We start from the raw sequence: 144179 nt of genomic DNA, 5'->3' as shown, positions 1-144179 counted from the left end.
CATATACTCCAGAATGTTATGAAGAGTGGTCAGATGAATTGCAATTAATTGCAAAGGCCCTCTGCAAATGAACTGAATCCCCCAAAAACATTTCCACTGCATTTCAGCCCTGCCACAAAAGAACCAGGTGACATCATGTCAGTGATTCTCTCGTTAACACAGGTGAGTGAGTGTTGATGAGGACAAGGCTGGAGATCACTCTGTCATGCTGATTGAGTAACAGACTGGTAGCTTCAGTCTGAATAACAGACTGGAAGCTTAAAAAGGAGGGTGGTGCTTGAAATCATTGTTCTTCCTCTGTCAACCATGGTTACCTGCAAGGAAATACGTGCTGTCATCATTGCTTTGCAGAAAAAGGGCTTCACAGGCAAGGATATTGCTGCCAGTAAGATTGCACCTCAATCATCCATTTATCGTATCATCAAGAACTTCAAGGAGAGCGGTTCAATTGTTGTGAAGAAGACTTCAGGGCGCCCAAGAAAGTCCAGCAAGCGCCAGGACCGTCTTCTAAAGATCATTCAGCTGCAGGATCAAGGCACCACCAGTACAGAGCTTGCTCAGGAATGGCAGCAGGCAGGTGTGAGTGCATCTGCATGCAAAGACTTTTGGTGTCAAGAAGGGCAGCAAAGAAGCCACTTTTCTCCAGGAAAACATCAGGGACAGACTGATATTCTGCAAAAGGTACAGGGATTGGACTGTTGAGGACTGGGGTAAAGTCATTTTCTCTGATGAATTCCCGAATTCCGGAGAAGACAAGGTGTCAGTCCTGTGTCATGCCAACAGTAAAGCATCCTGAGAACATTCATGTGTGGGGATGCTTCTCAGGCAGCTCTAACCAACATCTCCAATCTCGTTTCATTGATTGGACTCCGGGTTAGCTGACTACAATTAGCTTTTGGAGAAGTCATTAGCCTAAGGTTTCACATACTTTTTCTTGCCACTATAGCTAGATATATGTATTGTTGATGTGTTGCTGTATTCCTGGATGGATCAGATGAATAGATAGAATGTGCACAAGATACATGATCAATAAGCCTATTCCTACAATTATCTGGAGAAATCTAACCTGCAATTTGTAAACAAGCTCCTGTACTTATTTGTAAAACCTCATTTATATGTTTTGCGATGTACTAAACCAGGATGTTTTTATTTGGGACTAACTGACTCTGGCTTTAAGGGACTGGTACTTGTATTTTAAGGACCTCTTGTTATTATTCTAGGAGGGAGTTCTTCTTCTCACTATCGCCCCTGCTCCAAATTGGCATCTTTTCTATGCATGTGTGTCTCATCACTCTAGAAATGTGACAAAATCAATCAAATTTTATTTGTCACATACACATGGTTAGCAGATGTTAGTGCGAGTGTAGCGAAATGCTTGTGCTTCTAGTTCCGACAATGCAGTAATAACCAACAAGTAATCTAGCTAACAATTCCAAAACTACTACCTTATAGACACAAGTGTAAGGGGATAAAGAATATGTACATAAAGATATATGAATGGGTGATGGTACAGAGCGGCATAGGCAAGATACAGTAGATGGTATTGAGTGCAGTATATACATATGAGATGAGTATGTAAACAAAGTGGCATAGTTAAAGTGGCTAGTGATACATGTATTACATAAGGATGCAGTAGATGATATAGAGTACAGTATATACGTATACATATGAGATTAATAATGTAGGGTACATTTTTTTACATTTAAGTCATTTAGCAGACGCTCTTATCCAGAGCGACTTACAAATTGGTGCGTTCACCTTAAGACATCCAGTGGAACAGCCACTTTACAATAGTGCATCTAAATCTTTTAAGGGGGGTGAGAAGGATTACTTTATCCTATCCTAGGTATTCCTGAAAGAGGTGGGGTTTCAGGTGTCTCCGGAAGGTGGTGATTGACTCCGCTGTCCTGGCGTCGTGAGGGAGTTTGTTCCACCATTGGGGGCCAGAGCAGCGAACAGTTTTGACTGGGCTGCGCGGGAACTGTACTTCCTCAGTGGTAGGGAGGCGAGCAGGCCAGAGGTGGATGAACGCAGTGCCCTTGTTTGGGTGTAGGGCCTGATCAGAGCCTGGAGGTACTGAGGTGCCGTTCCCCTCACAGCTCCGTAGGCAAGCACCATGGTCTTGTAGCGGATGCGAGCTTCAACTGGAAGCCAGTGGAGAGAGCGGAGGAGCGGGGTGACGTGAGAGAACTTGGGAAGGTTGAACACCAGACGGGCTGCGGCGTTCTGGATGAGTTGTAGGGGTTTAATGGCACAGGCAGGCAGCCCAGCCAACAGCGAGTTGCAGTAATCCAGACGGGAGATGACAAGTGCCTGGATTAGGACCTGCGCTGCTTCCTGTGTGAGGCAGGGTCGTACTCTGCGGATGTTGTAGAGCATGAACCTACAAGAACGGGCCACCGCCTTGATGTTAGTTGAGAACGACAGGGTGTTGTCCAGGATCACGCCAAGGTTCTTAGCGCTCTGGGAGGAGGACACAATGGAGTTGTCAACCGTGATGGGGAGATCATGGAACGGGCAGTCCTTCCCGGGAGGAAGAGCAGCTCCGTCTTGCCGAGGTTCAGCTTGAGGTGGTGATCCGTCATCCACACTGATATGTCTGCCAGACATGCAGAGATGCGATTCGCCACCTGGTCATCAGAAGGGGGAAAGGAGAAGATTAATTGTGTGTCGTCTGCATAGCAATGATAGGAGAGACCATGTGAGGTTATGACAGAGCCAAGTGACTTGGTGTATAGCGAGAATAGGAGAGGGCCTAGAACAGAGCCCTGGGGGACGCCAGTGGTGAGAGCGCGTGGTGAGGAGACAGATTCTCGCCACGCCACCTGGTAGGAGCGACCTGTCAGGTAGGACGCAATCCAAGCGTGGGCCGCGCCGGAGATGCCCAACTCGGAGAGGGTGGAGAGGAGGATCTGATGGTTCACAGTATCGAAGGCAGCCGATAGGTCTAGAAGGATGAGAGCAGAGGAGAGAGAGTTAGCTTTAGCAGTGCGGAGGGCCTCCGTGATACAGAGAAGAGCAGTCTCAGTTGAATGACTAGTCTTGAAACCTGACTGATTTGGATCAAGAAGGTATGTAAACATTATATTAGGTAGCATTGTTTAAAGTGGCTAGTGATATATTTTACATCATTTCCCATCAATTCCCATTATTAAAGTGGCTGGAGTTGAGTCAGTGTGTTGGCAGCAGCCACTCAATGTTAGTGGTGGCTGTTTAACAGTCTGATGGCCTTGAGATTGAAGCTGTTTTTCAGTCTCTCGGGTCCCAGCTTTGATGCACCTGTACTGACCTCGCCTTCTGGATGATAAGCGGGGTGAACAGGCAGTGGCTCGGGTGGTTTGCTGTCCTTGATGATCTTTATGGCCTTCCTGTGACATCGGGTGGTGTAGGTGTCCTGGAGGGCAGGTAGTTTGCCCCCGGTGATGCGTTGTGCAGACCTCACTACCCTCTGGAGAGCCTTACGGTTGTGGGCGGAGCAGTTGCCGTACCAGGCTGTGATACAGCCCGACAGGATGCTCTCGATTGTGCATCTGTAGAAGTTTGTGAGTGCTTTTGGTGACAAGCCGAATTTCTTCAGCCTCCTGAGGTTGAAGAGGCGCTGCTGCGCCTTCTTCACGATGCTGTCTGTGTGGGTGGACCAATTCAGTTTGTCTGTGATGTGTACGCCGAGGAACTTAAAACTTACTACCCTCTCCACTACTGTTCCATCGATGTGGATAGGGGGGTGTTCCCTCTCCTGTTTCCTGAAGTCCACAATCATCTCCTTAGTTTTGTTGACGTTGAGTGTGAGGTTATTTTCCTGACACCACACTCCGAGGGCCCTCACCTCCTCCCTGTAGGCCGTCTCGTCGTTGTTGGTAATCAAGCCTACCACTGTTGTGTCGTTCGCAAACTTGATGATTGAGTTGGAGGTGTGCATGGCCACGCAGTCGTGGGTGAACAGGCAGTACAGGAGAGGGCTCAGAACGCACCCTTGTGGGGCCCCAGTGTTGAGGATCAGCGGGGTGGAGATGTTGTTGCCTACCCTCACCACCTGGGGGCGGCCCGTCAGGAAGTCCAGTACCCAGTTGCACAGGGCGGGGTCGAGACCCAGGGTCTCGAGCTTGATGACGAGCCTTTTAGGGCACTATGGTGTTAAATGCCGAGCTGTAGTCGATGAACAGCATTCTCACATAGGTATTCCTCTTGTCCAGATGGGTTAGGGCAGTGTGCAGTGTGGTTGAGATTGCATCGTCTGTGGACCTATTTGGGCGGTAAGCAAATTGGAGTGGGTCTAGGGTGTCAGGTAGGGTGGAGGTGATATGGTCCTTGACTAGTCTCTCAAAGCACTTCGTGATGACGGAAGTGAGTGCTAGCTCAGTTACCTTAGCTTTCTTGGGAAAAGGAACAATGGTGCCCCTCTTGAAGCATGTGGGAACAACAGACTGGGATAGGGATTGATTGAATATGTCCGTAAACACACCAGCCAGCTGGTCTGCGCATGCTCTGAGGGCGCGGCTGGGGATGCCGTCTGGGCCTGCAGCCTTGCGAGGGTTGACACGTTTAAATGTTTTCCTCACGTCGGCTGCAGTGAAGGAGAGTCCGCATGTTTTAGTTGCGGGCAGTGTCAGTGGCACTGTATTGTCCTCAAAGCGGGCAAAAAAGTTATTTAGTCTGCCTGGGAGCAAGACATCCTGGTCCGTGACAGTGCTGGTTTTCTTTTTGTAATCCGTGATTGACTGTAGACCCTGCCACATACCTCTTGTGTCTGAGCCGTTGAATTGAGATTCTACTTTGTCTCTATACTGACGCTTAGCTTGTTTGATTGCCTTGCGGAGGGAATAGTTACACTGTTTGTATTCGGTCATGTTTCCAGTCACCTTGCCCTGATTAAAATCAGTGGTTCGCGCTTTCAGTTTCACGCGAATGCTGCCATCAATCCACGGTTTCTGGTTTGGGAATGTTTTAATCGTTGCTATGGGAACGACATCTTCAACGCACGTTCTAATGAACTCGCACACCGAATCAGCGTATTCGTCAATGTTGTCGTCTGACGCAATACGGAACATATCCCAGTCCACGTGTTGGAAGCAGTCTTGGAGTGTGGAATCAGATTGGTCGGACCAGCGTTGAACAGACCTCAGCGCGGGAGCTTCTTGTTTTAGTTTCTGTCTGTATGCAGGGATCAACAAAATGGAGTCGTGGTCAGCTTTTCCGAAAGGAGGGCGGGGCAGGGCCTTATATGCGTAGCGGAAGTTGGAATAGCAATGATCCAAGGTTTTTCCCGCCCTGGTTGCGCAATCGATATGCTGATAAAATTTGGGGAGTCTTGTTTTCAGATTAGCCTTGTTAAAATCCCCAGCTACAATGAATGCAGCCTCCGGATATATGGATTCCAGTTTGCAAAGAGTCAAATAAAGTTTGTTCAGAGCCATCGATGTGTCTGCTTGGGGGGGAATATATACGGCTGTGATTATAATCGAAGAGAATTCCCTTGGTAGATAATGCGGTCTACATTTGATTGTGAGGAATTCTAAATCAGGTGAACAGAAGGACTTGAGTTCCTGTATGTTGTTTTGGCCACACCACGTCCCGTTAACCATAAAGCATACGCCCCCGCCCCTCTTCTTACCAGAAAGATGTTTGTTTCTGTCGGCGCGATGCGTGGAGAAACCAGCTGGCTGCACCGTCTCTGATAGCGTCTCTCCAGTGAGCCATGTTTCCGTGAAGCAAAGAACGTTACAGTCTCTGATGTCCCTCTGGAATGCTACCCTTGCTCGGATTTCATCAACCTTGTTGTCAAGAGACTGGACATTGGCGAGGAGAATGCTAGGGAGTGGTGCACGATGTGCCCGTCTCCGGAGTCTGACCAGAAGACCGCTTCGTTTTCCCCTTTTTCGAAGTCGTTTTTTGGGGTCGCCGGCTGGGATCCATTCCGTTGTCCTGGGTGAAAGGCAGAACACAGGGTCCGCTTCGCGAAAGTCATATTCTTGGTCGTACTGATGGTGAGTTGACGCTGCTCTTATGTTCAGTAGTTCTTCTCGACTGTATGTAATGAAACCTAAGATGACCTGGGGTACCAATGTAAGAAATAACACGTAAAAAAACAAAAAACTGCATAGTTTCCTAGGAACGCGAAGCGAGGCGGCCATCTCTGTCGGCGCCGGAAGTAAAGGACTTGGGGTGTGTTAAACAGGTAAAACATAGGTCCTCATTAGTGGTGTTTACACAGGCAGCCCAATTCTTTGTTTTGTTCACTAATTGGTATTTTGACCAATCAGACCAGCTCTGAAAAAGATCTGATGTGAAAATACAAATTAGTGGAAAAACATCAGAATTGGGCTGCCTGTGTAAATGCAGCCATCATGAGTTCTCAAACAGCTTCCAGGTCACATGGTTTTTCAAGCTGCTGAGTTTGTATGGAAGATTTCTCAAGAGGCGTTCTCTGATTCGTTCTTGTCGTAGCCTATTTTGTTCTGTGCTTCTACACCCCCTAGTCTATTATCGTGCATTCCTTATCATAACCCCATGAGTCTTATTACTGACCTTCATATACGTAATACAGTACTGTATGTAAGTATGAGTGCTGCACCTGTGTATTTTTAAGTAAGGATAGTCCACTCAGTCTGCTGGACACACTCTTTGAGTGGTCACTAAAGCCTTGTTCACACTGGCAGTTTGAAGTGACTCAAATTTTTAAAATGTGCCTGTCCGATTCAAATCTGTTCTTTTTCCTGCAGTCTGAACATCCAAACAGCACATGGAATCAGATATTGGATTCCTGGCTATGTGACATGCCTGAACGGTTAAATCTATTTTTTTTTTTGCCCTCGAATGGTTTTTAGGCTATTATTTTGCATGTCTTTTTGCTTGCTAGCTACACAGTTGACCGTTTTCCAAGAACTGTTCTTAATAGCTAGCTTGGTAATTGTTTACAAACAAATTAGTAAATGTGCTAGAAAGCTAAACAGCCACCTAGCTAGCTAGTTGACTGCTGTGGCTATCCAAAAAATAATTGTTTTGAAAGTTGGACCATCATATCCTTTTGAGGCTTTAAAAGTGTTCTTAACTTCTCTAGGATAGGGGGCAGCATTTGGAATTTTGGATGAAAAGCATGCCCAATTTCAACTGCCTGCTACTCATCCCCAGAAGATAAGTAATGCATATTATTACTATTTGGATTTGGATAGAAAACTCTGAAGTTTCTAAAACTGTTTGAATCATGTCTGTGAGTATAACAGAACTTATGTAGCAGGCGAAACCCCGAGGACAAATAATTCAGATTTTTGTTTTTGAGGTCACCCTCTTTTCAATTAAATTTCATTGGGAATCCAGATTTCTAAGGGACTTGCTTGCCCGCTTCCACTGGATGTCACCAGTCTTTAGAAATTGGTTGAGGTTATTCCTTTGTGTAATGAAGAAGTACGGCCATCTTGAACGAGGGTCACTTCATGTGTACTGTTTGATAGGGGCGCATGACCAGAAAGCATGCTTGAGTTTGTTTTTTCCTGTAATGAACACAGATCATCCCGTCTTAAATTTTATCGATTATTTACTTTAAAAAATACCTAAAGTTGTATTACAAAAGTAGTTTGAAATGTTTTGGCAAAGTTTACAGGTAACTTTTGAGATATTTTATTGTCACGTTGCGCAAGTTGCAACCAGTGTTTTTCTGGATCAAATGCGCCAAATAAATGGACATTTTGGATATATATCGACGGAATTAATCGAACAAAAGGGCCATTTGTGATGTTTATGGGACATATTGGAGTACCAACAGAAGAAGCTCGTCAAAGGTAAGGCATGATTTATATTTTTATTCTGCGTTTTGTGTCGCGCCTGCAGGGTTGAAATGTTTTCTCTCTTTCTCTCTTATGCTATCCTCAGATAGCATTGTTTGCTTTTGCCGAAAAGCCTTTTTGAAATCTGACATGTTGGCTGGATTCACAACACCGTGTAGCTTTAATTTGGTATCTTACATGTGTGATTTCATGAAAGTTAGATTTTTTGGAATTTATTTGAATTTGGCGCTTTGCATTTTCTCTGACTTTTGGCCATCCCACATATCCCAGAGAGGTTTTAAACTATGATTATGAACATTCAAATCAGCTGGGAAACATCCCTGGCCGGCATTGTCACCTTAGCTATCTACATAACATCTGAGTGATAGGAAGCAGGAGCACCACCACTAATCAGCCTACACCACTGCGCACACACCTATTGTTACTATGGCAATGAACGTAGCCATGTCAGCAAATGACTGTTGTCTGAACACACACATCTGATTTGGTCACTTGTTACTTTCTGTTTGGACAGTCAGTATTCTAAAACACCGCGGGACTTAGAGGTACCCAGCGTCACGGCTTCATTGCTCCAGACCACCGCAGCGAGGAGTTAGAGCACCCATTATGCATTTGGGTTCCAAGGTTATTATATGACCAATCATATCGAGTGGTTCCAATGACGAATATGACATGAGCCACCCGTCCCTGGTGACTTTCTTCAGCAAAGATGGCTGACAAAACATTACGATTGCAAATGTAAGTAATTATTATATCATAACAAGTCTAGATAAAAATGTACAATGGAGAGGAATATGTTAATTAATGTAGAGACAAACGATTGTGTATATTTTTTTGTCATAAAGTTAATTAATGAAAATCGCGATTTAGCAAGTTGACTGACTAGCTAACATTAGCCAGCTAGCTATTTATTTCTTTTATTTAATTAGGCATGTCAGTTAAGAACAAATTCTTATTGACAATGACGGGCTAGGAACAGTGTGTTAACTGCCTTGTTAAGGGGCAGAATGACAGATTTTTACCTTGTCAGCTCGGGGATTCGATCTAGCAACCTTTCTGTTACTGGCCCAACACTCTTAACCACTAGGCTACCTGCCGCCCCCTAGCTTGCTGGCATTATGACATGAGTATGACATTGTAATTCATGTTTAATGTTTTAGGGATTCCTGAGAAAACCAGCAAACCAGGCTGTCGTCTTGTGAAACAGTGGATGTAAAGAATCTTGCTAGCTAAAGCATTTACTGCAAATTGAATGTACAATTGTGTAAGCTTGCCATGCAATGCAGCTGAAGTAACACAGCACACACTAACTATTTACTTGTGTAGTGGAGGATAAAAATAACTGTATGCCTATGGATGTGTAGCTAGCTACAGTATGTAGCCTATCTGTGTATGGACCCTCAAAAGTTAGATTCTGAACTAATATTCATACCAATCTATGAACCTCAGCTATTACAGTTGTTGTATCAACTTCAAATCTAAATGGCATTAATGAAGCCTATGGATTGAGTAGAATATAATAACTTTATTACGTCAAGGATGCAAGTCCTATATACATGTACTGTAGTTATTACCACGCATGAGTTCCCCACAGTGTAGCCGGTACATTGAATATATTCATTGATCATGTACTCTTCCTAGCAAATAAAGGTGCGGTTCAGGTATGAATCTCTGAGAGACATAATTTTTCTGTCATACCAGGTGTATCAAACCCCATTCTTTGAATTAGGCTGTCTGCATGTATGTATTACAATTATACACGTCAACAGTGTTTACCGCTCCTGGGACTTCAATGATTACACATTTTAACAATGCAATAGACTAGAAGCATGATTTAAGTAAAGGCTGATATTTAATTAATATATGCATATCGAACTCCATCTGCATTAATCTGAGGACACAGGATAGTATTTCAATGAGATACTTAATTTCAACCAGTGGAGAATCTGAAACTCTTTATTGAAAGAAGTTCATTATCCAGGTGTAATAAATACATAATACATGCATTATAATTATGATAATTGTTATATTATATTATAAATACAAGTTCAATCTGTACTTCAATGCACATATGGTGTGCATTATAAAACGAGGAAGAAAGACGAGGTGGGAGAGAGGTGTAGAAGACAGAAAGGGAAATAGATAAGAACAAAGGCAGACAGCCTATGATTAATGAATTACAGTGCTACCCTAATATTCTCTCAGTTCATCACAATATACATTATACATATACAGTGTCTCTAGCCAGCCTTGGGCCCCCAGTTGGCCCAAAGGTTATCTTAAGAGCGGGTGAGGTGGCGATGACGGGACTGGCTTCCTCTCTCACATCAAAACATACCTGTAGATGAGAGGCAGATGGATAGAGAGAGCATGATTATGCCTTGTTTTTTTGGTCAGTCATCATAATCATCAGGAGGTGAAATGCAAAGCTGACCTTGGATCATTAGCTCTGGGACTACTAAATCTCTATCTGTATTTCAATGTAAAGCATCTCTTTAATAATACTTCCTGTTGATCCAACCAAGTGACCTCACACCTATGATCATGCTGTGCCCTCTGTGTCAGCCAGTTCAGATGCGGGAGGGGTTCACCAACACAGCTGATATAACCTAGAGGATTTAGGGAGAAGGGGGAGAGTGATGAAGTGAAGGAGAGCGACTGTTATTGTGTGTGTGGTCTCACCTGGTGTCCACATTATGTTGCTACAGAGTAGTTTATGCTGAAAAACAGACACATACTTGAAGCTTGTAAAACAAAAGGTAACCGTTACACTGTCATGAAATATGCTTATATACTGTATCGACTTTGAAACAAATAGCACATGGCCTGCTTATGAGTTGCCATGAAAGAAAGTTTGATTAATTCAAGTGAAAAAGTTGAATTATGTAAAAGTTGGATGGAAGAATGCCCAGTGCTACTTACCTGAGATGCCATCATCACATAGTCCTTCGTAGGTGTCCGCTATGCCTTCCTTTGTGTCTGAAAAAAAATTGCTTTCAGAACAATTATTTTTGATTGAAAATATAAAGTTTTGCTCTCTACAAAAAGACACAAATGTTCTCCATAGCATATAACAATTTACCTGTGAATAACCACACCTTCATACAAACTTGATACTGTATGCATAATTCTTGACGCACAACCGAAGGTGCTGCCATAACTGCCAGCACGCCCACTAGCGAGCAACTCAGGCGCAGAATGATGACGTGTGGAAGAGGGCGAGGAACGAGGGGCTAATAGCTGAACAATAGACTATTCAACCTTTACTAAAGAATAGTCTAATAGCCGAGCTAGGTGTGAAAAAAAACTCACTGGAACGGCTTTCTACTGGTGAAGGAGAGTCGGACCAAACTGCAGCGTGTAGATTTCGATCCATGTTTAATAAAACAACTTAACACGAATCAACACACAAACTCAACAAAACAATAAACGAAACGAAAACCAAAAACAGCCTATACATGTGTCTACAAACCTCTAACAAGGACATCAAGACACACAGGACAATCACCCACAATACAACCAAAGAATATGGCTGCCTAAATATGGTTCCCAATCAGAGACAACGGTAAACACCTGCCTCTGATTGAGAACCACTTCAGACAGCCATAGACTCTCACAGAACACCCCACTAAGCTACAATCCCACTCAGCTACACACCACATACAAAAACCCATGTCACACCCTGGCCTGACCAAAACATAAAGAAAAACACAAAATACTTCGACCAGGGCGTGACAATCACGACCAATGTAATAAAGTAATGACTTTTCAAATAAGTTACCTTACATGTTATGTTGGCTGACAATTTGTTAGCTATGCTGTTCTTACGAACCACATAGCATATCATTAGAGCAGTATGTTATCTAGCTAACTACAGTTGAAGTTGGAAGTTTACATGCATCTTAGCCAAATATATTTAAATTCAGTTTTTCACAATTCCTGCCATTTAATCCTTGTAAATAATCTCTGTTTAGGTCAGTTAGGATCACCACTTAATTTTAAGAATGTGAAATGTCAGAATAATAGTAGAGAAATGTATTTATTTCAGCTTTTATTTCTTTCATCACATTCCCAGTGGGTCAGAGGTTTAGTTTACACTCCAATTAGTATTTGGTAGCATTGCATTTAAATGGTTTAACTTGTTGTCCTTAAGGCATTTTTACACAACTTTGGAAGTATGCTTGGGGTCATTGTCCATTTGGAAGAACCATTTGCGACCAAGCTTTAACTTCCGGACTGATGTCTTGAGATGTGCACTTCACAAAATATATTGAAGCAACAAGTCCCTCCTGCAGCAAAGCACCCCCACGACATGATGCTTCCACCCCCACAACATGATGCTGCCACCCCCATGCTTCATGGTCGGGATGGTGTTCTTCGGCTTGCAAGCCTCCCCCTTTTTCCTCCAAACATAACGATGGTCATTATGGCCAAACAGTTATATTTTTGTTTCATCAGACCAGAGGACATTTCTCCAAAAAGTACGATCTTTGTCCCCATGTGCAAACCGTAGTCTGGCTTTTTTATGGCGATTTTGGAGCAGTTGCTTTTTCCTTGCTGAGCGGCCTTTCAGGTTATGTCGATATAGGACTCGTTTTACTGTGGATATACGTTTGTACCTGTTTCCTCCAGCATCTTCACAAGGTCCTTTGCTGTTGTTCTGGGACTGATTTGTACTTTTTGCACCAAAGTACGTTCATCTCTAGGAGACAGAACGCGTCTCCTTCCTGAGCGGTATGACGGCTGCGTGGTTCCATGCTGTTAATACTTTTGTACTATTGTTTGTACAGATGAATGTGGTACTTGGCTGATTTCTTTTGATTTTCCCATGAAGTTAAGCGAAGACGCACTGAGTTTGAAGGTAGGCCTTGAAATACATCCACAGGTATACCTCCAATTGACTCAAATTATGTAATTTAGTCTATCAGAAGCTTCTACAGCTATGACATAATTTTCTGGAATTTTCCAAGCTGTTTAAAGGCCCAGTCAACTTAGTGTATGTAATCTTCTGACCCACTGGAATTGTGATACAGTGACTTATAAGTGAAATAATCTTTATGTAAACAATTGTTGGAAAACTTACTTGTGTCATGCACACAGATGTCCTAACCGACTTGCCAAAACTATAGTTTGTTAACAAGAAATGTGTGGGGTGGTTGAAAAACGAGTTTTAATGACTCCAACCGAAGTGAATATAAACTTCCGAATTCAACTGTAACGTTAGAAGTTATACATCAAACTTGCCCGTATATTAACTAGAGGCTATCTAACTACCCAACGTTTATTGACATTTATTATTCCCGTCATATTTTCTGTTCCTTCCTAACGGAAACCCAGAGGGTTTTTCATTTTTCGTTTTCTCATAGAAACACCATAATATTAATCAAATTTATTAAGCAAGTGCCTGTCAAAAGTTTGGACACACCTACTCATTCCAGGATTTTTCTACTTAAAAAAAACAACAATTTTCTACATTGTAGAATAATCGTGAAGACATCAACTATGAAGTAACACATATGGAATCAGTTAAGAATTCTTATTTACAGGGACAGCCTACTCCTTCCTCCCCGTTGGGGGATTGAACCCCCGTCTCCCGCATGCCTGCAATATGGAAGACTGTCAAATGCTTCTCAAAACTAGCACTGCATTAACAGAAAAATTGGCTGACAAATCAATAACGTGCCACAGAATGCTGCAGCAGCCGGCAAGGTGTGCCGCAGTATGACGCAACTTTTAAAGGAGTAGTTCTGGAATAGTTCATATACATGGATTGACTGTGGGTCCCTGAGGATGTGCCTAGTGAAATAAAGGTTCAATAAAATAAATACAAAATAAAGGAGTGCAAAGCTGCTCTAAGGTGTCCTCTCAAACAGGTCAGTCCAGGGTCAATTTTCTTCAAATTCTACCCTCGAGCACCTAGTTCTTTTAGTTACATACTTAAGATTTTTAGAACCAGAATAGCTGGTAACGCAAACTTTGAACCAAATTATGTTAATGTCAGCAGCCCAAAAGTTTGAAACGACTATACTTAAACATTGCGATCTTGTGTGTCCTTACAGCTTACAGCTTACCTTTACAACCAGTTTTGGACTGGTTTAGTTGGTTTGTCTCTGCAACACTGCGCACCTGCCTCACGATCAGCCATTGGGCTCCGTATTAGATTGGCTCATTGTGACTCTCACTGCCATTTTTTCAGGCCATACTCTATGCAACATCCCTGTTATTAGAGTGATATTAGGAGAGTAACTAGTCACCCAGTCCCACACTCCTCTCCCTTCCCGCCCCCCTGGGCTCTGCCACAGCTACTAGTGAAGCCCCCTCTATATATTTTCCTGCCCTCTGTGGTTGAAAACACGCCTGCTTGGAGAAACACCTGCAGGCTGCGTCCGCAAGGGCCATATGTTCTCTAAGAATGCGCTCCTCACTGCTTGCTCTCATCTATAGCCCCCTACAAACCAAAAGGCAGCACACATTGGGGAAACAAGCTACAATGCATCAGTCTGCTAGTCAGGTCCTTGATCCTTCCCTGTTCCCCGACACACAGTATCTTGCATCAAGCTTGGGCAATAGCTTTTAATAGCTTTTAACCTCTCTTGGGTAGGGGGCAGTATTTTCACGTCCGGATTAAAAGCCTGCCCAAAGTAAACTGCCTGTTACTCAGGCCCAGACGCTAGGATATGCATATAATTGGTATATTTGGATATAAAACACTCAAAAATTTCTGAAACGGTTACAATTATGTCTGTGAGTATAACAGAACTGATATGGCAGGCGAAACCCTGAGGATAAACCATCCCAAAAATAGAACATTTCAGCCTTCCGCTGTTTTCAATAGCTGTCACTTTTATTATAAGGCGAAATCCTCCGAGATTGCAGTTCCTAGGGCTTCCACTAGATGTCAACAGTCTTTAGAAAGAGTTTTAGGCTGTTTTTTGTAAAAATGACCCAGAAATTGTTGTTTTTCTATGGTGCTCCCATTTTGGCAGTAGTGTTTCCAAGTGCGTGGAAGAGAATGCGTTCTTTGGTATTTTTCTCCAGGTAAAGACAATAAAAATTCTCTGTCTTAAATTGTATCATTTATTTACGTATTAGGGTACCTAAAGGTTTGATTATTAACGTTTTTTGACTTGTTTGGAAAAGTTTATTAGTACATTTTGGGATTCATTTTGTATGCATTTTCATGGAGTGAAACTGGGTGGATTATTGACTGAAGAGCGCCAGCTAAACTGAGTTATGGATATAAAGAAACCCATTATCGAACAAAAGGACCATTTGTGATGTAACTGGGACCTTTAGAGTGCCAACAGAAGAAGATCATCAAAGATAAGGCATTTTTTATATCGCTATTTCTGACTTTCGTGTCGCAGCTGCCTGGTTGAAATATGTTTTTCATGTGTTTGTATGCGGGGCGCTGTCCTCAGATAATCATATGGTTTGCTTTAGCCATAAATCGTTTTCGAAATCTGTCATAGTCCACCAATACCGGATCCGGGTTCGTGACTAGGGCTCAAGCTCATTAGCATAACGCACAATGCGAAAAAATATTCCTAAAAATATTTAACCTCCACACATTAACAAATAAAATAGCTCAAATGAAAGATAAACAAGTTGTTTATCTACCCAGCATGTCAGATTTCTAAAATGTTTTACGGCGAAAACATAGCACATATTTATGTCAAACCACCACCACAGACATAGCTCATTTGCATAGCCAAGTAGGAAAAAATATGCAATCAACAAACGCAGGATTAAAAGAAAAATCATTTCACTAACCTTTTGAAATCTTCATCAGATGACAGTAATATAACATGTTACACAGTACATTCATTTTTTTTCAATAATCTGCAATATATATCCATAAATCTCTGTTTACAATGATGCATCGTTCAAAAAATGCTACTAAAATGTCAGGAGAAATGCCGATAGCTCCGGCAGATAACGTCAGCTAACAAGGAATACACATCATAAACTTTGACTAAATATGCATGTTTTACATATGTATAGGAAGATACACTTCTTCTAAATGCAATCGCTGTGTTACATTTATTTTTAACGTTACAGGTTGCGTTCACTAGGCTATACTAGGAGTCGGCGCTCCAAAGGTATCATTATGGCTCCTCTATCTTGGGAGTCGACAGAAACCCAAAATTACCACATAAATATTCCCTTACCTTTGCTGTTCTTCCATCAGAAGACCTGGAAGGGATTATACTTACCAAACCAGCGTTTAGTTTTCAAGTCTGTGTCTTTCGGTTCTCAAAATAGCCACATTTCGGTCGAAATGTAGGCAAAATTCAAGTGGATGCGCACCAAAACGTCGAAATTATATATTATATGTCGAGTAAACTTGTCAAACTATGTTCATAATTAAGCTTTAACATGTTATAAAGGTGCACAGAAATCGTGAGGACGAACAGAAACACACACGTCGTTTAATCGATCCTGAATGAAAGACATCACCCGGCCAGAGCGCGCGTAACAGTCACCTTTTTTTTCGCTTGGCCGAGAGGTTTTGGCTCGCTCAAACTCCCGTGAGCGCGCGATTCTCACAATGAGAAGCCCCATTGAAAGCAGGCTTCGCGATGAACACGTACAGACTGTTCCCAGAGCGGTAGCTGTTTGGGAAGTGCGTGTGAGATGACGTCAAAGTTGGGCCAACTTTTTCCATGACAAGATAGCATTTGGGAGAATGCATGCCCTGAGAGTTCTGCTTTACATAGAGACAAAATTTAAACGGTTTTAGAAGCTTTAGAGTGTTTTCTATTCGATAATATTTTTTATATGCATATATTAGCAATTTTGGGGGAAAATATTTTCAGTTTACTATGGGCACGCACTTTCTCCAACAGGGGCAGTATAGAGCAAGAGTTCTAAGAGGTTAACAAGAAGTTAAGCTTTATTTTGATGTATTACACTTTTTTTTTTGAATGAAAGTTAAATATTTAGAATTCTGTAGTTTGAATTCTGTAGTTTCAATCTCACCGGATGTTGGCCAGGTGGGACACTACTGCCCACAAGAAGTTAAAGGTGGCGAATTTACTGTCAAACTCAATCAAGTGTTTTACCGTTTTCTCGACCCAAGCCAGTGCTGCAACAGTGGAACTGTGACGTTAGTACAAAAACGAATGAAAGTGGCTTTGGGGAACGTGTGACTGGGCCACTCCACTGGCACCCCCTGTTGTGTGTTACTGGTGTGTATGTAGTCCAAGGCCTGCCCCACTCTCCTGCCTGCTTCCATTAAAGGTGTCCTCCATCACTGCACGCTGAGACATGGCCCTGCCACAGGTTCCAGCCAGCTGCAAGCGCACATTACAAGCATCGGCAAGAATTTATGAGACAAGGGGGGACTTTTCAAGAGAAAAACAAACAAGCGGGATACTGTTTCTCTGAGCTCGCAGGGATTGCAAGAGCATAGTCGAGCTCTTGGAAGAAGGCGGGGTCAAGGGGGCCAGAACTGTTTCATCACAGGTGCAGCACATAAAACCTGGCCGTGCCTGATGACACACTACGGGAGAGGAAATTGCAAGCCCCTGCGATGAAGTCACGTACAGTGGTCACGCGCTGCTCTGGCACCGCCACGCCATTATTACTCACACTAATTACTTTCATCATGCTCCTTCCATGAGCTCAGGCCACTGGTTTAATTAAGACACCGGGTCGAGGTGTACTCGCCTTGCCATACTAAGAAATAAATCCATCTCTATGCAGCCTCCCAAACTGTAGCGTGACCATGATCACTGCACTGTCCCCAGTGTAAGCTATAATAACTGCACTCTGGTGGCTAACTCTGGAATAGAGCTCTTGTTGGGCTTTTGAACAGCTTTTGAACAACACAAAATACCACGTTTAGTAGGTTGCTTTTGTCAATGTTCTACTTATCATTGGCTATTCAGGACATAGTGGTAGCCTAGTGGTCCGAGCATTGGGCCAGTAACCTAAAGGTTGCTGGATCGAATCCCTGAGCTGACAAGGTAAAAATATGTTGTTCTGACCCTGAGCAAGGCAGTTAACACACTGTTCCCCAGGTGCTGAAGACTTGCATGTTGATTATGGCAGCCCCCCGCACCTCTCTGATTCAGAGGGGTTGGGTTGAATGTGGAAGACACATTTCAGTTGAAGGCATTCAGTTGTACAACTGACTAGGTATGCCCCTTCACATAAGAAAAATATTTGCAGTTTGCTTCCTCTTTAATAGATGTCCTTGAACCAGTCTTAATGGTACTTTATGTGTCTGCTTGTTCCACACAGATGCAGTTCATCGATACTCTGGACGGGGAGGACCTGTTACTGACGGGGGAGGTAAAGTGGCGTCCCCTCCTGGAGGAGAATGCACAGAGCATCCTGAAGGTCCCCAGCTCCACCTACAACGACGCTGGGCTCTGAGATGCCCATCCCTACCACCCTGCTACGCCTTGTTATCTACCTATATTCCTCTGTGTCTGAACACACTGTACTATAGGCAGGATAGCCAATCAGGGACTCTCACACTTGATCTACACACACACACCCTCTTTCTCTCTTCAGTCCCAACAATATATGTAAAATGTAAATAACATGAGTAAGTCTACCTCTGATAAGCTTCCCAGTAAAGGATTAAAAACAATCAAGCAACCCAGAAAAGTGCTAAACAAATAGCCTATATTAACATATGTAGCCTAATAAACAAGGTCCATGAAGTCAATAACTTGCTTGTAACAGATGACATTCATATTCTGACTATCTCTGAAACTCACTTAGATAATACCTTTGATACAGTGTTAGCAATACATGGTTATAGCATCTACCGAAAAGACAGAAATGCCAACGGAGGCAGTGTTACGGTCTACAGTCGTGGCCAAAAGTTTTGAGAATGACACAAATAGTTTGGTGCTTCAGTGTCTTTAGTGTCACGCCCTGACCTTAGATATCTCTGTTTTCTATATATGTTGGTTAGGTCAGGGTGTGACTAGGGTGGGTACTCTAGTGTTGTATGTCTAGGGTTTTGTATGTCTAGGATTTTGTATGTCCACAGTCCGGAACCTCCCCCGACGGGCCACAGTCCGGAACCTCCACTGACGGTCCACAGTCCGGAACCTCCACCGACGGACCACAGTCCGGAACCTCCGGCAAAGGTCCCCAGTCTGGGGTCTCCGGTGACGATCCGCAGTCCGGGGCCTCCGGCGACGATCCGCAGTCCAGAGCCTCCGGCGATGATCCACGGTCCGGTTCCACAAAAGTGGAGGGATCAGCATAAGGAGGGGGGGCTGCGTCCAGAATCGAGGGTAGATGCCCACCCGGACCCTCCCCTATAGGTTCAGGTTTACGGCCGGGAGTCCGCACCTTGGGGCGGGGGTACTGTCACGCCCTGACCTTAGATATCTCTGTTTTCTATATATGTTGGTTAGGTCAAAGTGTGACTAGGGTGGGTACTCTAGTGTTGTATGTCTAGGGTTTTGTATGTCTCGGGTTGTTGTAGGTCTAGGGGTTTTGTATTTCTATGTTGGCCTGATATGGTTCCCAATCAGAGACAGTTGTTGATTGTTGTCTCTTCATTCGGGGATCATATTTAGGCAGCCCTGTTTCCCACTTTCTGTTGTGGGATCTTGCCTATGTGTAGTTGCCTGTCAGCACTTGTTTGTATAGCTTCACATTTCGTTTTTTAATTTTGTTTGCTTGTTCAGTGTTCATTCAGTTAAATAAAAGAAAGCACGCATACCACACTGCACACCACACTGCACCTTGGTTCGATTCGTATAACGAACGTGACGTTTAGATATTTTTGTGAGATGTTACTATGGAATACTGAGGTATAATTACAAGCATTTCATAAGTGTAAAAAGCTTTTTATTAACAATTACATGAAGTTGCTGCAAAGAGTCAATATTTGCAGTGTTGACCCTTCTTTTTCAAGACCTCTGCAATCCGCCCTGGCATGCGTCAATTAACTTCTGTGCCACATCCTGACTGCCCATTCTTGCATAATTAAGGTCTGGGGAGTTTCCTGGCCATGGACCCAAAATATCAATGTTTTGTTCCCTGAGCCACTTAGTTATCACTTTTGCCTTATGGCAAGGTGCTCCATCATGCTGGAAAAGGCAATGTTTGTCACCAAACTGTTCCTGGATGGTTGGGAGAAGTTTCTCTCTGGAGGATGTGTTGGTACCATTCTTTATTCATGGCTGTGTTCTTAGGCAAAATTGTGAGTGAGCCCACTCCCTTAGCTGAGAAGCAACCCCACACATGAATGGTCTCAGGATACTTTACTAATGGCATGACACAGGACTGATAGTAGCGCTCACCTTGTCTTCTCCGGACAAGCTTTTTTCCGGCTGTCCCGAACAATCAGAAAGGGGATTCATCAGAGAAAATGACTTTACCCCAGTCCTCAGCAGTCCGATCCCTGTACCTTTTGCAGAATATCAGTCTGTCTCTGATGTTTTTCTTGGAGAGAAGTGGCTTCTTTGCTGCCCTTCTTGACACCGGGCCATCCTCCAAAAGTCTTTGCCTCACTGTGTGTGCAGATGCACTCACACCTGCCTGTTGCCATTCCTGAGCAAGGTCTATAGTGGTGGTGCCCCGATCCTGCAGCTGAATCAACTAACAGTCAGTATCTGAAAAATATTTTTGATTTGATTTGATTTAACCTTAATTTAACTAGGCAAGTCAGTTAAGAACAAATTCTTATTTACAATGACGGCCTACCAAATGGCAAAAGGCCTCCTGTGGGGACGGGGGCCTGGGATTAAAAAAATAAATGCAATATAAATACTGTTGAAGTCGGAGGTTTGCATACACCTTAGCCAAATGCATTTAAACTCAGTTTTTCACAATTCCTGACATTTAATCTTAGTAAAAATGTCCTGTCTTAGGTCAGTTAGGATCACCACTTTATTTTAAGAATGTGAAATGTCAGAATAATAGTGTAGAGTGATTTATTTCAGCTTTTATATGTCTTCCATCACATTCTCAGTGGGTCAGAAGTTTCCGTACACTCAATTAGTATTTGGTAGCATTGCCTTTAAATTGTTTAACTTGGGTCAAACGTTTCGGGTAGCCTTCCACAAGCTTCCCACAATAAGTTGGGTGAATTTTGGCCCATTCCTCCTGACAGAGCTGGTGTAACTGAGTCAGGTTTGTAAGGCCTCCTTGCTCGCACATGCTTTTTCAGTTCTGCCCACACATTTTCTATAGGATTGAGGTCAGGGCTTTGTGATGGCCACTCCAATACCTTGACTTTGTTGTCCTTAAGCCATTTTGACACAACTTTGGAAGTATGCTTTGGTTCATTGTCCATTTGGAAGACCCATTTGCGACCAAGCTTTAACTTCCTGACTGATGTCTTGAGATGTTGCTTCAATATATCCACATAATTTTCCATCCTCATGTTGCCATCTATTTTGTGAAGTGCACCAGTCCCTCCTGCAGAAAAGCACCCCACAACATGACGCTGCCACACCCGTGCTTCACGGTTGGGATGGTTTCTTCGGGTTGCAAGCCTCCCCCTTTTTCAATCATAACGATGGTCATTATGGCCAAACAGTTATATTTTTGTTTCATCAGACCAGAGGACATTTCTCCAAAAAGTACGATCTTTGTCCCCATGTGCAGTTGCAAACCGTAGTCTGGCTTTTTTATGGCGATTTTGGAGCAGTGGATTTTTCCTTGCTGAGCGGCCTTTCAGGTTATGTCGATATAGGACTCGTTTTACTGTGGATATACGTTTGTACCTGTTTCCTCCAGCATCTTCACAAGGTCCTTTGCTGTTGTTCTGGGACTGATTTGTACTTTTTGCACCAAAGTACGTTCATCTCTAGGAGACAGAACGCGTCTCCTTCCTGAGATGTATGACAGCTGCGTGGTTCCATGCTGTTTATACTTATGTACTATTGTTTGTACAGATGAACGTGGTACCTTCAGGCGTTTGGAAATTGCTCCCAAGGATGAACCAGACTTGTGGAGGTCTACAATTTTTTATCTGAGGTCTTGGCTGACTTCTTTTGATTTTCCCATGATGTCAAGCAAAGAGGCACTGAGTTTGAAGGTAGGCCTTGAAATACATCCACAGGTACACCTCCAATTTACTCAAATTATGTAAATTAGAAGCTTCCAAAGCCATGACATAATATTCTGGAATTTTCCAAGCTGTTTAAAGGCGTTGTCAACTTAGTGTATGTAATCTTCTGACCCACTGGAATTGTGATACAGTGAATTATAACCAGTTGTTGGAAGATTTACTTGTGTCTTGCACAAAGTAGATGTCCTAACCGACTTGCCAAAACTATAGTTTGTAAACAATACATTTGTGGAGTGGTTGAAAAACGAGTTTTAATGACTCCATCCTAAGTGTATGTAAACTTGCGACTTCAACTGTATCTTGGTCAACAGGTGGGGCAATGGCATTCTTAATTAAGTGTCTTCTGAATACAGATTATCTAGTTGGAAGGCCTTATGTTATGTGGGCATCCTTGATTTATATCACTTTAGCTGAGCGTTTGCTGGGACTAGCTCAAATCGGGTCACATGCTCTTCATAATACCTGAGAGGTTCCAAAACCTGAGAAGGTTCCAAAGGTGTCAGATTTCTCTGGGTAGATCAACAACACTATGGCAGTGCTCCAACTTCCATAGATTTTTTTACTAGAATAATGGGTGGGGGCATATTAGTCTTGGTGAGATATTTATGTATACCTTAATAAATAAGGCTGGCAAGAAGAACATGGAGACCATTTATTATTATGTTTTCCATATGACCGATTTAGTAAGGTCAGAAGTCGCTCTGGATAAGAGCGTCTGCTAAATGACTTAAATGTAAATGTAAATGTAGTTCTGAGAATATATTATGCCCACTCAAACTCAGCAAGGTTATCCCTGCTGTGTATAATTGATTGTGATTTTTAAGTGATCACCCGGAGAAAAAGTTGAGGTCAAATCAAATGTTATTGGTTGCTTAAACATATTTTACAGATGTTATCGCAGGTGCAGCGAAATGCTTATGTTTTTAGCTCCAAAAATGCAGTAATACCTAACAATACAAAAACATTACACACAAATCCAAAACAGAAAACTAAAATAATTAAGAAATATCAGAACGAGCAATGTCAGAGTCCGGAATATAAATATATACACTGAGTGTACAAAACTTTATCAACACCTGCTCTTTCCAAGACATAGACTGACCAGGTGAATCCAGGTGAAAGCTATGATCCCTTATTGATGTCACCTGTTCAATCCACTTCAATGAATTCAGGTGAAGAGTAGGAGTAAGGTTAAAGAAGGATTTTTAACCCTTGAGACAATTGAAACATGGATTGTGTATATGTGTCATTCAGAGGGTGAATGGGCAAGGCAAAATATTTAAGTGCCTTTGAATGGGGTATAGTAGTAGGTGCCAGGAGTGTCAACTGCAACACTGCTGGGGTTTTCACACTCCACAGTTTCCAGTGTGTACTGTATCATGAATGGTCCACCACCCAAAGGACATCCAGCCAACTGTGGGAAGCATTGGAGTCAACATGGGCCAGAATCCCTGTGGAATACTTTCTACACCTTGTAAAATCCCTGCCCCGATAAATTGAGACTGTTCTGAGGGCAAAGGGGGGTGCAACTCAATTTTAGGAAGGTGTCCTAGTGTTTTATATAGTCAGTGTATGTACAGTATACTGTTTGATGGTGGGTATAGACATTATTGACAGTATATGAATAGAAAATATGTGTACAGCAGAAGTTATATAGGATGAGCCTTGGCTAGAATACAGTATATACAGTGGGGCAAAAAAGTATTTGGTCAGCCACCAATTGTGCAAGTTCTCCCACTTAAAAAAATGAGAGAGGCCTGTAATTTTCATCATAGGTACACTTCAACTATGACAGACAAAATGAGGGAAAATCCAGAAAATCACATTGTAGGATTTTTTATGAATTTATTTGCAAATTATGGTGGAAAATAAGCATTTGGCCACCTACAAACAAGCAAGATTTCTGGCTCTCACAGACCTGTAACTTCTTCTTTAAGAGGCTCCTCTGTCCTCCACTCGTTACCTGTATTAATGGCACCTGTTTGAACTTGTTATCAGTATAAAATACACCTGTCCACAACCTCAAACAGTCACACTTCAAACTCCACTACGGCCAACACCAAAGAGCTGTCAAAGGACACCAGAAACAAAATTGTAGACCTGCACCAGGCTGGGAAGACTGAATCTGCAATAGGTAAGCAGCTTGGTTTGAAGAAATCAACTGTGGGAGTAATTATTAGGAAATGGAAGACATACAAGACCACTGATAATCTCCCTCGATCTGGGGCTACACGCAAGATCTCAACCCGTGGGGTCAAAATTATCACAAGAACGGTGAGCAAAAATCCCAGAACCACACAGGGGGACCTAGTGAATGACCTGCAGAGAGCTGGGACCAAAGTAACAAAGCCTACCATCAGTAACACACTACGCCGCCAGGGACTCAAATCCTGCAGTGCCAGATGTGTCCCCCTGCTTAAGCCAGTACATGTCCAGGCCCGTCTGAAGTTTGCTAGAGAGCATTTTGATGATCCAGAAGAAGATTGGGAGAATGTCATATGGTCAGATGAAACCAAAATATAACTTTTTGGTAAAAACTCAACTCATCATGTTTGGAGGACAAAGAATTCTGAGTTGCATCCAAAGAACACCATACCTACTGTGAAGCATGGGGGTGGAAACATCATGCTCTGGGGCTGTTTTTCTGCAAAGGGACCAGGACCACTGATCCGTAAAGGAAAGAATGAATGGGGCCATGTATCGTGAGATTTTGAGTGAAAACCTCCTTCCATCAGCAAGGGCATTGAAGATGAAACCTGGCTGGGTCTTTCAGCATGACAATGATCCCAAACACACCGCCCGAGCAACAAAGGAATGGCTTCGTAAGAAGCATTTCAATGTCCTGGAGTGGCCTAGCCAGTCTCCAGATCTCAACCTCATAAAAAATATTTGGAGGGAGTTGAAAGTCCGTGTTGCCCAGCAACAGCCCCAAAACATCACTGCTCTAGATGAGATCTGCATGGAGGAATGGGCCAAAATACCAGCAACAGTGTGTGAAAACCTTGTGAAAACTTGCAGAAAACATTTGACCTCGGTCATTGCCATTGCCAAAGTACTGAGATAAACTTTTGTTATTGACCAAATACTTATTTTCCACCATTGCAAATAAATTAATTCAAAATCCTACAATTTGATTTTCTGGAGAAAAAAAATCTCATTTTGTCTGTCATAGTTGAAGTGTACATATGATGAAAATTACAGGCCTCTCATCTTTTTAAGTGGGAGAACTTGCACAATTGGTGGCTGACTAAATACTTTTTTGCCCCACTGTACGTACAGTATGACGTGGGTAAAGCAGTATGTAAACATTATTAAAGTGACCAGTGTTCAATGACTAAGGTGCAGGGTAGAGTACCGGGTGGTAGCCGGCTAGTAACAGTAACTAAGTTCAGGGTAGGATACTGGGCGGAGGCCAGCCAGTGGTGACTAACAGGCTGATGGCCTAGAAATAAAGCTGTTTTTCAGTCCCCCGGTCCCAGGTTTGATGCACCTGAACTGCCTCCACCTTCTAGATCAGACCTGGGCAATTATTTTCCATGGAGGGGCCACTTTAGAATATATTTTTGAGCATTATATTACAGGATTATATATGTGTATTACTGTGCTGACAGATATCTACTGTAAATCACGTCCAGATATGCTTTTCGGTGTACTTCCGGCGCCGACTGAGATGGCCGCCTCGCTTCGCGTTCCTAGGAAACTATGCAGTTTTTTGTTTTTTTACGTGTTATTTCTTACATTAGTACCCCAGGTCATCTTAGGTTTCATTACATACAGTCGAGAAGAACTACTGAATATAAGATCAGCGCCAACTCACCATCAGTACGACCAAGAATATGTTTTCCGCGACGCGGATCCGGTGTTCTGCCTTACAAACAGGACAACGGAATGGATCGCATGCAGCGACCCAAGGAAACGACTCCGAAAAAGAGGGAAACGAGGCGGTGTTCTGGTCAGACTCCGAAAAAGGGCACATCGCGCAGCACTCCCCAGCATTCTTCTTGCCAATGTCCAGTCTCTTGACAACAAGGTTGACGAAATCCGAGCAAGAGTAGCATTCCAGAGGGACATCAGAGACTGCAACGTTCTCTGCTTCACAGAAACATGGCTAACTGGGAAGACGCAATCCGAGGCGGTGCAGCCAACGGGTTTCTCCACGCATCGCGCCGACAGAAACAAACATCTTTCTGGTAAGAAGAGTGGCGGGGGCGTATGCCTCATGACTAACGAGACATGGTGTGATGAAGGAAACATACAGGAACTCAAATCCTTCTGTTCACCTGATTTAGAATTCCTCACAATCAAATGTAGACCTCATTATCTTCCAAGAGAATTCTCCTCGATTATAATCACAGCCGTATATATCCCCCCCCAAGCAGACACATCGATGGCTCTGAACGAACTTTATTTAACTCTTTGCAAACTGGAAACCATTTATCCGGAGGCTGCATTCATTGTAGCTGGGGATTTTAACAAAGCTAATCTGAAAACAAGCATATCGATTGCGCAACCAGGGGTGGTAAAACCTTGGATCATTGTTACTCTAACTTCCGCGACGCATATAAGGCCCTGCCCCGCCCCCCTTTCGGAAAAGCTGACCACGACTCCATTTTGCTGATCCCTGCCTACAGGCAGAAACTTAAACAAGAGGCTCCCACGCTGAGGTCTGTCCAACGCTGGTCAGACCAAGCTGACTCCACACTCCAAGACTGCTTCCATCACGTGGACTGGGACATGTTTCGTATTGCGTCAGATGGAAATATTGACGAATACGCTGATTCGGTGTGCGAGTTCATTAGAACGTGCGTCGAAGATGTCGTTCCCATAGCAACGATAAAAACATTCCCAAACCAGAAACCGTGGATTGATGGCAGCATTCGCGTGAAACTGAAAGCGCGAACCACTGCTTTTAATCAGGGCAAGGTGTCTGGTAATATGTCCGAATATAAACAATGCAGCTATTCCCTCCGCAAGGCTATTAAACAAGCTAAGCGTCAGTACAGAGACAAAGTGGAATCTCAATTCAATGGCTCAGACACAAGAGGCATGTGGCAGGGTCTACAGTCAATCACGGACTACAAGAAGAAACCCAGCCCAGTCACGGACCAGGATGTCTTGCTCCCAGGCAGACTAAATCACTTTTTGCCCGCTTTGAGGACAATACAGTGCCACTGACACGGCCTGCAACGAAAACATGCAGTCTCTCCTTCACTGCAGCCGAGGTGAGTAAGACATTTAAACGTGTTAACCCTCGCAAGGCTGCAGGCCCAGACGGCATCCCCAGCCGTGCCCTCAGAGCATGCGCAGACCAGCTGGCCGGTGTGTTTACGGACATATTCAATCAATCCCTATACCAGTCTGCTGTTCCCACATGCTTCAAGAGGGCCACCATTGTTCCTGTTCCCAAGAAAGCTAAGGTAACTGAGCTAAACGACTACCGCCCGTAGCACTCACTTCCGTCATCATGAAGTGCTTTGAGAGACTAGTCAAGGACCATATCACCTCCACCCTACCTGACACCCTAGACCCACTCCAATTTGCTTACCGCCCAAATAGGTCCACAGACGATGCAATCTCAACCACACTGCACACTGCCCTAACCCACCTGGACAAGAGGAATACCTATGTGAGAATGCTGTTCATCGACTACAGCTCGGCATTCAATACCATAGTACCCTCCAAGCTCGTCATCAAGCTCGAGACCCTGGGTCTCGACCCCGCCCTGTGCAACTGGGTACTGGACTTCCTGACGGGCCGCCCACAGGTGGTGAGGGTAGGCAACAACATCTCCTCCCGCTGATCCTCAACACGGGGGGCCCCACAAGGGTGCGTTCTGAGCCCTCTCCTGTACTCCCTGTTCACCCACGACTGCGTGGCCATGCACGCTCCAACTCAATCATCAAGTTTGCGGACGACACAACAGTGGTAGGCTTGATTACCAACAACGACGAGACGGCCTACAGGGAGGAGGTGAGGGCCCTCGGAGTGTGGTGTCAGGAAAATAACCTCACACTCAACGTCAACAAAACTAAGGAGATGATTGTGGACTTCAGGAAACAGCAGAGGGAACACCCCCTATCCACATCGATGGATCAGTAGTGGAGAGGGTAGCAAGTTTTAAGTTCCTCGGCATACACATCACAGACAAACTGAATTGGTCCACTCACACTGACAGCGTCGTGAAGAAGGCGCAGCAGCGCCTCTTCAACCTCAGGAGGCTGAAGAAATTCGGCTTGTCACCAAAAGCACTCACAAACTTCTACAGATGCACAATCGAGAGCATCCTGGCGGGCTGTATCACCGCCTGGTACGGCAACTGCTCCGCCTCAACCGTAAGGCTCTCCAGAGGGTAGTGAGGTCTGCACAACGCATCACCGGGGCAAACTACCTGCCCTCCAGGACACCTACACCACCCGATGTTACAGGAAGGCCATAAAGATCATCAAGGACATCAACCACCCAAACCACTGCCTGTTCACCCCGCTATCATCCAGAAGGCGAGGTCAGTACAGGTGCATCAAAGCTGGGACCGAGAGACTGAAAAACAGCTTCTATCTCAAGGCCATCAGACTGTTAAACAGCAATCACTAACATTGAGTGGCTGCTGCCAACACACTGTCATTGACACTGACCCAACTCCAGCCACTTTAAAAATGGGAATTGATGGGAAATGATGTAAATATATCACTAGCCACTTTAAACAATGCTACCTTATATAATGTTACTTACCCTACACTATTCATCTCATATGCATATGTATATACTGTACTCTAGATCATCGACTGCATTCTTATGTCACTAGCCACTTTAACTATGCCACTTTGTTTACTTTGTCTACATACTCATCTCATATGTATATACTGTACTCGATACCATCTACTGTATGCTGCTCTGTACCATCACTCATTCATATATCCTTATGTACATATTCCTTATCCCCTTACACTGTGTATAAGACAGTAGTTTTGGAATTGTTAGTTAGATTACTTGTTGGTTATCACTGCATTGTCGGAACTAGAAGCACAAGCATTTCGCTACACTCGCATTAACATCTGCTAACCATGTGTATGTGACAAATAAAATTTGATTTGATTTGATTTGATTTGATTTCTCATTTTACTTTTGAACATACACAGAAATAAACCACATCCATTTTCTCCTTTTATTAAACATGCAATGAACTACACGCAGGGAAAAGTACACTGTGCATTCAGCACCACGGACAGAACTCAAGGTAACGGGTATGCACAAAAACACACGAAAGAGAGAGCTCAGCATTACATTTAAACTACTCAATCAGTGTCAGGAGTGAAGTCTCTGATGGGCATTGACTAGAGCAGTGAAGTCGGGTGTAGTTTCTGAAGTCGCTATGCGCTTGATTGTTGAGAGTCACTAAGAGATAATCTGTGCCTTGACTTGTTATATTTTATCACTGCAAATGTCTGTTCACATACGTAGGTTGAACCAAACAGTACAAACAACAGACTCCTAATCTTTGGAAAGTTTTGTTCATTGAGAGATGCATGGAACCTCATCAGTGACATTGTTTTGAATAGTTCTCCAATCACTGCATCAGACTGAAGATCGATAAGCTCAAGATGCAGGTCAGTGGGAGCGTTATCCACATTGAAGGTTAAAGGAGAGGAAACCAACAGCATGTTATTTTCCAACACTTTGAAATGCTCAAAACAAAGAACTCACCGTTCAAATCACGCAGCAGCGATAGGGAACAGACTAGTAGTGTCGGAAGGTGGGTGAGATTGTTGGCTTCTACTTGGTGGGTCAGGAGGACAAATTTTCCCTTGAAGGCTTTGACAAGGCTGTACATCTGATGTGCAAAAAGGCCCTTCCCTTGTAGTTTGGAATTCAGTTCATTCATGAGGGCCATGATGTCCACGGTGAAGGCAAAATCAGCCAACCATTCTTTATCTTGCAGCAGAGGGAAATCCACATTTTCCTTTCATTTGCAAAAACTCTGCAATCTCTGACTTCAGGTCACCCACCCTCTGAAGCACCTTCCCCAAACTCAGCCACCTCACGTTTGTGTGGTAGGGGAGATCTGCAAGACGCATCTATCTATTCCAACAGTGAGGTTTAAAGATGTTGCTCTTATGAAGTTTATCACTTTAGTGACTGTATCCACAACAGGGCTCATTTTCAGAACACATTTACAGAGCACCTCCTGGTGAATAATGCAATGGAGACCTCCTCCCTTACCTCACCTCGCTCATCAACTCATCCCTGACCGCTGGCTACGTCCCTTCCGTCTTCAAGAGAGCGAGAGTTGCACCCCTTCTGAAAAAACCTACACTCGATCCCTCCGATGTCAACAACTACAGACCAGTATCCCTTCTTTCTTTTCTCTCCAAAACTCTTGAACGTGCCGTCCTTGGCCAGCTCTCCCGCTATCTCTCTCAGAATGACCTTCTTGATCCAAATCAGTCAGGTTTCAAGACTAGTCATTCAACTGAGACTGCTCTTCTCTGTATCACGGAGGCGCTCCGCACTGCTAAAGCTAACTCTCTCTCCTCTGCTCTCATCCTTCTAGACCTATCGGCTGCCTTCGATACTGTGAACCATCAGATCCTCCTCTCCACCCTCTCCGAGTTGGGCATCTCCGGCGCGGCCCACGCTTGGATTGCGTCCTACCTGACAGGTCGCTCCTACCAGGTGGCGTGGCGAGAATCCGTCTCCACACCACGTGCTCTCACCACTGGTGTCCCCCAGGGCTCTGTTCTAGGCCCTCTCCTATTCTCGCTATACACCAAGTCACTTGGCTCTGTCATAACCTCACATGGTCTCTCCTATCATTGCTATGCAGACGACACACAATTAATCTTCTCCTTTCCCCCTTCTGATGACCAGGTGGCGAATCGCATCTCTGCATGTCTGGCAGACATATCCGTGTGGATGACGGATCACCACCTCAAGCTGAACCTCGGCAAGACGGAGCTGCTCTTCCTCCCGGGGAAGGACTGCCCGTTCCATGATCTCGCCATCACGGTTGACAACTCCATTGTGTCCTCCTCCCAGAGCGCTAAGAACCTTGGCGTGATCCTGGACAACACCCTGTCGTTCTCAACTAACATCAAGGCGGTGGCCCGTTCCTGTAGGTTCATGCTCTACAACATCCCAGAGTACGACCCTGCCTCACACAGGAAGCGGCGCAGGTCCTAATCCAGGCACTTGTCATCTCCCGTCTGGATTACTGCAACTCGCTGTTGGCTGGGCTCCCTGCCTGTGCCATTAAACCCTACAACTCATCCAGAACGCCGCAGCCCGTCTGGTGTTCAACCTTCCCAAGTTCTCTCACGTCACCCCGCTCCTCCGCTCCCTCCACTGGCTTCCAGTTGAAGCTCGCATCCGCTACAAGACCATGGTGCTTGCCTACGGAGCTGTGAGGGGAACGGCACCTCAGTACCTCCAGGCTCTGATCAGGCCCTACACCCAAACAAGGGCACTGCGTTCATCCACCTCTGGCCTGCTCGCCTCCCTACCACTGAGGAAGTACAGTTCCCGCTCAGCCCAGTCAAAACTGTTCGCTGCTCTGGCCCCCCAATGGTGGAACAAACTCCCTCACGACGCCAGGACAGCGGAGTCAATCACCACCTTCCGGAGACACCTGAAACCCCACCTCTTTAAGGAATACCTAGGATAGGATAAAGTAATCCCTCTCACCCCCCCTCCCCCTGAAAAGATTTAGATGCACTACTGTTCCACTGGAGGTCATAAGGTGAATGCACCAATTTGTAAGTCGCTCTGGATAAGAGCGTCTGCTAAATGACTTAAATGTAAATGTAATTTTCTGATCTGGGTTCAGCTCAGCTTCTTGATCTTGTATCCTTTTCAAAAGGCCACTGTTTTTCTTGCTAATCAAACATGGGCATTCATTTGGCTCTGTTCAAGTAAAAGAGCCGTCTCATTTGGCTCCCAAACAGCTCTATGTTGAAAATGGAAGATAAAAAATAGACCAAGAACCTTGAAAAATATTGCAAAAATGAGATGTAAAGCCCAAAAGGTAGGATACCATTATGTCAGATTGTGAAATGGTTGTTATAAAAGTTTAGCTATGACAATGGTCTGATAACATGTAACATAATAAAGTTTAGCTATGACAATGGTCTGATAACATGTAACATAAGAAAGTTTAGCTATGACAATGGTCTGATAACATGTAACATAAGAAAGTTTAGCTATGACAATGGTCTGATAACATGTAACATAAGAAAGTTTAGCTATGACAATGGTCTGATAACATGTAACATAAGAAAGTTTAGCTATGACAATGGTCTGATAACATGTAACATAATAAAGTTTAGCTATGACAATGTTCTGATAACATGTAACATAAGAAAGTTTAGCTATGACAATGGTCTGATAACATGTAACATAAGAAAGTTTAGCTATGACAATGGTCTGATGACATGGAACATAATAAAGTTTAGCTATGACAATGGTCTGATGACATGTAACATAATAAAGTTTAGCTATGACAATGGTCTGATAACATGTAACATAAGAAAGTTTAGCTATGACAATGGTCTGATGACATGTAACATAATAAAGTTTAGCTATGACAATGGTCTGATGACATGTAACATAATACATTTTAGCTTTGACAATGGTCTGATGACATGTAACATAAGAAAGTTTAGCTATGACAATGGTCTGATGACATGTAACATAATAAAGTTTAGCTATGACAATGGTCTGATGACATGGAACATAATAAAGTTTAGCTATGACAATGGTCTGATAACATGTAACATAAGAAAGTTTAGCTATGACAATGGTCTGATGACATGTAACATAATAAAGTTTAGCTATGACAATGGTCTGATGACATGTAACATAATACATTTTAGCTTTGACAATGGTCTGATGACATGTAACATAAGAAAGTTTAGCTATGACAATGGTCTGATGACATAAGAAAGAAAGCTGTAATGTTACTCACTTGAACAAACAAGCTGAGTCGCAGTAAAACATTCTGTAGTAGAGGTTTGGTTTTTAAATGGACCGACCTTGCATGGAAATTCATCACTCGTTCATCCCGCGATAATTGTATTTTCAGCCACCGGTAGCTTGTGGGTTCTTTATATGCGCTACAGTCAATTATGAATGCATGTCTACTTATATTAACTATATAATTATGAATATACGCCTACTGTATGATAGCTAGCAAATTAATTAGCTTACTAGTGTTAGCCTGCCCAGCTACTTCGGAAGAAGGAAAATGTTTTATTTCTACAATTTCCAAAAGCTAACCAAACAACAACATCATTACTTTTATGAGACGTGTGTGTGCATTAGTAGCACAATTTCTGACTTATTTTAGTTTTTGCTTACACTTGTATGTTGACTCCATATTGACGTTGATCTTTTGGCTGACTTTTCTTAGCTGATTGAATTATTGGGCATTTCAGGCCCAAAGTGAACATAATTGTTCACTTGCTCAAGGACCAATGGAATTGCCCAAATTGACTTTAGTTGCAAAATTAATATAACTAGGTGAAAAAATAAGGGGAAAATAACAAATGCAACAGAGGTTGCATTCACATCTGGTGTATGAACAGATGAGTAAACTAAAAAGTAGAAAAATATATATAATTTGTTGGTAAAAGAAAAGGGGAAAAAAGGTCATCATCTCCGGCAAGTTTTTAGTTCAACAACATGAATCGCTCTCCATGATTCCAAATTGGTGCTCCATCTATCTTCTTTTGTGCCACTAGTGTATATTCGGTATTTCTAAATATTAGGTGGTGATAAATACAAACAATAAAACTGTTCCTTAGTTCCAGAAGCCTACCGTAGCCATTTTTCTATAGCTACTACCACATTCGAGGGAGGATGGTAACTAACTTCCTATTGATGGCGTTGGGCTTCCCGGCTTCTTTTGTGAGGGTTTAAGAGGTGCCGCCACCTGCTGTAAGTAGTGTGCATTTCTCTTTTGGCAAGGTTGTAGGAGAGTACAAATCATAGACTGTAGCAGGGTAGGAGGGTAAAAGGGGGGTAGTTTGAGTTTACCCTCCACTATCTACAGTTCAAAAGGCTTGACATCCCCCTAATTAAATGGCTATGGGTGCCCAAAGTTTAGCAATACTGGTTATTCATTGAAATGTACATTGCAAGTTGCAACATTGACTGTGGCTTTGATTTGAACATAGTTTGAAGAAATAAAAAGGCCATTGAATTAAATGTACATTGGAATGTTGGCTTTGTATTAATGGGCTCAATAAAATAGACTAGAGTTGGCTTCATGAGCACAGACAATTTCACCGTTAATGACAGTGATCAACACTGTGTGAAGCAGTTTAAGGGAGTGGCATCTCTTTAACAAAGCAACTGGAACAGTTGGTATTGCCTCAAATATAGCCAAGTAGATACAACTAATGAAAGAAATGTAGGCTATTAATGGCTATTTAACCTTCATTTAACTGGGCAATTCAGCTAAGAACAAATTCGTATTTACAATGACGGCTTACACCGGGCCAAACGCGGACGATGCTGGACCAATTGTGCGCCGCCCTCTTGGACTCCCAGTCAAGGCCGGTTGTGATACAGCCTGGATTCAAACCTGACGCCGCTAGCACTGAGATGCAGTGCAGTGGTCTAAGGTGTACTTTTATATCATCCTCAATTATTTTAAATGCATTTTGTCCTCGTGTGTGGTTGTTTTTGTTTTGAAATGGGGAAATGAATCAAATCAAATTGAAATCACAGAAAATGTTACCTAAGGTTTATAGATCACAAATTAACAGTTAACAGCCTTCAGCTGGCTGTGGTTAGCTGGAAGGTGGTAGGCCGAATTTGAGATGAGAGAAATTCTTTCAAATGAACTCATGGCTAGATGGCTTTGCCTAGGGCATATAGCTGTCCTCTGAGTGGAGGCTAAACACATGAGATGCAAAAGCAGGCTGTCAAGGGCTTATAGCTGTCCTCTGATTCGGGTCTACCCGCCAGAGATGCAAATCACGTCTTGAGCAGCAAACTTCACCCCCTCTCTAGAATTTATAGCCTTGGGCATAGTGACAGCGGGAAATAGTACGCAGTGGGTCATTTTTGCAATCTGGGTAAGTGACCCTGCAGCTGGGTCATCCAAATAACACAGCATTTTTTTAGAGTGCCATTAAAAAGGAGGATGACATACACTCAAAACAATGCTGGGTTGCAGGCGTTGGGTCACTTATTTATTTATTTTATTTTATTTTTTAACTGCGGGGTTACTGATGCTGGGTTATTGAGATGTGACCCAGTAGGTCAGCTCAGAAGACTAGAGGTGTGGCTTGGTGGAGGAGTGGCTTTTTGGCCACCCTCTACTAAATGTAATTCCGGTTTGTTTGTTCTGTTGTATTGTTATCACATTTTAAGATTGAACACTGACACTTTTGAAGCTTTAATGAGGCTTACACAAGTGTATGAGTTCCTCAAGAGCCAATGCATATCCCAATGTTGAGGTTATATTAAAAAAAGACCCAGCTGCTGGGTCAACCCAACTGATTAAATTAACCCATTGTTTGGGTAATCCAAACAACCCAACATGTTGGGTTATTCACACAACTCAACTGGTTGGGTCTTAACAACACAGTGTGTGTTCTGTCCAACATTTACTGAGAAGTGCGTAGGAAAGGCATTCATTTCCTTATATTTGAATCAGGCCCTTGAGGAACTCATACTCTTGTGTAAGCCTCATCAAATATACAAAAGTATCAGTGCTTAACCTTAACATGTGATGACAATACAACATAACATGGACAAAAATAACTATTTGAAAGCTGTGCCCCTACTAAGCCACACCTCCCGTCCATAGCTCAATAACCTAGCATCAATAACCCAATTTGAGCCTTTTTCATACTGCAGGCCTTAATGCTCAAATCAGTTTTGTTTCTCAAATCCGTTTTGGACTTCTGACTGTCCAAACAGCTAGTTACAAGTGACCAAATCAGATTTGTGTGTGTTCAGACAGTGTACATTTGCTGACAAGGCCATGCTAGTTGTCATAAAAGCTTTGGGTGTGTGTGCCCGGTGGTGTATGCTGATTGGTGCTTGCGCTTCCTATCACTCAGAAGCTGTGTAGCAGGCTAAGGTGACAACAATACCTGCCAATGACGTTTCCCAGTTGCTTTAAATGTTCAAAATCATAGGGTAAGAAAACCTTTAAAGCCTCAAAGGATAAGACGATCCAACTTTCAAAATGAGTCCTAGCTAGGTAGCAGTTTAGCTTTCTAGCACATTCATCCATTTGTAAACAATCAACAAGCTAGTTAGCTCCCACATGTTCTTGTCAAACTGTCAACAGAGTAGCTAGCAAGCAACAAGATATGCCAAATTAAAGGTCACATTGCTGTTCAGACATAAGTCACATTGACAGGAATCAGATGTGTATCTGACTTGAAATCACCTATGAAGGTGGTTTGAAATGTGGCTGTTCAGCCTTCAGGAAAAAGACCCTGATTCGAATCAGATATGTAAATAAATAGGATTTGAGTCACTTCAAACTGCCAATAAGAACATTGGTTAAGTGACGCAACGGCTGGGTCAAAATAAACCCTGTCTAATATCTACCCAGATTGGGTTGTTTTAAAACCAGCCTTTTTTTGGAGTGTACCTTTTGCTTTGTTCATGTCTCTTCCTAGTAGTATGTGCAGTAGGATTTAATATTTTCTCAATATTTTGCAAATGTTCCACCCTGAGAGTAAATCACTTTTCTCCCGGGTAACACAGTATTTCCCACCAAAACTGGAAGTGGCATACAAAAGCATACAGTATAAAGCATACTGTATAAATAGGCCTATGTCTGTATTTGATTTGAGCTTTGATTTTAAAAAAGTCAAACCTTGATGCTACCTGAGCCTGATGAGCACTACATTAAAGACATTTTATGAGCCCAAAAAATACAAAATGATTGTGCCGTTATCCAATACACACTGTATATGATATATAGGCTACTGCACATTATGCATGATAGAAAAACATAAAAGCACATAGATGTACCTAGCTCCTGCTATATGCTCTCTTGGGTAAATAAATGGAACAAGCTCCAGTTGTTCAAATCAGGATAAAGTGGGAGACAACCTGCGATTCTGGTGCAGCACATGCGGCCTACAAAGTTACAAGAATAAGCTAGCGAATTAGATTTTAATTCTGAAATATAATAGGGCCTATTTGTATAGTTAGTAGGCTGACACATATACGCATAAAGTATTCAGACCCCGTAACTTTTTCCATATTTTGAAATGTTACAGCCTTATTCTAAAATGGATTCAATTTGTTTTCTTTTCTTCTAATCAATCTAAACACAATACCCCATAAAAACTTCGTTTTTTTTTACACTTTTCCAAATGTATATGGAAAAAATACAATTAAATATCAAATGGACATAAGTATTCTCAGCCTTCATTTAATACTTTGTTGAATCACCTTTGCCAGCGATTACAGCCTTGAGTCTTCTTGGGTATGACACTACAAGCGTGGCAAAGCTGTATTTGGGGACTTTCTCCCATTCTTCACTGCAGATCCTCTCAAGCTCTGTCAGGTTGGATGTGGAGCGTCGCTGCACAGCTATTTTCAGGTCTCTCCAGAGATGTTTGATCGGGTTCAAGTCTGGACCCTGGCTGGGTCACTCAAGGACATTCTGAGACTTGTCCCGAAGCCACTCCTGCATTGTCTTGGCTGTGTGCTTAGGGTTGTTGTTCTGTTGGAAGGTGAACCTTCGACCTCAGAGGTCCTGAGCGCTTTGGAGACAGTTTTCATCAAGGGTCTCTCTGTACATTGCTCCGTTCATCTTTCCCTCGATCCTGACTAGTCTCCCAGTCCCTGCCGCTGAAAAATATCCCCACAGCATGATGCTGCCGCCACCATTCTTCACCGTAGGGATGGTGCCAGGTCTCCTCCAGACATGACGATTGGCATTCAGACCAAAGTGTTCAATCTTGGTTTCATCAGTCTGAGGAGGGGCTTCCATCTGGCCAGTCTACCATAAAGGCCTGATTGGTGGAGTGCTGCAGAGATGGTTGACCTTCTGGAAGGTTCTCTCATCTCCACAGAGGAACTCTAGTGCTCTGTCAGAGTGACCATCGGGTTTTTGGTTACCTCCCTGACCAAGGCCCTTTTCTCCAGATTCCTTAGTTTGGCCAGGTGGTTCCAAACTTCTTCCATTTAAGAATGATGGAGGCCACTGGGATCTTGGGGACCTTCAATGCTGCAGAAATGTTTTGGTACCCTTTCCCAGATCTGTGCCTCGAGTCAATCCTGTCTTGGAGCTCTACAAACAATTCCTTCAACCTCACGGCTTTGTTTTTGCTCTGACATGCACTGTCAACTGTGGGACCACAGGTGAACTATAGTCAAGTTGAAGAGACATCTCAAGGATGATCAATGGAAATGGGATGAATCAATTTCGAGTCTCAAAGCAAAGGTTCTGAATACTTATGTAAATAAGGTATTTCTGTTTCAGTTTTTTTATACATTTGCAAACATTTAAAAAAATGTACAATATGTACAATATGTACTTAATCCATTTTAGAATAAGGCTGTAACGTAACAAAATGTGGAAAAAGTCAAGGGGTCTGAATACTTTCCGAATGCACCTTTCATAATATTTTCCCTAATGTTATTAGCATACCTCCTCTTTTGCTCTCTATTGTTGCTTCATTCCTCACTTGCTTTCAACAGTTACATTAAATACGTTTTCTTGTCATTATCTTCACCATTCTAATGATATGTTTGAATAATATAGGACTATAATTAGATGCAGACGGCTTTCACTTCTCTTCACAAAGATTGAATGGTCATGGGTCTGAATAAGGGAAAGGGAGATACCTCGTCAGTTGTACAACAATGCATTCAACTGAAATGTGTCTTCTCCGTTTAACTCAGCCCCTCTGAATCAGAATAAATCACGGAACCATAGCGTTCGCTCTTCTTTCAATATACCCGTGAGTTTAATAGTGTGATGTATTTAACATTCAGAAAACAAGGGCTTGTAATCCCTCTTCGAATAGAGTATCGGTAAAATAAATGCAATGACAACAAAAAATATTCCAGCAAGCTATTCTAGCCTCTATGGGATCGGTGTCCCTAAACAAGGACAGTTGTTGCTCAATATTTGAAAATGAGACTAGAATGATGCTGTAAACAGCAGCCAACTTTCCTAGACATAGACATGTCTTATATGGGCAGAACACTTAAATTCTTGTTAATGTAACTGTAGTTTCCAATTTACAGGAGCTATTACAGCAAAAATATGCTATGCTATTGTTTGAGGATAGTGCACAATAACAAAACACTATTATCACAGCAGCTGGTTTAATACATTCACCTCTGAAGGTAAATAATGTACTTCCAGTCAGTAATCTTGCTCTGATATGTCATCCTGAGGGTCCCAGAGATAAAATGTAGCATAGTTTTGTTTGATAAAATCCATTTTATATTCAAATGTAGGAACTGGGTTCTACAGTTTGATCCAACTGCTGTCTCTGGCTCCACACCCACCTCGCCCGGCCATCTAGATGTGTGAAGGTTAGTGTATTTTCTGTAGGGAAGCTAATGATCCATCATTTATGCCATTCCTGGGATTGTGTAAACAAACAAAAATATTACCATAGCATGTTTGTATGTTCCCTATAGGTATGTACTTGAAAATGTATAAATTGACCAATTTGGTGCATTTGGGCAAACTCCTGGCTTAGTTAATACAAAATATTGTGTAGTGATATAATTCTTCACTGGATCAGTCTGAAACTTTGCACACAGACTGCTGCCATCGTGTGGACACCATCTAAATTACACCTAGAATCCTATCTCAATGTATGGCCTTTCAGTTGCATTTCAAAGACGATGGGAAAAAATTGTGTTATATTCTCCTAGATTAATTTAACATTTACACAAACTTCCAAGTTTTTCCTTTCAAATGGTATCAATAATATGCATATCCTTGCTTCAGGTCCTGAGCTACAGGCAGTTAGATTTGGGTATGTCATTTTAGGCGGAAATTGAAAAAAGGTCCGATCCTTAAGAGGCTCTAGTCTAGCTTTTCCTGCATGGGACGCCAATAGCTAAGGATCGTTTTTTTAAGGAGATATTCCAGCGGAGCACAGGTGCGTACGTATTTCACAAGAGACAAAGTCTATAAGTTATGCATAACCCATCATCCATTAGCTAAATATAAGGCTAGTACTGCACTGAACGTATTACCTGAAAAACATGTGTATATAGGACATATATACAGTTTAAGTCAGAAGTTTACATACACCTCAGCTTGAGGTGTATTTAAACTCAGTTTTAACAATTCCTGACATTTAATCTTAGTAAAAATTCCCTGTCTTAGGTCGGTTAGGATCACCACTTAATTTTAAGAATGTGAAATGTCAGAATAATGGTAGAGAGAATGATTTATTTCAGCTTTCATTTCTTTCATCACATTCCCAGTGGGACAGAATTTTACATACACTCAATTAGTATTTGGTAGCAATGTCTTTAAATTGTTTAACTTGGGTCAAACGTTTCGGGTAGCCTTCCACAAGCTTCCCACAATAAGTTGGGTGCATTTTGGCCCATTCCTCCTGACAGAGCTGGTGTAACTGCGTCAGGTTTGTAGGCCTTCTTGCTCGCACCCGCTTTTTCAGTTCTGGCCATACATTTTCTATAGGATTGAGATCAGGGCTTTGTGATGGCCACTCCAATACTTTGACTTTGTTGCCCTTAAGCCATTTTGACACAACTTTGGAAGTATGCTTGGGGTCTATTTTGGAAGACCCATTTGCGACCAAGCTTTAACATCCTGACTGATGTCTTGAGATGTTGACTCAATGTACTTTTCCATCCTCATGTTGCCATATTTTTTGTGAAGTGCACCAGACCCTCCTGCAGCAAAGCACCCCACCCCCACAACATGGTGATGCCACCCAATGCTCTGCGGTTGGGATGGTGTTCTTGACTTGCAAGCCTCCCCCTTTTTCCTCCAAACATAACAATGGTCATTATGGCCAAACAGTTATATTTTTGTTTCATCAGACCAGAGAACATTTCTCCAAAAAAGTACGATCTTTGTCCCCATGTGCAGTTGCAAAATGTAGTCTGGCTTTTTTAATGGCAGTTTAAGAGCAGTGGCCTCTTCCTTGCTGAGCGGCCTTTCAGGTTATGTCGATATAGTATTCGTTTTACTGTGGATATAGATGCTTTTGTCCCTGTTTCCTCCAGCATCTTCACAAGGTCCTTTGCTGTTGTTCTGGGATTGATTTGCGCTTTTTGTACCAAAGTACGTTGATCTTTATGAGACAGAACACGTCTCCTTCCTGGGAGGTATGACGGCTGCATGGTCCCATAGTGGTTATACTTGCGTACTATTGTTTGTACAGATGAATGTGGTACCTTCAGGCGTTTGGAAATTGCTCCCAAGGAAGGAAGGACTTGTTGAGGTCTACAAAAAAAATTCTGAGGTCTTGGCTGATTTCTTTAACAGTTACACTGTGGCAATGCATTTCTAAAACCAAAAGCTTAACTTGACTTGGAAGAGATCTAGTATTTGATAGCCATAACAAGCTGGCTAACATCTCTGTTTGAGCCAGGTGTTTGAGTAGGCTAAACTAGCTAGCTGCATTCGCTAGATAAGTAAGTGAAAGTGAAAAAAAATACATTTCTCTCTCTCGCTCTATCTATTCCGTCACCTTCATTTTTGATGAAATTAATGTTAACTGTTTGAGTCAGCTACTCACCACATGTGCTAGCTGCAGTGCTAGCTAGCTGAAGATAGATTCATTATCTGATCCTTTGATTGGGTGGAGAACATGTCAGTTCATGCTGTAAGAGCTCTGATCGGTTTTAGGACGTCCTCCAGATGTTATCATAATTACAGTTTAAGTCTATAGAAGGGGAGAACCATGAGCCTCCTAGGTTTTGAATTGAAATCAATGCTACCCCAGAGAGTGCTGTTGAGGCTACTGTAGACCTTCATCGCAAAACAGCATGTTTTAATCAATTATTTGGTGACGTGAATATATTTAGTCTAGTTTTATCTAAAAAATATCACTTTTTAATGTTTCACTATTACAATAATTTTTTTAAAGAAATTCACTGTGGAGGATGGTCCTCCCCTTCCTTCTCTAAGGAACCTCCACTGATATATTTCAATATTGAACAGAATTATTATTTTGGATGCAATTTGAATGGAATTCATAGAGAGAGAAAGACTACGGGAGAGTGCTAGCTAGCACGTGCACTGATTTAAAGCAACAATGTATGTTTTAAAACTCTGCAGCTTCAATAAATAAATAACATGTTTACACAAAAAATAAGGTGTCCCCGAAAGCCAGATGGAGATGGGTAAATGATTTGGTTCTTGTCAATGCAAATGTAGAATAGGCTATGCTGCATATAATGTAGGCCTGCCTGTCACAAGAAAAAAAGATACCACGATGAGATGATAGCTCTACATGTATTGTGAACTGTGCTCCATACTGAGATGGGCTGTCTGTCCCCACCCTGAGCATTGATGATTAATCATGCAGAGAGAAGCCATAGAGAAGCCAGATTTAGACATTGTATATAGTTTAACAGTTCCATTTCATGTTACGCTGTTCATATAAATAAATTATTCGAATTTACCAGTTTCTTGCAGCTATTTATCCCAGGAAACGGGAGTGGTTTTGGATAGTAAATCTCGGTTTCCAGGATCCCACCATTCAATCCTAATGTACAACCTATGGTTTTCTCTGCTTTCTCTCTGCTTTCTCTAATAGCACACACAATGTTATAGAACTCTGATAGCAGGGGAGTGTTGTTTACTTGTTCCAAACATATGTCATTTTCTTAACCCACTGTCACGTATAATCCCTCTCCGGCCTCTAGGTCATCAGGTTGCTGATTATCCCGCACACCTGTCACCAGCGCCTCATGACACTCACCTGGACTCCATCACCTCCTTGATTATCTTCCCTATATCTGTCACTCCCCTTGGTTCTTTCCACAGGTGTTATTGACTGTTTTCGTGTCGGTTGACTGTTTGTGTTTTGTGTTCATTGTTTCTTTTATTTATTAAAACACTCACTCCCTGAACTTGCTTCCTGACTCTCAGCGCACTCGTTACACCAACCTAGTGGCTAAATGACAGCATAGGTTTGAAGTATCATGCTATCTAGTCTTGGGGGTTAGCCAGGGAGAAGTTACAGGAGAGATGAGTAACACAATGTTAACTGGAATAAACCTGGAATAAAATAAAAGCACAGTTCATTGTCTCCTCAAGTTCATAATGCTTTTATAATGTTAGCCAAATATCAACATGACTGAATGTTTGAAAATTATATATGACTATTAGAATTATGCCTTAATCAATTAATCAATTTTCAAAGTAGCAAAAAAATAAAAAAGCTATTACAATTCCCTAAAAGGCTTTTTTATGTTCATTGGAGTATCACTTCTGCCCTTATATTAGTTATATTCAAGAATAAAGCCAATAATTACTTTTTTATTGTGATTCATATGAATGTACTCTAGTAAAATGTCATATTTAGCTCATTTTTCATAATCACAAGGTTCTATATCCATGCTTAGACTGGCAGATATATAACTATCCAGAAAAAATGACATTATATTCTTTTGAATACCACATATTTGATGTCACAGGTACAACTAAAAATTTGTTCTAGGTTTTTTACAAAAACTTCCTGCCTTTTACACTGAAAAAAATGCAAAAATCTAAAAACATCTTTCACATCATCCTTTGAGATTTCCTTTTGTCTCTCTGAGTCAACAAAACAAAGTTATTATATTTTAATATAAAATACTGTATGACAATATTTTGTTACCCTGAATGACATATCACTACGGCCCACAAATATTGAATGTGACTCCTTCAGCAATAGCAATAATGATCCTATGAACTATTATTAGTAGCAGCAATAGTATTTTTCTTTTAGCTTTTTTTAAGTTATAAAACTGTGTAAAAAAACAGGATAAGATGTTTAAAATGTGTAGACTAGCTGAACTTAGATCGCTTCCATACTAGAGAGAGAAATGACCCATACGCCACACACATAAAGAATATGGGATTTACTATGCAACATGGTTTAACTGACACATGAGGTTCAATTTAATTCACATTAAATCAGCATTGAACATTTCAAAACAAAGCGTTAATTAAAAACTTTCCATAAACATAATTTAAAAAATGTTTTGTAACGTGTGCGAGTCGGGAAGCAAGTTCAGGGAGTGAGTGTTTTAATAAATAAACGTAACATAATACAAAACAAGAAAACATGAACAACGCACAGACATGACACTGGAACAGAAACAATAATGCCTGGGGAAAGAACCAAAGGGAGTGACATATATAGGGAAGGTAATCAGGGAGGTGATGGAGTCCAGGTGAGTCTGAAGACACGCAGGTGTGTGTAACGATGGTGACAGATGTGCGCCATAATGAGCAGCCTGGTGACCTAGAGGCCGGAGAGGGAGCACACGTGACAGTACCCCCCTCCCCGAAGCATGGCTCCAGCCGGAGGACACTGACCAAAATGATGATCCCAGAGATCAGGAGTGGACCGGTCACTGAGGCGTGGGAAACCTGTCAGTCTGGCTAAGACGCCATTGCATTAAGTTGCATTAAGTTACATTTTTACACTATTATTACATGATAGTTAATGTTGTAATTACATTTACATTAATTAGTAATTATGCATTGTTACACTGTAACTGCTCAATTTCTATTCAATGCAGGTACACAAATGCAATTTCAAGATATCTACACAAAATAGCTACATAAAATGCCCATCAAACTACTTCAATTCAATTGTATCCAGGAACTATATATTAGGCCTCAGAGGAAGGCCCAAAAAATTGTCAAAGGACCATAAGGCTCCTTAACAGCTTCTACCCCCAAGCCATAAGACTGCTGAACAATTAATCAAATGGCCACCCTGACTATTTACATTGAACCCCCCTTTTTTTACAATGCTGCTACTCACTGTTTATTATCAGCGAGTAGCAGCAGTGAGTAGCAGCTTATTATTATCAATGCATAGTCACTTTACAAATGACTTCGTTGTCTTCGGTGACAAATAATATTTGATTCGATTTGATTTGAAGCTCAATTTAACCCGAGATTTTGGATACTGGTGCTCAGTTGGGTGCTCTTATAGACTTTGACCACCGTCCTCACATCTATCAAGCTGTATTCTCTGTGCTTGGCTAGAAGCCTATGAATGATGAAACAGTCCATTTGTAACAGCTGTAAAACCAGGTGGTATATTCAGTCGATTCACCTTTTATGGTGACAATAACACCCTTGCTGTATACTTTGGACTTATTGGAATAAGGCCAAAGCCGTTTCAACAGGAAATAACTATGGGGAACTTGATCAAATGTCTCTTGAGGTGTTGGCAGAATGTTTTAAACTTTTACAGTGACATTTGCCATATATCTGACAGTTTATAACTATATCTGACAAAAAAATAACTATTGTAAATTGTTGTGGACGTGTGGATTTTATGGAGCTAAAATAGAGACAAAAGCATGTAAAGTATGATTTGCACATGTAAAATATGAGTTGCACCTGTATAATCAGTTCTGATTTTTGTCACTAATTGGGACTCATTTCAGGAATCTAGGCTTATGTCACACGTCACTACTTCACAGGAGAAGCATTTGAACATGAACATACATTTTTGGGCCGAAATGCATTCTGGAATATATGAACTTTCATGTGCCTTAATAACAAAGTTGTATGCCATCAGTAAATAGGGGAAAAAAATAGAAAAATTACAAGCCTAGATGGTTTAGCCACGGAAAAAGACAGGAACCTTCCAGCTAGCCATAATTGGCTGAGATAATGGATGGGCTGGACATGCCGAGAGATGAAAGCTGCAGCAATGCGTTGGTGAGGAAAATGATGGAAAGAATTATAACTAGTGTTTCCACATAGCATAACTGCTACACAGCTGATGACAGCTAGCCTCTTTTCTATTGAAATCACGTGGCTGATTGGTTGAAACCGCATTCCAGCCAATGTCTATTCCATAAGTTACCACTGGCTAAATCTATGAAGTTAATATGCTATTTACTCTGTTCCATCTGACTGCTCAATCCACTGTCTCATCAGCCCAACCAAGCAATTTATAAACTTGATTTCCACTATAAAAAGCATCTAGACATTATCTTACATTTCTTTTAGACGAACATTTAGTTTTCAACAGCGGATATTTGTATTAATCTTGCTGTCTGTCTCTCCGACATTTGCAACATTGTTTCAATATTCAAATTTGATCTCCAGCTCTCCCATATCAAAGAACTCTCCCATATTAGAGATCTACAGCTGAGGTGGGAGACTCTGTCCATAGGACAACAATCAGTCGTATATTGCACAAATCTGGCCTTTATGGAAGAGTGGCAAGAAGAAAGCCATTTCTTAAAGATATCCATAAAAAGTGTTGTTTAAAGTTTGCCACAAGCCACCTGGGAGACACACCAAACATGTGGAAGAAGGTGCTCTGGTCAGATGAAACCAAAATTGAACTTTTTGGCAACAATGCAAAACGTTATGTTTGGCGTAAAAGCAACACAGCTCATCACCCTGAACACACCCTATCCCCACTGTCAAACATGGTGGTGGCAGCATCATGGTTTGGGCCTGCTTTTCTTCAGCAGGGACAGGGAAGATGGTTCAAATTGATGGGAAGATGGATGGAGCCAAATACAGGACCATTCTGGAAGAAAACCTGATGGAGTCTGCAAAAGACCTGAGACTGGGACGGAGATTTGTCTTCCAACAAGACAATGATCCAAAACATAAAGCAAAATCTACAATGGAATGGTTAAAAAATAAACATATCCAGGTGTTAGAATGGCCAAGTCAAAGTCCAGACCTGAATCCAATCGAGAATCTGTGGAAAGAACTGAAAACTGCTGTTCACAAATGCTCTCCATCCAACCTCACTGAGCTCGAGCTGTTTTGCAAGGAGGAATGGGAAAAAAAATTCAGTCTCTCGATGTGCAAAACTGATAGAGACATACCCCAAGCGACTTACAGCTGTAATCACAGCAAAATGTGGAGCTACAAAGTATTAACTTAAAGGGGGCTGAATAATTTTGCACGCCCAATCTTTCAGTTTTTGATTTGTTAAAAAAGTTTGAAATATCCAATAAATGTCGTTCCACTTCATGATTGTGTCCCACTTGTTGTTGATTCTTCACAAAAAAATACAGTTTTATATCTTTATGTTTGAAGCCTGAAATGTGGCAAAAGTTCGCAAAGTTCAAGGGGGCCGAATACTTTCGCAAGGCACTGTATCTGCAGACCAGCGAGGAGGAGAAAAGCCTGCCTCGGGTGAGCTAGCTAGAACAACATCAACTAGCTAGCTGTAATATCAGATAGACACATGGGTAAAGCTAGCTGTCTGTAGTAACATTAATTATTTGAAACCACCACATGCACATCACCTATATGTGTTACATTGCATACTATGTTTTGATTTATTTGTACTGTATTGCGATCTGTCTCAAGTTGTACAAATCATTAGTATGAAGAATACTGAATTCCGCTGAATTATCAAGTGAACTGACTTCTGATTCAAATAATGCTGTGCCTATCTTTCAGATCTGTAAGCACACCTCTGTCTCACTAGCCACACACCCACTGCCTCAGAGTGGTTGGGTAATCTCCTTCCTGTCTGTCCCTGTCCAGGAGTGACATTGGACAGGAGCACAGTGTCTCCCAAACCCCCGTCTCAGACCTGCATTCACTTGGGGCCAAAGCCAGGCCATTGGTACTTTTCAGCTGTTATTTACGTAACAATGGTTAACTTTGAAGTTTAAAAGGACGTGGTACCGAAGTGGGGACCACAATCAGCGGAAATGCTCAAGAGCGCCACCATAGAGGTTGATAAACCTCAAACTTTCATTAAAATTGACATACAATATACTGAATTAAAGCTACACTCGTTGTGAATCTATCCACCAAGTCAGATTTGTAAAATGCTTTTCGGGGAAAGCATGAGAAGCTATTATCTGATACCATGCACTCTCAAAATACTGCAACGTCACCTAAAACGACAGATTTTGCGTTAGCCGTCGCAAACGAAAACGCTGAAATAAAATATAAAACATTCATTACCTTTGACGAGCTTCTTTCTTGGCACTCCTAGATGTCCCATAAATATCATTTAGGGTCTTTTTTCGATTAAATCGGTCCATATATAGCCTAGATATCGAGCTAAGAATACTGTGCGAGTAAAGAAAAAAATTAGCATTTCATAACGTAACGTCGTTTTTTAAAATTCAAAAGGTCGACGATAAACTTTCACAAAACACTTCAAAATACTTTTGTAATGCAACTTTAGGTATTAGTACACGTTAATAAGCAATAAAATTCCTCAGGAGGCGATGTGAAATGTTTAGCTTGTCCGTGGAGAAAAAGATGTCTTGAAATGGTCGACCAAAAATCTGGGCGGGGACAGTAGGGAAGGAGTTCCCTTGTTTGGGATAGACCAAGAATCAATTGCGAAACAAATGACATGACTCTAGACAACCTGTGGAAGCTGTAGCCAATGTAAACTCGGCTCTATTTAATTCGGTTCGCTTTGAACAATTGCCTGAAGGAAGGATATATTTTTCCATTTTCAGTGAACAGATTTTCATGCACTTTTCGATGAAACGCCCGTTCTGTAAATGCCACAGGCGTGATTTAAACAGTTTTGGAAACGTCTGAGTGTTTTCTATCCACACATACTAATCATATGCATATACTATATTCCTGGCATGAATAGCAGGGCGCTGAAATGTTGCACGATTTTTAACAAAAAGCTGCGAAAATTCGCAACATCCTTAAAAGGGTCACATTATCACAAAGCAACTGTTTTGATTATGCAGAGGTTGTTGATTCTGCTCTTTTTTAGAGATTCAGAGTGTTTAATAGTCAAATGAACTGGGTTGCAGGTATGTTTGCAGGGTACAGTGAACATCTGGCTTCGAGCTACAAAATGCAGGACTAAGTTATATAAAATAATTCAAATTGTAATAAAAAAACAACAATAGAAATAGCACTATACAGCGCATTTGGAATTAATTCAGACCCCTTTACTTATTCCACATTTTGTTACATTACAGCCTTGTTCTAAAATTGATTAAATACTTTTTTCCCTCATAAATCTATACATAATACCCCAAAATGACAAAGCGAAAACCAGATTTTGCAAATGTACAAATAAAAAATAAATAAATACTGTATTCAGACCTTGCTATGAGACTCAAAATTGAGCTCAGGTGCATCCTGTTTCCATTGCTCATCCGTGAGATGTTTCTACAACTTGATTGGAGTCCACCTGGAGTAAATTCAATTGATTGGACATTATTTGGAAAGGCACACCCCTGTCTATATAAGGTCCCACAGTTGACAGTGGATGTCAGAGCAATTACCAAGCCATGAGGTCGAAGGAATTGTCTGGTGAGCCAGGATTGTGTCGAGGCAAAGATCTAGGGAAGGGTGGTAAAAACATTCTGCCGCATTGAAGATCCCCAAGAACTTAGTGGCCTCCATCACTCTTAAATTGAAGAAGTTTGGAACCACCAAAACTCTTCCTAGAGCTGGCCACCCGGCCAAACTGAGCAATCGGGGCCTTGGTCAAGAACCCGATAATCACTATGACAGAGCTCCAGAGTTCCTGTGTGGAGATGGGAGAATCATCCAGAAGGACATCTCTGCAGCACTCCACCAATCAGGCCTTTATGGTAGAGTGGCCAGATGGAAACCAGTAAAAGGCACTAGTCAGGATCGAAGCAAAGATGAACGGAGCAAAGTACAGAGAGTTCCTTTATGAAAACCTGCTTCAGAGCTCTCAGGACCTCAGACTGGGGAGAAGGTTCACCTTCCAACAGGACAACGACCCTAAGCACACAGCCAAGACAACGTAGGAGTGGCTTCGGGACAAGTCTCTGAATGTCTTTGAGTGGCCCAGTCAAAGCCCGGACTTGAACCTGATCGGACATCTCTGGAGAGACCTGAAAATAGCTGTGCAGCGACTCTCCCCATCCAACCTGACGGAACTTGAGAGAATCTGTAGAGAAGAATAGGACAAACTCCCCAAATACAGGTGTGCCAAGCTTGTACCATCATACCCAAGACTCGAGGCTGTAATCGCTACCAAAGATGCTTCAACAAAGTACTGAGTTAAGGGTCTGAATACTTATGTGTATGTGATATTTCCGTTTTTATGTTTAATAGGTTTGCTTTGTCATTATGGGGTATTGTGGGTAAATAAGGCTGTAACGTAACAAAATGTGGAAAGGTCAAGGGGTCTGAATACTTTCAGAATGCACTGTGTACATAATAACAACTGTGGCAGTGATTAATAAATACATCTCCATTGGGGTAGAGGCAGAGTACAGATTGCTGAGGGGGTATGGTGGTTTGACCATAGGGGGAGCAGCAGCATGACTATTGAGGGAAATAAAAACAAGAAACCTTTTTGGGCAGGGGAAAGGGGGTGGCTTTTCAGCAGCCCAATGGTCTGGTCTGAGGTTAGAAACTTTTGGCAAGTCTTTCAGTTTTTGCCATGATGCTCCTGTACTGCCCACGTCTGAGTGTTTGAAGCGGGGAGAACAGGGCATGGCTTGGGTGGTTGGAGACCCTGATGATCTACTTTGCCTTCCGGTGACACCTGGTGTTGTAGGTGTACTCTAGGGCAGGCAGTGTGCACCCAATGGTGTCTTTGCTCTCTCACACTGGCATAACAATTTGCACACTAACAAGGGTCTAACAATGTCTTGATGTGTTTCTATGCTACTCTCTGTGCTCCAGGCAATTGAGCAGCTAGTGCGAACCAACAAGATCACTCGGCAGATCCATGAACCAAGCCAGTGCCCGACATCGTCATGGGGGCATCTTCATCCAGTAAGTAACATTTGCAATCTAACTCATAATTTCTTTGAACCAAGGTCAACTCAACCTCTAAGCAAGGAGACTGAATTTGATTGATTGTTGAGTATCTGTTCCTGGTATTCATCATTTTCCTCGTCACCTCCTCCAAGGCCACCATCCTGCTGTGCTACTTCCACTTGTGTGCAGATGTGGAGGAAGCCATACATACAGTACATGGATCTGGTTATCACAATAATGGCATACTGTGATCTTTCTCTTTGTATGTAAGCAATGTGTAATATATTTTTAATGGATTTCCAGTTTGTGTGAAGTCTTCATGTCAACACTAAATCTATTTTAGTTTTATGAAAACATTCTAAATTATGCAAATGTTTCTTTCTAATATCATTCAATTTATCTCTGCTCATCAATCCAAGCACCTAGACCTCACCGCAGTGTCCAAAAATTGTATTGCGCCGAACCTAAAAAGTGTGTTGTGTTTTGTATAGGACTCACTGTTGTTGGTACTCCTTCCTGAACAGTCTCTTCATGGTAGTCTACCTGTTTGTCTACGAAGTGCACTACTTCTTCTCCAAGCTGCAGATCATCAGCGTGGCCGTCGGCCACTACCATCCTCTACTTCACCATGATCATGGTGCTCATATTCCTCCTTTTCCCAGGGGAGTCAAGGACAATGCCACACAACACAAGTCTAGACTCTGTAACAGATTTTTCCAGAGGAGCTCAAACAAACACGCTATTTCCTGATTTCAACTTTACCAACAGTGCTGGAGCTTTTGGCAGACTTTTGGCAGACTTTTGGCAGACTTTGGACGATTCATCAGTTGTTTCCAGCCACCCCTCTCAATAGGACTTTTGTCCACCTAAATGGAAATTGGTGGTGCTGTAATAGCGAGCCGAGCCAGTTGAATATATTAATTATTTTTGTGTTTTTATAAAAATAATTTCTGGTACGCTCCTAGCTGAGCGGCATGAGGCCTGTGTGGTGTCGCACTGTTAAAATCATCCCAGTGAGGAGATGAAACACTTGCGTCTTGCAAAGCCACATGCTCTAAGTCCTCTCTGCTCCAGCTACGTGTTTTAATGGGCTGATATGGCTAATACTAATAAAGAGAACCATTGTAAATGTATTTTCTCCTTTTTAATGCTTTTTGCCTTTTTATGCCATTGCTTTTACCACTTCAATGCCTTAAAAGGCTCTGCATGGTAAATCTGACGTCTGAAGTGGCCGTACTACGATGAAGCTTCTGCAGACTTCAGGGCTTTCATACTTCTTACGTTTTTCAGAGGAGAGCTATTGTGAAGGAAGTTGTTGTTACGGCACTCGTTTGTGGAATGACCGGACCAAGGTGCAGCGTGGTAGACGTACATCGTTCTTTTTATTGATGACACCAAAAGCAAAATAACAACGACAAAAACGAACGCAGAAAGTTCTGTAAGGCAAAATAAACTATACAGAAAACAAGATCCCACAAAAACCAAGAGGAAAATGACAACCTATATATGATCCCCAATCAGAGTCAACGATAGACAACTGCCTCTGATTGGGAACCATACTCACCCAAAAAACACTCCACTTTTTTCTCCCTGTCTCTACCCAGCTCACTCCAACCTCAGCTCATCTGGTTTCCTACAACCCACCGAGCTTAGTCTGGCCTGCACTCCTCTCTCCCTGTGTTGCAATAAATATATTGGTTCATTCATCCCTGTTTCCTGGTCTGAAGGCACATACAGTGGGGCAAAAAAAGTATTTAGTCAGCCACCAATTGTGCAAGTTCTCCCACTTAAAAATATGAGAGAGGCCTGTAAATTTTCATCATAGGTACACTTCAACTATGACAGACAAAATGAGGGGGGGGGGGGATCCAGAAAATCACATTTTTAATTAATTTATTTGCAAATTATGGTGGAAAATAAGTATTTGGTCAATAACAAAAGTTTATCTCAATACTTTGTTATATACCCTTTGTTGTCAACAACAGAGGTCAAACGTTTTCTGTAAGTGTTCACAAGGTTTTCACACACATTTGCTGGTATTTTGGCCCATTCCTCCATGCAGATCTCCTCTAGAGCAGTGATGTTTTGGGGCTGTTGCTGGGCAACACGGACTTTCAACTCCCTCCAAATATTTTCTATGGGGTTGAGATCTGGAGACTGGCTAGGCCACTCCAGGACCTTGAAATGCTTCTCACGAAGCCACTCCTTTGTTGCCCGGGCGGTGTGTTTTGGATCATTGTCATGCTGAAAGACCCAGCCACGTTTCATCTTCAATGCCCTCGCTGATGGAAGGAGGTTTTCACTCAAAATCTCACAATACATGGCCCCATTCATTCTTTCCTTTACCCGGATCAGTGGTCCTGGTCCCTTTGCAGAAAAACAGCCCCAAAGCATGATGTTTCCACCCCCATGCTTCACAGTAGGTATGGTGTTCTTTGGATGCAACTCAGCATTTGTCCTCCAAACATGACGAGTTGAGTTTTTACCAAAAAGTTATATTTTGGTTTCATCTGACCATATTAATTTCCCAATCTTCTTCTGGATCATCCAAATGCTCTCTAGCAAACTTCAGACGGGCCTGGACATGTACTGGCTTAAGCAGGGGGACACGTCTGGCACTGCAGGATTTGATTCTCTGGCGGCGTAGTGTGTTACTGATGGTAGGCTTTGTTACTTTGGTCCCAACTCTCTGCAGGTCATTCATTAGGTCCCCCCGTGTGGTTCTGAGATTTTTGCTCACCGTTCTTGTGATCATTTTGACCCCACAGGATGAGATCTTGCGTGGAGCCCCAGATCGAGGGAGATTATCAGTGGTCTTGTATGTCTTCCATTTCCTAATAATTGCTCCCACAGTTGATTTCTTCAAACCAAGCTGCTTACCTATTGCAGATTCAGTCTTCCCAGCCTGGTGCAGGTCTACAATTTTGTTTCTGGTGTCCTTCGACAGCTCTGAAAATTACAGGCCTCTCTCATCTTTTTAAGTGGGAGAACTTGCACAATTGGTGGCTGACTAAATACTTTTTTTGCCCCACTGTATATCCAAAATGTCCATTTATAAAGCACGTTTGAGACTGAAAAAAAACTGCTTACAAAAATGCAACGTCACTACGAAATATTTCAAAAGTTCCCTATAAACTTTGCCAAAATATTTCAAACTACTTTTGTAATACAACATTAGGTATTTTTAAAGTTAATAATCGATCAAATTGTAGACGGGGCAATCTGTATTCAATACAGGAAAGAAAACAAACCAGCGCTGCTTTTCACATCTTGCGCAACTCACAAAAGTGTCCCCAGTTCCGAGTTGGCCTACTTCTTCATTGCACAAAGGAATAACCTCAACCAAATTGAACAGTTAGTCCTCGGGGGTTTGCCTGCTACATAAGTTCTGTTATACTCACAGACATGATTCAAACAGTTTTAGAAACTTCAGAGTGTTTTCTATCCAAATATATGAATAATATGCATATCTTATATTCGTGGCATGAGTAGCAGGAAGTTGAAATTGGGCACGCTATTTATCCAAAAGTAACAATTCTGCCCCCTAGCTTCAAGAGGTTAAATAAAGGTTAAATCAAATCAAATAGAAATATCAGGAACAAATTCAGACTAAATACACTAGAGGCAGTATTGGGTTAAGGTGTACTTCCTGCACTCTAAAGGACTTCCAACATCATCATTCAAAATATACACCCTTTTAGGAAGTGTGTTTTTATCATAAGAAAAAGTACAGCATTAAAAGCCTTGGAACTAACCGGCTAATTTACTAGTGGCTTGGATCTGACCTGACACCCTGTATTCAAGTGTATGGTGTAAAACAACCAATGGCAGGCATGTTAGGAGATGTATATAATCTAGCCTAATTGGGGTCTTTTCGGAGTACATGAATCTACCTCTGTGCCACATTTATTGTGTTTATCTAAAAAAAAAGACAACTGTAACTTTAAGGTTATATTACCAACAGTGGCCATTGTGTAAAATGCCATGGCCCTCAGGGACCTAATCTGTGGTATTTTCAGGGTTCATAAATCTAGCTCTGTGCTGAATTTGAAGCCTTTCTCTTCAAATAGTCCTTCTGAATTGTAACAATAATCAGTGGCCATTTTGAAATATATGAATTTAAGGTTAATGTTAGCCATAAGGTTAGCAGTGTGGTTAAGGCAACGGTTCATTTTTAAATCACATTTTAAGAAAATAATTGTATAAATAGGTGAGGTTTATGACTGTGGCTGTGGTAACTAGTGATGACCGGAGAGAACGTAGTTAATTCTCCCGCCACCAGCGCTTGAAGTAAAGTCCACCAGTGCACAAATGCTGTGTTACACAAGTTAACAAACTCCCATTTCAACAGACATTTTGGAAAATGTGTTTTGTCTGACTGCAAAACTTAAGTAACATGTTATGTAATTCAGGTTATGTCCTATCACAAATACATTTATCTGTCAATTTCTTTTTTTCAGTTATATAGCTAACGTTAACTAGCTATCTAAGTCAGCTAGCTACCTCAAATCAACATCTTGCCTGCTAACGTTAGCTCGAGTGATAGCTAACAAACTATTTTCTTCTGTTGTGGTAGCTAGCTATGTTAGCTAAATATTGTTAGCCTCGCTAGCTTATTGGAGCTTACTGTTAACATTGATGTTTTACATGTGTCACGGAATATAGCTAGCTAAATGTAAAGTTTTTGTCGACGTCTGGTTAGCTAACGTTAACATCGTTAGCTAGCTAGTTAGCTATGTCAGTGCCTGTAGAAAGCTAGCTAAGTCTGACATTTGACTGGTGTCGGTCACTTTCACGTTGCTTCCATTCAGCCTCAAGAGCATTAGTGAGGTCGGGCACTGACATTTGGCGATTAGGCCTGGCTTGCAGTCGACGTTCCAATTCATCCCAAATGTGTTCAGTGGGGTTGAGGTCAGGGCTCTGTGCAAGCCAGTGAAGTTCTTCCACACCGATCTCAACAAAACATTCTGTATGGATCTTGCTTTGTGCACAGGAAACAGGTAAGGGGCTTCCCACAAAGTTGGAATCACAGAATTGTCTAGAATGTCATTGAATGCTGTAGCATTAAGATTTCCCTTCACTGGAACTAAGGGGCCGAGGCTGAACCATGAAAAACAGCCCCAGACCTCATCCACCAAACATTAGAGTTGGCACTATGCATTCGGGCAGGTAGCGTTCTCCTGGCATCCGCCAAACCCAGATTCGTCCGTCGGACTGCCAGATGGTGAAGTGGGATTCATCACTCCAGAGAATGCGTTTCCACTGCTCCAGAGTCCAATGGCGGCAAACTAAACACCACACCAGCCGACGCTTGGCATTGCACATGGTGGTCTTAGGCTTGTGTGCAGTGCTTGGCCATGGAAACCCATTTCATGAAGCTCCCGACAAACAGTTATTTTGCTGACGTTACTTCCACCGAGGACAGGCAATGTTGCAACCGAGGACAGGCAATGTTTACGCGCTATAGGCTTCAGTACTCGTCCCTTTCTCTGAGCTTGTGTGGCCTACCACTTTGCGGCTGAGCCATTGTTGAGCCTAGACGTTTACACTTCACAATAACAGCACTTACATTTGACTGGGGCAGCTCTATCAGGGCATAAATTTGACAAACTGACTTGTTGGAAAGGTGGCATCCTATGACAGTGCCACTTTGAAAGTCACTGAGCTCTTAGTAAGGTAATTCTACTGCCAATGTTTGTTTATGGAGATTGCATGGCTGTGTGATCAACTTTGTACACCTTTTAGCAGTGGGTGTAGATGAAATAGCCTGAAAACTCATTTGAAGGGGTGTCCACATACTTTTGCATATATAGTGTACTTTTTGCCATAAAGAGAGTCAGATTTGTCCCCTAAAGGAGACAGCCATCCAGAGGGCAACGTGGATACATGAAAACGGGTCCAAGACCATGGAGGAGATCTCAATCACAGTTGCCGGATACTCCAGGCATGGTGGCTCAACAAACGTCTAAGCACCTCAGCAACAGGGTTAAAATCAAATTAATTTCCATACATGATTTAAAGTATACTCATCAGGGTTTGGGTCAGTTCCATTTCAGTTCCAGTCAATTCAGAAATGACACCTAATTCTATATTGTCCTCATTGAATTTAAGCATTAAAGAGAATTTGAATTTTAGTGTGCTCGAACCGTGATACTCATACTTGTCAGTAGGCAGAATTCAATGTGTGATTTCATTATTCTTGTGCCAGTTTCATGGATGTGCAAAGTTATATGCATTACAGCTTAGATTTTGCAATTGAACGTGCTACCTTTCAATGTACCCTTCTAATTGAAATGATAAATAAATGAATAGACCTGTTCTCCAGATTGCTCCAAATTTTGATTTACTCAACTTTGGATTTCAACAAAGCTGACAGAAAATAGTTTTCACTGAGAAGAGACTGCGTCAGGGCCGCAAGGATATTCATGCCGAGGACCTGCTGTCAGAGCTGGATGCAGACGTGATTACTGCAGGTACAAAGTGGCAGAGACTCAACACCATACATATTAACATCCTGCACAAAGCGATATACTTATATGAGTGGAAGTATATAGCATGTTCTGAACAATAGGAAAGGTTTGTAATGGCGTGTACAATGTACTACTACTTTTGGGAAACAATTATTGGCTTAAGATCCTTTTTTTTTATTTAGATTTTTTTAGGGGGTGCTGTAGCACCCCTGCTTCCTGCTGCAATGGGTGAGTCAGAGAAAGTGGAAAGCTTTTCTAGGACTATAATTTCCTCCTCACACTGTACAATATATGTGTCTCCACACACGTAAGCCTAGGCTATTGTTGGATTCAAGACGAGGTCGTTTTTATTGATCTCGGATTCTCAGTTTGTCAGTGTCAATGTAGACTGCCATTTCAATCATTTGTGCGGTTTAAAAAAATATTCTGCTAAAGTCTCCAGTCATATAAAATGATGTAGAATTGTTTGAAATGGGTTTATAAAAGGCCAGATTCTTCCTGGACCCAAGTACAATTTTGTTCTCCCATTTATGCAACTTCTGGAAGCACCTCTACTCCAATGCTCTATGCCACCAAGCAAATGCGATGATATGCATGCACTGCTTTATTTTATTTGTATTTTTATCCGTTTCGGTACCTCAGAGTCCCCCAGGTCACCCCCCTCTCGCGCTCTCTTTTTGTCCTGGCACCTCCCGGTTTACAGTTTAAGCATTGGAGTGCAGGCATAAATACCTTCCGTTTTGTGTGACGCTTTAAGAACAGAGTCTGCGCAATGAGAGCCCGAGAATAGCGGTTGGTATGCGTTGAAATTCAACCAGAGAAATTTAGGTAATCATTCTTCCTGGGAATAAAGCACGGACACAGGACATAAGACTGGAACTCAAACGCGGACTGAGGGGGGAATTTGGGGACAGTCATGGCGGGGCTTGGAGTGAAGAGGAGGAAAGCGGGGCTCCCTGGTTTTTGCTGGAAAACCTGCTACTTTCATATTTTATTCTGGGTTGTCTCGGTCTGTGGTGAAGAGAAGACGTTCATCGTTGAGGTAGGTCAGATGCACGAACAGGGATGCAATTGATTTATTCTATACAGCATCCTTACCGAAACGGACTGGGCAAAATCGCACAGCACTGTATTGCGCTTCTTTATAGCGCAGGTGGAAATACAATAAAATCGTGCGTTTGAATGTTTTTCTGTGTATCGTTTATGAATAGCTTATCCGAACTGTTAACAGTTATATAACAATTAAATTATCAAAATAAATAAACCACATAAACAAGATGTCAGGCAGCTCTACCATTTTATTTATTGAGATTTTAGTGGCATTGGCCTATGTATCACCTCACCTCAAAACATCTATAGACTGACCTAGATCTACATGTTCAACTCCTCTACACATATTTACTTGAATGCATGTTGGAGAAAACATTGAACGCTGTTGTCCGTCGAATTGATTGTTTATGAACACAGCTGCCTTCACGATCATTAAGTTTAATTTCGCAATGAGAATTGTTTAACCTTTCTAGTCGCATATTCATCCACTAGTGGTAGCCTAGTATATGGGTTGCAATGACAAATGACATACAAAGAGACTGATTGTATGTTTTGCACTGTTTAATTTAATGTCACCTAGCAAACATATGGTATCCCATATTTGGAGCTGATTTAAACATGACTAGTATTAAAATCAAGGTTACGTGGGTCAATGCTAAACACAACAGTCAACATTTATTAATGATATGCACAATGAGTTGAAGCACAAGCTACAAAAACATTAGACCTTTCATAGGGTTCCCAGTTATCTAAAACACTGTTATTATCATAAGGTATTTTGTCAATAACAGCATATCACCAATGTGCAAATAAAATAGGTCCTTCCACACAGAAAAAAAACTTGTGCTTTGTTTTCATTTGGACAGAACAAAGAATCCAGAATTGTTACATGATTCCAAATATAGCTTCCTCCATAATTTATTGCAATAGCAGGGAGTAGAGAGGGCACTGGTGGCATATAGAGTTGTATATGAGTTTGTGCTGTGTTTTGAATAAGCTGTTTGCAGTGAAAGCCTTTCCAATTGCTTGTAATGTAACAATTTCAGGATGATACGTACACACAAAGATAGTTCTTTATAGGTGTTTGACAAAGCATGGCTGGTGAGTGTGGACAGTATGATGAGTACAACAAATTTTAAAAAATGGGGCCATGAAAAAACAAAGAGTAACTGAACAGATGGACTTTTGATTATTTATGTCAGTCCTGCTGCCTTTAAATCAATTTAATTCATCCTCACTGACATTATTTTTATTATGTATGAATGAATAGACCATTTCTATAGTCAGAGTCCATCATTTAGCATAATCCTCACCCGATCCTTTCCTGTGACATCACGTGCGTACCTGAGTGAAGTTCATGGCTGAACTTTAGCCTGGTGGTTAATTCTGTTTTTCCTTTGTTAGGCATGACAACAATAAAGGAGTTGACTAAAGCAGAAGCACATCTGGCTACCAGGCTAGATAAAGTTGCTGTTATAGCCTAGTGAATTTAGCAGACTGGTAAACATGTAGGACCCTTTTAAAACCAACATTAAGCCCTCTCATTAGGCTCCCTTCGAAGGCTATAGAAATGTCCCGATTGATTATAGAATTCATGACCATCGGCCAGACTATACGTAATTATGATTGCAAATAAACAATTTAGAGATATGTTGTCAATCACCACCTACATTAGACTCTCTAGTATGCTTCCTCTCTCTCTCTGACACCCCCCCACACACACATCATTATTTATATTGTATGCTCAGAGTATGCATGTATTCTTAATCATATTTATATAGTTCAGTGTTTATCTTTGAGGATACTGTACTGCTAACAGTAAGCCTATTTGTTCAGCTGTATGCCTAGATGACACCGCCATCTCGTTCCAAGTAAGGATAATTGATTGGCCAGTGTTTGCTTAGTTATAAATTGGCATTGGCTCTTTGATGAGAGATGACTTGACACTGTCAAGATTCAGAGGGGGCTTATACTGACATTAACTTGAAACCTGCCACCTGACCAAATCAAATCAAGAGGGAGACAAAACAACCGAGGGAAAGGATAGGACTTGGATGGTTACTAAAGTTCAGCAAGCTAAATTCACATCACTCACATTCACACTGAATTCACGCAATCTTGTACAGCTCCAGTCATGCAGATATTTTGGTTCTCCCTGGTACTGTACTTGCAGTAATTGATCAGTGAATGTCACTGATGCCCTGAGTGCACACATCAAATAAAAGACAAGAATAAAGTTGACCTGGGAGTTATGTAACCTGCATTAAGGGCATAGCGCTTGACTCAATCATGTCAGTCATGTGATGTAATATCCACTGATGATGACAGAAGCTTTTGTGCTTGCAATATCATTTTAACACTTTCTGGTCAGTAGAATGATGTGGTACTGTAGCTTGGTAGCTGCTCTGGATTGGATCTAATACGTTGACTTCTTGAATGCATGTCAGGCAGTTTGGAAATCAGCCAGTTAGGTTATGATATAGCAAGGGTTTCATGGTAGTTTGGTAAGATTAGACTGAAAACTGGGTTGTTGGGAATCCAGTGATACGGCAATGAGTTGTGTAATATTTAAACACTTGGCCTATATAGCCACAGTACAGTAACTGTAAGATGTTAATTTCCCGCTGTCTATTTGAGGACGGATGTGCCCACCAACCAAACTGGAAATCTCAAGAGCTGAATACTTTAAAATACATTTTAGCTAGATACAGTTTTTCCCCCTATATTAATACAGTCTAAAACTGCAGTATGTTACTAGTCTTTGTCTTTAAAGTAGTCTCTACCTCTGTTTTTTAGAGGGCCATGTTAGTATGTTTGATATTTTGTCTGCTTTGTGTTACACTTTGATCAAATCATTTACATGTGCACAAACCATAGGCTGCTGCCAGTTTTGGAAAGATGCCAAATATTTAGACAATGTTCCTCCCCAAATAGTATAAAGAAGGTTGTTTCAAGATGTCAAATCCATGCAAATTCACTCAGCTAGCTCAGTACCATGTATTGCTGTCATCTACAACCCAGTTTTCACAGTTTATTGGAATCAAGATACCACCTCAACCATTCGTCTGTTAATCATTCTCCCATAGTTTATGTGCCAAAAGGCAATTCAAAAAATGCCACTGATCTTGCCAACAAATACAAGATTTTACAACTAGCCCAAATGCTGCTCTATCATGAACATCATAATCAATCGCTACATTCAGTGGTAATAACTGTGTTAACAACATAGTAGTTACATAGGTTTTACTATGGTAATAGGGTTGTTGCGGAATCAGTTATTACACAATTGAAACAAGGAATGTGTAATTACACATTCACTTGCTGAAGTTTATTCCACATGTGTAACTACTGATGTTATAGCACATTCTCTTGTTCCACTATGTAACACATTTTTTATAAAAACATGTTTGGAAGTCACCTGTGAATTACCATGTTAATAACTCGAACCAAAATTGGACATGGTTAGTAACTACAAGGTGCCACTACCATCAAATCCAAATGTAATACCAGGGTTGATAAATAGGCTAGGATCTGGTAACAACAATTGTAACAAGGCCCATCCTGTCATTAACTACAGTTCATTTTTAATTAGTTTGTTTCTATGTTATGACCTGGATGAAAGGCTATACCGAATCAAGTTTAATGTAAGAACAATGTAGTTAAATACGATATACTTGTAATTATCATGCACCTACCCAGGAGTAAGCAACTTAATGTAAAGTGAAGCCCAGTAGGGTATAATCTTTATAATTACTATTTAGTTACAATGTAACAATCTCTGCAGAGAATGGGCTAAACAGGAGAAATTAGGAGACAGGAGAGCACATTAGGTATAACCCTTTTAGTTACATTGTAATTACAATGTAATAATCTTTAACAACCAACTCAGTAATTACAATGTTGTTACACGGGATATACATGTATTTAAAATGTCCTTACCCAGGAGCAGGCAACATATTCCAAAATGAAGTGACATTTTAATTAATTACTTTGTAGTTACAATGTACAAATATTTGCAGACACTAGGCTAATCAGGATAAATAACGACAGGAGAACATTTTTCAGTTTGACTTTTCTTTCACGGATTTGGCAATGATTCATATTCGAAATATTCAAATTCAATCCCCCATTTCAGACTCAAAGCAATAACTATTTTAGTTAGTAAAAACACCATTGTGTTAGTAAAACCCCATCATTCACAAAATGTAGCTAGCTAGCTAGATGGCTAGCTAGCCATTGTTAGCCTAATGTCAACATGTGTTCCATGTTAAATAAACAAAATCATCATAAAGCATTTAGTTTACAATATTATTTCACTATTTATGCGACTTACATTGCACTTTTGCACATAACAAACCTTGAAGGGACAGAGCAAATGTTACTGAGGGGGAAGAGCCAGTTCAACTCAAGGTGTCTTAAAAAAATTGCGCCTCCCTCCACAACGTTACAAATATTTCGCATGACCCTCACCTTGTACTGTAAAATAAATTGAACACCCTCCCCCTAATAGAATTAACTCAAAATAATGTTTATGACCGCAAATTAGAATAACTGTAGCGACCTTGTGTTTATAAATGTAGATATCCACTTTGCCACTTCAACATGCTTTTGTGGCATAGTCGATGCCACTCAGGGCTACGGGCCAGAAGGTTCACCGACCAGCACAGACGAGCTCACTCTCCCTGCCTGTTTCATTCATTATAAGAGCCGGCTACAGACAATGATCAGCAAGGGGGAAATCAGATTTTCAACATTTCAATGCCATATTTATAATGATATAAAATATGTGCAATGAATTTTCCACCAACAGATTTCTGTGCCAATGCACAGAACCAATAAACAAAGCATACCGACTTCAGGCACCTCAATATTATGGTTTGCGTTTTCAACACCACAATAATTAGACTATATCAATCTCGACAAACAATAAATACATCCTCCCTACCTTTTAGGCTTATCGAAGGCTTGGCTTGACAATCTCTGAATGTCATTAAACGTTTTGGTGTTTTGTAACAGCTCTCCCTTTCCTTTCATCAATTGGCAGCTGCACAGTTTGAAATGATTGATTGATTTTATTTGTAAGTTTAAAAAAAATACATATATACATCAAGATTTTAAAAATATATAGATTGCACAGTAAAGTTAGGGGCTTATTTCCATTTTTTACACAAATACATACATTTGTCACCTCCTGGTGACAGCCCAGCGTTCTTCTGGCTTCTAATTTTATATATTTTTCTTTTGAATGTGCAAACGTACAATTTCAATCACTAAATGGAATACATAAAAGCAAACTAAATGCTTGCTGTGGTTTTTTAATGATTTAATGAACATGAAGAGTTGTCACACTAATCTCTTACACTCTCTGCAGACAAAACCCCAGGAAGATTTGTTTCCCCATCACTATTATAAAGGTTTGTAATGTGCAAAAGTACAATGTAAATCTCAAAATAGTGAAATAGTATTGTTAACTAAATGTTTCACAAGTTTTCTGATGATTTTGTCATGTTGGAAAACATGTTGACATGGTATAGGGCAGGGGTATTCAACTCCTACCCATACGAGGTCCGGAGCCTGCTGGTTTTCTGTTTTACCTGATAATTAATTACACCCACCTGGTGTCCCAGATCTAAATCAGTGCCTGATGAGAGGGGAACAATGATATAAAGCAGTGGAACTGGCTTCAACGTCCAGATTTGAGTTTGAGGGGTATAGGGTGTCCACCCACTCTGCCCAGAGTGGAAGAAAACGTGCTTTGGTGATGCAATTTCACTTCCTTATGTTGTAAAATACATTTTACCAAGACAAATATGATTCTTTATGTTCTGAATCGATCAGTGGGGTCTTTCTCTAACATATCATTAACATGATAAGCAAGAAGTCTGATTTCGTAACCTAATTGTAATGGGTGCGTGCTGGTGGCAGGGAAGTCAGGCGCAGGAGAGTAAACTTGGTATAAACGGAGCAGTTTAATGAATATACAAAAACTCAGAAAACCAAAATATACAAAATAAAATAAGAGGGTGTCCCGTCGCACACCAGAACATAACTTGCACCAATACATACAACAAACAATCACCGACAAGGACATGAGGGGAAACATAGGGTTAAATACACAACATGTAATTGATGGGATTGAAACCAGGTGTGATGGAAGACAAGACTAAATTAATGGAAAATGGATCAGGGATGGCTAGAAGGTCGGTGACGTCGACCGCCGAACACCGCCCGAACAAGGAGAGGGACAAACTTCGACGGAAGTCGTGACACTGATACCTAATACAATAATAAGGACCGAGCTCTGTTGACAGAGCTCTGCAGCTTTCTCACCTAAACTTTTGAGGGTTTACGATTTTGTGGTCTTCGTCTTCCAAGTTGTTTCAGCGGGTCGCAAATAGCTAAATTAGCATGACCCAAGCTGAATTACATGTAAAAGGCTTTGACAATAGAAGGCTGACATACGCTCCATTGACATTTCACAGAGATACACTTGTGTTTGTGAAAGTCTTCGAAGAAGAACAGGAACTTCGCATTAATATGAAAATACTACATGTCATATCTCAAAATCGATATCTATACTACCTCTATATTGTGTTATATCCACCGGATTTGAGAAGAAAAATGACGAGTTCAATCGTAAGTCTGTCAGGTATCTTTAATTATTGCACAGCATCCAGCCTAGTTGATGCGATGCTATTTCCAGATTTTTCTCTCTGGCCTCCATTGATTTAGTCGTCTTAATTTTGACCATCCTACAAGGGTAAAAACTCCAATATCTCTTGAACGGATTAAGATAGAGACATGAGATTTGGACCATTTTTTTCTACACAATTTCTACCCATTGGTCAAAATATGTGTTTTTTCATTGGACATCCTACATTGGGCCAGCTCTTAGCTAGCTTACATTAGTGAGTGATGGAAAAACGCTAGCTAGCTAGCTAGCTTTACCACCATCCTGTGTTAGTAAAACGTACTAACTAAAATAATTATTGCTTTGAGTCTGATATGGGAAATTTAATTTGAATGGTTTGAATATGAGTCTTTGTCAAATATATTAAAGAAAGTTCAAACTGAAAACATGTCTCCTGTCTCCTTATTTCACCTGGTTAGCCTATTGTCTGCAATGGTTGTTACATTGTAACTACAAAGTAATCAAAATGTCACTTTAAATTAAATTGCTTGCTTTTAGTACAGAGTCCTGTATTACAGAGTTGGTTGTTAAAGATTGTTACATTGTAAGTACACTGTAACTAAAAGGGTTATACCTAACATTCTCATGTCTCCTAATTTCTCCTGTTTAGCCTATTACATTGTAACTAAATAGTAATTGTAAAGATTATACCATACTGGGTTTTACTTTACACTAAGTTGCTTGCTCCTGCGTAGGTGCATGATAAATACAAGTATATCCAATGTAACTACATTGTTCTTACATGACATTTGATGCGGTATAGCTTTTGAACAAGGTCCAAACATAGAAATAAACTAATTGAAAATTACCGGTAGTTAAAGTGTGTAATTACAAAACATTAGTTACATAGTGGAACAAGATAATGTGTAATTACATCAGTAGTTACCAGGCATGTGCACAAATAGGGGTCTACATGTGCCCTAACACCTGCACCGTTGCCCTCCTTACTTGCCAAGTGCCCTTTTGGGTGGTGGTATAGTATTTGTTAGTATACAGTTTTTGTCATTGTTGTTCTGAACCCACTGCAAACATGCATGGCGGGATGCAGTCACCGGTCGAGTGTGTGTACCAAGTTACCTAGTTTAAATTTCAACAGTACTGCCACAGCAGCATACCATTTGATTACAAGTTGATAACACTTGATTTTCATCATCATTCATTTCCGGTCTGGTTGGCTGATAGCCTACTTGCAAACTCTTTTTGTGCCACTTCGATACAGCTACTACCAGAAGTGATTTTTGTAGCAGGTTAGGAGTGCATTTTCGCTAACTCTTTCCCAACCTTAACCTAATTATCCTAACCTGCTACGTTCATTCTCCTAAACTCCTGCATAAGTTCTCCTAACCTGATACAAAAAGTCACTTCTGGTCGTAGCTGTTAAGAAGTGGCATGAAAATAGTTTCTCTGCATGAAAAGAGTGTTTCTCTGCATGCAGCAACACTTCCTTTATTTCCTTGTATAATCATAGCCGCAGGAAGGTGCTAGAGTTCCCCTGATACATTGAAATAAATGTACCAAAGTTATTGAGTTACTGCTGTCTGTTCAGAAAGAAATGTAATAATTTAGAACAGCCTACTACACCACGAGTTGGCCTATAATTTAGCCACAGAGGATCAATGGTTTCTTCTTTTTTTAAATAGCTTAGCTGTGGATTGTGTGTAGCCCAATAACAAGGCATAGACTACAGTCGGGAACACACGGCAAATCTGTCACTGAATAGCATGAAGACAAAACCGGTCTTTCAGAATGTTGAACTTCCAAATAGGTCTATTGAGCGAACGTTGTTTTATAAAGTAAAACAAGAGAGAGATAGGATTTTTATTCTGGAAAGTTTTTTAAGGACTATAATTTCCTCCTCATTTTGAACCATGTGTGTTTCCACACACCTAGGCCTAGGCTATTGATGGATTCAAGACAAGGTTGTTTTTATTGATCTCAGTTTGTCAATCAGCCTGTCATTTTGATCATTTGTGCAGTATTAAAAAGATTCAGCCAAAGTCTCTACTCAAGGTAAAATGACAGAATTGTATGAAATATGTTTACAGTAATAAAAGGCTACATTTTTACCAGACCCTAGGCTACAAAACAAATTCCCCTTGTGTGCAACTTCTGTAAACGCCTCTAACGTTACTCTACTGCTTTATACCACTAATGTGATAAGGTGCGTCTAGGTGGTAGGTGTAGGAGTCAGGCGCAGGAGAGCAGGGATGTCTGAGAAGCGTGTTTTAATCAGACAGTCCACCAACACAGGAATGGCACAATCGAAGAGGACAACGCCCTCGTTAACAGAGAACCAGTGCAAACGCACGGAGGAACAAACAAAGTTCCGACAACTCATACGCTTTACGTAACCGTTAAAAACAAATAAGGGTAAATCCAACCGATCACATCACAATAAAAGACTAATCCCGCACAAACTTAGGCAGGCAACAGGTTACAATTATACACACAGAAATTAATGCAAATGAAACCAGGTGTGAAAAAGAACCAAAGACAAAACAAACAGAAAAGGAAAAAGGGATCGGTAATGGCTAGTAGACCGGCGACGCCGACCGTTGAGCGCCGCCCGAACAGGGAGAGGAGCCGCCTTCGGTAGAAGTCGTGACAACTAAGCAAATGCGATGATTTGCATGTAATATTTTGTAATAAAGGTGGATTTTTTTTCTTCACGTGTTCCGTTACCTCAGAGCTCCCCAGGTCACCCCCCTATCGGAACTTTTTGTTCCGGCACCTCCTGATTTACAAATTAAGCACTGAACAGAGGTATAGACTCTAGCTAATATATCATGAGTTCGAAGATTATGAATATTAGGCTATATTAAGATTAATCACAATCATAAAAAAATTGAGCTAGCTAACTGATGAGTTGATAGCCTACCTTCTTTTCCCAATAACAATCATGTCTTTAGGAGGCATTTTAAATATGTACACTGAAAAAACATATCAACGCAACATGTAAAGTGTTGGTCCCATGTTTTATAAGCTGAAATAAAAGATCTCAGAAATGTTCCATAAGCACAAAAAGCTTATTTCTCTCCAATTTTGTGCACACATTTGTTTACATCCCTGTTAGTGAGCATTTCTCCTCTGCCAAGATAATCCATCCACCTGACAGATGTGGCATATCAAGAAGCTGATTGTCACGTGTGCTCCCTTTCCGGCCTCTAGGTCACCAGGCTGCTCGTTATGACGCACACCTGTCACCATCATTACACTCACCTGGACTCTATCTGATCCTGATCACCTTCCCTATATATGTCACTCCATTTGGTTCCTTCCACAGGTGTCATTGTTTCTGTTTCTGTGTCGTGTCTGTGTTTTCTTGTTTTGTATTATGTTACGTTTATTTATTAAAACACTCACTCCCTGAACGTGATCCCGAGTCTCAGGGCACATCGTAACAGGGAGTCTTGTAACAGCAAGATCATTACACAGGTGCACATTGTGCTGGGGACAATAAAAAGCCAATCTAAAATGTGCAGTTTTGTCACACAAAAAAATGCCACAAATGTCTCAAGTTTTGAGGGAGTGTGAAATTGGCATGCTGCACTACTTCCGGCGCTGATAGAGATGGCCGCCTCGCTTCGCGTTCCTAGTAAACTATGCAATATATATTTTTTTACTTGTTATATCTTACATTGGTACCCCAGGTAATCTTAGGTTTTATTACATACAGTCGGGAGAAGCTATTGGATATAAGAGCAACGTCAATTCACCATCATTACGACCAGGAATACAACTTTCCCGAAGCGGATCCTCTGTTTTGCCCACCACCCAGGACAATGGATCGGATCCCAGTCGGCCAACCAAAACAACGACGCCATAAAAGGGGCAGGCGATCTTCTGGTCAGGCTCTCCAGGCTCTAGAGACGGGCACATCGCTCACTGCTCCTGAGCATACTACTCGCCAATGTCCAGTCTCTTGACAACAAGGTAGATGAAATCCGAGCAAGGGTAGCATTCCAGAGAGACATAGGAAACGTTCTGTAACGTTCTTTGCTTCACGGAAACATGGCTCACTCGAGACACGCTATCGGAGTTGGTAAAGCCAGCTGGTTTCTTCACACATCGCGCTGACAGAAACAAGCATCTTTCTGGTAAGAAGAAGGATGGGGGTGGGGGGGGTATATGCCTTATGATTAACGAGACGTGGTGTGATCATAACAACAACATACAAGTCCTTCTGTTCACCTGACTTAGAATTCCTTACAATCAAATGTCAACCGCATTATCTACCATGAGAATTCTCTTCGATTATAATCACAGTCGTTTATATTCCCCCCCAAGCAGACACATCGATGGCCCTGAACAAACTTCATTTGACTATGTAAACTGGAAACCACATATCCTGAGGCTGCATTCATTGTAGCTGGGGATTTTAACAAGGCTAATCTGAAAACAAGACTCCCTAAATTCTATCAGCATATTGATTGTGCAACCAGGGCTGGTAAAACCCTGGATCATTGTTATTCTAACTTCCGCCCTCCTTTCAGAAAAGCTGACCACGACTCCATTTGGTTGCTCCCAGCCTATAGACAGAGACTAAAACAGATCTGTTCAACGCTGGTCCGACCAATCTGATTCCACGCTTCAAGATTGCTTTGACCACGAGGACTGGTATATGTCACAGGAAGGCCATAAAGATCATGAAGGACGTCAACCACCCGATCCACTGCCTGTTGACCCCGCTATCATCCAGAAGGCAGGTCAGTACAGGTGCATCAAACCAGGGACCGAGAGACTGAAAAACAGCTTCCATCTCAAGGCCATCAGACTGTTAAACGGCCACCACTAACATTGAGTGGCTGCTGCCAACATACCGACTCAACTCCAGCCACTTTAATAATGTATAAAATTGATGAAAAAAATGTATCACAAGCCACTTTAAACAATGCCACTTCATATAATGTTTACATACCCTACATTACTCATCTCATATGTATATACTGTACTCGATACCATCTACTGCATCTTGCCTATGCCGTTCTGTACCATCACTCATGTACATGTACATATTCTTCATTCCTTTACACTTGTGTGTATAAGGTAGTTGTTGTGAAATTGTTAGGTTAGATTACTCATTGGTTATTACTGCATTGTCGGAACTAGAAGCACAAGCATTTCGCTACACTCGCATTAACATCTGCTAACCATGTGTATGTGACAAATAAAATTTGATTTGATTTTTATTTTGATTTGACTGCAAGAATGTCCGCCAGAGCTGTTGCTAGAGAATTTAATGTTAATTTCTCTACAATGTCGTTTTAGAAAATTTGGCAGTACGTCCAACCCAGTAGGGGCTCCTTAGAGGAGGAAGGGAGAGAGAGAGAAAGTGAGAAAATATATATATTTCATTGTATTGTTCCCCTTTTACTTAGCTAGCGAATGCAGCTAGCTAGTTTAGCCTACTTAAACAGAGAGGGATGCTATGTTAGCTAGCTGGCTATGGCTATCCAAACACTGGAACTCTTCTAAGTCAAGCTAAGCTTTTGGTTTTATTCATTTATTGCCACCTAGGCAAACTGCTAAACTGCTTGATAACTGTAATGCAGGATTGTAGCAGGTTTACTAATGCGTTAGTTCTAGTAGATATGTTGACTAAGTATGATGTTAGCTAATATGGTTACGATGTAGAAAGTGAACTGTGTTTGCGTGTGATCAGGAGTATATTCATTTCGCAGATTCTGTTGAAAAGCGTTACTTAAACGGAAGCAAACAGAACGAAACAGGGATAAACATACCTGAATTTGTCCAATAGAAACTCTCGTTTGCAACTGTTGGACTAATAATTACACACTAGATCATCTAGATGCAGGCAAAGCGATATTGAATCTGTCACCTTGATTACTCAAAATGTTCCTCTCATCCTGTGCATGTGAACTTTCATTCATAAGCATAAGATTGTAGCAACCTCATGATAGATATTTCAGTATCATGTAGTAGCCTAAACCTATCGATGTTACAGTGAACTGGGTGAATGGAAAATGAATGACAGTCATCCAATATGCTGTAACAGAAATAAGGCCATGCTCATAACAAAAAAAATGTCCTTCCTCATCTTAAACGTCACCGACCGTCACTGGTCCAACCGGGCCTCGCAACCGCAGACCATGTAACCGTGTAACCACGCCAGCCCAGGACCTCCATATCCAGCTTCTTCACCTGCGAGATTGTCTGAGACCAGCTACCCAGACAGCTGATGAAACTGTGAGTTTGCACAACCAAAGAATTTCTGCAAAAACTGCCAAAAACCGTCTCAGGGAAGCTCATGTGCGTGCTCTTTGTCCTCACCAGTGTCTTGACCTGACTGCAGTTCGGCGTTGTAACTGACTTCAGTGGGCAAATGCTCAACTTCGATGGCACAGGCACGCTGGAGAAGTGTGCTCTTCACAGATTATTCCCGTTTTCAACTGTACAGATGGGCAGATGGCAGACAGCGTGTATTGGCGTTGTGTGGGCGAACGGTTTGCTGATGTCAATGTTGTGAACAGAGTGCCCCATGGTGGCAGTGGGGTTATGGTATGGGCAGGCATAAGCTACGGACAACGACCACAATTGTTGTGTCAATTGTCGTGTCATTAATCTGCTGCCATCACCTCATTTTTAGCATGATAATGCCGGGCAACATGTTGCAAGGATTGTACAAAATTCCTGGAAGGTGAAAATGGTCACCCATTGAGCAAGTTTGGGATGCTCTGGATCGACTTGTGGTGGTCACACCAGATACTGGCTGGTTTTCTGAAAAACCTGAAAGGTCTGTGCATGGCCCTGGTAGTTACTGTACACACGTGGAATAAACTTCAGCAAGTGAATGTGTAATTACACATTTCTTGTTCCAATTGTGTAATAACCGATTCTGCAAAAACCCTATTACCATGTAAATGGCATAGTAAAACGTATGTAACTATTATGTTGTTAACACAGTTATTACTGTGTTAGTTCCATAATAATAAGGGCAACTTAATATAAAATGTTACCTAATTTCATAATCCCAAATTGAACCTCCACAGCACCACATGGGCTTCATACTACTGTTAATACTTTATTGTTTCGATTATTATTATTATTTTATCTATGACATAATGATAATGAAGAACAATTGAAGTTACTTTCATCACTTCATACGGTCAGGTCATGTTTGGATAATGTATCAGCCTTTAATTGTGAGTGAGAGTCGTACCTATTTCTCATCTTTTCTAACCTTCCACCCACTAATGATGAGTTAGTGATGTTGTTATTGTTGCTGCTGTTGAGCATTGGTCTCGCCCCTTAACTGTAACTGGCTTCCTTTGTTTGCTGTACCATGTGATTTTTCTCCTTCAGCTCAGGCAGACTGCACTCCCCTCCCCCATCATCTTCACTCTCCTTCCCTCTCATCTCATCCCTCTCTCACTCTTGCTCTCCCACTCCCTCTTGGATGGTTTGCTCTCGTTTTCCATCCCTCATCACTGCTCTGCTGCTCATGCCGTTTTCAGGCTCCCTCCCCCACACAAGCTGTGTGTGTGTGTGTGTGTGTGTGTGTGTGTGTGTGTGTGTGTGTGTGTGTGTGTGTGTGTGTGTGTGTGTGTGTGTGTGTGTGTGTGTGTGTGTGTGTGTGTGTGTGTGTGTGTGTTAAACAGGGAATTCAAATAAAATAAAATGTTATTGGTCACATACCCGTGATTAGCAGATGTTATTGCGGGTGTAGCTTCTAGCTCCGTCAGTGCAGTAATATCTAACAAGTAATATCTAACAAATTACACAACATATACCCAATACACATAAATCTATGTAGGAATGAATTAAGACTATATGTATATGGACGAGCGATGTCAGAGCAGAATGGACTAAGATACAATAGAATAGTATAGAATACAGTATATACATATGAGATGAGTAATGCAAGATATGTAAATATTATTAAGTGAATGAGATACAGTAGAATAGTATAAAAAAACAGTATATACATATGAGATGAGCAATGCCAGATATGTAACCATTATTAAAGGGACTAGTGTTCCATTCCTTAAAGTGGCCAGTGATTTCTAGTCTATGCCTATATGCAGCAGCCTTAAATGTGCTAGTGATGGCTGTTTAACAGTGTAATGGCCTTGAGATAGAACCTGTTTTTCAGTCTCTCGGTCCCAGCTTTTATGCACCTGTACTGACCTCGCATTCTGGATGATAGCGGGGTGAACAGGCAGTGGATCGGGTGGTTGATGTCCTTGATGATCTTTTTGGCCTTCCGGTGACATCGGGTGCTCTAGGTGTCCTGGAGGGTGGGTAGTTTGCCCCCGGTGATGTGCTGGGCTGACCACACCACCCTCTGGAGAGCCTTGCGGTTGCGGGCAGTGCAGTTTCCATACCAGGCGTTGATATAGCCCGACAGAATGCTTTCAATAATAAGAAACATTCACTTCTGTAGGGTAGGGGGCAGCATTTGGAATTTTGGGTGAAAAGCATGCCCAAATTAAACTGCCTTCTACTCGGGCCCAGAAGATAGGATATGCATATTAGTAGATTTGGATAGAAAACACTCCAGAGTTTCCAAAACTGTTAAAATAATGTCTGTGAGTATAACATAACTGATTTGGCAGGCGAAAACCTGAGAAAAATCCATTCAGGTAGTAGGATTTTTTTTGTTTGTTGTAGTTTTTCTATTCAATACCATAACAGTATCCATTGACTTAGGACTCAAATTGCAGTTCATATACCTTCCACTAGATGTCAACAGTCTTTAGAAATTGTTTCAGGCTTGTATTCTGAAAAATGAAGGAGTAAGAGCAGTCTGAATGAGTGGACCCTGACGTGTCAGAGCTTTTTCATGCACACGACCAGAGAGAATGCCTTTCTTGTTTACCTATTATATTGACCGGTTGATATATTATTGATCATTTAGGCTAAAAACAACCTGAAGGTTGAATATAAACATCGTTTGACATGTTTCTAGTAGTGTGGGGGCTGTGCTTTGGCAAAGTGGGTGGGGTTATATCCTGCTTGGTTGACCCTGTCCGGGGGTATCGTCGGACGGGGCCATAGTGTCTCCCGACCCCTCCTGTCTTAGTCTCCAGTAATTAGGCTGCAATAGTTTATGTGTCAGGGAGCTAGGGTCAGTCTGTTATATCTGGAGTATTTCTCCGGTCCTATCTGGTGTCCTGTGTGAATTTAAGTATGCTCCCTCTAACTCTCTCTTTCTCTTATTCTCCCTTTTCTCTCTTCTCTCGGAGGACCTGAGCCCTAGGACCATGCCTCAGGACTACCTGGCCTGATGATTCCTTGCTGTCCCCAGTCCACCTGGTCGTGCTGCTGCTCCAGTTTCAACTGTTCTGCCTGCAGCTATGGAACCCTGACCAGTTCACCGGACGTGCTACCTTGTCCCGGACCTGCTGTTTTCGACTTTCTCTCTCTACCGCACCTGCGGTCTCTAACTCTGAATGATCGGCTATGAAAAGCCAACTGAAATTTACTCTTGAGGTGCTGACCTGTTGCATCCTCTACAACCACTGTGATTATTATTATTTGACCCTGCTGGTCATCTATGAACATTTGAACATCTTGTCTATGTACTAATCTCAACCCGGCACAGCCAGAAGAGGACTGGCCACCCCTCAGAGCCTGGTTTCTTCCTGGGTGTCTGCCTTTCTAGGGAGTTTTTCCTAGCCACTGTGCTTCTACATCTGCATTGCTTGCTGTTTGGGGTTTTAGGCTGGGTTTCTGTATAGCACTTTGTGACATCGGTTGATGTAAAAAGGACTTTATGAATAAATGTGATTGATTGAGTGTGCGTAATGATGGTTGCCAGGTGTGTGTAATGTGGGTTGTTGCTGGATATTAGCGGGAACTCACATTGATCCAGAGCATCCAAACATGCTCAATCAGTGACATCTCTGGTGAGTATGCAGGCCATGGAAGAACCGGGCCATTTTCAGCTTCCAGGAATGTTGTACAGATCTTTGAGACATGGGGCTGTGCATTATCATGCTGAAACATGAGGTGATGGAGGTTGATGAATTGCACGACAATGGGCCTCAGGATCTCGTCATTGATAAATGCAATTGTGTTCGTAGTTTATGCCTGCCTGCCCATACCATAACCTCACCGGGATTATGGGGCACATGGGGTACTCTGTTAACTTGTTATGGCTGCAATCCCGTTAATGGTATAATTGTCATCAACAACCGCTGAATTGCATAGCGCCACATTCAAACAATATTTCAAAAAATATTTATAGTCATGAAATCACAAGTGCAATATAGGAAAACACAGGTTAGCCTTTTGTTAATCCACCTGTTATGTCAGATTTTGAAAATATGCTTTACAGCGAAAGCAATCCAAGCGTTCGTATAGGTTTATCGATCGCTCGACAAAACATTATGTACACTTAGCATCAAGTAGCTTGGTCACGTAAATCAGAAAAGCAATCAAATGAATCGTTTACCTTTGATGATCTTCGGATGTTTTCACTCACGAGACTCCCAGTTACACAATAAATGTTCCTTTTGTTCCATAAAGATTATTTTTATATCCAAAATACCTCAGTTTGTTTGGCGCGTTATGTTCAGAAATCCACAGGAAAGAGCGTTCACGACAACACAGACAAATTCCAAATAGTTTCCGTAATGTCCACAGAAACATGTCAAACGTTTTTTATAATCAGTCCTCAGGTTGATTTTAAAATATATAATCGATAATATATCAACCCCAACTGTAGGAGAGGGAAAGGCAATGGCTGCCCAAACTCTGTTGCGTGAGCAAAACTCATGCGAACACCTGACGCGATGTTATCTTTCTGGTTCATTTTTCAAAAATAAAAGCCTGAAACTATGTCTGAAGACTGTTGACACCTTGAGGATGCGATAGGAAAAGGAATCTGGTTGATATCCTTTAAATGGAGCAAAGGCAGGCTATGGAACATGGGAGTTTTCAAAATAGAAGCCACTTCCTAGTTTGATTTTCCTCAGAGTTTTGCCTGCAATATCAGTTCTGTTATACTCACAGACAATATTTTGACAGTTTTGGAAACTTTAGAGTGTTTTCTATCCAATACTAATAATAATATGGATATATTAGCAACTGAGACTGAGGAGCTGGCCATTTACTCTGGGCACCTTTTCATCCAAGCTACTCAATACTGCCCCTGCAGCCATAAGAAGCGTTGACATCAGCAAACCGCTCGCCATCTGCCCTGTACCGGTATAAACGGGATTAATTTGTAAAGAGCACATGTCTCCAGCGTGCCAGTGGCTATCGAAGGTGAACATTTGCCCACTGAAGTCAGCCACGATGCCGAACTGCAGTCAGGTCAAGACCCTGCTGAGGACGACAAGCACACAGATGAGCTTCCCTGAGACGGTTTCTGACAGTTTCTGCAGAAAATCTTCGGTTGTGCATACCAACAGTTTCATTAGCTGTCCAGGTGGCTTGTCACTGACAATCCTACAGTTGAAGAAGTCAGATGTTGAGGTCCTGGGGTGGCGTGGTTAAACGTGGTCTGCTGTTGTGAGACCGGTTGGACATACTACCAAATTCCCTAAAATGACATTGAAGGCTGCTGATGGTAGAGAAATTAACATTAAATTCTCTGGCAACAGCTCTGGTGGACATCCCTGTAGTCAGCATGCCAATTGCATGCTCCCTCAACTTGAGGCATCTGTGGCATTGCGTTGTGTGACAGAACTACACAGTGTCGTGGAAATTTCCTCTATTTACCAAATCATGAGAGCAAACCACACACAAGTCAGAGTTAGTTATCACAAAGTCCATATTTAATTATATGAGCTCTATCACAACCCTGTGACTCTCAGATCAATTTTTATGTCTATCAATGAATTCTCTGAAAGTCCCTTCCACATTGCAACTGAGATCCGGCATTCATGCCCGGCCGGGCATTCATGCGGTTGCTGACGGTTGCCTTCGTTGCACCGCCCCTCCCTGCAGCAACAGCACACCTGCATATAACAAACTGAATGAATAGCACAGGCTTGGAACCTCTAACCCTGGCAATTTGACAGGTGTACTCATGGGTACACTTGCTGTAAAATAGGGGTAGGGTTGTAGAGAATCGAAGGACCATGAATGTAATAAGAAATCTTAGGTGCTGGCTTAAGGCCGGTAGCAACCACTACAGAATGTCCAGTCAGAACTAGGATGAAGCGGGTGTCCAGGTTCGGGGGAGTCTAATGGAAGAAGATGTCCACATTCACACATCACACACACATCTGACCACTCATGGTTCAGATAACCGAGAATCATGTCCATTGACAACTGACATTAACTATGGTTAATTAAACATCAGACATACAGGGATTTAGTCCACAGGAGGAAAAGTTCAGCAGGAGGGAAACTGTGGAAGTGCTCATCAGGACGGGGAAAACACGTTTCTGACCACACAGCGTGCTGGGGTCATAGACCAACAGAAACTGAAGTCCCGGGAATTAAGGCTGCTGATAGGCTGAACGAGATGTGATGATAAGTATTTGGCGTGACTTTGATCAATAAGACACTAACAAAAGTAAGGGTCCTCTGAATGGGAGACTAAACTGCCCGACTAGAGCTAACCATAAAGGATGGCCAAAATCAGATGACTGTTTTAACACTTGCAAAGGCTGCCTGGTATTGTGATGCAATCATTTCCATAGTAATGTAGAATGTTAATTCGAATGATGTTAACTGATGTGAATCATGCAATGGAATGTATTTTTTGAAATGTCAGTTGAGTTGAATCAACAAATCACAGCACATATTGGTGGGTACACTTCCTTCTTTCACTTCCTGCTTTGCTCCTTGCACTGGCCACCAGTCCACCTGTTATGCCATCCTTGACATGAATGGAGACACCTATTCTATTCATTCTATTTACATCGCAGCACATGCAGTCAGGAGCGTTGTAGAGGAGAACATGTGTCTTTATTTTTTTTAAATGCTGTCGAACTGTTATTTCGGTGACCCTGGTATTTTGTATTTATTATTATGCCAAAGCAGCAGCTACTCTTCCTGGGGTCCAGCAAAATTAAGGTGTTTTATACCATTTTAAAACATTACAATACATTCACAGATTTCACAACACACTGTGTGCCCTCAGACTCACACCACTACCACATATCTACAGTACTAAATCCATGTGTATGTATAGTAAATATGTTATCATATGTGTGTGTGTCTCTGTGTGTGTATGCATGTGCCTGTGCCAATGTTTGTGTTGCTTCACAGTCCCCGCTGTTCCATAAGGTGTTTTTCAATCTGTTTTTGTAAATCTAATTTTACTGCTTGCGTCAATTACTTGATGTGGAATAGAGTTCCATGTAGTCATGGCTCTATGTACTACTGTGTGCCTCCTATATATAGTCTGTTCTGGACTTGGGGAATGTGAAGAGACTTCTTATGGCATGTCTTGTGGGGTATGCATGGGTGTCTGAGCTGTGTGCTAGTAGTTTAGACAGACAGCTCGGTGCATTCAACATGTCAAGACCTCTCATAAATAAAAGTAGTGAGGAATTCAATCTCTCCTCCACTTTCAGCCAGGAGAGAATGACATGCATATTATTAATATTAGCTCTTTGTGTACATCCAAGGACCAGCTGTTCTGAGCCAATTGCAATTTTCCTAACTCCTTTTTTGTGGCACCTGACCACACGACTGAACAGTAGTCAAGGTGCGACAAAACTAGGGCCTTTAAGTCCTGCCTTGTTGATAGTGTTGTTAAGAAGGCAGAGCACCACTTTATTATAGACAGACTTCTCCCCATATTAGCTACTACTTCATCAATGTGCTTTGACCATGAGAGTTTACAATCTAGTGTTACTCCAAGCAGTTTAGTCATCTCAATTTGCTCAATTTCCAGATTATTTATTACAAGATTTAGTTGAGGTTTAGGGTTTAGTGAGTGTTTTGTTCCAGTTTTAGAAATATTTAGGGATTACTTACTCCTTGCCACCCACTCTGAAACTAACTGCAGCTCTTTGTTGAGTGTTGCAGTCATTTCAGTTGCTGTAGTAGCTGAAGTGTATAATGTTGAGTCATCCACATACATAGAAACTCTGGCTTTACTCAAAGTCAGTGGCATGTCACTAGTAAAAAAAATGTTTTAAAGCAAGGGGCCTAAACAGCTACCCTGGAAAATTCCTGATTCTAACTGGATTATATTTGATTATATTTGATTTCCATTAAAGGACACCCGTTCTGTTAGACAAGTAACTCTTTATCCACATTATAGCTGGGGTGTAAAGCCATAACACATATGTTTTTCCAACAGCAGACTATGATCGATAATATCAAAATCAGCACTGAAGTCTAACAAGACAGCCCCCACAATCATTTTATCAGCCAATCATCAGTAATTTGTGTAAGTGCCATGCTTGTTGAATGTCCTTCCCTAGAAGCATGCTGAAATTCTGTTGTCAATTTATTTACTGTAAAATAGCATTGTATCTGGTCAAATATTTTACTGAAGTTTACTTAGGGTTGGTAACAGGCTGATTGGTCGACGATTTGAGCCAGTAAATGGGGCTTTACTATTCTTGGGTAGCGGAATGACTTTAGTTTCCCTCCAGGCCTGAGGGCCCACGCTCTCTCATGCTTAAATTGAGGATGTGACAAATAGGAGTGTCAATATCGTTTGCTATTATCCTCAGTAATTTTCCATCTAGATTGTCAGACACTGGTGGCTTGTCATTGTTGATAGACAACAATACTTTTTTAACCTCTTCCACACTGACTTTATGGAATTCAAAAGTACAATTATTGTCTTTCATAATTTGGTCCGATATACTTAGATGGTAGTGTCAGCGTTTGTTGCTGGCATGTCATCCCTAGGTTTGCTTATCTTTCCAGTGAAAAAGTAATTAAAGTAGTTTGCAATATCAGTGGGCTTTGTGATGAATGAGCCATTTGATTCAATAAATAAAGGAGCCAAGTTGGCTTTTTTCCACAAATTTTATTTAAGGTGTCCTAAAGCTTTTTACTATCATTCTTTATATAATTTATCTTTGTTTCATAGTGTAGTTTATTTTTCTTTAGTTTAGTCACACGATTTCTTAATTTGCAGTACGTTTGGCAATCAGTTGGGCTGCCAGACTTATTTGCCATACCTTTGCCTCATCCCTCTCAATCATACAATTTTTCAATTCCTCATCAATCCAAGGGGATGTAACAGTTTTTACAGTCATTCTCTTAATGGGTGCGTGCTTATTAGTAACTGGAATAAGTAGTTTCATAAATGCGTCAAGTGCAGCGTCTGGTTGCTCCTCATTACACACCACAGACCAGCAAATATTCTTTACATCATCATCATCATCATATGAATCACTACAAAACTTTTTGTATGACCTCTTATACACTATATTAGGCACAGCCTTTGGAACTTTGGTTTTCCTAAATATGGCTATTATATTGTGAAGCTTATCAGACGTAGACTTACTTGTGTTATTTACATTGGAGCTGATAGTGCAGGGTGAGCTGCATAAAGTGGTCTTCCTACTATTGCACAACACCTCATTGCTGACAGTGTAACTCTGGTTTATAGGCTCATGATTACTGCTTACAATAGCTGTAGGATAAACAGATGTATTCGGTGCAATTAGGGGTACATAAATTAAATGACTTACATTGTGTTTGCCAATGCCCCTAACATCATGTACATTTGATGCAGCATTATGACGACTCATTGTCACAATGGTAGGGATTAACTGAGATTAACTTGGATCATTTACCAGTCATTGTTTCAACGCAGCCTTGAAATGCATGGACAGAGTCCAGGAGCCAAAGATGATTTGGATGGACTCCGTCATTCCTGTAGAGTATCTTCTGTTTCCAGAAGTTGTCAAAGTTATCAATAAAAGTGACTCCAGCAGAGCTACAGTAGTCTTTTAGCCAGATGTGTAATGCCAGCAGTCTGATTATTTTTTCACACCCGGCGGGCCAACAATGATACTGGACCTGAAATGATTGGTATTTTTTTATAGTCTGAATGAAGCTGAGTAGAAATGTGGAGAGAGGATCTGCTATGAACGTAATTAGACAAGAGGACGGCAAAGAGTCACAGCCTTTTCCACTGGATCAGGGACCAGACAGCCCAAAAACGACCACCGTGTTGGAGAGAATCGTCTTTACCTTCTTTGTGTTGTTACTGGCCCTTTTCCAATACCTCAGAAATGCACAATTATTTCATTGAGATTATCACAGATCAGTGGTTACCAACCTATTTCTTTCACCAATCCAACCAATTCAGATCTATTATCACTGAAAGGGAGGGAGGAAGGATGCATTTCAAACAGGGCCATAGTGTTCCTGGGGAAGTAGCCTGGCTGTTGACTTTGGGGAGCAGGAAATGTCCAAAGGTCAACTGGGGTGTAGCAACCCTGGATAAGGATTGTGAGGGAGTTAAAATCCTAGTTCATGGCCTATAATTTGATCACATCAGTGGCTGTTTCTTGAGTTATTGTTTCATTTTCAATACAAATAAAATGACATCCCTCTTGAGCAAATATTCAATAATGTTATTCATTAATCCGCTACTACACCTACTATCCCATATTTTCCTCTATTTTTCACATGATATTGCAGAAGTACAGTATGAAGTGTCCTGTCTTACTACCTGCTCATATTCAGCCAACATTTTTAAATTGTTAAGCGAGTGAAGCATGTGGCTATTTTTATTTTTGCTGTGGAAACAATAAGCCCACTGAAGCCCGTCCAAATTACTTACTGTCTGTTTTTCCTGGTATGGGGGATAAGGAACCCATTGTCTTGGTTTGTGGTGGCTTCATGCTACTGACATTGCCTGTGTGTTGAGCTTTAATGATGCTGTAGTAATTGTTGTATAATGGTACTGGTGAATTATTTAATTTGAGTCATTTCCCCTGAGCTTCAGTTGAAAGTGTTCTACATGCACATATACACAGGCACTTACGCAGCACGCACACACACAAACACACGCACACACTTACACACAGAGTATTCAGAGGCTTTGAGACTCCATTATCAGAGGGAGGTTGTAGTACATTTGCTCTGGACTGGCTAAATGAGACCCAAGATGAAAGCAAGGTTTTGTTCCTCAGTGCAATTACATACCAATTCAAATGAAATCCCCTTAAGGTTTTTCATTGTTGATGATGTAATTGATCTTGTGTGTTACCAGACCATACCTTCAGTTTTATAATGTTCAGTAAACAGATATGATTGTGTATAAATCACTAATAAAATGTCTTAAAAAAAGAAAAACACCCTCAAAATCTAGACACCTAGCACCTTTCTTCTCACTTGACCGAATATTTACCAACGATTGATCGCTGTCAGGGGTGCAAAGGTCAAAAGGGGACCCCATTTAAATGAATGGAGCTGGATGAAAACAAAACACTTGGATAACAAACTAAATTCAGTGTACAAAACAAATGCATTACAAATCATAGGGGTGCTAAGCCTAGTTAATGTTAAGCCTCTAAGGCTTGACTCCCTTGTGTTAACTTCTATATATCAGCTACCTTGTAGTGTTATTATTGGTGCTGGATCCCCTACAGAAAGCACAGACAGCCTGTGAAACCGCCCTCTGTTAAAATAGTCATGACCAAAATGAGCTCAATTGAGGAGGGCCTTTTAAAGGGCCTTTTATACTGTGGCACGCAGTTAAAGGGGACCCTGCTTCCACATCTGCTCTCCCCAACCGCCGTCAAAGAGATTAAAGAGGGAGACCCGAGAGGGCTGTCAGTTTAAGTGCAGTGATTTTGTGGAAGGTTACGCAGTCACCTGTCTCTCGTGTTCTTTCTCCTCCACAGACATGGCTGAAGAACTATGGCTACCTGCTCCCCCATGACATCCGGACGTCGGACCTGCGGTCAGAGAAAGCCATGCAATCGGCAGTCGCTGCCATGCAGCGATTCTATGGCATCCCAGTGACTGGAATCCTGGATCAGACCACCATAGAGTGAGTGTCGTGGTCACTTTCTCATTAGCTTTAAAGGGGTAATTTACATAAAAATCAGATCCTCCTATACAAATGAGACGTTTTGTTTGATTTAACTATTATGCATTGTCCTACTACACTTTTTGAAATACTTACTGACTTGCCATGCTGTCTGTATTTTGGACCTATTCAGTACAGGACCATGGTGATAAATCAATTTCACGGTTGGATCAATAAATTTAAATAAAAGGTTATTTTGTTACGTTACAGCCTTATTCTAAAATGGATTCAATTGTATTTTTCCTCATTAATCTACACACAATACCTCATAATGACAAAGCAAAAACTGGTTGTTACATTTTGGCGAATGTATTACAAATAAAGAACTTAAATATTACATTTACAAGAGTATTCAGACCCTTTACTCAGTACTTTCTGGAAGCACCTTTGGCAGCGATTACAGCCTCGAGTCTTCTTGGGTATGACACTACAAAGCTTGGCACACCTATATTTGGGGAGTTCCTCCCATTCTTCTCTGTAGATCCTTTCAAGCTCTGTCAGGTTGGATGGGGAGCGTCTCTTCAGAGATGTTAGATTGGGTTCAAGTCCGGACTCTGGCTGGGCCACTCAACAACATTCAGAGACTTATCCCAAATCCACTCCTGCGTTGTCTTGGCTGTGTGCTTAGGGTCGTTGTCCTGTTGGAAGATGAACCTTCACTCCAGTCTGAGGTCCTGAGAGCAGGATTTCATCAAGGAACTCTGTGTACTTTGCACTGTTCATTGTTGCCTCGATCCTGACTAATCTACCAGTCCCTGCCGCTGAAAAACATCCCCACAGCATGATGCATCTACCACCACGCTTCACCATAGGGATGGTGCCAGATTTCCTCCAGATGTGATGCTTGGCATTTAGGACAAAGAGTTCAATCTTGGTTTCATCAGACCAGAGAATCTTGTTTCTCATGGTCTGAGAGTCCTTTGGGTGCCTTTTGGCGATTTCAAAGCAGGCTGTCATGAGCCTTTTACTGAGGAGTGGCTTCCGTCTGGCTACTCTACCATAAAGGCCTGATTGGTGGAGTGCTGCAGAGATGGTTGTCCTTCTGGAAGGTTCTCCCATGTCCACAGAGGCACCTAGAGCTCTGTCAGAGTGACCATCGGGTTCTTGGTGACCTCCCTGACCAAGGCCCTTCTCCTCTGATTGCTCAGTTTGGCCTGGCGGCCAGCTCTAGGAAGAGTCTTGGTGGTTCCAAACTTCTTCCATTTAAGAATGATGGAGGCCAGTGTGTTCTTGGGGGAACTTCAATGCTGCAGACATTTTTTGTAACCCTTCCCCAGATCTGTGCCTCAACACTGTCTCGGAGCTCTACAGACAATTCCTTCAACCTCTTCGGTTGGTTTTTGCTCTGACATGCACTGTCAACTGTGGGACCTTATATAGACAGGTGTGTGCTTTTCCAAATCATGTCCAATCAATTGAATTTACCACAGGTGGACTCCAATCAAGTTGCTGAAACATTTCAAGGAGCATCAATGGAAATAGGATGCACCGGAGCTCAATTTCGAGTCTGATAGCAAAGGGATGTAAATAAGGTATTTCTGTTTTTTTTTTAATGTAATACATTTGCCAACATTTTTAAAAACCTGTTTTTGTTTTGTCATTATGGGTATTGTGTGTAGGTTGCTGAGGGAAAACAAATATTTAATCAATTTAGAATAAGGCTGTAACTTAACAAAATGTGGAAAATACTTTCCGAAGGCACGTTATACTTTAGGTGTGTAATTATGTATTTGGGGTTGTGTCCCATTCTCTAAAAGGTGGATGAGGAAACCTCGATGTGGCGTACCTGACCACCCCCACATCAGCCGGCGGAGGCGGAATAAACGCTACGCCCTGACGGGACAGAAATGGAGAGACAGAAAGATCTCTTACAGGTACAGTTAATTTTTCTCTCTTTGCTTTGGGACATTTCAGTGTGTATGGCTTTGAAAAGGCTTGGGTGGATCGTGTTCAAACCTTTCCCATGGTTCTTCTTTTGTCTGTGCTGCTCTGTTGTTTTCTTGACAAATCAAATTAAGGATTTAACTCCCCCTGAGAGGTGATTCACTCTAAGAACAGCTGTGTTTCCGTGGTATTACTTTAAGGAGATACTACACATGTGGAGTATCTGTAAATTGCAGTTCTGACCTCAACAATGTGCTACTAATATGGAATTATTTTTATGAGGGGGGGTTCTGTTATAGTGAACGAAAATATAAACGCAACAAGCAACAATTTCAACGCTCCTTCAAAACTTGAGACATCTGTTGCATTTTGTTGTGTGACAAAACTGAACATTTCAGAGTGGCCTTTTATTGTCCCCAGCACAAGATGCACCTGTGTAATGAAAATGCTATTTATTCAGCTTCTTGATATGCCACACCTGTCAGGTGGATGGATTATCTTGATAAAGGAGAAATGCTCACTAACAGGGATGTAAACAAATTTGTGCACAACATTTTAGAGAAATATGCTTTTTGTGCATATGGAACATTTCGGGATCTTTTATTTCAGCTCATGAAACATGGAACCAACACTTTTCATGTTGCGTTTGTATTTTTGTTCAGTATATATATATACTATCATGACTGCTAACAGCTACACAAAGCCTACATCGTTGTCACCTCATCGTCAACATACACTAAATGACCAAAAGTATGTGGACATTCGTCGAAAATCTCATTCCAAAATCATGGGCGTTAATGTGGAGTTGGTGCACCATTTGCTGCTATAACAGCCTCCACTCTACTGGGAATGCTTTACACTAGATATTGGAACATTGTTGTGGGGACTTGCTTCCATTCAGCCATAAGAGCATTAGTGAGGTCGGTGACTGATGTTGGGCGATTAGGCCTGGCTCACAGTCGGCATTCCAATTCATCCCAAAGGTATTCAATGGGGTAAAGGTCAGGGCTCTCTGCAGGCCAGTCAAGTTGTTCCACACTGATCTCAACAAACCATTTTTTTATAGACCTCGCTTTGTGCATAGGGGCATTGTCATGCTGAAGCAGGAACAGACCTTGCCCAAACTGTTGCCATAAAGTTGGAAGTGCAGAATGTCATTGTATGCTATAGCGTTACGATTTCCATTGACTAGAACTAAGGGGAATAGCCCGAATCATGAAAAACAGCCACAGACCATTATTCCTCCTCCACCAAACTTTACACTTGACACGATGCATTGGGGCAGGTAGCATTCTCCTGGCATCCGCCAAACCCAGATTCATCCGTCGGACTTCCAGATATTGAAGCGTGATTCATCACTCCAGAGAACGCTTTTCTGCTGCTCTAGAGTCCAATGGTGGCGAGCTTTACACCACTCCAGCCGATGCTTGTCATTGCGCATTGTGACCTTAGGCTTGTGTGCGGCTGCTCAGCCATGGAAACCCATTTCATGAAGCTCTCAACTAAGAGTTGTTGTGCTGATGTTGCTGATGTTAATGAGTGTTGCAACCAAGGACTGACAATTTTTACACGCCACGCGCTTCAGCACCTGTTCTGTGAGCTTGTGTGGCCTACCACTTTGCGGCTGATCCGATGTTGCTCCTAGACGTTTCCACTTCACAATAACGGCACTTACAGGAAGCTCTAGCAGGCCAGGAATATGACAAACTGACATCCTATGAGGCATCCCTTGACGGTGCCACATTGAAAGTCACAGAGCTATCCAGTACTGCCAATGTTTGTCTATGGAGATTGCATGGCTGTATGCTCGATTTTATACACTTGTCAGCAACGGGTGTGGCTAAAATGCCTGAATATATCAAGGCTCAGGAGAAGACTCAGATGCAGACAGTTTCGAAGTAAGTAAAGTTTATTACAGAAACAGGGGGGCAGGCAAACGACAGGTCAAGGGCAGGCAGATGTCAGTAGGCCAGAGCAGAGTCCGAAAGGTACAGAACGGCAGGAAGGGTCAGGGTCATGGCAGGCAGGATGGTCAAAACCGGGAAAGCTAGAAAACAGGAACTAGAGAAAGACAGGAGCACGGGGAAACCGCTGGTAGGCTTGACGAAACAAAACAAACTGGCAACAGACAAACAGAGAACACAGATATAAGTACACTGGGGATAATGGGGAAGATAGGCAACACCTGGAGGGGGGAGGAGACAAGCACAAAGACAGGTGAAACAGATCAGGGTGTGACAGAATCCACTAATTTGAGGTGGTGTCCATATCCTTTTGTGTATATATATATATTGTAGTTTTTGGACCAAAGGTAGCTTTCATGCCCGTGATCCATTTGTTGTCCCTGGGTGATGGGCTCCAAGATGGCTGTGTATGATAGACTGAGATCTGGGTTTGCTGGCCTCCTGTCTTGACAAGTTTATGGTTTGTTTATGGAATACATGTATATTTTACTATAAGCATATGCTACCTTATTTTTCATCCTAGTCAGGACCTGCTCCTGTGTTTCTGATTAAATCTGTCAAGAATATTAAACATATCTGCTCCATAAGGAAGATGCTGCCGCTGAGACACCCAGACATCCCATTTAGCGGACCCACCATTACTGTACATTTCTACTCATCTATTTATTCATCTATCTTCTGTTGTTTTTCCATATCAACATTCCGGCCTACACATTTTTTTTTTGCTATATTTTCAGTTCAATTTATGCAATCCGGCAACACTTGCTGAAATTCTTCCTCAAGGCAGGGACATAAACAAATATTGTCTTGTGAAGTAGAACAGGAGAGAGGGGAAAGATATTTGTACTGCACCTTTAAATGTGTTTTCTTGACAGGATGCGCTCTATATTTAGTCTGTCTGGGCGAGTGAATCTGATTTGATTTTTGAGGACTGTCACCCAGCATCAGAGTGAGGGATAGTAAGAAGGCCAGGCTCATTGCCATTCTTCCAGCGTCTCCACTGTTATTTCACTGTTGTTACTCTTTGTTTTCAGAGGACAACATTATACTTTGTTTTTCTGCTTTTTCTTTTGTTGTTACATGTACATTCTACACACATTTTATCCATGGCACTTCATTTTACAATTCATTAATTAATGCATTTGTAATGTTAAAATATGTCATAAGAAACCTTAGGAAACCAAATGTCAATTGTAATGAGTCAGACAATCTATTGATTGATCCAGATGATCCAGTAACCAAAATGTTGCTGGATCAAATCCCTGAGCTTACAAGGTAAAAATCTGTTGTTCCTGAACAAGGCAGTTAACCCACTGCCCCCTGCTAGGCCGTCATTGTAAATAAGAATTTAACTTGGTTAAATGTAAAACAATATATATTTATTGGACAAACTTTGTGCCCTGGCTCATACTGTTTAGTCTCTATAACCTACTCACAGTTAACACAAGTAATCACCGCATTCGTCTGCATTTTCCACACTCTACTTTCTGGCAAGTGTTACAAGTTTTGTTCTGTTTGCGGTGCCTGCGCACTTAGAACTGCCTGCGCTTCTGCTCTGGCCGCGTATCCTACTGATGCTGCAGCCGTTTATGCCAGCCAGGTCAAAGATGTTGTAGGACACTGCCACTGGCCATCTTCGAGTACTGCCTTGGACCCTGTACTTGCACGCCATTTGGTCCAGCACATCCACGCTCACCTTCAAATGAAATACAAGTTTATTAGTGGTATGCACTGGAATACAATACAGTACACCATATGCTACAATCAAATTCTTACTTGCAAATTCTATAGGCTACACAAAACAGTGCCAGTGTAAATACAAAGAATCAATGTAAACACAGCAAGAAAAAAATATATATCTTCATTGCATTGTAGTGGGCAACCGTCTCATGCTTCTCCTTTTGGCAACCGTTGGGTGCATCGTGCTGATGAGGCAGACGTTCTTTCCTTGTTTACCCTGGTAAATGGTCAGTGTGGCATTCTCACATTTCAGCACCTGTGTGCTGAACAGCTCTATCTGCTCCTTAGCAGAGGGGGGCAGCTCCTGTCTTGCCTTGTTTACTGTGCCCACCGGGCAGTTTTTGTTTGGAGAGCAGTGCTTTGGCGAGGTCAAGTGAGGTGAAGAAGTTGTCCGTAGTGATGTTTCTTCCCTTCCCCAGGTAAGGATCAACCATCTTCAGCACCATCTTTGACCGGGTCTCCGCGTCTCATGCTTTCTCAGGTATGCCGTTCAAAATGTACGTGCTCTTCACATCTGCAGCCAGCCAAAACTTTATACCAAACGTTTCTGGTTTGTTCACCATGTATTGAGTAAAGCGACAGTGTGCTTTTGTGGGGAACAGTTGCTCATCCACAGTGATGTCAGTACCGTGCTTGTAGCAGGTGATGCTGTTCTGAACAAGTTTCACTCACACCTCGGAAACCAGGGCAAATTTGTCTTCTTGGAGACATCTGCCTCGATTTTCTCTCTTGTCAAAATGCAGGAATCTCATGATCTCCCTGAATCGATTCCGGGACATGGTCATTTGAAGAATGCATAGCCATAGTCAGCCGACCAGAAGCTCTCCAATGCCAAACTCTTTGCGCCTTGTGCACCACAGATATACAAAATCGAACTGTCCTCCTGTACTCTGTGTGACTCAGCCACGGTGCAGTCCCTGATGTGGTTCAGCATCCCTGTCACACCCTGATCTGTTTCACCAGTCTATGTACTTGTCTCCACTCCCCACCGGGTGTCTCTCATCTCCCCTCATTATCCCCTGTGTATTTATACCTGTGTTCTCTGTTTGTCTGTTTCCAGTTCATTTTGTTCGTCAAGCCTACCAGCGTTTTTCCCCTTGCTCCTTCGTTTTGTTTCTTCAAGCCTACCAGCATTTTCCCCCTTGCTCCTGTCTTGTCTATGGTTCCTGTTTTCTAGTTTTCCCGGTTTTGGCCATTCTGCCTGCCCTGACCCTGAGCCTGCCTGCCATCCTGTACCTTGCCTCACCACAATGGATTATCGACCTCTGCCTGCCCTGCCCTGTCGTTTTGCCTGCCCCCTTTTCTAGGAATAAACTTTTGTTACTTCGACACTGTCTGCATCTGGGTCTTCCCTAAAACGTGATAGTACGAACTGGTCATGACCGACCCAGCAGACTCAGACCAGCGTCCACAATGCTGTCTCCCCTCAAGGAGCCACCACTGGACAACACGAGGAGTTACTGCAATGTCTTATGGAGGAACTCCATACCCTGGCAGAACTCCATGACCAGGCATTCGAGACTTTGCTGGAAGCGGGTCACACCCGTAATCTCCCAGCCCTACCCCAATAACCCATTGTGTGTTGGACAGAACACACGCTGGGTTATTATGACCCAGCCAGTTGATTTGCCTGAATAACGCAATATGCTGGGTTGTTTGAAGGAGACAAACATGGGTTAATTTAACCATCAGTTGTTGTTTTTTTAGTTGGCCCAGCAGCTGGGTATTTTTTTAAGTCAACCCAACATTGGGATATGCATTGGCTTTTGAGAAAGTCATGCACTTGTGTACGCCTCATTAAAGCTTAAAAAGTGTCTGTTTTCAAACTCTACATTTACAATAAATCAAATGAACCAGAATTACATTTACTCTCATGGGAGGCCAAAAATAACAATAACAAAAATAATAATAATATCTGAAAACCACTCCTCTACTAAGCCACGCCTCTAGACTTCATATCTTAATAACCAAGAATCAGTAACCCCGCAGTTTTTAAAGAAAACAACCCAAATAAGTGACCCAACGGCAGCAACCCAGCCGTTGGGTCAACCAAACAATCCAGCAGTTTTGTGTATGGCAGCATAACATACTCAAAAAATGTTTGGGTTGTTTGGATGACCCAAATGCTGGGTTGCAGGCATTGGGTCACTTAGTTGGGTTGCTTACTTTAAAAAGGGCAAGGGTGGGTTGTTGATGCTTGCTCATTGAGATATGACCCAGTGGGTCAGATCAGATGACTGGAGGTGTGGCTTAGCAGATTTGTGGCTTTCATAAAGTTATTTTTGGCTACCCGTGAGAGTAAATATCATTCCAAGTGATTTGTTCTATTGTATTTTTATCACATGGTATGGATGAACACGGGCTATTGTGTAGCTTTAATGAGGCTTGCACAAGGGTTCTGTACTAATCCAAAGTTGGCATAGTTACCACTTTGTTACAATATGTAAATGATAATGTTAGGAATATTAGATAATGTAAAACAAAATATTAAAATGAGATTTGTTTTTGCATTGTTCAAACTTAACATGATGAACAGGAATGACATTTACTCTCACGGTTGGCCAAAAATAACTAATCTGAACGCTACTGCCCTAATAAGACACACCTCAAAATAACCTAAGGATTACATAAAAAAAGACACAGCTGCTGGAATATGGTGTAATTGCAGACTGCAATTTGGGGCTATTCTTGATGTGGGTGTTCCCTGATATCAGAAAACGCCAAATTTGTATTCATTTTTTTACCTTTATTTTAGGGAAGACATATTAAGGTCTCTTTTACAAATGTGCCCTTTATATACAACATAAATAAATAAACATAAATAAACACATTATACTATATCTATCTATCTATCTATATATATATATATATAAAATACACATTAAAATACAAAAACACAGTCATGGGGAGTACAAATCATCCAGAAAGACAGTTGCATTCCTCCACAAATAAGTCCACAATCAATACTTTAAAATCACCGAACACATTGACACCTCCCGTTGGACTAGTAACCGAAAAGGTTGCAAGCTCAAATCCCTGAGCTGACAAGGTACAAATCTGTTGTTCTGCCCCTGAACAAGGCAGTTAACCCACTTGTTCCAAGGCTGTCATTGAAAATAAGAATTTGTTCCTAATTAACTTGCCTAGTTAAATAAAGGTTAAATATTTTTTTTAAATAAAAACAATTAGTCCCCGGCACGAAAGAAACGGCCACCGAACATTGACAAACATCAATATGTGTAACTTGATATTAAGAAATGCCCGATATCAGAAAACACCCTTATAAAACCTCTCTTGGGTAGGGGCAGTATTTTGAAGTTTGGATAACAAACGTGCCCAAAGTAAACTGCCTGTTACTCAGGCCCAGAAGCTAGGATATGCATATGCATGATAGTATTGGGTAGAAAATATTCTAAAGTTTCCAAAACTGTTAAAATAATGTCTGTGAGTATAACATAACTGATATGGCAGGCTGAAACCTGAGGAAAATCCATCCGGGAAGTGGGATATTTTTGTTATGGGTACTTATCTATTGAATGCCTATACAGTATGTATTTGGATAGGACCCAAATTGCAGTTCCTTATGGCTTCCACTACATGTCAACAGTCTTTAGACATTGTTTCAGGCTTGTATTCTGAAAAATGAGGAAGAATAGTAGTGGACTCTAAATGAACCAGAGATGTTTTGAGCGTGTGACTGATTTGCGTGCCGTTCGTTGTTTTTCTTCTTTATTGAAGACGCTATTGTCTGGTTGAAATATGATCAATTATTTAGACAATAGACAACCTTGAGGATTAATTATGAACTTCTTTTGGCATGTTTCGACGAACTTTACAGGTACTACTAGGATGTTTTCGTCTGCATGTCGTGACCGCCTTTGAGCCAGTGGATTACTGAACAAAACGCGCCAACAAAACATAGTTTTTGGGACATAAAAAGGGACTTTATCGAACATTTATTGTGAAACATGGACTCTTGTGACTGCAAACATATGAAGATCATCAAAGGTAAGTGATACATTTTATCGCTATTTCTGACTTTTGTAATTCCTTACTTGGTTGTAAAATGTTTGTATGCTTTTGTAAGCTGGGCGCTGTACACAGATAATCGCATGCTTTCGCCGTAAAGCCTTTTTGAAATCTGATACAGCGGCTGGATTAACAAGAAGTTCATCTTTAAACCAATGTATTTTATGAATGTTTATTATGAGTATTTCTGTATTTTCAATTTGGCGCTCTGCAATTTCACTGGATGTTGGCCAGGTGGGACGCTACCTAAAAATTGGCGTTGACTGATCAGATCAAATTATGACATAAAGAGCCGTTGTGTTGAAACGCCTTGCGATATTTATTAACAGTGAGAATCGCAGAATGGTGAACTTACTGAGAGTTTGACTGTGTGATATTAGATTGCTTCTTGTGTCAATATTTTCTGTCTGGATTTTAATGATTTGTATCATTAAATAAATTCTGCAGAACGCAGAATTAACTGCATTCTGCAATTACAGCCTTCTCAGCTGCTGGGTCAATCCAGCATGAAAGTTAATAAAAACCCAACTGATGGTTAAATTAACCCACGTTTGAGTAAACCCAACAAGTTGGATTATTCACACAACCCAACTGGCTGTGTCAAAATAACCCAGCTAGTGTTCTGTCCAATTTTTACCCAGCGCTGGCTTACCAAATAACCCAATTTGAGTTGTTTTTAACCCATAATGTTTTTGAGTGCACTTAGTCTTCTTTCTTCTTTCTTTCTTTCTTAATACCATACTGCACACAGTACTCTGTACTCCTCTGTACTCCTTTATTACCATGCTTCCCCTTTTCCCATTCTTCCTTACTGTAGCATACACAACTTTACCCCTAAAGTGGGGGAGAAAGACACGCAGAGAGCCATACGGCAGGCCTTTGACGTGTGGCAGACGGTGACCCCACTGACTTTCCAGGAGGTGGCCTACTCCGAGATCAAGAACGAGGGGAAGGAGGCCGACATCATGATCTTTTTTGCCTCTGGATTCCATGGTGATAGCTCTCCATTTGACGGAGAGGGGGGGTTCCTGGCTCACGCCTACTTCCCGGGCCCTGGGATCGGAGGGGACACTCACTTTGATTCGGACGAGCCCTGGACACTAGGCAACGCTAATCATGATGGTAAGTAATACTGACTACTTTGGCTTGTTCATGTGTAGTGTTGAACCCTTGTATTTGAATGGATTATTAAATGTATAATGGGTTTTACATTCTGGTTTATGCCACCGTAACTTTTTTTTCAAAGTGCTCCTGATTCTATATACACTGAACAAAAATATAAATGCAACATGTAAAGTATTGGTCCCGTGTTTCATGAGCTAAAATAAAAGATCCCAGAAATTTTCCATACGCTCAAAAAGCTTATTTCTCTCAAATGTTGTGCATAAATTCATTTACACCCCTGTTAGTAATCATTTCTCCTTTGCAAGATTATCCATCCACCTTACAGATGTGGCATATGAAGAAGCTGATTAAACAGCATGATGATTACACAGGTGCACCTTGTGCTGGGGGCACTTAAAGTCCACTCTAGAATTTACAGTTTTGTCACACAACACAATGCTGTAGATGTCTCATGTTTTGAGAGAGAGTGCAATTACTACAGGAATGTCCACCAGAGCTGTTGCCAGAGAATTGAATGTCAATTTCTCTACCATAAGCTGCCTCCATCATCGTTTTAGAGAACTTGGCAGTACATCCAATGGTGGTCACAACAGATACTGACTGGTTTTCTGATACACCCCCCTACCTTTTTTTTAAGGTAAACCAACACATTTACATTTAACATTTAAGTCATTTAGCAGACGCTCTTATCCAGAGCGACTTACAAATTGGTGCGTTCACCTTAAGACATCCAGTGGAACAGCCACTTTACAATAGTGCATCTAAATATTTTAAGGGGGGGGGGTGAGAAGGATTACTTTATCCTATCCTAGGTATTCCTGAAAGAGGTGGGGTTTCAGGTGTCTCCGGAAGGTGGTGATTGACTCCGCTGTCCTGGCGTCGTGAGGGAGTTTGTTCCACCATTGGGGGGCCAGAGCAGCGAACAGTTTTGACTGGGCTGCGCAGGAACTGTACTTCCTCAGTGGTAGGGAGGCGAGCAGGCCAGAGGTGGATGAACGCAGTGCCCTTGTTTGGGTGTAGGGCCTGATCAGAGCCTGGAGGTACTGAGGTGCCGTTCCCCTCACAGCTCCGTAGGCAAGCACCATGGTCTTGTAGCGGATGCGAGCTTCAACTGGAAGCCAGTGGAGAGAGCGGAGGAGCGGGGTGACGTGAGAGAACTTGGGAAGGTTGAACACCAGACGGGCTGCGGCGTTCTGGATGAGTTGTAGGGGTTTAATGGCACAGGCAGGGAGCCCAGCCAACAGCAAGTTGCAGTAATCCAGACGGGAGATGACAAGTGCCTGGATTAGGACCTGCGCTGCTTCCTGTGTGAGGCAGGGTCGTACTCTGCGGATGTTGTAGAGCATGAACCTACAAGAACGGGCCACCGCCTTGATGTTAGTTGAGAACGACAGGGTGTTGTCCAGGATCACGCCAAGGTTCTTAGCGCTCTGGGAGGAGGACACAATGGAGTTGTCAACCGTGATGGCGAGATCATGGAATGGGCAGTCCTTCCCCGGGAGGAAGAGCAGCTCCGTCTTGCCGAGGTTCAGCTTGAGGTGGTGATCCGTCATCCACACTGATATGTCTGCCAGACATGCAGAGATGCGATTCGCCACCTGGTCATCAGAAGGGGGAAAGGAGAAGATTAATTGTGTGTCGTCTGCATAGCAATGATAGGAGAGACCATGTGAGGTTATGACAGAGCCACGTGACTTGGTGTCACAGATGCATATCTGTGTTCCCAGTCATGTGCAATCCATAGATTAGGGTCTAATGTGTTTATTTCAATTGACCGATTTCCACATATGAACTGTAACTCAATGAAATTGTTGCATGTTGCGTTTATATTTTTGCTCAGGTTGTTGGTTAACAAGTGTTGTCCTACTCAAAAGCTACCAAAGAATAGTGCACACCAGGATGAAGAAACCTCTTTCATTGGCTGATGGTCATTGCTGAATGATTCAGTGATCAATGATCAATAGTTGAATACCAGTGAGCTCTTGATAAGTGTGTGTGTGTGTGCCATCTGAGTGACATAGCACTGGACAATATGAACAAGTAAGGGGGATACTCCAGGCTCATTATTCAAAATAGCAGTGTCCAAAATGTATCAGTGAAACAATGCTGCAAAAATACATAGGAAGTACAAATTGACCCCCAATGATTGAATGAACAAGTAGGCCTACATAAAATATTAAGGCATGGGAATGGAAGGATGAGACCCACTAAGACATAACATTAAGAGCAAAAGCAGACACAGCATAGGTCCCTAAGGAATTCCACCAACAGACAGAATCCAGTGCATGAAGCTGAAAATGAAAGGACATAAAGCAACTCTTGGTAGCCCAATGCACGTTTGCTTGAAAAAGCTGTATTTTATTCTTAAAACCCAATGCATCCTTTATTTCAAACAAATGTCCGTTGTGCAACCAATAGATGTTGAATACCTTTTCATCTTCATTTCAATCTCACCGAGACTGCCCAATGAAATAAAGGGCAATAATGTCAAATAAACAGGTTCAAATAGTCAAATCAATTATCACAGTGATGAAAAATATTAATTCCAGCACCCACAAGGAAGTTGAGATATTATTAAGTGTTTCAAATTATCATTCGGATCTATTTACAAGGGGAGATGTCTATTGAACAAATTACCACGGTATCTCTGTGAAGCTGTCATTTTCTTACACACTTTTTAGACTCTCACAGATATAAAAAAAACACATTTAATCTAATTCACGTGGTAAAACTTTTGCAGCATGGTTTCACTGATTCAGAGGGGTTGGGTTAAATGCGGAAGACACATTTCAGTTGAAGGCATTCAGTTGTACAACTGACTAGGCATCCCCCTTTCCTTTCCCTTTCCCTTCACTGATACATTTACTACTATTATTTTGAATAATAGTCCAATGCAATATGGTCCAATGCAATGTTTTTTTCTCTCCAGGTAACGACCTTTTCTTGGTGGCGGTACATGAGCTTGGGCACGCCTTGGGACTGGAGCATTCGAATGACCCCAGTGCCATAATGGCTCCCTTCTACCAATACATGGAGACACACAACTTCAAACTGCCCCTCGATGACCTCCAGGGTATCCAGAAAATATACGGTACTTTGTCACTTGTATATTTTTTACACTACTTAGCCAAGCTAAGCTAAGCTAAGCCGAGCTGTACTGAGCTGGCCTGGTTACTCATCCAGCATAGTCACTGGAACATTGTTGAAAAGATCAATGTTATCCAGGCCCATAGCCGCAGGAAGTAGGGGTGCTGAGGGTGCTGCAGCACCCCCTGAAAAATATTAACAGAAAAAATATATACAGTACAGTTGAAGTCGAAAGTTTACATACACCTTAGCCAAATAACTTTTAAATTAGTTTAAATGTTTCACAATTCCTGACATTTAATCAGAGTACAAATTCCCTGTCTTAGGTCAGTTAGAATCACCACTTTGTTTTAAGAATGTGAAATGTCAAAATAATAGGAGAGAGAATGATTTATTTCAGCTTTTATTTCTTTCATCACATTCCCAGTGGGTCAGAAGTTTACATACACTCAATTAGTATTTGGTAGCATTGCCTTTAAATTGTTTAACTTGGGTCAAACGTGTCAGGTAGCCTTCTACAAGCTTCCCACAATCAGGTGAATTTTGGCCCATTACTCCTGATAGAGCTGGTGAAACGGAGTCAGGTTTGTAGGCCTCCTTGCTCGTACATGCATTTTCAGTTCTGCCCACAAATTTTCTATGGGACTGAGGTCAGGGCTTTTTCATGGCTTTGTTGTCCTTAAGCCATTTTGCCACAACTTTGGAAGTATGCTTGGGGTCATTGTCCATTTGGAAGACCCATTTGCGACCAAGCTTTAACTTCCTGACTGTTGTCTTGAGGTGTTACTTCAATATATCCACCAAATTTTTCCTCCTCATGAAGCCATCTATTTTGTGAAGTGCACCAGTCCCTCCTGCAGCAAAGCACCAAAAAGTATGATCCTTGTAGTCTGGCTTTTTTATGGCGGTTTTGGAGCAGTGGCTTCTTCCTTGCTGAGCAGCCTTTCAGGTTATTTCGATATAGGACTCGTTTTACTGTGGATATAGATACTTTTGTACCTGTTTCCTCCAGCATCGTCACAAGGGCCTTTGCTGTTGTTCTGGGATTGATTTGCACTTTTTACACCAAAGTACGTTCATCTCTAGGAGACAGAACGTGTCTCCTTCCTGAGCGGTATGACGGCTGTGTGGTCCCATGGTGTTTATACTTGCGTATTATTGTTTGTACAGATGAACGTGGTACCTTCAGGCATTTGGAATTTGCTCCCAAGGATGAACCAGACTGGAGGTCTGCAATTAATTTTCTGAGGTCTTGGCTGGTTTCTTTTGATTTCCCTATGATGTCATGCAAAGAGGCACTGAGTTTGAAGGTATACCTTGAAATAAATCCACAGGTACACCTCAAATTGACACAAATTATGTCAATTAGCCTATCAGAAGCTTCTAAAGCCATGACATAATTTTCTGGAATTTTCCAAGCTGTTTAAAGGCACAGTCAACTTAGTGTATGTAAACGTCTGACCCACTGGAATTGTGAAACAGTGAATTATAAGTGAAATTATCTGTCTGAAAAACAATTGTTGGAAAAATTACTTGTGTCATGCACAAAGTAGATGTCCTAACCGACTTGCCAAAACTATAGTTTGTTAACAAGAAATGTGTGGAGTTGTTGAAAAACATAGTTTTAATGACTCCAACCTAAGTGTAAGTAAACTTTTGACTTCTACTGTATCTAAAAAGATTGGGGGGAAGAAATGACAAAAAAAAATCACAGAAGTAGTGCACTGGGCCTTTACCAATCCTTAATTAGCGGTTCGATATAGCCATCTGTAGTGTGCCAAAACAAAATCCAGCGCCACGTGGGATTTGGCAATTAGGAGGTGGGGAACCCTCTTTTTTGGTGACCATTGCTATTAAAATATAGGTTGTGATAGCTGTAAGCCTAATTGTTATTTTCATTTATTCACCCAGTAGGCTAGTATAATTTTGGTTTCATGTCGGCCTACTGGTATGAAAAATAAACTGATACAGCCTGAATCTTTTAAGTCTCTTGTTTATCATTTTAAAAATCAGTTTGACAACTGAACAATGGGTCCTTGTCTTGATCTTTTATTCTGAGACCATTTCCCGTGTAGAATATTACAATAAATGCATTTGTCTTCCCCAAAATGCATTTTGTCTTCAAAGACAATAACAATTGTAGGTTATAACAGTGCAGTGACAGAATGATAATTGAGATAATGCAAATAATTAATGATTACCTAGTTGGGCTAACTTTTTAAACTTTTTGCTCTAGGCCTACATCATCATCCTCTGCCTTCATCCCTACCTGTAGTATAATGTATTTCCACCTCTCACTCTATCAGTCTTGCTTGGCCATCTTCCTGAATTAAAATGAGATATTATAACAGATCAATCTAGCTGGCAAAACATCATTAAATATTACTAACTTGGCCTCAGAGTGGCACAGCATCGCAATGCTAGAGACGTCACTACAGACCCGGGTTCGATCCAGGGCTTCATCCCTACCTGTTTGGCCAGGGAGGCTTTACTTGACTCATTGCGCTCAAGCAACTCCTTTTGGTGGGCCGGGCGCTTGCAGGCTGACTGCGGTCGTCAGTTAAATGATGTTTCCTCCAACGCATTGGTGCGGCTGGCTTCCGGGTTATGAGGGTGGGTGTTTAAGAAGCGCGGTTTGGCGGGTCATGTTTTGGAGGACGCATGACTCACCCTTCAACCTCCTGAGCCTGTTTGGGAGTTCCAGAGATGAGACAAGTTCGAAATTGGGGGTAAAATAATAAAAAATATATATATTGCTATTTAATTATTTATTTAGTTATTTAACTATAGGGTAGATGTAGGGCTGTTTTTTTATATAATGAGCACCCAGATGCTGCGCAGGAAACAGAATAATATCAGACAGAGACAAGCTGGCCCGGTGAAAATTTGCCAGCGTTGGCTACTCGATTGCAATATTAATATGTGACCGACCGGCTCAATACGATCTTATGTAGCAAAATTTGAAATTGTGTGATTTACATTGGAAAATAGTAGCAACTCAGAGCTAGAAAATTGTATATCATACAATACAGTTGAGGAACAATGGGAAAGTAATTCTGCTTTGAAAGTGAAACTTTATGGTAGAAAGTTAAACTTGTAACCCCACTTTTTAGAAAATGGTTTGGCATAACTACTGGAGAGCTCTTCTTCGTCCACACCCTCTTAAGCCTTAGCCCAACCCATCTCTTTAAGGATTCACATGTGAGGCCATGTGCTATACAGAGTGAATACGGTAGTTTAGTAAAAACAACCAAAGATTTTGAAGGCTGGTTTATACTACGTCTATCGTCATGTCTGTAGACAATTGTCGCAGTGACATCATGAACATACTATTGTTGTCCCACATCAAACTTGTCGTTGTCGTTATGAAAAAATATAAACACAAAAATGACAGGATGCATGACATCAGCAGCCTGGAGTTCAAAATAGCATACCTGGTGTGTTTTAACACCAATAAATCCATTCGTTTAAAAATTAATTTAGTAGATGTCAATCTAACAAACATTTAAGTCATCAACAAACCAGGAAACTAAAACAATGTTTTGGTTAGTTTCTAGCTTGTTAGCTGGCTCGCCAGTTCAAATAAAGACCATATCATATAGCATACAAAGTCTTAACTTTAGCTAATTTGTAGTTGTTATTACAGGAAAATAAACTCACAACAAGATGATTATTTACAAGTTAATGGCAAGCTAATTACAGAAAATAGCTTATGGTTGTGATTGTGACAAAATAAAAGCAGGGCATTCTACTGGAGAATTTTAGAACTAGAATTCTACTGGAGAATTTTAGAACTTCGACACTATCTCGGTGGCCTAACGTTATATCCTAATCTGACTTTGTTATTCACATGTTGTTCCCCACGTTACCATCTCTGGTAAACAAACACTATAGCAAATAAAATCAAAGCTTATTTGTTACATGCACATGATACAGAAGGTGTAAACGGCACAGTGAAATGGTTACTTGCACAGTGGAGTCTTTGTTTAGACATGTAGCTAGCTAGCTAAACAATGAACCATAATCCCAACTCATAATGTTACTACCCTGCATGAATCTGTTGGTAGCTATAACTAACCAACTAGCTAGGTTCAATGTTAGCTTTTGGCTATAACTAGCAATGCAAATAGTTCTGAGATATGAATAATATTACTACACAGATCATACAAGTAATGTTAGCTAGTGAGCCAGCCAGCTAACATTAGCTATCTAGCGAACAATACGCTTTAAACTTTCTGACAAAAAAAAACATATAATATCTGAAAATGTAGCTAGCTAACCTCTCTTACCCGTATTCATGTATGAGCGCTTCTCCCTCTTTGTCACGGATGCCATGGTTGCCCTTAGTTTGAAGATATAATCCGGAGACGTGTTTTATACAACAGCCTTCTTCTGTGTGTTCTCTTTTGACTACCTCCGCATTGTTTGCAATCAAACACCAGAATTTCCAAAGAACACATTTTGATAAAAAATACATGTTTTAAGTTCAAATGCCACTCCTGTGAAGTAGTGACGCGCGACATACGCCTAGTTTCCTGAAACTAGTTACATATTCTCAAAGCAGTCTCGTTGATACAAAATGATTCAATATTCTTTGAGCCAACTCGTTCGTGGATACAATGTTTCAATATACTCAGAAACCTTGTTGATGCAATTCTTCAACATACATAGAATGTTTCCTTTCCCTGGCGAATAATGCAAATACAAAAATGAGCTGGGCTCACACATTATAAGAAACATCTCTGAATGCAGAACAAATATTTTGGTGCGAAGTGCACGAGACAATGACACTGTCATAGTACACTGTATGTGCCGTTCCACAAGGGTGACTTCATATAGCCTATAGCAGGGTGTCTGCAACCTTTTTCATAAGAGTGACAATTTACAATTGATCCTACAATTTCTAAAGATCTGCGTGTCAGTTATGAATTTCATATAGGCATTGTAGACTACTCAACTGTGCCCAGAAAATGTCTAACTTCCCACAAACTGAATAGCCTAATTCTAGCTGGCATTCAGTCCATTCAGTCACACCCCACAGAGATCCACTATGCCTACCTGTACTGAGGCACCTTTGTGTGTGGATTCTTCTTAATTCCTTGGTCGAATTTGTTTGTTTTTCTGTTTGTCCTTGTCGATTATAGGCTATTTGGGGCTATTGTCTCCTAAATCATGTCTATTTACTAGAAACACGTGAACAACATGGACACAGAAAAAATATGAATAGAAATTTAGGCATAAATTACATAAACTTAAACATAAAACGTAAACATAAAACATCGCAACATTAAAAACTTACCTTTATTCACGAATGATGCAGCGCCCTCCCCCCTTGGGCCAATTATTGACAAAAATTCAAGCTCAAACGGGACAGGAGACATGCTTTTTCAAAGTCTGCATTTTCAGTTGATTACTATAGTGCCCCCCTTGGGCCAATCAATGTAATCTATGGCAAGAGAGCCGGCATGAAATATCGTGTGTGACTAACGTACGTACAAACAGACTGAGACAGATCCATAGTGGCAGGAGGGTAGCTTAGTGGTTAGAGAGTTGGACTAGTAACGGTTGCAAGGTTGCAAGTTCAAGTCCCCGAGCTGACAAGGTACAAATCTGCCGTTCTGCCCCTGAACAGGCAGTTAACCCACTGTTCCTAGGCCGTCATTGAAAATAAGAATTTGTTCTTAACTGACTTGCCTAGTTAAATAAAAGGTAAAAAAATATATATATAGTCCCCCCTGATTTCATTGTGGACAAATTGGTGTTAATATGCTGTTATTACAGCAGGACCTAGACTAAATTAGAGGATAGAGAGATCTAGGAATGACGAGAGCTTTTTGAAAGCCTGTTCTTATGAGTGTGCCTCTGTGTGCAGGTGTCCCTACAGCCATGCTGGAGCCTACACGACCACTGCCCACCTTGCCCGCTCGCCGAAGTCACCCCACCTCAGAGAGGAAACATGACCGTCAGTCCCGCCCGCCACGTCCGCCCTCCGGTGACAGGCCCTATTTCCCCAATGGCAAACCCAACATCTGTGATGGCAACTTCAACACCGTGGCCTTCTTCAGACGCGAGATGTTTGTCTTCAAGGTGAGACCAACGAAGTATATAAACCCTGGATTGCTGATGCCATGTATTAGCCAATGAGAGACTTTGAATCCACCAGTCGGTCATAGTGGCACTCCTCATAAAAGCAGTCATCCATAGAAATTAATGGAATTCCACAGTATTTCATTTAAATGTTTCAAGGACAAAAATTTGTATATTTTTTCATTTTGATGTTTAGCTCACATAATATCATTTAAAAGTATGCATTAAGGTGTCTGTAATAAAATAAACGTGGCAAAAACAAATAATTTTTAACTGCATTTCTATAGCTTTATAAATATGTTTTACACTGCTGGGGGAGTGCTAAGATGGAGGCACGGTGACTTCAAAACAGCGCCCCCTGTCATGTAGTGTATATATAAATCATTGGGTGAGACTTCCTTTACAAAGCGAACACTGCAAAGTGTAACATTAAGTCTGTGATGATGTCGATTAAGACATCTCTGCTTCAGAGGGGTTGGGTTAAATACAGAAGACACATTTTGTTTTAATGCATTCAGTTGTGAAACTGACTACGTTTTCCCTTTCCCAAAATAAACACTTTTTGAGTATTGAATTTAACACAATAGAAGTTGCTTTAATTTTGCCTTGTTCCCAACTCAAAAATGTGTCAGCGCCATTTTCCTCCAAGAGTGGATAAATATCTCCTGCACATTCAATTTGTTCTTCAGTTCACATGCCTTGGTTGGTAGTGGTAGTGTAGTGTTTTATTTTACCGGACTCACATAAAATGACAACACCAAATTGAACCTTTTTTTTTTTTTTACTTAAGGGTTTCAGCAATGCTGAAGAGCTTCTCACACTGTAGGGAGCTCTTAGATTTTGCAAGGGTACCAACAACGTTCCAAACTATTGGTTCTCTGGTTATTACATACACAGTAGTATGAGTGTGTATTCTAGTATTTCTCTCATGATCGGGTGTAGAACCTCCCTCTTCAGATCACTTTTTACAGTAATATGCTTATCTGTAGCTGGTGTCACACTCAATGGGTCTTTTCCCCATCACCAAGTTAGTCACCAGATAATGTGCTTTAATGAAGGTAAACTTGCATTGGTACTTGTCTTTTTTTTCTCATACTGAGCAGTGCGTAGAGTAGACAAACCCTGTTTGATGCATTTGATCTTTGCCTAAATGTCCTAAAAGGTCACTCCTCCACTATCTGATGAATGTTAACACACATCAATAAAACCTGGCCTTTATTGATACAAACTGTATATTCCTGTTTAGGAGCTCTTTTTTTGGAGGCATGTTTAAGGCGTATGAATGGACACACAGTAAGTTTACTTACTACAGCATAGTTACATGTTCAGTGTTCATAAACAAATCAATAGGAAATGTACCCATGTACATAAATTGAATAATTGGTAATAACCCCTGCCCCTTGCAATTTGTTCATAATGGAATATTTAGTCACATTTTGATGATAGTTGACTTATATCAGAGTAACCATAATGGTAAAATCCCTTAGTAAGTACAGTACTATGTAGTAATGACATTACTAGGTGACCCCCGCGATGCTGGCCTTCTTTGTAGAGTTAATCTGTCCAGTGTCTGTTCTTTTGCCCATCTTAATTTTTTATTTTCTTTGGCCAGTCTGAGATATGGCTTTTTCTTTCCAACTCTGCCTAGAAGGCCAGCCTCCCGGAGTCACCTCTTCACTGTTGACATTGAGACTGGTGTTTTGCGGGTACAATTTAATGAAGCTGCCAGTTGAGGACTTGAGTCATCTGTTTCTCAAACTAGACACTTATGTACTTGTCCTCTTGGTCAGTTGTGCACCGGGGCCTCCCACTCCTCTTTCTATTCTGGATAGAGCCAGTTTGCGCTGTTCTGTGAAGGGAGTAGTACACAGCGTTGTACGAGATCTTCAGTTTCTTGGCAATTTCTCACATGGAATAGCCATAATTTCTCAGAACAACAATAGACTAGCGAGTTTCAGAAGAAAGGTCTTTGTTTCTGGACATTTTGAGCCTGTAATCGAACCCACAAATGCTGATGCTCCAAATACTCAACTAGTCTAAAGAAGGCCAGTTTTATTGCTTCTTTAAATCAGAACAACAGTTTTCAGCTGTGCTAACATAATTGCAAAAGGGTTTTCTAATGGTCAATTAGCCTTTTAAATTCTAAACTTGGATTAGCTAACACAACGTACCATTGGAACACAGGAGTGATGGTTGCTGATAATGGGCCTCTATACGCCTATGTAGATATTCCTTTTTTTTTTTAAATCAGCCGTTTCCAGCTACAATAGTCATTTACAACAATAACAATGTCTACACTGTATTTCAGATCAATTTGATGTTATTTTAATGGAAGAAAAAAAAAGCCTTTCTTTCAAAAACGGTTATATATTTTTTTGGGGGGGGGGGGGGGATATATATATATACAGTGCCTTGCGAAAGTATTCGGCCCCCTTGAACTTTGCGACCTTTTGCCACATTTCAGGCTTCAAACATAAAGATATAAAACTGTATTTTTTTGTGAAGAATCAACAACAAGTGGGACACAATCATGAAGTGGAACGACATTTATTGGATATTTCAAAGTTTTTTAACAAATCAAAAACTGAAAAATTGGGCGTGCAAAATTATTCAGCTCCCTTAAGTTAATACTTTGTAGCGCCACCTTTTGCTGCGGTTACAGCTGTAAGTCGCTTGGGGTATGTCTCTATCAGTTTTGCACATCGAGAGACTGAAATTTTTTCCCATTCCTCCTTGCAAAACAGCTCGAGCTCAGTGAGGTTGGATGGAGAGCATTTGTGAACAGCAGTTTTCAGTTCTTTCCACAGATTCTCGATTGGATTCAGGTCTGGACTTTGACTTGGCCATTCTAACACCTGGATATGTTTATTTTTGAACCATTCCATTGTAGATTTTGCTTTATGTTTTGGATCATTGTCTTGTTGGAAGACAAATCTCCGTCCCAGTCTCAGGTCTTTTTTTTCCTGTCCCTGCTGAAGAAAAGCAGGCCCAAACCATGATGCTGCCACCACCATGTTTGACAGTGGGGATGGTGTGTTCAGGGTGATGAGCTGTGTTGCTTTTACGCCAAACATAACGTTTTGCATTGTTGCCAAAAAGTTCAATTTTGGTTTCATCTGACCAGAGCACCTTCTTCCACATGTTTGGTGTGTCTCCCAGGTGGCTTGTGGCAAACTTTAAACAACACTTTTTATGGATATCTTTAAGAAATGGCTTTCTTCTTGCCACTCTTCCATAAAGGCCAGATTTGTGCATTATACGACTGATTGTTGTCCTATGGACAATTTTTAACGGACCTCTGAGACTATCACAGTGCAGGTGCATTTATACGGAGACTTGATTACACACAGGTGGATTGTATTTATCATCATTAGTCATTTAGGTCAACATTGGATCATTCAGAGATCCTCACTGAACTTCTGGAGAGAGTTTGCTGCACTGAAAGTAAAGGGGCTGAATAATTTTGCACGCCCAATTTTTCAGTTTTTGATTTGTTAAAAAAGTTTGAAATATCCAATAAATGTCGTTCCACTTCATGATTGTGTCCCACTTGTTGTTGATTCTTCACAAAAAAAATACAGTTTTATATCTTTATGTTTGAAGCCTGAAATGTGGCAAAAGGTCGCAAAGTTCAAGGGGGCCGAATACTTTCGCAAGGCACTGTATATATATATATATATATATATATATATATATATATATATTCCAAAATCTTGTGTATCTTAAATTTCCATCATTAATAATAATGTTGACAGTTCATGCAAAGGATTGTGGCCTATAACCAGGATTGCCATTGCATTACATTTTTGTCAAGCAATTATAATTTTTTGCAAACAATTGTGATTCATCCTATATTGTCCCTAAAATCCTTACCCCCTAGCAACAGATGTGGGACACACACACACACACTAAACAGTTGTTACATCCCAGAGCCAACTCAAGAAAGGACTTGATTTATGAATGCATATAAAGTTACAGCCTTTTGAGAAAGCATGCAAAATGTCTTTATTTCACCTTTATTTAACTAGGCAAGTCAGTTAAGGACCAATTCTTATTTGCAATGACGGCCAACCCCGGCCAAACCCGGACGATGCTGGGCCAATTGTGCGCCACCCTATGGGACTCACAATCACGGTCAGATGTGATGCAGCCTGGATTCGATGTGTGTGTTTCAGGGGAAGGAGGCGTATCTGATCTCCATCACCTATGACTTGACATTGGTTAATCAAATTAGACTTAGAATATGACTTAGAATATGTGGACATAGAATATGCTATCCTTTTTGTATATACTACCCACCACTGCGACCTGTATGCTCTCGTGGGATGGCCCTCGCTTCATACTTGTCGCCAAACCCACTGGCTCCAGGTCATCTACAAGACCCTGCTAGGTAAAGTCCCCCCTTATCTCAGCTCGCTGTTCACCATAGCAGCACCCACCTGTAGCACGCGCTCCAGCAGGTATATCTCTCTGGTCACCCCCAAAACCAATTCTTCCTTTGGCCGCCTCCCCTTCCCATTCTCTGCTGCCAATGACTGGAGCGAACTACAACAATCTCTGAAACTGGAAACAGTTGTCTCCCTCACTAGCTTTAAGCACCAGCTGGTCAGAGCAGCTCACAGATTACTGCACCTGTACATAGCCCATCTATAAATTGGCCCAAACAACTACCTCTTTCCCTACTGTATTTATTTATTTATTTTGCTCCTTTGCACCCCATTATTTCTATCTCTACTTTGCATATTCTTCCACTGCAAATCAACCATTCCAGTGTTTTACTTGCTTTATTGTATTTACTTTGTCACCATGGCCTTTTTTGCCTTTACCTCCCTTATCTCACCTCATTTGCTCACATTGTATATAGACTTATTCATCTACTGCATGTTTGTTTTACTCCATGTGTAACTCTGTCTTGTTGTATGTGTCGAACTGCTTTGCTTTATCTTGGCCAGTTTACATTTGTAAATGAGAACTTGTTCTCAACTTGCCTACCTGGTTAAATAAAGGTTAAATTAATTTAAAAACACTGGTCCCCTGTTGTGACCATTACCCAAGCATCTCTGTGCAGTCAGATCTTAGATTATTTTGTGCCACCAGGGTCACAATAATATGTCCCCTCTGGTTGGCCGAGTGTGATCCCCTCCCTTTGGGTTACTGCAGCCAGTGTTGCCAGCACTGCCACTACCTGGTTGGGGATACCCCACCGGAATCCCCACCGGCTAGGTACGAGGTCATCAAGGTTCTCATTAGCAGCTTTGAGAATGTCCCTTTTGTGGGGGCTCTGGCTTTGTAGTACCAACCCTGCCAGGCAGGCTCAGAATCTTGAGGGGGCTGTGCTGCTCTAGTAGGTCTCTGTCCACATTACAGTAAGCCCATAAAACAGATATGGACCCTAGTGTATTGGTCGCTCAGGTGGGTGTCTAGGGTTTAAGGTTGGGGACCGTTCCATCATGATAGGACAATAAATATGAGGATGTATAATTTATTTACATTTACATTTAAGTCATTTAGCAGACGCTCTTATCCAGAGCGACTTACAAATTGGTGCATTCACCTTATGACATCCAGTGGAGCAGCAACTTTACAATAGTGCATCTAAATCTTTTAAGGGGGGGTGAGAAGGATTACTTTATCCTATCCTAGGTATTCCTTAAAGAGGTGGGGTTTCAGGTGTCTCCGGAAGGTGGTGATTGACTCCGCTGTCCTGGCGTCGTGAGGGAGTTTGTTCCACCATTGGGGGGCCAGAGCAGCGAACAGTTTTGACTGGGCTGAGCGGGAACTGTACTTCCTCAGTGGTAGGGAGGCGAGCAGGCCAGAGGTGGATGAACGCAGTGCCCTTGTTTGGGTGTAGGGCCTGATCAGAGCCTGGAGGTACTGAGGTGCCGTTCCCCTCACAGCTCCGTAGGCAAGCACCATGGTCTTGTAGCGGATGCGAGCTTCAACTGGAAGCCAGTGGAGAGAGCGGAGGAGCGGGGTGACGTGTGAGAACTTGGGAAGGTTGAACACCAGACGGGCTGCGGCGTTCTGGATGAGTTGTAGGGGTTTAATGGCACAGGCAGGGAGCCCAGCCAACAGCGAGTTGCAGTAATCCAGACGGGAGATGACAAGTGCCTGGATTAGGACCTGCGCCGCTTCCTTTGTGAGGCAGGGTCGTACTCTGCGGATGTTGTAGAGCATGAACCTACAGGAACGGGCCACCGCCTTGATGTTAGTTGAGAACGACAGGGTGTTGTCCAGGATCACGCCAAGGTTCTTAGCGCTCTGGGAGGAGGACACAGTGGAGTTGTCAACCGTGATGGCAAGATCATGGAACGGGCAGTCCTTCCCCGGGAGGAAGAGCAGCTCCGTCTTGCCGAGGTTCAGCTTGAGGTGGTGATCCGTCATCCACACTGATATGTCTGCCAGACATGCAGAGATGCGATTCGCCACCTGGTCATCAGAAGGGGGAAAGGAGAAGATTAATTGTGTGTCGTCTGCATAGCAATGATAGGAGAGACCATGTGAGGTTATGACAGAGCCAAGTGACTTGGTGTATAGCGAGAATAGGAGAGGGCCTAGAACAGAGCCCTGGGGACACCAGTGGTGAGAGCACGTGGTGAGGAGACAGATTCTCGCCACGCCACCTGGTAGGAGCGACCTGTCAGGTAGGACGCAATCCAAGCGTGGGCCGCGCCGGAGATGCCCAACTCGGAGAGGGTGGAGAGGAGGATCTGATGGTTCACAGTATCGAAGGCAGCCGATAGGTCTAGAAGGATGAGAGCAGAGGAGAGAGAGTTAGCTTTAGCAGTGCGGAGCGCCTCCGTGATACAGAGAAGAGCAGTCTCAGTTGAATGACTAGTCTTGAAACCTGACTGATTTGGATCAAGAAGGTCATTCTGAGAGAGATAGCGGGAGAGCTGGCCAAGGACGGCACATTCAAGAGTTTTGGAGAGAAAAGAAAGAAGGGATACTGGTCTGTAGTTGTTGACATCGGAGGGATCGAGTGTAGGTTTTTTCAGAAGGGGTGCAACTCTCGCTCTCTTGAAGACGGAAGGGACGTAGCCAGCGGTCAGGGATGAGTTGATGAGCGAGGTGAGGTAAGGGAGAAGGTCTCCGGAAATGGTCTGGAGAAGAGAGGAGGGGATAGGGTCAAGCGGGCAGGTTGTTGGGCGGCCGGCCGTCACAAGACGCGAGATTTCATCTGGAGAGAGAGGGGAGAAAGAGGTCAGAGCACAGGGTAGGGCAGTGTGAGCAGAACCAGCGGTGTCGTTTGACTTAGCAAACGAGGATCGGATGTCGTCGACCTTCTTTTCAAAATGGTTGACGAAGTCATCTGCAGAGAGGGAGGAGGGGGGGAGGGGAGGGGATTCAGGAGGGAGAAGGTGGCAAAGAGCTTCCTAGGGTTAGAGGCAGATGCTTGGAATTTAGAGTGGTAGAGAGTGGCTTTAGCAGCAGCGACAGAAGAGGAAAATGTAGAGAGGAGGGAGTGAAAGGATGCCAGGTCCGCAGGGAGGCAAGTTTTCCTCCATTTCCGCTCGGCTGCCCGGAGCCCTGTTCTGTGAGCTCGCAATGAGTCGTCGAGCCACGGAGCGGGAGGGGAGGACCGAGCCGGCCTGGAGGATAGGGGACATAGAGAGTCAAAGGATGCAGAAAGGGAGGAGAGGAGGGTTGAGGAGGCAGAATCAGGAGATAGGTTGGAGAAGGTTTGAGCAGAGGGAAGAGATGATAGGATGGAAGAGGAGAGAGTAGCGGGGGAGAGAGAGCGAAGGTTGGGACGGCGCGATACCATCCGAGTAGGGGCAGTGTGGGAAGTGTTGGATGAGAGCGAGAGGGAAAAGGATACAAGGTAGTGGTCGGAGACTTGGAGGGGAGTTGCAATGAGGTTAGTGGAAGAACAGCATCTAGTAAAGATGAGGTTGAGCGTATTGCCTGCCTTGTGAGTAGGGGGAAGGTGAGAGGGAGAGGTCAAAAGAGGAGAGGAGTGGAAAGAAGGAGGCAGAGAGGAATGAGTCAAAGGTAGACGTGGGGAGGTTAAAGTCGCCCAGAACTGTGAGAGGTGAGCCGTCCTCAGGAAAGGAGCTTATCAAGGCATAAAGCTCATTGATGAACTCTCCGAGGGAACCTGGAGGGCGATAAATGATAAGGATGTTAAGCTTGAAAGGGCTGGTAACTGTGACAGCATGGAATTCAAAGGAGGCGATAGACAGATGGGTAAGGGGAGAAAGAGAGAATGACCACTTGGGAGAGATGAGGATCCCGGTGCCACCACCCCGCTGACCAGAAGATCTCGGGGTGTGCGAGAACACGTGGGCGGATGAAGAGAGAGCAGTAGGAGTAGCAGTGTTATCTGTGGTGATCCATGTTTCCGTCAGTGCCAAGAAGTCGAGGGACTGGAGGGAGGCATAGGCTGAGATGAACTCTGCCTTGTTGGCCGCAGATCGGCAGTTCCAGAGGCTACCGGAGACCTGGAACTCCACGTGGGTCGTGCGCGCTGGGACCACCAGATTAGGGTGGCCGCGGCCACGCGGTGTGGAGCGTTTGTATGGTCTGTGCAGAGAGGAGAGAACAGGGATAGACAGACACATAGTTGACAGGCTACAGAAGAGGCTACGCTAATGCAAAGGAGATTGGAATGACAAGTGGACTACACGTCTCGAATGTTCAGAAAGTTGAGCTTACGTAGCAAGACTACAATGATTAAAATGATTAAAAATGATACAGTACTGCTGAAGTAGGCTAGCTGGCAGTGGCTGCGTTGTTGACTTTGTAGGCTAGCAGGCAGTGGCTGCGTTGTTGATTCGGGGGCTAGCTGGCTAGCTAGCAGTGTTGATTACGTTACGTTGCGTTAAAAGAACGACAATAGCTGGCTAGGTAACCTAGAAAATCGCTCTAGACTACACAATCGCTCTAGACTACACAATTATCTTTGATACAGAGACGGCTATGTAGCTAGCTATGTAGCTAGCTACGATCAAACAAATCAAACCGTTGTACTGTAATGAAATGAAATGAAAATGTGATACTACCTGTGGAGCGAGGCGGAATGCGACCGGGTTGTTAAGTTCTATTCGGTAGACGTTGGCTAGCTGTTGGCTAGCTAGCAGTGTCTCCTACGTTAAGGACGACAAATAGCTGGCTAGCTAACCTCAGTAAATTAAGATAATCACTCTAAAACTACACACTCTAAACTACACAATTATCTTGGATACGAAGACAGCAAAGACAACTATGTAGCTAGCTAACACTACACTAATCAAGTCGTTCAGTTGAGGGTAATAGTTACTACAGTGCTGCTATACGGTAGACGGTGGACGTTAGCTAGCTGGCTAGCTGCTGGGCAGATAGCAGTGTAGGCTACGTTAGGACGACGAAATACGATATTTACGCAATTATCTTTGATACAAAGATGGCTATGTAGCTAGCTAAGAAGAAATTGCTAAGATTAGACAAATCAAACCGTTGTACTATAATGAAATGTAATGAAATGTAATGAAAAGTTATACTACCTGCAGACCGAAGTGCGTATGCGACTGCTCGCTCTAACCCGGAAGTTGTCAAAAATGTATATCCCTCATCTGCACAAAATTGAAAGTTCTCTCTCGCTACCCCTGCTCACAGATACACATTGGTTCTGGGATATGCAACAGTTTCCTTTCTCACTCACTTAACGCCACACAAATCACACACCACACCTTCCATGAAAAAATACATCCACATACTGTGCCTTCTATGTCTTCTGTTTGCTATATTTTTATCTCCACCATGTTGATTGAGTACTTTTGTGTTCCAATTCGTTATATTTGAAGACATATTATTTTGCTAGTTATCCTTTCTTTCGAATGCCGTCTTATCCATTTATAAAATACGATAAATGGAAAAGTAAAGAATTATTTTACAACAGTCTCTATCTTGAATGGTATAGTGTAGTTGTATTTTATTTAACAATTGTTTAATTTTATTGCTTTATCTATTTTTTTGAATTATTATTCAAATCCCTAACATGGCTAGTATTGGTTGTTCTATTATTCAACCCCTCTGTGAGAACTTTGTCATTTTTTAGAATACCCATGGAGTAGTCTTCAGGGCACACACTTAATATGTTGTGAAATCTGATATGAATGTATTGTAATGCTTTAAAATGTATAACTGCTTTAATTTTGCTGGACCCCAGGAAGACTAGCTGCTACCTTGGCAGCAGGCCCTTGAATACCAGGCCATTAGGACCTGATGGAGGGACAATAGAGCCCTGAGTACCAAACCATTAGGACCTGATGGAGGGACAATAGAGCCCTGAGTACCAAACCATTAGGACCCACTCACCCTCTGAATGGCACACACGCGCAATCCATGTCTCAATTGTCTCAAGGCTTAAAAATCCTTCTTTAACCTGTTTCCTCCCCTTTATCTACACTGATTGATGTGGATTTAAAAAGTGACATCAAAAAGGAGCATAGCTTTCACCCAGATTCACCTGGTCAGTCTATGTCATGGAAAGAGCAGGTGTCCTTAATGTTTCGTATACACAGTGTATATTGACAGAGTATATTGACAAAATAAAACATGTACAAATATAAAGGATTATATTCTATGCTGAAACACGTTAAATAGCAACTATATTCACTATATTGACACAGTGCCTTCAGGAAGTAGTTCACAGCTCTTGATTTTGTTGTGTTACAAAGTGGGATTAAACATTTCTAAATATATATATATATAAATATGAAAAATAAAACACTCATATATCTTGATGATATAATAATTCAACCCCGAGTCAATACATGTCAGAATCACCTTTGGCAGCGATTACAGCTGAGTCTGTCTGGGTAAGTCGCTAAGACTCTGGGTTGTGCAACATTTAAATTTGCCCATTATTTTCAACTCTGTCAAATTAGTTGTTGATCTTTACTAGACAACCATTTTGATGTCCTTGCCATAGGAAGAGTCTTGGTGGTTCCAAACTTCTTCCATTTAAGAATGATGGAGGCCGCTATGTTCTTGGGGGATCTTCTGTCTCGGAGCTCTACGGACAATTCCTTCAACCTCATGGCTTGGTTTTTGCTGTCAACTGTGGGACCTTATATAGACAGGTGAATGCCTTTCCAAATAATGTCCAATCAATTTAATTTACCCCAAGTGGACTCCAATCAAGTTGTAGAAACATCTCAAAAAGGATCAATGGAAACAGGATGCACCTGACCTCAGTTTCAAATCTCATAGCAAAGGGTCTAAATACTTATGCAAATAAGGCATTTCTGTAAATAAATTTGACAAAATGTTTTAAAAAAGGTGTTTCACTTTGTCACCATGGGGTATTGTGTGTAGATTGCTGAGGATTTTTTTTTTTTAATCCATTTTAGAATAAGGCTGTAACGTAACAAAATGTAGAAAAAGTCAAGGGGTCTGAATACTTTCCGAAAGCACTGTAGTTACCCTGCAATAAGGCCTCTGCTATGCGAATCATTTGTGGCTGTTTGAGGGGTAAGTGTGGGTATTTGCATGTGGGTAGCAATCAGTGGGGAGTTTGCTCAGCCGTGCCCTAGATTTACTGGAGCCAAATGATAATGAGCTGTGATTCATGTGAGCTCTCTCCTCTCTTTTTATTCTCTTTAGGACCGATGGTTCTGGCGACTGCGGAACAACGAGGTGCAGGAGGGCTACCCGATGCAGATTGAGCAGTTCTGGAAAGGTCTACCGCCCCGTATCGACGCCGCCTACGAGAGATCGGACGGCAAATTTGTATTCTTTAAGGGTATTTTAACTCCCTTCTCCTTTTCAAATGTGATATAGCCCTTTTTGCACTGATCAGTGTTATTGTTAGCTAAGTCATTTTCGCTTTAGGTGAATAAACCTGGATTAGAGACACAGTACCAACTATAAAACCCCAATCTCTAACACGGTCCTTGTACGGTAGTTCAATTTCCAAGCCCTGAACATGCGGATGCCCAATAGTTGAGGATTCACAATACCACTTTGACCTAGGTCATGTTCATTAGGGCACGCGACAGGAAACATGTAGCCCTTTCCTGTAGTCAAATGACCTAGTGCCCTCATGGGTGGAATGTTATTATTCCTCATAATTTCATAATTACTAAGCATATTTAAGAAATGATGCCAAAAATCCTGTGTTTATGTCTATGTCAAACAATTATATTTCAGTCTTCTGGGATGAATATAAAGTGTAATATTGGGATGCAAAGAAAACATTTAAACTCTATTAACAAACCTAAAGCAATGGTCAATCTGCTATAGGTTCGAGCTATTTTCACAACCACAATTATCAGCACAGTTACTGGCATTGGTGCGAAAGGGCTGGGTTTTGATGAATAAACAAGTTGTGGGTGTGTCTAGACTTAGCCCCCCACTGGCCAATCAGAACATGCTCCAGGGCTAAATATGTGGTTGCTTTCAATTGTGTATTTACAGTGTTTTATGTATTGCCTTGGAATCAACTCCAATACCAATGATAGTCCGCTATAGTTTGTTTAACAGCTTACAGAAACAAAATGTTGATCCATCTTTGCTAAATATGTTAACCTGTTTGCAGTCCAAATTGCTCTAAGTAATTGCATGGTTTCAATGTTAGGCCCGTCTTTCGGATGGGACGTTAAACGGGTGTCCTGACTCTCTGAGGTCATTAAAGATCCCATGGCACTTATCGTAAGAGTAGGGGTGTTAACCCCGGTGTCCTGGCTAAATTCCCAATCTGGCCCTCAAACCATCACAGTCACCTAATAATCCCCAGTTTTCAATTGGCTCATTCATCCCCCTCCTCTCCCCTGTAACTATTCCCCAGGTCGTTGCTGCAAATGAGAATGTGTTCTCAGTCAACTTACCTGGTAAAATAACAGATAAATAAATAAAACAATGTGGGAATATATACATAGCATTCACACTGATACTGTCAATATGCAAGATTAAATTCATTATTGATAAGGCCTAAAGAGTGAATAATTCTAATCAAATTCTAAACAAAATTAAACCACAACTTGCTTTAAATAGGCTATATGTAAATACACTTACAGACAAACATAATTGCTTCCTGTGGGCATGCAATATTAAAAGAATGCAGACTACAGAGGGTTTTACTGTAACGGCCGTTGGTGGAAGAAGGTGAGGACCAAGGTGCAGCGTGGTACGTGTTCGTCATTTTATGAAATAGAACTGAACGCTAAATACAAAGTAACAAAAGGAGCAACCGAAACAGCTCCGTCAGGTGCAAAACACACTCAACAGAAAATAACTACCCACACCACACAGGTGGGAAAAGGCTACCTAAGTATGGTTCTCAATCAGAGACAACGATAGACAGCTGCCTCTGATTGAGAACCACACCCGGCCAAACACAGAAATCCAAAACTTAGAAAATTAACATAGAATGCCCACCCTAGTCACACCCTGGCCTAACCAAAATAGAGAATAAAAACCTCTCTATGGCCAGGGCGTGACATTTACGTACATCCAAACGTTTCACAGTAGCTGGACAAAGATCCAATATAAAGAGAAAGGGAGAATGTCCACTCAGCGTTATACTGATGTTTTACATACAGTACCAGTCAAACGTTTGGACACACCTACTCATTCAAGGGTTTTTCTTTATTTTTACTATTTTCTACATTGTAGAATAATAGTGAAAACATCAAAACTATGAAATAACACATACAGAATTATATAGTAACCAAAAAAGTGTTAATCAAAAAATATTTTATATTTGAGATTCTTCAAAGTAGCCACCCTTTGCCTTGATGACAGCTTTGCACACTCTTGGCATTCTCTCAACCAGCTTCACCTGGAATGCTTTTCAAGTAGTCTTGAAGGACTTCCCACATATGCTAAGCACTTTTTGGTTGCTTTTCCTTCACTTTGCGGTCCGACTCATCCCAAACCATCTCAATTGGGTTGAGGTCGGGTGATTGTGGAGGCTAGGTCCTATGATGCAGCACTCCATCACTCTCCTTCTTGGTTAAATAGCCCTTAAACAGCCTGGAGGTATTTGGTCAGGTACAGTTCATTGTCCTGTTGAAAAACAAATGATAGTCCCATTAAGTCCAAACCAGATGGGATGGCGTATCGCTGCAGAATGCTCTGGTAGCCATGCTGATTAAGTGTGCCTTGAATTCTATTTTTATTTTAATTTTTTATTTTAAATGTTTACCTTATTTAACTAGGCAAGTCAGATTCTTATTTTCAATGACAGCCTAGGAACAGTGGGTTAACTTCCTGTTCAGGGGCAGAATGACAGATTTTTTTTACACCTGCATTGTTTTTGGGGTTTTAGGCTGGGTTTCTGTACAGCACTTAGAGATATCAGCTGATGTACGAAGGGCTATATAAATAAATTTGATTTGATTTGATTTGATTTGTACCTTGTCAGCTCGGGGATATGAACTTGCAACCTTTTGGTTACTACATGTGTTATTTCGTAGTGTTGATGTCTCACTATTATTATACAATGTAGAACATAGTCTAAATAACTTGTCCAAACTTTTGACTAGTACTGTACGAATTGAAAACTTCTTACAGATTGCATTCACACTTCTCCAGAAGTTGCATTACATGCGTGCCACGGATATTCCCACCATAAAACCAGGACAGTGAATCATTCGAATTAGTTTGGGTTGAATAAAATTCAATGAAAAACAAGTAATCTGTTCATTTTTTCAACTACAATAAATGCAGTACATGTCAAATGTAATGATATCATAAAATCACCATCATAAAAAAAGACAATGCATTGCATTTGAACCAGCCTTTGTTATAGAAGGCCTAGGGTAAGGGTAGCCAACGGTGGGCTTGGGTTTCAAAAATATGAAACGAAAAACAAACAATTGTAACAGGCAAATAACTTCTAAATATGAGGTTCATCGGTATTCACTGAGGTTCTCATCTCTCGTTTCATGATGAGCATGAACACATGTAGCCTACATCATGGAGGGGGTTTTACGCACATCCAAAGCATAGCTAATATAATGTAACGTCAGCTCACTGTTTTGCTCCTCTCAAACTTGGTATTTTAATAATTCTTTAGTGATTTAAGATTTATTTCCAAGCTGTCTCACGAGCCGAACACTTTATAGACGGTTTTGACTACATTGGGCAGGACAAAAAGAAAACAGACTTATTTAAGGGGGGGGGGGCACTATGCTTTGTTTTTAATCAAATAAAATGGGGGAAAATGCGCATATGGGCAGGGCTGGATCGGCTGCGTTTCCACTGTCACAACTAATGTCATATCCAACTGTGTTACCGCTAAAACCAGATTTGGTTGGTCTTAAATATCCCTACCAGCGCTGCCTGAAATTAGCACTTTGGATCATTAAGGACGTGCCTCAAATATTTCCACCCCTTCCATCTGAGCACAAGCATGCTGATGTTAGACAGGTAAATTGCTAAACCTGGTGTTAAGGCTGGAATATGCCAGTGCGCCATGCCGAAAATAGAGCCCTATATCTGACATGGCACAGGTGTCTTCTTATTCTTAAGCCCATAACCATGTGTGTGAGGTGTATAATTTTGTTTCAAATTAGATTTGTTTAAAACTACCAAGAAACACTGAGACCCTGATCTAGCTCACTTCAGTAAAAGGTTAAAAAAATAAAAAATAAAAAGTTTTACAATGGAAAATGAAAATAGTTTGAGATAATCTCCCCATTTCAGTCGGTTTTCCTCTGTTTAGTGCTTAATGAACATGACCCTGTTGTTGTTTACCCCACAGGTGACAAGTACTGGGTATTCAAAGAGGTGACTGCTGAGCCCGGGTACCCCCAGAGTCTGGTGGAGCTGGGTAACTGTCTCCCTAAGGACGGCATTGACACAGCACTGCGCTGGGAGCCCGTGGGCAAAACCTACTTCTTCAAAGGGGACCAGTACTGGCGCTACAACGAGGAGAAACGCATGGCCGACCCGGGCTACCCCAAACCCATCACTGTGTGGAAGGGCATCCCCAAGGCGCCGCAGGGAGCCTTCGTCAGCAGGGAGGGCTGTGAGTATAATTATCCACAGACCATGTGGCTACCGCCTTGAAGCATGCAGAGGGACAGGGGTTTGGGTTCATTCCATCTCAATATCGTCAATTCGGGGAGTAATTTCAAATTCCAATTATTTTCATTGGGGAATTGGAATTTCTGTTTACTTTATGAATTAACTACATTTGGTACTATAATTGCTATTACAGTAACAAAGCACTTGGACTGTTATCGTAGTGACGTACATAAGCTGTAATTGCACATTGAAACAATAACTGAAGTCTTACAATAACAACATTGCACTTTCATTTGAGTCTTATCCGAAGGCCCCATTTACAACTTGCGCTAACATATGGGTTTTGTGATCAAAGTTTGTGATCAAAATTAAAATATCTGTCCACATTGTTTTCCTGGTGACCAGATATCCTGGTGCCTCCCTTTATGCATATTATTTAACAGATATATTTTCAAAATAATATGAATGCATTTATTTTAAGACAATTATTGATGCCTGTCAATGACTTTAGAGGCTGGTAATAATGATGATTTTCATGGTTTGACAATCGAGATCTGGGTCCCTGACTACCTCTGGAGTAAAGTGCCAATGTTATAGTCGGCCTACTAAATATGTATACAGAATATTCATCAAGCACGAGGTAAATATTATAAGAGATCGAACTTCAAATGTGTTGACAACACATTCGTAACACAGCAGAAAATAATTCCTCATGTACACACTAAATCATTAGGGTTCCTCAAGGGCTCTTTGGGAAGGGTGATGGTTCTATGTGGAACCTTACTGAAACAAAAGGAATCTTTCCTCTTTTAATGATAATTAAAATGTAGGGGCTGCAGCTCATTAGAATATTTTGGGGCGTGGTTTGTTCACAGCTTTTTGTGCAACCGTGAGTGAGTGTCATTACAGTTGATTTGATCTGTTGTGTTATGCTAGTACATGTTATAACTATGGCCAGTGACAGTGTCTTGTGAAAGACTCATGTATGTCCTTGTGTCAATTGGTTTCATGCCAAAGCACCCTTATTTGGAACTTTATAGAGCCATTTGTTTTTAGTGTGTATTTATGAAGTCTCAGCAGCTTGTGTGAGACAGAATTGCTCACCGTTCTCTGAGATGCTTTTGGCTAATATTAACCCATCTGTGAGAGCCATGTCAACATCAGATACTTGGCCCTTCTGGCCAGAGGGCTGTCGCTGAACTGTTGGCCGTCTGTGTCCGAGGACTGTTTGTGTCAGGGTCAGAGGGTTAACCCAGCCAGAGGCCTCAGCCCCGCCACTCATTTGTGCTGCTCTAGCAAAAAAACGCTGCACTGCCTCGGCACCTCCCGGGAGACTTCCTCTGGAAGGAACTATCATCACTTTTTGTGAGTCATGTCACAACCTCCTGAAACACATTCCACAGAGGACTTAAAAACATGAGAGGTGGAAATCAGAGGGGGTGGCATGGTCCATTTGGCTAGTCCGTCCACTAGCCTGTAGCTCAGCCATTTTCTTGCGGGATCTGGAGGTGCTGTTTTGGAAGGCAGCAGGGGGGGAGTACTTCATCAATCAGTAGCCTCCAAGGTTTCTGTGGTCCTCTGATTGCCACACATTCTCAATCCGTGTGCCTTTTCTCCCAGGCATTGCATAGTACAAAGAACTACCCCTCCAAAACAAACAGGGCATTTAGAGAGTTGTGGTTTGGAGACTGCATTTTCGGTTGTAGAGCTTTGATAGCATACCGTTATGATATGACAAATAGATAATCAGGTACAGTGTTTATTTGGACAAGGGAATGTTTGAGTAGCCTGATTACCAATCCACATCGCTCCTGGCCAAACGCCACGCCCACTAGCGTTTCTTCTCCACAATGGAATGTGTGGAGAATGTATGGCGTGAGTGATCGAGCAGCAGAGTTAAATTCAGGATGAGTTGTCAGGCAGAATGTTTGGGGTGTTAGATTTGCAAACTATGCAAGTCAATCTGTTAGATACAAATTAATTTGTACTTTTGCTCTCTTTTCCCCTCTTTAGTTTATACCTATTTCTACAAAGGGAAGGACTACTGGAAGTTTGACAACCAGAAGCTGACCGTTGAGCCCGGCTACCCCAAGTCTATTGTCAATGACTGGATGGGCTGCCACCAATCAGACATGGAGAAGAACAAAGACCGGCAGCTTCCCCACGATGACGTGGACATCATGGTGACCATCAATGACGTGCACAGCACTGTCAACGCCATCGCTGTGGTGATTCCCTGCATCCTGTCCCTGTGCATCCTGGTCCTGGTCTATACCATCTTCCAGTTCAAAAACAAAGGGGTGCAACAGAACGCCACCTACTACAAACATCCGGTCCAGGAGTGGGTATGACAGGCTTAGGCAGCGCGCCGCCACTTACGATACGAAACTGCGCTGAGAGGGCTACAAAAACTCTGAGCACCATGTGACCAGTGCCTGTCTTGCACAAACCCTTTGCGAGAAGGGAAGGAGGGGAATTAAGTTACTCCCTTTCATCCACGGTCAAGGACCTCTAGATGAACATCGCCAAAATTGAGTATGTTGAATATTAGCATGAGGCGATTCATAGGACGCTGGGAGGCTTTGAGGGTAAGGACAGAGCACAGCAAATCCGATTGCTCTGCCTTTTGCGCCTCGTCTATCTGTTGTCCATTCTTATCTGGCTGTTTCAGTGGGGGTTGTCACACATACTTTACCTCGATGGGACTCCCATACACTTTTTCTCAGGGGGAGAGAGAGGGGGAGCCTACCCGCACATAGCCAGGTACCAGTAATCTGTCCAGTATCAACTTGTACATGCACTTCAAGTATTATCAAGTCAAACAAGATATTTAAAGAAAAAATTTAAACTTGAACAAAAAATGTAGTAGAAAGGCCATAGAAAAGAATACCAAGGATTTTTGTGGATCATTTAATATTTTCAGTTCGAGAGCTTGGAGTTATCAAGAGGAGAAACTTTGTACATCGCAAATGATAAATGTCTTCATAGCCAGACCTCTGCCTCTAGCGATGGACTCACCTAAGCTAGAGGACTGAGAATGTAATTATGTCTGCTGAAGGACCACCGCTATACCAACATCCCCCAGCACAGACTCCCTGCTCCTCTGCCTGGACCAAGGGGCGTAGGAGAGAGCGAGTTAGCATTTAAAGACATTGGTCACAGTTATCTTTCTTAGAATTAAACTTAGTTTTATTTTTTATTTTTTACATGCCTCAAGGCGTAGAGGAGTACCTATGGCTGTTTCCATAGGCGAAGCATGTCAGACCAACATTGACTAGGCACAATGAACTGCTGTTGAGGCAGCCTGAATTCCACTCCATACCCCTCTTCATTCCTCCTTATTTCTCTCACTTTCTCTCTTCCTCCAACTGTGTCGCTCTCTCTTTATATACAGTGCCCTCCGTAATGACTGGGAAAATGAAGCATTTTTTCTTCTTTTGTCTCCTCTACACTCCAAAAGTTTGGATTTGAAATCAAACAATGACTGAGGTTAAGGGGCAGACTGACAGCTTTACTTTGAGGGTGTTTTCAATCATATCGGGTGAACGGTTAAGAACTTACAGCACTTTGTGTACATATTCCCCCCATTTTAGGGCACCAAAAGTATTGGGACAAATTCATATGTATTAAAGTAGTAAAAAGTTAAGTATTTGGTCCCATATTCATTACACACAATGGCTACATCAAGCTTGTGACTCTACACATTTGATGGATGCATTTTCTGTTTCTTTTGTTTGTGTCATTTTGGAGTACGTTTTATTGTAAATAAGAATAGAATATGTTTCTAGAAAGTTACAACGCACAAATATCATACCCTCCCTAAAAAAATGCTAACCCCCCTGTTATTCTAATGGCGAGAGGTTAGCATGGCTTGGGGGGTATGATATTTGTGCATCTGTAACTTTCTCGCTTTTCATTATTCACGATTCATACCCTCAAATTAAAGATGACAGTCGTCTGCACTTTAACCTCATAGTCATTGTTTGATTTCAAATCCAAACTTTTGGAGTATAGAGACAAACAAAATTAAAATGCTTCACTGTCCCAATCATTGCGGAGGGCATTATATCTAACACCCTACATTTCATTGAAATGCTGTCCTCGTGATCTAATTTACAGTTTTGTTTTTAACCTCGCTTTCAATAGGAAAGATGTACAATGGGAAAGTGATGTTTAAAAGAAAGATCCAGGTAGAGTATTTTTGCACTGGGGTGCATTGGTACACTGGGGTAATTACCACACTTTGTCTATCTCTGTAGGACAGGTCAGGATTTCCTGAGTTCAGCTGTTTCTTACCCTGATAAAAACAAATACACAGATGACCCATGATAAAAGCAAAGTTATTTCATACGTTCCATTAATTTCCCTGTATTTCTATTCACTACTTTTGCTACAGTAGAGAATTATCATGTATTTTACATTTACATTTAAGTCATTTAGCAGACGCTCTTATCCAGAGCGACTTACAAATTGGATTCATCTCACCCAGATAATAATGTCAATGCAGTTGCCAGGACTGAAACCAGATAATTTTTCCTGTACAGTAGGAAATGCAAACGTAGTTTATTTGAGGTTTTAAAAAGGCCTCTAAAGTTTGTAATTTCCAGAAACATCTACAAAAATGTACTATAATCCACATAATTCCCATTTCCCATTGCTGCAAGATTATTAGCCTGCTGTAGCAAACTGGCTCAAATTAAGATCCAAGATTAAGATCTGTATAGTCCTTGATACTGTATTTTCTGACTTAATTCTGACCCCAATGGGGTTTGGTACCACACATCAAACATGTAGTCTTTAGATTTTTTTATTGACTTAAAAAAAAAAAAAAAAAATCTTTATTTGTACTTTTATTTGCTGTTGAAATTATGTATTATCATTAGCGAATATCCCGCTCTGGTTGTATGTATCCTATCGAGCTAGTAAATTTATATACATTTTTTGCAATCACAAATATGAGGAATCGGTTGAAAGGAGACTTGACTTTGCCATTTTGTCATTGCATTGACAATCTGTCAAATTGTTCGTTGTTGTTGAAAAGTTTTGCTTATTTAAATGATGAAACATGATGTGACTAGTCTCATTTATACTGAACAAAAAGAAATGCAACATGGAACAATTTCAAAGATTTTACTGAGTTAACAGTTCATATAAGGAAATCAGTCAATTGAAATAAATAAATTAGGCCCTAATCTATGGATGTCACATGACTGGGAATACACTAGGTAGGGATGTGGATCAGAAAACCAGTAAGTATCTGGTGTGACCACCATTTGCCTCAAGCATCCCGACACATGTCCTTCGCATAGAGTTGATCAGGCTGTTGATTGTGGCCTGTGGAATGTTGTCCCAATCCTCTTCAATAGCGGTTCAAAGTTATTGACAGGCCATGGAAGAACTGGGACATTTTCAGCTTCCAGGAATTGTGTACAGATCCTTGCGACATGGATTATCATGCATTATCATGCTGAAACATGAGGTGATGGCGGCGGATGAATGACACCACAATGGGCCTCAGGATCCCGTCATGGTATCAAATTGCCATAGATTTTTGTTTTACTGAGTGTTTGTTGTCCGTAACTTATGCCTGCCCATACTGTGACAATCCTCTTCAAGGTTAGGAGTGTTTGTACACAAATTAAGGGTGAGACTGACACAAAATCAATGTTTGTTTCGCCGGCCTGGACCGACCAGGCCGCAGGCGTGATCGAGGATAGCAGGGTTCGGTACACAAATTGGCTTCTCAGTAGATCAGGTTCCAAACAACCAACAGGTAAGTCCAGATCATACACGGTAAATCCAGCCGATATATTATCACTTTCTCTTTTCAATGGTTCACAGCTTCTTGCTCTTCCCCTCTTCCTGGTGTGGCTTGACCCCTTATATATATATGTTGGTCGGCCTAACCTTGCGAGCCTTCCCCTTGCTTCTGCGGCCGTCCATTTTGTGCTTTGTGGTTCACCATCTGGCCACCCCTTAGTGAGAGGGCAGAGCCCATTTATTAGTTCTACCCTCAAATATCCGCCATTTATCACTCGGCCCCCTTCTTTGCCACAATACCATAGCCCCACCATTCTGTTCACAACATTGATATCAGCAAACCGCTCGCCCCCACACAACGCCATACACGTGGTCTGCGATTGTGAGGCTGGTTGGACATACTGCCAAATTCTCTGAAACATTTCTCTATAGGCTTATAATAGAGAAGCACATTCAATTCTCTGGCAACAGCTCTGGTGGATATTCCTGAAGTCAGCATGCCAATTGTACACTCCCTCAAAACTTGAGACATATGTGGCATTGTGTTGTGTGACAATTGCATTTTAGAGTGGCCATTTGTCACCAGCACAAGGTGCACCTGTGTAATGATCATGCATTTAATCAGCTTCTTGATATGCCACACCTGTCAGGTGGATGGATTATCTTGGCAAAGAAGAAATGCTCACTAAAATGAATGTAAACAAATTTGTGCACACAATGAGAGAAATAAGCAATTTGTGAGTATGGAAAATGTCTGTGCTCTTTTATTTCAGCTCATGAAACAAGGGACCAACACTTTACATGTTGCATTTGAATTTTTGTTCAGTGTAATTGATAACGTATGACAATGACAAAATGACCAAATCTAGACGTTCCTTTTAACATACAGTATTCCTTATATTTGCAAATGCAAAAAGCATATGGTCTGTAGAATGGGATACCTGGACAGGCTACACGATTAAGATATCTTATTAAGAGATTAAGATCACTTTATTGGTCAATTGCACACAATGTCCAACCCGAATTTGACTTACCCCAACCCATCCGAAAGACACACATAAAGGTGTTGGAGAGGTGGTGTGGGCTGCCACACTGGGGGCCTAGGGAGCTGTTGTTGTGAGAAATTAAGTGCCTTGCATAAGGACATGACGTAAGTCAATGGCATCTAGGATTTGATACCAGCAACCCTCCGGTTCCCTGCACAACAGATTTTGGATTCCAAATGGCAACCCTCCTGTTGCTGGCTCACCTCTCTAACTGCAAGGCTACCTGCAACCAGAGTGGGACTTCCACTTCTAATGGGTCTTAATAGTGTGATAATCACTTGCAAAGTGTTGTTACAATCTTAAGAATAGTATATTTAAACTGTTAATGTTCTTTTCCTAATAATTTGACATGCTTTTTTAAAATCATGCCTTTGAAGTACTTTTCTTAGTTTATCTGCGATGTTGCTACGTCATGGTAACTCTTGTGAGATTCTTCCCAGTTGTGTCCCCCTCTCCCCGTTCCTCACACACACACACACACACACACACACACACACTCAAACGCCATGTAAACATTTGGATATTACACATTGATAAGTGGAGTTGAATAGTTAAATGGCCTGATGTTTCGTATAAAGCTATCTGAAGTGGACTTATTATGGTGAGAATTTGAAATTGACAGTTTTCTGGAAGATTACTTTCTCTTGTTTTTACATGTTTGCCTTATGGGTTTTCACAACCACTGGAATCCCTATCAGAATTCTGATAACATGTACTATGAAATTACATTGAAAGTAACTGCATTGATTTGACAAATATTTACTCATTATCCACATTTTTTTTAATAATCTCAGATGTGCACACTGATGTTACCTCTATAACACTGCTCACTCCTTGTCATAATGTAGTACTACTAACAAAGCAATTACATCTATGGTTTTATTCGTAACTAAGTTGGGGAGAGCTTATATACTGCAGATATGGCTGCGTTGACAAAGTGCCAAATCACTTTCTCTCCTCCCATCATCCATTTCAAAGCATATCCCAATCATTCATCAGTAAAACCATCAGCTGAACAAAACCATCCGTTATGTGGCTTTTGTGTAACATCCCCAAGGTCTCTGAGAATGGGTCTATACTATCTATTCAGCTCTGCCACCATTGACCCCCTCTCTGTATCCTTTATGCTCCTAGTCAAGAGCTCTCTAGTTCTGTGTCGCACTGAATGTGTGAGCAATATGTAGTAAGACGCACAACAGCCCTCCCAGTCTGGTCTTTGGCTCCGTTTTGGAGGACTTAAAATCTCCAGTAGGCAAAGATACTTTTGTTATGTGAGAAATCTGCAACTTGAAAATATGTAATTTACTGTAAGGCTACCTTACTTTATTTCTACAGCCCTAATCTGCTCTAGGTCTTCCAAAATAATCTCCACCATGAGATCTTTACTGAAATGGTGTATATGTCTGACCGTGTCAGTGTCTGCCTTAATAGCCTCTGCTGGTACTTCTGGAAGTTGTGCCTTGTCAGACTTTGCAGTGGCGCGCTCAATTGATGTGCTTTTTTAGTTGACGAACATATACCTCTAAGGATTCTTTCAAAGATAACATCAGAGTTAACATTTATGTTTTTTTTGTATCATTTGTTTTCAAAGGTGTATTTTTCTCCAATATTTCTCACACTACGAAAATGCACTCAGTTCATGGATTTTCTTCGCTCTATTATCTTTTCTTAATCTGTAGTTTTCATTCTGAGAAGTTTAGCGAGTGGCAGAGACATGGCACTGAATCAGAGCAGACTTAGTGTGTTTGCCCATATTTTAATAACTCCATTTCACGATCTCTAGATAAATCATTGGGCAGACTTTTGGGAACATTTTTGGAGTGGCTTTCTGCATCTATTTTCAGGCTACAGAGAGCCACAAAAGGAATAGCGATATTCAATTTCTCCCTCACCGTCAAAACATAACTTCTAACTTAAGCCCTGTATGTCTTTATAGGCAAACATTGTATGGAGTGAAGTATCCAACAAAACAAGGTTTATTAGCTGGTGTTATGGGCGGGATCTGAAACCAACATCTTAATTGATAGCAACTGGATCAATTGGCGATTGAGTATTTGATGCAGATTACGAAAAATCGGATTCTGACAAAATAACCCATTAAAACAACCACTCAGTGTATGTGGAACATGCTCATATGAGTAGGAAACCTAGGAGTACAATCATGCTTATCTTAGAAGACCATGTTCTTGGTATTACTCAACTCACATCTCAGCTAAAGATGATGGCAGATGAATGGGAAAGACACAGGGTATTAGCCAGGCATGGTTCATTAGATGAACATTTTCCAGGCAAAGCCATTTTCAATCTGCATGGTTATCACGTTGTTAAATCCTATTGTGGAAGGGGGAGCTAAATAAATCTCATTCACCATATGCTTCACGCTACAAAAAGGACATATCATATTGGAGGTTACATGCAATTGTTCCAAAGTCAATTTAATTTGTTCATTGATTTCATCACAATGATTGAGTGTACCTACAGAGTAATCAAGGCAAAACTGTGTAATGTATATATATATTTACTGAAACGTAAAATCCGATCTGACATGTCCAAAAGAGTACTAATAAACCACAACATATGTATCGGCATGGTTGTGTTTGAGAAGTTGTAGGGGTACTCGAGATTCATTATAATGACCTTCACGTTCAATTGTTTATTGAACACATGAAGACAACTTTTATTCTACGGTGCCCCATGCCTTTCCACTTTTCTTTCTCTCTTATTCATTGTAACGGTTTCTACTATTCTAGGGGGCGGGGCGACGAGTCCTCTTCAGTGGGCCTCTGTTAAGGATATGCTGGTGGCTTTAGACAACAGTGAGTTGCCTTTCACTTGCCTGTTGCCTTTTGTTTCTAATGTTCTTTTTCATAAAATAATAATGGAGGTTAAAATCAAAAAGGTCCAGATGTTTAAAATGATGACATTGAAATTCTTTGGATACTACTGATCAAGGGAGATTTTATCAGATACAACTTTAAGAGAAAATTAATTTGGTGGTGTTTCTTATAACATTTTCTGTACATACACTTTGATTAGTTTGTCGATTTAATTCATTTGGTTAAACAACTTGGTAAATTGCAATATTTTGTGGTGGAATCTTATTTAATTTACAATCAAATACACACAAGTATGTGGACACCCCTTCAAATTAGTGGATTTGGCTATTTCAGCCATACCCGTTGGTGACGGGTATCAAATCGAGCACACCGCCATGCAATCTCCATAGACAAACACTGGCAGTAGAATGGCCTTACTGAAGAGCTCAGTGACTTTCAACGTGGCACCGTCATAGGAAGCCACACAAGCTCAGAAAGGGGCCGCCGAGTGCTGAAGCGTGTAAAAATCGTTTGTCCTCAGTTGCAACACTCACTACCGAGTTCCATACAGAAATGGTTTGTCGAGATCGGTGTGGAAGAACTTGACTGGCCTGCACAGAGCCTATGCTCAACCCCATAAAACACCTTTGGGATGAATTGGAACGCTGACTGTGAGCCAGGCCTAATCCCAACATAAGTACACGACCTCACTAATATTCGTAGCTGAATGGAAGCAAGTTCCCGCAGATATGTTCCAACATCTAGTGGAAATCCTTCCCAGAAGAGTGGAGGCTGTTATAGCAGCAAAAGGGGGACCAACTCCATATTAATGCCCATGATTTTGGAATGACATGTTTGATGAGCGGGTGTCCACATACTTTTGGTCATGTAGTGTATCAATTCATGTAAATATACAGACAGCTCTAAGCTTTTTAAGATTTTGTATTTGTCTTTCTCAAAGCTTAGTTTTTGCACAAAATCGATCACCATTTTCAATAAGATGCTTAAATGAAATAGGTTTAGTTAATGTCTAAAGATATTGAAGCTTTATTTAAAAAAAACTCATTTTAATTTAACAGATTACAGTGGGGCAAAAAAGTATTTAGTCAGCCACCAATTGTGCAAGTTCTCCCACTTACAAATATGAGAAAGGCCTGTAATTTTCATCATAGGTATACTTCAACTATGACAGACAAAATGAGGAAAAAAAATCCAGAAAATCACATTGTAGGATTTTTAATGAATTTATTTGCAAATTATGGTGGAAAATAAGCATTTGGCCACCTACAAACAAGCAAGATTTCTGGCTCTCACAGACCTATAACTTCTTCTTTAAGAGGCTCCTCTTGTCCTCCACTCGTTACCTGTATTAAATGGCCCCCTGTTTGAACTTGTTATCAGTATAAAAAACACCTGTCCACAACCTCAAACAGTCACACTCCAAACTCCACTATGGCCAAGACCAAAGAGCTGTCAAAGGACACCAGAAACAAAATTGTAGACCTGCACCAGGCTGGGAAGACTGAATCTGCAATAGGTAAGCAGCTTGGTTTGAATAAATCAACTGTGGGAGCAATTATTAGGAAATGGAATACATACAAGACCAATGATAATCTCCCTCGATCTGGGGCTCCACGCAAGATCTCACCCCGTGGGGTCAAAATGATCACAAGAATGGTGAGCAAAAATCCCAGAACCACACGGGGCGACCTAGTGAATAACCTGCAGAGAGCTGGGACCAAAGTAACAAAGCCTACCATCAGTAACACACTACGCCGCCAGGAACTCAAATCCTGCAGTGCCAGACGTGTCCCCCTGCTTAAGCCAGTACATGTCCAGGCCCGTCTGAAGTTTGCTAGAGAGCATTTGGATGATCCAGAAGAAGATTGGGAGAATGTCATATGGTCAGATGAAACCAAAATATAACTTTTTGGTAAAAACTCAACTCGTCGTGTTTGGAGGACAAAGAATGCTGAGTTGCATCCAAAGAACACCATACTTACTGTGAAGCATGGGTGTGGAAACATCATGCTTTGGGGTTGTTTTTCTGCAAAGGGACCAGGGCGACTGATCCGTGTAAAGGAAAGAATGAATGGGGCCATGTATCGTGAGATTTTGAGTGAAAACCTCCTTCCATCAGCAAGGGCATTGAAGATGAAACGTGGCTGGGTCTTTCAGCATGACGATGATCCCAAACACACCGCCTGGGCAACAACGGAGTGGCTTCGTAAGAAGCATTTCAAGGTCCTGGAGTGGCCTAGCCAGTCTCCAGATCTCAACCCCATAGAAAATCTTTGGATGGAGTTGAAAGTCCGTGTTGCCCAGCAACAGCCCCAAAACATCACTGCTCTAGAAGAGATCTGCATGGAGGAATGGGCCAAAATACCAGCAACAGTGTGTGAAAACCTTGTGAAGACTTACAGAAAACATTTGACAACCTCTGTCATTTCCAACAAAGGGTATATAACAAAGTATTGAGATAAACTTTTGTTATTGACCAAATACTTATTTTCCACCATAATTTGCAAATAAATTCATTAAAAATCCTACAGTGTGATTTTCTGGATTTTTTTTCTCATTTTGCCTGTCATAGTTGAAGTGTACCTATGATGAAAATTACAGGCCTCTCATATTTTTAAGTGGGAGAACTTGCACAATTGGTGGCTGACTAAATACCTTTTTTCCCCACTGTAGATAAAAAAATATTTTATTTAACAATATCACCATGCTCTATTAAATCAGACATGTCAATAAAAGAAAGTGAAAACAAGCCTTCTTGTGTGCAATTGTCTTCTGTCATTACCAGTTGGTCATCCACTCACCTGCTGCCATCTGACACTGGGGAAGCTCTGGTCGGGGGACTGTACCGATTGTTCTGGAGGAGGGCTTGGTGGGGGACTCCTTAGGTTGGCTCAAAGTGATCTCACGGTCTTCATGCTATGTGGTCTTCTAATAGCTCTGCCCTCCCCCAATTGCTTGATGTCAGACCACTCCAGTGTCAGATCCCATGCATACCTGGTAAAATAATATTTAAAATCCAATCACTAATTATCCTCATGTACTCCAATAGCGGTCAGTGTGTCTACACCTGGTATCAAGTTTATTTGGGCTGAACAACACTGACACAATTTGTTTTAGATTATGACTAGTACAGTCTTATCTGGTCATAATCAAAGCCAAATATTCATGACTAATGTCACTGGCTGGAACCACAATGTAATCATGGGACACATTATTGCCAAGTTTAAAAAAGGGCTAAAGTCCCTCTATGCCTGGTGCTAACTTGCTTCCTTTGTCCTGATCTTGTCCACATTCTAATTGTGGCCACATTTTCAGAGGATTAAAAGACGCATCCTGTCCATCTTCGGAGGTAGTCAGGCATGCATTGATTCTGGATATCTTCCACCGATCTGGACAGTAAAACATTTAAATCATGATCCCGCCCTCTAAAATCATTGGCCCCGTTTACACCTTGCGCTAACACGTAGGTTTCGTGATTTGCTCAATATGAGCCATTTGCCATCTGTTTATTTATTTATTTATTTATTTAAAGACAATATTAATGCCATAAGTCAATGGTGCTACCTGTCAATGATTTTAGAGGCCATTATAATGATTTAAAATGGTTTGACCATCCAGATCCGTCTACACTTGTAAGATATCCAGACACAAAACGGGTACCCGACTGCCTCCGGAGGCTGCATGTTAGCACCAGGTAGCTTATAAAATGGGGTTATTGATAGGTGGCATCACTAGCCCCATTTATACCTGGTTCAAACATGCATCCGTTGTCCTGAGCTGGTACACATTCTGTTGTGCCCACATTGACAGGTGTGGAGGATCAAAAGAAGCATTTTTTTTAAACCTTTATTTTACTAGGCAAGTCAGTTAAGAACAAATTCTTATTTTCAATGACGGCCTAGGAACAGTGGGTTAACTGCCTGTTCAGGGGCAGAACGACAGATTTGTACCTTGTCAGCTCAGGGATTTGAACTTGCAACCTTTCGGTTACTAGTCCAACGCTCTAACCACTAGGCTACCCTGCCGCCCCATCATTGTGATCTGATTGTGATTAGCTCTTCCTGACCACCTCCGGAGGTAGTTGAAGGCACATCCTGTATGGATATCCTTGAAGCGTAAACTAAGCCTGACAACGAAAGCGTAGAAATTTTGCAGACGTCACATTTGTCCCACCAGCTCAACAACAACAAAAACTGGACACTTGAATTAAGATCATAGAAGAGGAAGCGAGACATCCCACTCACTCATTTTTCTGTTTCAATGTTAGTCAATAAGTAGACCAGACCAGCTGCTATAGCATTAGTGCCTATGGGAGAGCCACCCCCTTAAAGGAAATCTCCACCCAAAAACTATTAGTCTATTGTTGACAAAAATAATGTTTGGCTTTTCAGCAATCAAGTTGTCAAGATATGTTACTTTAAAAATACAGATATCATCCCTCTATGATGCATCATACAGGGATGATTTCTGTATTTTGAAAGCAAGCAATGCAGATGTAGAAGCACAGTGGCTAGGTGATAGAGGAATTTTAGATTCCTCTATGCTTTAATTTCCAAAACCAATTAGCACTCATTTCTAAATTCATTAATGAATTGTAAGTTCATTAATTATGCATGAAATAGATTGAGACCAGTCTTAAAAGCCAGGTAAGAGCGTTTAATTCCAGAGAGTACTGACCCAAAATACAAAGAACATTACATTTTAAAGAAAGAAGACATAAAATGACGTCATCAGTTTCACACCCTCTCCCAGCCTTACAATGGCGTAGTATTCGGTCTTGGAGATAGTTTCACTCCCCTCATAAACTACATTCCAACCTGTCTAAAGGATATACTTCTCTCCACTAATGGAATCCAACCAAAACATTCTTATCTGTTTGAAAAACTCTTATCCCTCCTTCTTAAACTTTCCCAGAAGACACAGACACAATTCATTTCTGCTTATATTTTCAGTAACAGTACAACTAAAAACCCATACTTTTCAAATCATAACATAATAGTATTAGCATAAATGGTTCTAATCATTAATGTATACATAATTGATCATCTAAATTATATTTTCCTCTAACACTAGGAAAAACTCCCTAGAAAGGCAGGAACCTAGGAAGCAACCTAGAAAGGGACCAAGCTCTGTGGGGAGGCCAGTCCTATTCTGGCTGTGCCGGGTGGAGATAAGAGTACATGGCTATTAAGGCCAGATCGTTCAAATGTTCTTAGATGTCCAGCAGGGTCAAATAATAATCACAGTGGTTGTAGAGGGTGCAGCAGGTCAGCACCTCAGGAGTAAATGTCAGTTGGCTTTTCATAGCCGATCATTCAGAGGTCGATACAGCAGGTGCGGTAGAGAGGGAGAGGGTCGAAAACAGCAGGTTGGGGACAAGGTAGCACATCTGATGAACGGTGGGGCAATATAACCACACCCACTTTGCCACAGCACAGCCCCCACACCACTAGAGGGATATCAGACCACCAACTTACTTCCCTGAGACAAGGCTGAGTACAGCCCACGAAGATCTCCTCCATCTCACGAGCCAGAGGGGGTACAAAACCAGAGAGGAATATCATGTTTGTGACTCAACCCACTCAAGTCACATATAGCGGGGGAAAAGCATGGCACGACGTGACGCACCCCTCCTAGGGACGGCATGCACTAGTAAGCCAGTGACTCAGCCCCCATAATAGGGTCAGAGGCAGAGACAGCAAGGGTGGTTCATCACTCCATTGCCTTGCCATTCACCTTCGCACCCGTGCCAGACTACACTCAATCATAGGACCTACTGAAGAGATGAGTCTTCAGTAAAGACTTGGTGCTCTATAGGGGAAAGCCCTGTCTCCAGGAGTTTGCTTGGAAATTCTAGGGACATTGAGGTCGTGCATAGATGTTGGGATTAGGCCTGGCTCGCAGTCTACTTTCCAATTCATGCCAAAGGTGTTTGATGAGGATAGGTTCTGAGCAGGCCAGTCAAGTTCTTCCACACCGATATCAACAAACCATTTCTGTACGGACCTCGCTTTTGTGCACAGGGGAATTGTCATGCTGAAAAAGGAAAGGGCATTCCCCAAGCTGTTGCCACAAAGTTGCAAGTACAGAATCATCTAGAATGTCATTGTATGCTGTAGTGTTAAGATTTCCCTTCACTGGAACGAATGAGTTTAACCCAAACATGAAAAACAGCCCCACACTATTATTCCTCCACAAATACTTTTACAGTTGGCACCATGCATTTGGGCAGGTAGAGTTCTCCTGGCATCCGGCAAACCCAGAGTTGTCCGTTGGACTGCCAGATGGTGAAGTGCGATTCATCCCATCAGAGAATGCGTTTCCACTGCTCCAGAGTCCAATGGTGGCGAGCTTTACACCACTCCAGCCAACGCTTGGCATTGCCCATGGGGATTCTAGGCTAGCGTGTTGCTGCTTGGCCATGGAAACCCATTTCATGAAGCTCCTGAAGAACAGTTATTTTGCTGACGATGCTTCCACAGGCAGTTTGGAACTCAGTGTTGCAACTGAGCACTTTAACGCGCTTCTCGCGTCGGCGATCCCGTTCTGTGAGTTTGTGTGGCCTACCACTTCGCGGCTGAGGCGTTATTTCTCCTAGTCGTTTCCACTTCACAATAACAGCACTTACAGTTGACCGGGGAAGGTCTAGCAGGGCAGAAATGTGACAAACTGACTTGTTGGAAAGGTGGAATCCTATGACGGTGCCTCGTTGAAAGTCACAGCTCTTCAGTAAGGCCATTCCACTGCTAATGTGGAGATCGTATATGGAGATTGTATATAAAACTAAGCACACAGCCATACAATACCATTCTGTTTGGACACCTACTCATGTAAGGGTTCTTCTTTATTTTTACTATTTTCTACATTGTATAATAATAGTGAAGACATCAAAACTATGAAATAACACATATGGAATCATGTAGTAACCAAAAAAAGTGTTAGATCTAAATCCTTCAAAAGTAGCCACCCGTTGCCTTGGCAGCTTTGCACACTCTTCGCATTCTCTCAGTCAGCTTCACCTGGAATGCTTTTCCAACAGTCTTGAAAGGACTTGTTGGCTGCTTTTCCTTCACTCTGCGGTCCAACTCGTGACAAACCATCTCAATTGGGTTGAGCTAGGGTGATTATGGAGGCCAGGTCATCTGATACAGCACCCCGTCACTCTCCTTGGTCAAATAGCCCTTACACAGTTGGTTCATTGTCCTGTTGAAAGACAACTGATGGTCCCACTAAACGCAAACCAGATGGCATATCGGTGCAGAATGCTGTGGTAACCATGCCGGTTAAGTGTGCCCTGAATTCTACATAAAATCACTGAATGTCACCAGCAAAGCCCCCCCCCCCCCCCCCAACATATGCAAACATCCATGTGTAAAGATCAACCCTATCCAGAGCTGTTTGTATAAATGTGTTGTACAATTTGAAGATGCACTTTGTAGCATACTCGGTAATTTAACAGGTTTCTGTTTTAACTGTGTGAGCTAAGGCTAAGTCAGTGGCGGCACCTAAATTTGCTGAATACCCAGAGCGTGAAGTGGTTGAAGTTGTCATCCATGCAGCATGAAAGAAATATGATGCCAAGTTCTTGAACAACCGGTAGTTTCTTTGAGAAGATAGATAAAGCATTTGCATTTGAACAACAGCATAAATACAACCATTTCACTTTGCATGCCAAAACCGAATGGCCACTGTTGCACATGCTGCCACTGCTTTGAACAGATTATACTCTGTAGAACGAGCAGCCAGCTCACGTATGAACGAGTGCACCAGGGAGAACGCAACAAGCAAGCAGATGCGATAAGTAAACACATTATCTAACTGGGAATAGCTAGCTAACAATGTCAAAAGCATTTATGCGCTAGCCAGTCATTCTGAAATAATTTCATATTTGAGTTAGTCAGATATTTGTTTAGAAAGACTTGAAATTGGCATGGGAACTAACTAGCAAGCAATCTGCTTAAGGTAGATAACTGGTTAATTTGACCAACAACAAATTATTTGACACAAAAATGTACCTAATTATTTGTTTTAGTATACAACATGTCGCCCTGACACCTACAGTAGAAGCTGATTAATTAACAACATGGTGGGGAAACAATCAGCCAACGTCATGGTTCTCTCCTACCAGATTCACAAGGTTCTAGCTGGTGTATCCCTCTGTCCTTCGACTACAGTTGGATGTAGATGTCCGGTTTATCAGGTCCCATGACCTTTATTATTTATTTACAAGTTAATTACAATTAGCACCATCTGTACCTGATCGAGCAGATCTAATCTCAAGAAAGTAAGCAAGCAAGTCTGGCACTAGATACATATTGGGAGGGAGACGAGTGCAGACCCAGAAGTTCTGACTGAACGTACATTTGAGCACCCCAGGACGGTCCATTTACGTTGTGCTGTTATAATTTATGCAGTTCCCCCTCATAGCATATATCTGGCAAAACAATCCAGGCAATGTTGGCATGGCCTATGCGCCCATGGAGGCAGAGCTGAGGGGCAGTCACTGAGGGGCAGAGTAGTATTTGTATTTATTAGAAATCCCCATTAGCTGCTGCCACTGTTTCTGGGGTCCAAACACATTAAGGCACTTACATTACACATAAAACAAAAGATAACAACAGTACATCATTACACCACTAGATATCTACAATACAACATGTACAATGCCAGTCCCTCCAGGATTCCGTGATCGCATAATTCAATGCAAAAACAAAAAAATATCAACCAATCAGCAGCCTGTATTTCAAACATAAGGAAGTGGATGGCTGCAAATGTTCTACTTTTAAACTCGGACAAAACAGAGATGCTAGTTCTAGGTCCCAAGAAACAAAGAGATCTTCTGTTGAATCTAACAATTAATCTTGATGGTTGTACAGTCGTCTCAAATAAAGCCGAAAGACCTCAGCATTACTCGGGACCCTGATCTCTCTATTGACAAACATATCAAGACTGTTTCAAGGACTGCTTTTTTCCATCTACGTAACATTGCAAAAATCAGAAACTTTCTGTCCAAAAATAATGCAGAAAAATTAATTCATGCTTTTGTCACTTCTAGATTAGACTACTGAAATGGTCTACTTTCCGGCTACCCGGATAAAGCACTAAATAAACTGCTAGAATCTTGACTAGAACCAAAAAATGTGATCATAAAACTCCAGTGCTAGCCTCTCTACACTGGCTTCCTGTTAAGGCTAAGGCTGATTAAGGTTTTACTGCTAACCTACAAAGCTTTACATGGGCTTGCTCCTACCTATCTTTCCGATTTGGTCCTGCCGTACATACCTACACGTACGCTACGGTCACAAGACGCAGGCCTCCTAACTGTCCCTAGAATATCTAAGCAAACAGCTAGAGGCAGGGCTTTCTCCTATAGAGCTCCATTTTTCTGGAATGGTCTGCCTACCCATGTGAGAGACGCAGACTCGGTCTCAACTTTTAAGTCTTTATTGAAGACTCATCTCTTCAGTAGGTCCTATGATTGAGTGTAGGAGTGTGAAGGTGAACGGAAAGGCAATGGAGCTTCGAACCGCCCTTGTTGTCTCTGCCTGGCTGGTTCCTCTCTCTCCACTGGGATTCTCTGCCTCTAACCCTATTACTGGCTTACTGGTGCTCTTCCATGCTGTCCCTAGGAGGGGTGGGGTGTCCCTAGGAGGGGTGCGTCACTTGAGTGGGTTGAGTCACTGACATGATCTTCCTGTCTGGGTTGGCGCTCCCCCCTTGGGTTGTGCCGTTGCGGAGATCTTTGTGGGCTATACTCGGCCTTGTCTCAGGAAGGTAAGTTGGTGGTTGAAGATATTCCTCTAGTGGTGTGGGGGCTGTGCTTTGGCAAAGTGGGTGGGGTTATATCCTGCCTGTTTGGCCCTGTCCGGGGGTATCGTCGGACGAGGCCACAGTGTCCCCCGACCCCTCCTGTCACAGCCTCCAGTATTTATGCTGCAGTAGTTTGTATCGGGGGGCTAGGGTCTGTTATGTCTGGAGTATTTCTCCTGTCTTATCCGGTGTCCTGTGTGAATTTAAGTATGCTCTCTAATTCTCTCTCTCGGAGGACCTGAGCCCTAGGACCATGCCTCGGGACTGCCTGGTCTGATGACTCCTTGCTGTCCCCAGTCCACCTGGCCGTGCTGCTGCTCCAGTTTCAACTGTTCTGACCTGTTCACTGGACGTGCTACCTGTCCCAGACCTGCTGTTTTCAACTCTCTAGAGACAGCAGGAGCGGTAGAGATACTCTGAATGATCAGCAATGAAAAGCCAACTGACATTTACTCCTAAGGTGCTGACCTGTTGCACCCTCTACAACCACTGTGATTATTATTATTTGACCCTGCTGGTCATCTATGAACATCTTGGCCATGTTCTGTTATAATCTCCACCCGGCACAGCCAGAAGAGGACTGGCCACCCCTCATAGCCTGGTTCCTCTAGGTTTCTTCCTAGGTTCTGGCCTTTCTAGGGAGTTTTTCCTAGCCACCGTGCTTCTACATCTGCATTGATTGCTGTTTGGGGTTTTAGGCTGGGTTTCTGTACAGCACTTTGAGATATCAGCTGATGCTTTATAAATCAATTTGAAACTATGCAAGAGCTCGCAATTTCGACCAATCCCCACAATTTTAGCGCATAAAAGGGTCCAATCAAAAGCAGGTTTGTAATTTTGACCAAATACTGTACTGTTACCGTGGAAAATGGCCCAATCCAACCACACGTCAACAGTGTTTTTCCCCCTGCCCTGTCAGCGTATTCAAGTGGGAAGATGATGGGTGATTGTTGAAGGCTGACAATGAACAGAAATCAATCTCATTTGTCAACAAAAATGACAGCTAACGACCATGCGAAACAATTTCCAAATGTTTTTGGAAACTAGAGAAAGTATATAAATCAACAGTCACTTCGATTCAGCAAATCATATGAAAATGTCTGAACAGTTCCCACAGCAGCGGCAGATCACCATGACTGAAGTGGTAGCAGGTAAGACTGGTAAATGCTGAAAGAATCAAGGTGAGTGGCGGAGTGGTGGATTATGACAGACCTGTTTGTTCAGGAAAATAAACCAAATTGAGCACTTTAGATGTTTCTAATTGTTTTTGTATTAGGTTTCAAATTCTCTTAAAACAGAGCACATGTGGCATTGCATTGTGAGAAAAAAACAATCGCAAAATGTATTGCAGGTGTTCAGAAAAGCTACCACAATCAAGCAGAAATCACCAAAAAAAAAATAATTCTGGAGGGATTGTAATACCACCATACAACAATATTACAATGTACGTGTGTGTAGAGTTTGTGTGCTAGCACTTGGGTGCGTATGCATGTGTCTGTACCTTTGTGTGTGTGTGTCTATTCACACAGTCCCCGCTGTTCCAGGTGTATTTTTACCAAATCTGATTCTACTGCTTGCATCAGTTACCTGATGTGGAATACAGTTCCATGTAGTCATGGCTCTTGTAGTAGGGTGCACCTCCCATAGTCAGTTCTGGACTTGGGGACTGTGAAGAGACCTCTGGTGGCATGTCTTGTGGGGTATGGGTCTCCGAGCTGTGTGCTAGTAGTTTAAAACAGACCTCTTTGTACATTCGGCTTGTTAACACTTCTTACAAAAACAAGTAGTGATGAAGTCAATCTCTTCCACTTTGAACCAGGAGAAGCCTTAGACCTCTGTGCCACTGTCCGATTGACTTATTGATGCAATATGTCGCTTAAAGTAAGTAAACAAATATACGTTTTAAAGAATCTCATAATTTGCATACAGGGAGGTACCAGGAAAACTGGTCACAATCCAGACACAGTGGACGAATAAGCAACCTATTTTATGTGTAGATGCATGTCTAAAAATGTGGGCACAATCAGAATGGGGACAAAATCAGGACAAAGGAAACATGTTTAAAACCAGGTTTAAATTGAGCTTAAGACATTAGGAACCATGCTTTGATAATGAGTAACCTTGCCTGAGACCTGAAGACGTGTGTTTGCTCCTCGAGTGAAGGCCTAAGCTTTACCTCTGCGAGCTACAAGTCTTGAGGCAGACATTAGATTCAAACTCAGCCAGTCACGTCAGAGTTTGTGACTGGACATACATTTTTTTTTAGGGTGCAGTTGTTTGTCAGTTCAACCCAAAGGGATCCAACCTTTTGATAGAGTCAGATGTTACTACGACGCCCCGTCGGGATATGAAATCCCTAAAGATTGGAGTGGCCACATCCCACTGACACTGACACTGACTGACAACAATTCAACTACAGATCTGACTGCAGTCCGTGTGGGACTTGACCCCACAACCTTAATCTTAATCTGTCAGTCTAGTTAGGTCCTATGCCAAGAGTTCTAAACCTTATTTTATTTACCTTTATTTAACTAGGCAAGTCAGTTAAGAACAAATTCTTATTTTCAATGACGGCCTAGGAACAGTGGGTTAACTGCCTGTTCAGGGGCAGAACGACAGATTTGTACCTTGTCAGCTCTGGGATTTGAATTTGCAACCATCCGGTTACTAGTCCAACGCTCTAACCACTAGGCTACCCTGTCTCTTTTGAGAACACTTAGAACACACAGCAAATTATTCAGATAAAATATCATAACAAAGTCATGCAGCATCAGAATAAGTCACTGCATGTTGCTATATAGAATGCAATCTGTGGCTTTTGACAACCCCTGCTGCTCTCTATGCTGCCCTCTTGTGAAAGACAATTGGTGGACCAAATTTCTCCTCAAAGCAACTCACCCTCACAACTAATCAAAACATAAGGCTAAAGAAGACCTTTCCCTAGACTGTATATTATGCTCATTATAAGGAAGCGGGTGAAATCAATGTGTTTATAGTTGAACATTTATGGCTGCACTATAGCCAACTTGAAAGCCATTTAGAGTAACCTAACTTGCGAGAAATATCCTAGCTAACCTTACAGCACAGTAGCAAATAGTCTTTAAGGTTGAAAGCGAGCAGATCTATGCATTCAGGAGTATGCTTCATGAACACTATGCTACATGATAAAGGTGTACACTAGATGCCTATAAAAACAAGTTTTACCCCATGCAAGCGACCCCCACGAGATACTCTGTGTCCATGTTCCCGTTAGTTGTGTGTTTCTAGGCAGAAAAAGCTGGTTGACAAGTCCAAGGAGTGATGTTTCCCTGCTGCAATGACGTTTCACAGGTGGCTAGCTAATACACGTGTCAACAAACAAGACGTCACACGGAGCCCCAAAGTGATTGGCTCTGAAATCGCAGTTGCTATGCGGGTTTATTGAATGGAAATGGGTACGTTCGAGGTGATACATTTTGTCTGCCTTTCCAAGTATGTGCATTATGAGGATAAAACTCTGACTTGCGCCTGCATATCGAATGCATGAACTTCACAAAAACCATGTGATCGAAGGTGATGCAGTTTTTGATGAAGCCCACTCACCACGTGGACGTCCATGAACGTTGAATTTTGGGCGATATCAGGTCTGTCTTTGCCACTAACGATTCGCTGATACCAATGCTATGACGCTGATGAAGTTGTCTCACGCACCTGCCGCACGAGCGCAGACACACTTGCCCAAGCTCTGGACAGTGCTGGTCATAAAAACGCTAGCTAGCTGATGGGTGCAGACAATGTTCTTCCCCAAAAACGACAGTCTGTTTCCGTAGCTATAATTAGCTAGCTAGGTGTCATCTAAAATACCACTAATTTATAAGACAGTTCTTATTTGATTAATGGTGGTAGGACCCACCTATGTGAAGCTAGCCACAATAAAGGCTTAGACAAGTGGAATTTGCTGTTCGCCTTCAAAGTAAACGTCTCTCAATGAAAGTGATGCAAATGAATACAAATAGTTTAATCATGACAGAATGGAATAGATCATGCTAAACGAGGATGGAATGTTCTTATAAATTCAACAAAATACAATAATTTATTCATAAAAAAAAAAATCTGAAATCACACTGGATTTATTAGACTTTAGAATTGCGTTGTTGGGCATACTTATTTCACTGTACAGCCTTACCTATGGATTGTGGATCAATGACAAGGGGTATCAATCTACTCAGTGACACCCAGAGAATAGTAGCGTTGTAGCTCTTATTACGGGACTCTGAAAAACGCTGAATTTAGTCACATTTATTGTTCAAGTCAACCTACTATATATATGTATTGAACACTATTCCAGAGGGAAAACAATACAGCCTGAAAGCTCTGAGGACTTTGGGGAAAAAAGCACTTGGGTACTGAGTAGACTGATACCCCATTTTAATTGATCCCCAATCCTTAGGTAAGGCTGTACAGTGGAATGTGAATGTCAATACGCACAATAGGCTGACTTTAGGGAAGTGATTTCCCACAGTCAAAGTCCCACAATAATCAAATTGTAATGGTCACATACACATATTTTGCAGATGTTATTGCCGGTGTAGCAAAATGCTTGTAAATAAGAGCTAATATTTGCGTAAACTCTACACAGTTGTGTTCTGTGGGTATTACCGAGTAGACTGATACCCCATTTCAATGATCCACATTCCAATACTCTAACCTTGTTTAACATTATCTAGTCTAAATATTGGATGATTCCACCAATTGTAACCTTCTGTATCAATTTCAAAGAGTGACTTATTTTGAAGGCAACATGCAATTTCTGCTATTGTGGCTAGTTTCACAGCACATAACCTGTTCCGGTCAAGCCATACTAGCCAGATGAAACTAGCTGGCTGCTTATAAGGTTAGTTTGAGTAACAGGGTTAAGTAGCTGGCTAGCTAGTAATTTCAACAGGAGAACAAGCAAGTGGCTATCTAGCTAATACTTACTCACATTGATTCCTCAATCATTGTTAAGAATATTGAAAATGACTGCCATTTTTACTGGTCATTGTTTTCAGGCGGGTTTGCATTGGTGCTAGCAATGTACCAAGCTAAAGCTAGCTAGAGACATATGTTAGTAGCAACTTCAAAAATTTTATCCTGATCTAATTGCAAATGCTGACAAACATTTTCCCATGTGGTCAAACAAATAATGCCTTATTACCAATGCAGTATTGTACAGCTTTGACAGTGATCGTAATGGTGGCGCTTGGCTTGCACGTGCAAATACAATACAATTCTATAATATAATTGTATTATTTGAAGTGTCAAATTTAAAGCTTATTTGATGTGAATCTTTGACACGTAAAGACCCAATCGGCGTTCCATACTATTTCGCCCCCAAAAAATAGACATCCCATGTGTAGTCCATCACTTTGTCCAAACTTTAGTCCAAAGATCAGCCTGACCTCTAGCTTGCTGTATTGAAAACATGAGATACACGAAAATAACCATATATTGCATAGCCTATATTGATTAAATTAAGGGGACTTCATGGAAATATCCACAATATCTATATTTTTTGTTGACATTTAACTTGTCAGATGTCAGACATAGGCAGAATATTACTGAAAACGGCCTGTTGGGTGCATGACTGAATTTATAACAATTTGAATTCGGTATTTTTTCCAAACTACCATTTGGATTCACTGACCTGCTTAGGGTGTCAGCTTCTCATATCAGGTAAATATTGCACCATCCACTGCACCATGAAAATGTGTCTACTGCAGCATGAATGACATTTTAAAAATAGGGAATAAAAACATTGAAATCATTTGTAATGCATTTCATTACTATTGTTTTAATGTGAATCCATTTATTGATCTTGAATCGCATCGCCTGCATATGATTCCAAATCAGCCAGCTGAGAAACACATTCTCATTCCGCTAAGGATCTCTGTCTACCAGCAGGAAAACTACTTTTTTTTCCATTTGATCCTCTTTGTGTTTCGTAGGTATGGGTGTCATGGCAACAAAATCAATGAACGTTATCGCCCA

General features: G+C 41.7%; 1 protein-coding gene across 2 annotated transcripts; it reads left to right on the top strand.

The window, feature by feature from the left end:
* Positions 1-57964: 57964 nt before the first annotated feature.
* Positions 57965-123786, top strand: mmp24 (matrix metallopeptidase 24). 2 transcript variants are annotated; one of them, XM_029682706.2, is made up of 9 exons: positions 57965-58210; positions 82657-82805; positions 84602-84718; positions 93279-93583; positions 96516-96677; positions 102558-102760; positions 114350-114488; positions 118452-118718; positions 120731-123786. In XM_029682706.2, the coding sequence occupies exons 1-9, from the start codon at positions 58085-58087 to the stop codon at positions 121066-121068; spliced, it is 1806 nt and encodes a 601-aa protein (XP_029538566.1). In that variant the 5' UTR covers positions 57965-58084; the 3' UTR covers positions 121069-123786. The 2 variants fall into 2 exon arrangements, with proteins under 2 accessions (XP_029538566.1, XP_029538565.1); XM_029682705.2 differs by having other exon boundaries at positions 102546-102760.
* Positions 123787-144179: the final 20393 nt, after the last annotated feature.

The sequence above is a fragment of the Oncorhynchus nerka genome, linkage group LG15 (genome assembly GCF_034236695.1).
Source record: "Oncorhynchus nerka isolate Pitt River linkage group LG15, Oner_Uvic_2.0, whole genome shotgun sequence".
NCBI classification, from domain to species: Eukaryota; Metazoa; Chordata; class Actinopteri; order Salmoniformes; family Salmonidae; genus Oncorhynchus; species Oncorhynchus nerka.
Note: the sequence above shows the minus strand (reverse complement) of the source record. Positions and strands in the feature narration are given on the sequence as shown.

What these genes read in the sequence shown, in the direction of transcription:
- mmp24 (XM_029682705.2), top strand. Translation starts at nt 58,085, where the DNA reads ATGGCGGGGCTTGGAGTGAAGAGGAGGAAAGCGGGGCTCCCTGGTTTT. An exon ending in AGGCAACGCTAATCATGATG is followed by an intron (nt 93,584 to 96,515) that starts GTAAGTAATACT and finishes TTTTCTCTCCAG; the next exon opens with GTAACGACCTTTTCTTGGTG. An exon ending in GCGAGATGTTTGTCTTCAAG is followed by an intron (nt 102,761 to 114,349) that starts GTGAGACCAACG and finishes TATTCTCTTTAG; the next exon opens with GACCGATGGTTCTGGCGACT.